The 121,900-nt window shown below is 45.1% G+C and overlaps 1 protein-coding gene across 12 annotated transcripts; it reads left to right on the plus strand.

Annotated features, from left to right (window-relative positions):
- Positions 1-29,153: 29,153 nt before the first annotated feature.
- On the plus strand, positions 29,154-116,316 carry LOC103549136 (interleukin-10 receptor subunit beta). Of its 12 annotated transcripts, XM_070597727.1 has the most exons (13): positions 62,309-62,573; positions 71,838-71,929; positions 72,945-72,986; positions 74,189-74,315; positions 75,335-75,507; positions 77,661-77,821; positions 81,252-81,420; positions 94,339-94,462; positions 98,759-98,916; positions 101,090-101,256; positions 104,987-105,134; positions 111,869-112,026; positions 115,579-116,316. In XM_070597727.1, the coding sequence occupies exons 2-13, from the start codon at positions 71,875-71,877 to the stop codon at positions 115,915-115,917; spliced, it is 1,821 nt and encodes a 606-aa protein (XP_070453828.1). In that variant the 5' UTR covers positions 62,309-62,573; positions 71,838-71,874; the 3' UTR covers positions 115,918-116,316. The 12 variants fall into 12 exon arrangements, with proteins under 12 accessions (XP_070453820.1, XP_070453817.1, XP_008515511.2 ...); XM_070597719.1 differs by lacking the exons at positions 62,309-62,573; positions 94,339-94,462; positions 98,759-98,916; ... (2 more) ...; positions 111,869-112,026; positions 115,579-116,316 and adding exons at positions 29,154-29,352; positions 29,532-29,728; positions 84,987-85,117; positions 89,753-92,050 and having other exon boundaries at positions 75,338-75,507; XM_070597716.1 differs by lacking the exons at positions 62,309-62,573; positions 94,339-94,462; positions 98,759-98,916; ... (2 more) ...; positions 111,869-112,026; positions 115,579-116,316 and adding exons at positions 29,261-29,352; positions 29,532-29,728; positions 84,987-85,117; positions 89,753-92,050.
- Positions 116,317-121,900: the final 5,584 nt, after the last annotated feature.

Below are 121,900 nucleotides of genomic sequence, written 5' to 3' on the forward strand. Positions count from 1 at the left end.
CACATTTAGAAACACCGAGAAAAGTCTCAGTGTTTTTAGGGACTTCAGAGTAAAACCAGTCATCATTTTGGAAGCCAGGCATTTTCACCTGGACCCTCTCTGTCCCTTGTGTGCATCTTAACCAACCATGGAGGGGTTCGATGATAATCTAGGAGACACATCCTGCAAATAAATTAACTGTAATAGATTAGAATAATTGAGCCCATATTTTTTATTTATTTTCATTTATTTAATCTGAGTTATTAAAATAAAAGAATAGGGTAAAATATTTTCCAACTAAAACATTTCATATTTCCGCCTGTTGAAGCTTCCCTCCCATGGGTTCAAGATTGAAATAAGACTCTCTCCGCATCATTCCTTGCAGCCCATAGGACACATTTGTAGTCACTCCAGCTCATCCAGACAGAATTGGAAGGAGCTGCTGTGAGTTTTACAGAAGTCATTGCTCTGTGACAAAGTTCACGGCTTCCCGTAGCACCTGCCTTCCAGTCCCACCAGAAGCCATCATTCCAGATTAAAGAAAACACTGTCAACGCGGCCGAAGCCCGGGGCTGTTCCAATCCCCTCTGAAAACATTGCCAAAACAGATTTCTGATTGGGTCACGGCAGGTCACAGTATCCACGGGTGGACAAAATGTAGTAAAATTTTTATGGGCCACTTGGGACATATCAGATCTGTACGGAACAAGCACTGTCCAAAAGAGCGCAGTTGGCTTCCAGTTCTTTCACCAACTCCCAGCATATGGAAACTTCCCCAAGACTTCTCCTGCCTCCTCCGCAGCCTGTTGCCCCCACCCCCGTCACTCTTCTGTCAGTCCAGACGGCGAAGCCTATTCTCCGTCAGCTTCATGCCTCAGATGGAACAAAGGAAATTTCAAAGTGGGTCTCTCTCCTTTGTTAAAACCCACAAGAGCTCTTCAACGAAGAGTGGGTGGGTGTTGGGGGCGGGGAGCAATGGGGCAGTGGCTTTTCCAGAAACTGTCATCTTTACCAAATGCCTGTCAGCCTCTATTAAGTATGAATTAATTTTGAGGAATGGTTCGTACAAGAAACCTGACCCTTTTGCTCCCCCCGTTTTATCGAAGGGGTGGGAGGTCAGCAAGGTATCCAGTGCCCCTGCTGGGCTCTCCCTTCGCAGGCAGATTTTGAGGGAACATGTGGGATCATGGAGGGCCCCGAGCATCCTGCAAAGAGATTGAGACCTCATCCCCTCAGTGCTGGGAGCCACTGAAGACCTCTGAGCAAGGAGCAAACTGCTCTCAGTTTTGTAAGAGTTTTGGAGTGTCATCAGCTCCCAGATATTGCAAAATGGGTCCTGAAAACTGCGAACAGCTTCCCCACACTCACAGGGCACCTGATGGAGGCGTCAGTGTGGAAACCAGAAATTCTTTTTTTTCTATTGTGGTAAAAAGCACATAACATTAAATTTACCACCTTAACAATTTTTAATCGTACACTTTAGTAGTGTGAAGTGTATTCACGTGGAAACCAGAAATTCTTAATCCTAGTTAGTCCCAGTTCTGTTATTACACTGGACCTCGGGTCTCTTCTCAGAACCTCAATTTTGTATCAATAAAATTAGGAAGAAGTATTTCTTAGGCACCCATCCATGCAGAAACAAGCAAAACTTTTTAAGTGCTGTCTGAAGAAATGCTACCTAGGACTTAGGCCTCAAAAATCACTTGACATATTTTTGGAAGAAGAAAGACTTTCCAGCTCCTTATTTGCAAATTGAAAGGCTCCAACTCCTTGAGAACAATCCAAGGAAAGGCGGCTTCCCCCATCACTGACAGAAGGATCAGCAGAGGAAATGCCTGTTTTTAAAACAATGTTTTGATTCAGTGTGTGGCATATTTTATATTTATATTTACATTATAATAAAATATATAATTATAAATATGTATTACATATAATATAATATATAATTATTAATAATCACACCCTGAATCAAATATATTATATATATTTTATACACACACACACACCCACACACACATATATATAATTTCCAAGATTGCTGCAAGAATATCTCCCATCCCACATGATCTTATAGTCTATGACTTTGAAGGTTCCTCCATTGAGAGGCAGGTGTCCATGCCCACTCTCTTTGAATCTAGACAGGCTTGTAACTCACTTGTAACCAATAGAATGTGACAGAAGTGACACTGCATGATTTTTTTTTTTTTGAGGAAGATTAGCCCTGAGCTAACATCTGCCACCAATCCTTCTCTTTTTTTTTTCTGAAGAAGATTGGCCCTGAGCTAACATCCGTGCCCATCTTCCTCTACTTTATATGTGGGACGCCTGCCACAGCATGGCTTGACAAGCAGCGTGTAGATTGGCACCTGGGATCCAAACCCTGGGCTGCTGAAGTGCAACGTGCAAACTTAACCACTGTGCCACCGGGCCGGCCCCCACGACACTGCATGACTTTCAAGTCTCAGTCAGAAGACGTGATGGAGCATCCACCCTGTTCCCTGGAACACTTACTTATGCAGCGCCCTGAGCCGCCATGCTGAGAAAGGGCCCATGAGGCAGCCATGTTGTAAGGAAGCCCAAACAATCCCATGTGAGTACACACAGAGACGGAGAAAGAGATGCGCAGCCAGCCCCGAGCTGCCCCAGATCCCTGAGGCTCCAGCTGCCACCACCATCTGACTACAGCCACAGGAGAGACTCCAACAAAACCACTCAGCTGAACCTCTCCTGAATTTGTGACCCACAGAAATCATGAGAGATAATAAAATGATTGTTGTTGTTTAAACCACTAGGTTTGGGGCTGATTTGCTGCACAGCAATGGTAACCAGAATAAATAGAACACAACAAATGATATGAGAATTGTTTCTTAACTGAGGCTCAGGGGATGGTGCCCGGCCCAGTCTTGCCTAAATAGCCGCCAGCACAATGGCACAGCCTCCACCCACCCCAGCACATGGGCCTTGTCCTTCCCAGTCACTTGAAGCGACTTCCTGGTTACTCAAGAATCAGCAACTTACAGCATCTTCCCCAGCCTACGTCCATCCCAAAGCTTAGAGTGATGGACCTCGGGCCTCGGGGTGTTTGACGATCACCCGCAATAGCTCTGGCCCCTCCCTGCCTCTACCCAGGTTCTGATTCAGCAGGTTTTGATGGGAGCCAGGTAATTCTGATTGCAGGTGGAGAAATTCATCCTAAGAAGATCAGAAAACAGAATGACATGTACCACTTCTGCTTGAATCCGAGCCTCAAATGTCTGCTCCTAGGAGCTGTGTTGAGGCTGGCAGCTCCCTTCCCAAGCACAGCAAAGACCTTTTTCTGGATTAATTCTGAAGCCACAAGCTTTAGGGCTCCCAAGAAAAGGTTTTCTCTAAAAACATTTTTTTTGGATGGAGACCACTGTCTGGTGCTAAGCTGGCAGAGGCATGGAAACTCAGAGCCGAGGGCATCCAACGGCTCTCCCAGGACATCTGGGATCTCTTTGGCTGAAAGCAGGGGAAACGGGGTCACCAACTGCTCTGTCAGCCTGCTCTGTACGGACCCCTCCCCTTCCTGACCCTCACACGTCCTGTCCAACCCCTCTGGTCATTGTGTGATGGGGGATTTCCATCCTCCCAGCTGAACGGTGCCAAGTGGTGCTTACCCCGTTCTCATTGTTGGACCACAGGCACTGCTCACGTCGGCTCTTCTCTGTGGTCTGTGTGCAGCCCAGAGCCGGAAGCTCACATTCCCAGCAGGCTTCACTTTTCAGGCTTTTCATGTTATCGCCAATTGAGGCTAACTCTGACACTGTATTTCTGACATGTCCAAGTGTTCAGTTGTTTAATGTAAATGTTTAAAATAGGTCTACTTTATGTCACCCTGTTTTGGCATGCCTTTTTTTTTTTTCCTAGTATGTCAGGAGTTTCAGAAAAGAAAAGTAGCCTGAGCCTCATGTTAAGCTAATTCTGATTCTGAGATGCTCAGTTCGTAAATGCTTCTCTATTCCCCTTATGCAGATTCCTCCCTTTTCTTCAGATATTTTGATCCTGACTCCACCATCAGATTTAAGCTTGCTGAGGATAAGGCCCTGGACTCCTTTTTTTTGTTTCCCCTCCAAACCATCTCGTTCACAGTGGCCCTGAAGCTGATGACGTATGACACACGCCATAGGGTGGTCGACTAGCTGTGTGGCCCCTCTGAGCTTCATTGTCCTCGCAGGTGAAATCAGGGTGATAACACGACCTACCTGACAGGGTTTCCAGGGCTGTTAAATATGATTCTACAGGCAGCACACTTAGACAATACCAGGCACACAGAAAGTGTTCAGTGAATCGTAGTTTTACACATCGAATTGTGTCCCCCCCCAAAAAGATACGTTGAAATCCTAACACTGGCCTCTGCCAATGCGGCCTTATTTGGAAATAGGGTCATTGCCAATGTCATCACATTAAGTTGAGGTCCTGCTGGAGTAGGGTGGGCCCTAAATCTAATGACGAGTGTCCTTAAAAGGAAAAGGAAATTTGGAGACACACAGAGGGAAGAAGCCCATGTTATGATGGGAGTAGAAACTAGAATGATGAAACAACAAGCCAAGGATCACTGGCAACCATCAGAAGCTGGAAGAGGCCAGAAAGAGGCTTCCTCAGAGCCTTCGGAGGGAGCACGGCCCTGCTGACCCCTTGATTTTGGAATTCCAGCCTCCTGGAATGTGAGATGAATTTCTGCTGTTTTAAGCTGCCTGGTCTGCACTCTGTTGTCATGGCAGCCCTAGGAAGCTGGTGCTGGGAAGTCAGGTGTGTGTTTTGAAGAGGAAGAGAGCCAGCTAGACAAGGGCCGGCTACACAAGGGCCCAGGAGATGAGGGCAGTGTTGACGCCAAGCAATGCACGGGGCAGGTCTAATCTCCTGCTGCTTAGCAGCTAAGGTCCCCCCACCAGCTTTCTACCCAGCGCTTACTGCCCAGAGTCTGACACCCACGGGACCAAGAACTACGAGAAATGCAGGCAACATAAGGTTTCTATCTATGGCGATTTAACTCAGAATTTAGTCCAAGATTTTTCTTGGGCACCTGAGGCCGGATTCCCTGGTGATGCATGTAGAAAGCACCTCGGAACTGTCCACTCAAGACATGGACAGAGAGAATACTTACCCATCAGCTCCCACCTCCATTGGTCAAGGTTGGTTCGAAGGAATGTTACGTTCCTTGAACTGCCAAGTTTACACACAGGCCAGGATGGCCTGGACAGAAAGCAAGAGGTATCCATTGTACTGCTGGCAGGCCACACCCTAGAGCTGGTCATGATAGCAACGCCCAGAACCCAAAGGTGAGGCAGAACCCAAGGAGTCCAAAGGGGGAGGTCAGAAGAAGTTGGTCGGATAGAAGAAGTGAAAGGAAGACACAAATCGAGAAGAAAGACCTGGTTTCCGGATTGACTAATCTTGTGGATGGTGATGTTCTGTCCGCTTGTGTGTGGAGCACAAGGAAAAGACGAGGTCTGGAAAGATACGGGGTTTCATGAGAGAAATTCTAAGTTGAAAGGACTGTGAGAGCCTCGGGTGATGTGGGGCAAGGTTGGTGGAGAGGTCAAGCTGGAAGAGGAGCTCCTGAGGAGGACTGAGAACCCCAGGGAGAGTGGAGGAAGCCAGGAGCCTCGTGACCAAAGGCAGGGCCCTCAGAAACCTGGATGCTAAGGGGGCAGAGGAGCTGACAAAGGAGGGCAACAACAGAAGCGAAATGGGGGCAGAACCGTGTCAAGAAGCCAAGTGACTTAAAGGCAAGGTGTAGCACCCTGGAAGGCTTCCTCTGCAAGACCAACAGATCATCTTTGCTTCCCTCGCCCTTAAAAAAACAATACCCCTGCTCCTTGTCCTGAGCTCCCAGTCTCTGTTCTTGGCACCACCTTTCCCTGTCACCTAGTCCTGCCACCCCTTCCGCTACGATGTCACTCATGCTTGCTCCCTCTTCACCGCGCTCATTGACACCATCTAGGTTCAGAACCTTGTCGCTTCGGGTCTGGACTATCCCCTAAAAATGTTTCCTGCTCTGGCCTCCCCTACTCCTTCCATCAGGTCGATTTTCCTCAAGAAACATTCTGAGCAGGCTGCTCCCTGCTCTTTCTCTTGCTGAGGAGCATTCCCACTTTCTGTCATCACAAACAGTGTTGCTATAAATATGGATGTATTTGCCTCCTGGTGCCCTTGGGTAAGACTTCCTCTTGGGCCTACACTTAGGAGTGGAGTTTCTGGGTCAAAGGGTATGTTCAGTACCTTTCTAATTCTCAACTTTTTCCTACTGTCCACCCACGAACCCTCCATTCCGGACAAGGACAATCACTGCATCTCTAGCACGCCTTGGAGCCTTTGCCTGTGTTGTTTCCACGGCATGGAGCACCTTTCCCCTTCATGCCCAATAGTCCAAACCTTGCCACCCTCTGAACCCAGCTCAGACACCACCCCCTCTTACAGGAAGGCCTCCATGATTCCTCCCCACCAGGATTAATCTCTCCTTCTCCTGGACTCTCAAGGCACGTGATTTGTCTCCCTCATCCTATTCTACCTTGCTATTGTTCACATCTCTCTGCATGGTATTTCTGCTCTCCTGGGAGCAAAAGCAGTTTCTAGATCACGAGTGCCCCCTGTACCCACTAGGATGTAGCGTATACTACCCACCCCAAAACCCACATTCTTCTCACGCTTTCTCATCTCCAAACTAGGAAAGTGTCTAATGTTTGATAGTGTGTCGTGGTTAAATTGGCAGCTTTTCTCTTAGTGCTTCTTAAAATAACAGCTTGCCTTACAGCCAATGATAGCTTAGATTGCATGAAACACAGTAGGAGGTGTTCAACCAATATTGCTAAATTGGATGAGTTTAAGTCATTTTAAGTAGGAGAGAGAATCTAGACTCAGTATCTGGATTCAAACACATTTTGTAGCCACTTAGGGCTTCCCCACATCCCTCCAAGCCTCACCTGTCCATTTGGGTGAGAAGAGGGGCACCTGGAAAGACTCACACGTTCGGCACCCATCTGGGAGGCGGCTCTCTTAACGATGACGTCTTCCTCACCTGCAGGACCCCTGTTGCCTCAAGCAGCAATCTCAATAATGGACCTTTCGTTGGCGCTTCCTCCCTCTCTGTTTCACAACCAGCTCTCCCTCACCCCCGCTTGCTGGAGTCCCCCCAAATAGACCACCCACACCTCAGCCCTTGTCCCAGCCTCTGCATTGGGGGACCCCAACTGAGATGCCAGGATTGCCTTAAACCATCCTCGTGGGGGCTGTGTCTGCTCCTGACAAAGGAGGAGAGTGGCCCCAGGATCTGTGGGCAGCGCAGGGAGAGTCCAGCAATCACCAGTGGGAGCTGACCCCCCTTTGTCCCACCTCACCCATCTCACCTGTCCCCACCTGTCCTGCAGGCTGGTTAGAGAGCAGGATTCACCTAGACTTGTGACAGCTTATCTGTGGCCCCATGACAAGGCTCTTAGGGAGGGAACATCTCCAGGGACAGTAGGGTGGGAGGCTGGGAATTCTGCCTGGTCTGGGAGTCAGGGGGGTGACAGGAGCAGCACAACGTGCCGGGAGCAGATGGGGCTTCCTGGGCACCAGCGCTAATTAACCAGCTCAGGGCCCGGGCCCAAGCATATTGCCCACGGCCCTGGGGACAGAGCACACACGGCTGCACGCAGGCGGGAGCCCCCAAGCCCAGAGTCCAGCCCAGAGACCCAAGTCTGGGAAGAAGCAGAAGGAAGGCGGGAGAGGGGAGGTCCCGGGAACAGGTCATCTCTCCGTTCCCCAGGCCAGAGGCCGCTGCCCTCCCCAGGCCAGGGAGCAGCGGCTTCCAACACAGATCTAGTCTTCTTCTTCAGCTGGTGCCAAGGACCCAAGGAGAGGAACAGAGGGAGAGGAGGGCAGGGAAAAGACTGAGGGGCCCCTGCCTAAGGGGGCTGCCACCACTGCCTACCTGCGCCAGGGAAAAGTGGAACTCTCAGAGATTGAGAGAGACACTGCCTGTGTGTGTGTATGTGTGTGCACGCACGCGTAACAGGCATTTGACAGCTTTTCAGTCACTTCATTTCCAAACCCAGGCAGCTGCTGGTACCTCCCACCACTCTGGGGCGTCCCCTGGGGACGTGGTCACACTGAGCGCCTTGTGGCGTCCGCCCTGCCTCCTCCCAGCCCTCCCATGTGCTCCCTCTCCCCCTCTTCCCTCACATCCAAGTGGAGAATTCGTTTTAAGTGTTTCCACTAGGAAACGAGAGGCACTGTGTGTGCTGTTAGGGGAGGATGCTGAAGGGAAACAGTTCAAGCCTTGTCATTGGAGTTGCATGCGTCCAGAAAGACATCTTTGGTCTGTTTGTGAAACTATAGACACCAAAAATGGGCTGCATCTTATATGTGTCCCCAATTAATTAATAATCAACACTTGAAATCTGACCAGGATCAAGGTGAATTTTTAAGTTGTGAGCAAGAGAAAGACACAGCCCAGACACAAAGCAACCCGTACACAGCTCTGCCGGGAGCCGATCGAGCTATATTTGTATCCAGCCTGATTTGCCATTCTCTCCCAGCTCAGATGTTCTGTCTCTGAGTCCTCAGTGCATGGCACTTTACTGTCTCAAAGTAGGAATTAGTATATATTTGTTGAATAAATAAATCCTCTTTTCAAAATACAGTCCCACGGGGCCAGCCCCGTGGCCGAGTGGTTAAGTTCAAGCGCTCTGCTTCGGCAGCCCAGGGTTTCACCGGTTCGGATCCTGGGCACAGACATGGCACCACTTGTCAGGCCATGCTGAGGTGGTGTCCCACACAGCACAACCAGAAGGACCTACAACTAGAATATACAACTATGTACTGGGGGGCTTTGGGAGGAAAAAAAGAAGAAGAAAAAAGATTGGCAACAGATGTTAGCTCAGGTGCAAATAATAAAAAAAATACAGTCCCAGGTTATACAGAGTACTAATGTATCCACTCTTATTGAATGGGACAAGCATGTTCCCAAGTAGCAAGTCAATAGTGACAAAATAATACAGAAATTAGCACCAGTCTACAAGGCAAAATAAATTGCTTTTGTCCTATATTATGTTTAAAAAAAAAGTCCTTCCCTTTTATATACTAAAGTATTTCTGGATACAATAATCTAGTGTCTAGATTTGCTCCAAACCACCTCAGCAGACTGGGAGTAGAGATAAGGTAAGACGGCCGTGTGTGGATAATGGCTGGAGCTGTCCGATGGGTACATAGGAGTTCATAAAACTATTCTCTAATTTAAAAAAATGTGTGAAATTTCCCACTATAAAATGTTTTTATTACCCCTGTCCTAGGAAAAATTTAACTGAAACAAAGTAGAAATTTCAGAAAAGTTAAGTGTACAACTCACTAGGTTGGTATCATACTCTTTTAAGACACGTGCTCAGCCACAGCTCCCGTCAGTCCAGTCAAAGAAGCATAATGTCCACAGCAGCTGTGTACAAGGACATCCTTAGCTGCTGCCTTAATGATCTGCAAATATAAACTCTAGCCATCAAAAATGAGTACTGGTCAGTTACCTTACTACTTCCTCAATGGTAACTGATCAAAAAGAAAAAGTAGTAAACAATCCTAAAAACAATGCTTCAGTTTGTGGGAAATAATTATACCCTCTTGGAAAACCCTTTTCAGAGACAAGTATAAAGGGAGAAATTAACAACCGATTTCTAGCAAAGTTCCATTACTTCCACAAGTCTTGGACAAAACCTGAAGCAGGGAGAGTAAACACAAATGCTCTCACCTTTGATGATGCTGTTTTACTGTTAGGGAGCATCTTCCATGTTGGAGTCTGCAGGATGTTTTCAGTTTTGACCATTTGTTAAGGTTTTTATCCTATATCCTTTCTGCGCAATTTGGAAATTCGGTTGTTAAAAATAATTTTAAAGTACCTGGAAGTTTAAACCTTGGTAGTGATTTCAAAAGACAATTAAGTGCCCAAATATTTATTACCTAAATAATAGTCTAAGAAGTGCCATTCATCTGAACAGCAAAATAAGTCGGCATGCTTGGACTTATTCTGGGCTCCCAAATGCTCTCTGACAGATTCAGGTTGCCCTGTTACAGGGGTCTGCAGCAGATTTCCGAAAGGGAGCACATTGCAATGTCACATAACCCATCTTTAGCCTAATATTTGAGCAAGCATCGCCATTCCACAAATGCTGGAATCGTATTTCCAAATGCATCCCAAAATGACCTTGGAAATTCAGCACAGTCAAATAATATTTTTGGAGTTGGCAGGGGATGGAATTAAGAGAAAAATAGTTACCAGGGGTTGGGGGGGTGTGGGAGAATAAGAGAGATGTTGTTTAAGAGAACAAACTTGCAACTAGCGGATAAATGAGTCCTGGTGATCTAATACACAGTACAGAGGGGAGGAGGTTTGCTGGACCCTGAGTTGGGGAGCTGGGCTGCAAGCATCTGGCCTGGCTGCTGACTGGCTTGAAAACGAATGGTCCAACTGGTCCCCCAGGCAAGCGGTTCTGAGTTTAATCTGGGGTCCAGTCCCTCCGGCCAGCTGCCTCAACCTCTGCAAGCCCTCGTTCCTCTTGTCTCACAGGCTAGGGCAGATTCTGAGGGGGCTGGGCTTGTCTGAGGGCAGCGCCTGGCTGACCAGTCCACTGAGAGTGTGGGAAACCTTCTCTGATAAGGGGACTGGCCCGGAGTTGCAGTCACTGCTTTTCTGCGACTTCCTGTGTTTTCCACTTTATTCTGGAACTGTTCCTGGTCGTCATTGCATCCCTGGGGCCTAGCGCTTTATGGGCCTCTTAGAAAGTCTGGTGGAGGGATGGATGAGCGAATGGATCCTGGTAAATGGTTCCTGCCTATATCAAAGATGGGAGAGAAGAAAGGAAATGAAGTGTTTTGTTCGGGGGCTCTTGAGACTGGCCTGTGTCAGGAACGGCTGTTCTTGTCCACTTGGGGACACCTGCGTGTGCTCTCTGGCTCATCCAGGCAAGAACCCACTTGGCATTCCCAATATGCAACATTCCTTCTTCCCTCCAGGTGAAATGTGCAACTCAGCGTAAAATTTCCATTTACCTGTGGGAAGACCATCTCCTCCAATTTCCCACCCACAAGAAGGTAGACTCAAGAACTCAAGACAGATAGAGGGTAGATGGAGATGGAGTGAACTTTTGGAAGAAAGAACATTTTGAGTGCAATAGGAGTTTCCTTAAAGTCTATTTCTACCATGAAATCTAACGGGGAGGAGCAGAACCTGCTTCTCCCGTGGAGAGAGGCCCAGAGGATGAGAGGCCATTTGGGGCAGTTCCAGATTCTCCCGAGGTAAATGAGATTCACTTCAGTTTCTCTGTAAATTTATCTTTCCATCAACTGCTGTTAAAATGTACTTACTCATCGCTGTTAAGACTAAGATTTTAATTTACTTTACATTTTCCAAAGCACTTTCTTATACGTTATCCTATCTTAGGAGGTAGCGACTACCTGGTCATCTCCACTTTGCCAATGAGAAGATGTGCCCAAGGTCAGACAGGAGTACAAGGACAACCAGCTGAGTCACCAAAAGTCAACCCGCTGTGTGATCCGTTCGCTGAGTGAGCAACTCACTGAATGACCATTCACTGAATGTTCACTGAAAGTTCACTAAACGTACTGATGCCTTACGGACGTCTTCATTTCCCTGTAGATTTACTGTATCTTCACTCCGGTCGTTTTACTGCGTTTGGCTCGCTCTGAATTCGTTGGCCCAGTGCAGTCGAATGTTGGTTCTCCTGGTGTGTCGCATCTCTGGAGTCAAGCACTTGCCCAGTGCATTCTTTTTTTTCCTTCTCCTTCTTTTTCTCCCCAAAGCCACCCAGGTACATAATTGTATATTTTTAGTTGTGGGTCCTTCTGGTTGTGCTATGTGGGAAGCCACCTCAGCATGGCCTGACGAGCAGTGCCATGTCTGTGCCCAGGATCCAAACCAGTGAAATCCTGGGCCCCCCAAGCAGAGGGCACGAACTTACCCACTTGGCCAGGGGGCCGGCCCCCTGCCCATTGCATTGTGTTTGTGTGTGACTGCTCGAGCTGTCCTGCTGTGAATTTCACCGTCCTCTCTCTCTCTGCACTTACGTCCTGCCCCTGCTGCTGCTTCCGCCTTTGGCAGCAAAACCAAAATCTGCTCAGACTCAGATTTAGGAATCTATCTTACAGTTTCAGCAAATGAGTCATTCTGTGAATTAATTTTCTGCACATTGAACTTGAGCCTCAGTAAGCAGCAGAACCAGGAGAACTTGAACTCAAAATGCTGTGCTGTGGTTCAACGCGAAGTCAGCTTCACTGAGCCTTACATGATGTAAGCTGGTCACTGGGCGTTTGTTTGGGTGCTCATTCACGTTTCTGTTTTGTTTTTTTTAAAAGATTGGCACCTGAGCTAATATCTGTTGCCAATCTCCTTTTTTTTCTTCTTCTCCCCAAAGCCCCCAGTACATAGTTGTATATTCTAGTTGTAGGTCCTTCTGGTTGTGCCATGTGGGACACTGCTCAGCATGGCCTGACAAGCGGTGTCATGTCCGTGCCCAGGATCTGAACCAGCAAAACCCTGGGCCACTGAAGCAGAGCATGTGAACTCAACCACTAGGCCACAGGGCCGGCCCCATCCTTCACGCTTCTTGATCAGGGTCTGCACAGCCTCTGCGTGAGTGCTGGCACCTCCGATCCAGCCTCAGGCATCAGCCGGTGCAGCCTCCGCTGTGCCTTCCTGTATTTTCTCTACATCTCCCAGCACCATTCCACATGCAATTAAGTGCCTAATAAAGGCTCTCTGCTGCTGCTGATGATAATGACAATGCGATGGCTGTGATGATGATCGCAACTGGGAGCAATTGAATGAAATTATGCAGAGGGATGTGAAGATACCCATCAAAATCTCCTGATGCTGAAATTTACAGAATTGTTGACTCCTCCCTAGGGTGGGTTGGAAAAACTCCTCCCTGAAGACAGCCCATCTCTCTATATCCACATCAGGGCATTTATAGCCTGTATCACTAAGCATAGGAAAGGGTTTCCGGAGAGTGTGCTTCCAGACCCAGGGGCACATGTAAGGGATGACTAGGTGCCCTTTTCTAAATCTGCTTCTAATAGTAGTTCGTCAGGAATCTGTAGAAAGGGGAGCATTGTGGTTGTAGTGCATTTAACGGGCATTCATTCTTCCTGCTCCTGCACTGAGCGGTGGAATCTATTTTGCCTCCCCTTGACTCTGAGCTGGTCTAATAAGTTGCTTTGACCAACAGAATGCGGCTTCTATAACATTGACGTTACCTCGTGCCAGTTCCAGATCCAGACTTGAAAATGTCTTGCCGTTTCCTCTTTTGCTCTTATTGCTCAGCTGCGTGCCATGAGGCAGACTCCTGGACCGTGAGGGGTCATGTAGAGAGAGGACCTGGGGGACGAGTGGCCATCTTGGACATTTCAGCCCCAGTCGAGCTCCCAATTGAGTGTAGCCACGTATGTGATCCCAGCTGACATCACTTGGAGCAGAACAGCCTGCTGACCTCCTGAACCGCACAATGCTGAGAACTAATACGCTGTAATTGTTTTAAGCCACTAAACTCTGGAGCGATATGTTTTGCAGAAATACACAACATGTTATTACTCTGTTGGAGCCAACAGGAAACACAGAGAATCCACCACAGACTGCAGAACTCAGACCTCTAGAGGAACTCCATTCACAAGCCCTTCCAGCCAGGACTGGTCCATCTTAGGTGTAGATGCAGAGAAGAGCAGGCTGGTCAGAGGAGCCCTGGTTCCTGTTGAATTAGATGTCCCTGCCCAAGCCTTCCCAAGGGCTCAGACACCCGCATACTTACAGGGGCTAGACAAGTCATGTGGACAAGTGGAGTGGGTGGAGTGTTTGCAAATCAATCACCTAGAAATTAATATTCTTCACTTCCAAAAAGACTGATGTATCCTTCCATTTTCTTGAAACAGGCAGCCTTTCCTGGGTGTTTCATTCTTACTTTTGCTGGAGGTATTGGTGAAAGAGAAATGGTCTCTACCGTAAGACACACGACAGCGCAAGGGCAACCGCAAATGACAAGTGACACTTGGCTTCGGGCTCAGGGAGGTGATAGGGTCACGGTGGTGTCGTGGATGCTTGGTGTGTGGCCCTGTCCCTCTACAGGACTGACATACTGCTGGGAGTGTGGATGCTGGGGCCTCCCAGTAGGTCGCTCTCTGGGGATGGCCCTCAGCTGAAATGATCATCTTGCCCAAGGTCATGCCCCTTCCTTGCAGTAGCCCACACAGAAATGGTCTATGTGGGATATAAAGGTCTAGCTCCCTCCCTTGAGGCAGGACAACCCTGAAAGACCATCCTACCTACCTCCTGGAAATTTCCACATTAGAATCTCAGGTGGGTCACATGGCACGACACCAGGACATCGCCTTCTGAGTGGTGAATACCCCAGTTTCTCAGCCTCTCACTCTCCCGTCCACCTGCTTTGTCCTCCATTGTCTGAACAGAAAGTCGCTAGCCATGTTGATTCTGATCAGTGAAACTCTAGAGCCTCAGCTTTAAATTTTAACTTATTTTTGAAACTCTTGGTCTGGGATCAATGCTCACATCTCAGCAAATCAGAATTCTCCTCTACGGTGCCCTGCACGTGGTAACTTACAGATGCTCCCAATAGCTGAACGAGCTAGAAACTGAAAGACAATGAGTGGTGGTCTGTCCACGCCCATCATCAGGCCTTCTTCATTTCTCATGTGCCTCCAATCAAGGAGCGATTTCATCTGCATCTGCTTCTTTCAAGCCACCAATCCAAAAAGGCACAGGAATGTGGACACAAACTAAGGGTCCATCGATGGACGAATGGATAAAGAAAACGTGGTATATACATAATGGAGTATTATTCAGCTGTAAAAAAGAAGGAAATCTTTTTTGCAACAACATGGATGGACCTTGAGGGCATTATGCTAAGTGAAATAAGTCAGATGGAGAAAGACAAATACTATACAATCTCACTTATATGTGGAATTTAAAAAACAAAAAAAAACAATGTTCATAGATACAGAGAACAGATTGGTGGTTGCCAGAGGTCGGGGCGGGGGGCGGGGGGGGGGGTGTGGAGGATGGACTAAATGAGTGAAGGGAGTCCAAAGGTATAAACTTCCAGTTCCAAGATAAATGTCATGGGGATGTAATGTACAGCGTGGGGACTGGAGTTAACAATCCTGTACTGTATATTGGAAAGTCGCTCAGATTTACTGATCTTAAAAGTTCTCATCACAAGAAATAAAAGGTTCTCTAACTATGTGTGGTGATGGATGTTGAGTAGACTTACTGTGGTGATCATTTCTCAATATATACAAGTATCAAATCGTTATGCTGTACACCTGAAACTAATATAATATTTATGTCGGTTATATCTCGGAAAAAAAAAAAAGGCAACAGGAAACTTGCCTGTTGCTCCCTTTCTGTACGAGGAAACGCTGTTGCTTTTGTGTTTCTGCAACAGGAAGGCAGCCAACTGGTTTTGCCCATTTACAGTTAAAGTTGTCATGTCTGAGCAGCTTGATGGCACCACATCTGCGACTCTGGCCAGTTAGAATTTGTCACCGCACTGCTGGCACTCATTTGGCCCCTCGTCCTGACCATAGGTGACTGGACTAACCATTGAGAAGAAGTATGACCCCTTACAGGTGGCAGAAAAACAAACGCTGCCATACCGGTTATCCTTTTTATCCAAGTGTGCTAGGATGTGCTGGAATGTGGTAGGCTCTCAAATAAATTTTTGTGGAATGAATGAATGGCATCAATTCAGGCAATTTCTCAATGATATTCCAATATAATTATTTAAATGCTCAGAATTTAAATGTCGGCTCCTGACTTTACCAAATAATTCTACTTTTTCCCCCAAATACTTCTGATGTCCAACTTTGAGAATGTTCTTAACTTAAGCAACCAGGCTACTGAAGATCTTACATGACCTGCCCCCAACTCACCTCTTCAGCTTCATGACTCGTATGCTCCCTTCTACTCACAGCGCTCCCACTGCATACAACTCCCTTCTCTCCTGCAAAGGAGCAGGACTCTTCTTGCCCCAGGGCCTTTGCACACCCTGCTTTCTCTGCTGCAGCATTCTTTCACTATCACCACTAGCCCAGATTTGATGTCATTTCCCTAGGACACCTTCCTCAACATCCCCCCCCCCAATTCCTCTGGGTTAGGTGCACTCCTGTGTTCCTAAGGTTTCCCTATTTTAGCACTCCTCACACTGCCTTGTAACAGCCTTACTACCTCTTGTAGGGAAGCTCTTGCCAGCCTGTCCAGGTAAGGCAGGGAAGTATATTTACTATGTGTCTTCAAGGCCTGACAAATGGGAGGTGCTCGCACTTACACATGTGAGTTTTGATTGGTTGGTTGAATAAATGAATTAACTGGACACGAGAGCTCTATTCTTGTGCCCTCCAGGAGGTAGACAATGCAGGATTCGAAGAACAGACTTTGAAATCAAACAGACTTGGGTGTGCACCCTGACCTTACCAATACCAGCTATGTGAATAAGATGATAGAAACCACTCCAGATAGCTTAAACCTAAAAGGAATTTATTTCAAAATATTAGTTAGCTCATAGAAGCTCTGTGAAACATAGGAAACCAGAGATGCCAGCTGTGCTGGTTTTAAAAATCTGTCTGACTAAGGAAAACAGTATGGAGATTCTTCAGAAAATTAAGAATAGAACTACCATATGATCCAGCAATTCCACTGCTGGGTATTTATCCAAAGAACTTGAAAACACAAAAGCATAAAGATACCTGCACCCCTATGTCCATTGCAGCATTATTCACAACAGCCAAGACTTGGAAGCAACCTAGGTGCCCATCAAGGGGCGAATGGATAAAGAAGATGTGGTATTTATACACGATGGACTACTACTCAGCCATAAGAAATGAGGAAATCCAGTCATTTGTGACAACACGGATGGACCTTGAGAGTATTATGCTAAGTGAAATAAGTCAGAGGGAGAAAGTCAAATATCGTATGATCTCACTCATAAGTAGAAGATAAAACCAACAACAAACAATCACATAGAGACAGAGATTGGATTGGTGATTACCGGAGAAGGGGGAGGGGAGGGTGAAGGGGGTGACGTGGCACATGCGTAGTGATGGATAGTAATTAGTCTTTGGGTGGCGAACATGATGTAACCCACACAGAAATCAAAATATAATAGTGTACACCTGAAATTTATATAATGTTATAAACCAACGTTACTGCAATAAAAAAAACTTTTTAATAAATAAATAACAAATAAAAATCTGTCTGAAATTTCTGGACACGCACCCCATCAAAGGTAGACTCTAATTCCCCTCCCCTTGAGTGTGGGCTGGGCTTGGCCACATGACCTCTGAAGCTAGGTGACAGCTTCTGCCTGGTTCTCTCTCTCTCTTTGTCTCTCTCCCGATGTCCACCCTTGGAACCCTGCCGCCATGTTGTGAGGAAGCCAAGCGGCTACACGGGAAGGTGCATGTAGGTGTTCTGGCCACAGCCCCAGCTAAGGGTCCACCAGAGAGCCAGCATCAGCTGCCAGCTATGCAGGTGAGCAAGCCTGAGGTGGTCTCAGCCACCTGCCTTCCAATCCCTCTGATGGATGCTGAAGGGAACAGAAAGATTGTCCTGGCCGAGCCCTGCCCAGCAGATGCAGAAGCAAAATAAATATGGCCACTGTTTTAAGCCTCTAGGTTTGGGGTGGGTGCTTATACAGTAACTGATGACCAGAACAGCAGCTCTGTGGCCAAAAGCATCACCCAAGGTGCACCTCGGGAGTGCAAAGCCGAGGCCCTATGCCTCTCCTGCTGGGCGGAGACTCCCAGATTCACACCAGGGGTGCTGGACACCACATTCAGTGCTAGAACTCCTCCCCTGGCTGCAGGGACATCTGACTGGTGGGGCCAGGGCCACAAACAAACCCCAGTGGGAAGGGAGGCTGGGGAGGTGAATGTCTGGGGGCTTCCTGGAGGAGGAGCAGACTCAAGAGATGGAGACCTCTCCAAACAAGGAATGGATGCTTTCAGGAGCCCAAGGGCCTGGGCGTTCCTGTGGACACCTCCTCCAGAGGCTCAGCCAAGGACTTAACCTGCCAGTGATCCAACACGGCCCAACCAGAGGACAGCCGGTCAGGTTGGGGGCAGGCTTCCCAGGAGCCCACGAGCTTCCCAGCAGGGAGAGGCCCTCCAGCCTTGTGCCTCCATCTGAGCCGTGGCTGGGCCTTCCTGTGCTGCCCCCAGCCTGCCCTAAGCAGCCCCGCTCACCCCTGACCAGGCCCTCCCCCTGCTGGGGTTCCCTGGAGTCAGCTCGGGAGAGCGGGGCATCCCATGAGTTTTCATCTTGTCATCAGAGCCAAATGGCCTGGGGAGCTCCCCCGCTGCAGGAAACCAGAAAGACCAGAGCTGAGAAACACAGAAGCCGGGCGTCCTGATCCAAGATCACACGGGCTTGGTCTCCGGCAGGGAGGACAGGAGGGAAAAGAAAGGACAGGTGCATGAGCGGTTTCAGAGGAAGAAGTCCATAGATGTGTGACCCCCGAGGGTCATCGTCAGGGCCCACGCCATCCGAGTCCCGCTCTCGGCACCGTGTGGCCGTGACAAGAGGCAAGGAAAGGTGACCAGGCTCAGGAGCCCAGGGGCTGGCCAAGAGTGTGAACCTGGAAGCCAGGCAACACAACGCTGCTATTGACTAGCTGTGTAACCTCAGAAAAGCTTCCTAACCATTCTGGGTCTCAATTTCCCTTCTCTAGAGTGAGATTACTAGTGGCGCTTAGTTCACAGAGTTGTTGTGAGCATTAGACAAATCAACAGAGAGAAATGATGACAGCAGCACTTGCTCAATGAGTGGTCGTTATCATTTTCTGACTTAGCTCCTTCATCTCTCTCTGTCTCGTGCTGTTTTCCCTTCGCAGCTGTTACCACTGTATGACCTTATTATGTCTAGCTTTGGGTTTGCTTGTTTACTGTCTGTCCTCTGTGGACTGTAAGCTCCATGTGGGCAGGGAATTTGTTCTGTTGTCCCTGAATCTTCAGCGCCTGGAAGAGTGCCTTGCACATGCAAAGCGCTCAGTAAACGCTTGCTGAGCAAACGAATGAAGAGGCTGATACAATCGCAGAGAGCTACAGTAGGGCCTCCAGTTACGTTAATGTGAAACAGAAGGCAGTGAGGCTCTAGGAGAGGTACACAAAGCTACAAGTCTTCAAGGACAGAGAAATCCATCAATTGAGAGTTCTAGGAAAGGCTTTGGAGAAGCCATGGGGGATGGGCCCCAAAGAGGAAAGAGGGCCTCAAGGGATGGAGATGTGGTGGAAGGAGCGGCTGGAGGGAGAATCAGGAAGAGCAAAAGCAAGGTAGGGAAGGCCAGCGGATGCTCAGAACGCGGTGAGTGGTGTCCTTGGGGTGGTCCAGAGGGAGTGGATGGGGCTGAGGTTATACAGGCTGCTTGGGAGAGCGCATGGAGATTTGTTACAAATTTCCTTGTGTGCGCCTCAAAGGGAGAAATGTTCTCTGGGTCCCCGGTGGCTTCAGCACAGGCGCCTGCTGCTCAGCTCCATCTGGGCCTGACCCTTCCCGTGAGCACAGACTGATCCATGGCGCCGCTCTCACGGCTGAGAGGGTCCCAGGAACTTTCAGTCTTCTCCTTTTTTTTAAGAACAGAAAGCACGGAAGTTGGGTTTTCCATTCTGAATTCTAAAAAAAGAGAATACCCCCCGCCTTTAGAGCAATGAGGCTCCCCCAACGTTATTCAACACCGAGACGGACAAGCACGCTTCCAAGAAGGCCCGAGAGCGTTGCACGCCCCAAGAGGGAGTCCAGGTCTGACTTGGCTCATCAAAGGAAACTGCCTTCTCAAAGGGAAACATGGGGGACACAGCGGGAGCCGCTAGCATGGGCATTTTCTCCTATGTCGGGAGGGAAAAGAACCAAATGGGTCGCTTCTGCCCATGTCACCGCAAACAGACCCCACGTTGTGTATTTAGAAGCAGCAGCAGTGTAAGCTGCCTGGCCCAGGAGCTGACGTTCTGTGGTTGGTAGGGTAGAAAAGACGCCCTTTTCATCGGTGCATTTAATACCAAACAAGCAGTGAAAGTTAAAATAATTACCTGCGAACGGCTGTGTATGTTTCTGTCATCTAATTAGGTAATCTGCCCAGGTGTTTAGCACCAGGGCCTCGATGCTTTAATTGGAAAAAGTCAAGGACAGAAACTAATTAGCAGCATTAATCCAAACCAGAAGTCTAATAATATTAACCACAAATCACCATTGCAATCAGGAACCTTTCTTCTAAAACATTTTCAAAGTGGGGCAGGAAGGGGAAGGAAACAAAAGATTTTTGAGCTTTCGAATACGGACTTCTAACCGCCAGTCCCTGGGAACTTTGATCCACTCTCGGAGAGAAACTGAAAGAAAGAAATGTGATTACAAACAGGCAGCACAGAATTATAAATGAACCAACACCTCATTCCTACCCCTTTTTTTTAGACAAGAAAGAATTAAATACCGTCTTAAACTCGATAGCACTCAGTTCTGTTCGTACATTGAGCCTCACCCCCCCTCCTGCAGACCCCTCCAACTTATAGATGATAACGCACGTGTACCTGGAACTTTCAAAGGGCAGATCGATTTTCATGACCTTAAAACTCTCCTAAAATTTCCCTTTCGTTCATTCCAGTTTTTATTTCAAAGCAAGAGAAAAATAACCAAATTCCACGAAAAAAAAATCCCCAATTCCAAAGTGGCTAATGGGCTTTGGGGTTTATAGAAAGAACCACCAGGTTGTTTTTATTATGGGCCTTTTCTGCTTGCATCCTTGGCTCTTTTCCAGAATTTTCCATTTCTTGTCACATTTTTTTAGGAGACCTGGAGGTTTGAAAACACAGGTAGAAACTGAGCACGCGGTTTTGGTTTGGGGGTTTTTTTGTATCGACTAACATAAAATGATATTAGCATAATTTTAGATTCCTGACACTCTGACATTTTAAGTGATTAGATAAAAAGCAAAACAGGATAAAAAGCCCAATTTGGGTTTGAGCTGAGGACAAAAGAAGCTCCACTCCAAGGATTAGGAAACTCAACTACACTCCAGTCTGAATTGGTTGTAACGGGGTGCGTTTTTGTGTCCCACGCCTCTCCTCTGATGGCTGGGTCTTGTTCATCTTGCGGTCCAGATCCCTCACGGCCAGGGCCAGCTAGCTTAAACTTGGGCCCCACCAGGAAAAGGATGTTGAACGGTCATGTGGAGGCCCACTTCTCCTCCAATTTTCTGAACCTCATTCCCCACCTTCACTACCACCTCTGAGCCCCCAAAACTGCCCCAAATAAACAAAAATTTTTTTAAAAAATAACATTTCAAAGGATAAAATCTAGGGATTTACGTAATTCACTATCTGCCTTTTAGAAATTAAAAAAAAAAAGTTTTCACTGCCTTTCGCTCACTGTGCTTCGGGAAAACATCCCTGTGTCCCAAGGACTGGCCCTCTGAGGTGGTGGCTTAGAGACGAGGGTGTAAATAAAACCTGTGTATAGGGTAATGCTCCTGGCAGCTGCTCTGGGAGGTTCTCCCGGCTTGTTTATTTATTATTTTTTTTCATTCTCTCTTTGTTTGACACACGCTAGGTTTTTCTGAGCCAGCTATCAAACACAGCTCACGTTGAGGGGTTAAAATAATGGGGTCATTATGGGGCTGTTCCCGAGGAACAGGCATAGGACCCACAGCAGCCTTGCTGCAGCTGTCAGGCAGCCCAATTGCCATCCACAAGGGAATTTGTTTATTTCTATATCACAATCTCCCACCTTGATAAAAAAGAAAAAGAAAAACACACACCCATTTCATTTGGACTGTGTACTAAGAATAATTGCCACCAATATTGATTGGCCCTTCGGGACCCCGCTGAATTTAAAAATTGCAGACGGTGAAATCCCAGCTGACGTAGCCTCGAGGAGATTGCTGCTTATTTGAGACATGTTCCTATGTTTAAACTTATCTACAAAAACTGTGAAATTAATATCCTCATGTTGAGGACAATATGGTGACACACCCGGCTGAAACGCACAGCTATTTTCGTTCTTGTTGTGTTAATGCCGGCGTCTGTCTGCGTGCGCACCATTGCCAGTCTTTCTGATGCTAAGGAATAAGTACATTTGTTTCCTGGAGTCATTTTTTCTATTTCTTTTGAGGGATTGGGCGAATGCGTGAGGTTTTTCACTCTCCTTTGCTGCACGTTTCGCTGTAGCCGGTTTTTAACCTAGCAGGCTCTCCCGGCGGCCTCTGGCTTGGTTGTAAGTTTATTCCAGTTGCCTTCTCAGTTACCCCTTCCTCGTGCATGCTTCTAACAGAGGAGGCTTGCAGCTAGAAATTTCCCAACAAGTGCTTTTGTCTGTTAAAAGCAAAGAGGAAAATGTGCTCGAGTCTTAACCACTAAATCCACAGGCTCAGGTTTCGAGGTGCAAATACATCAAGGATGGAAATTTCCAATGAAATTAATCACAGCTTAAGAGGAAAATTCTTTTCATTCTTATTTCGTTCTTAAGTCGTACAGAAACGTGCTTTTAATTGATGCAAAAAACAAATACGACTCTGACGATGGGAATTTCATGGTGTCATGGACTGTTACTACAACGTAAATAAAAGCAGCAGAAACCACGGCACTCTGCTTTCTGTCTGTCTACAGTTCTTTGTTTCATATGTTATTATCAGAGTCGTTGCAAAACCCCACCTTCCTTCCTCTCCAGTCCACTCTCCTCCCTTCCTCATATTATACGCAAATTAAATGACTGTTTTCAACGGACCTGGGCAATACCATTTTTAAAAAATAAATACATATAGAAAAAAGGATTGAAAGGATGTACACTAAAACTCACAGAGGACCTCTCTGCGTGGTACAATTATCTGTGGTTTTTATTTTTCTTCTTCTGTGGTTTATTTTCTGCTTATCTCTATGTCCTAAATCCCCTCGAATGTCTGTGTATCACTATTCTAGTAAGAAAACAAATATATTTAAAGATACACCACTGCTATAAACAGCGTGACTTCTACAGTTTATGTGCAAATTATATATAATTTCACTTCTAAGTTACTTAATGTGACAACTATATTTACAAACAAAAAAATTGCCATTAATCTTCCTACTTAAATTTTATGTTTAAAAAGTTGACTTTTATGTTAAATTTTTTCAAGTTCATTCTGATATATCCCAGTGAGTAATTAAAACATAGCTCTTCTTTCTTCTTTTTATTGCCTATGTGGCGGGTTGGTTAGTTGGTTTCATTTGATGTTTGGCAGTGGTTTTCCTGTTCTTCACTTTTATTGAGGATTTTCATCCTGAAGTGTCTAACAAAGGGTCCCAGTTTTGCAAATCCAAGCCATAATTAATAAGAAGGAAAGCCTGTAGAATGTGAAAAATACAAATGCAAAACACACACACACACACACACACACACACTACAATTTAGGTCGCTATCCCAAATTTTGAAAGTAGTTTCAAAATCGCAAACCAGCTAGTTCAACAAAGATGCTCTAACGCACTGAAGAAGAGCAGAAAAAAGTCTAAATTCATTGACACCTCCAACAGAGACGCAAACTAATTTAAGCAGCAACTTAAGTTCTTTTCATACAGGCCCTCTCACTTTTTACTGAAGGCAGAACATAAGAAACAAAGAGAAAGCGTATTCCTAATTACTTGGGGAAAATTGTACTCTCCAGGGGTTCTTTAGAATCAATGTATTTAAAACTGTCTGAAGCTGAGTCCACAGTGTTGATGTTACTTGCACAGAATATTTCTGCAGAAGTCATCCTTTTGTTGGGCCCACTACAGCCCCACCCCAGGAATCTGTCCCTTTTGCAGCTCAGGACCTACAGACTTGCTGCAACAGGCCGGCTGCATGCCTGCTGCCACATGGGGCGGTCCCAAGTCAGGAGGCAAAGAGGAAGCTGTATTCCTAACCTCCGGCTGGAGGGCCTTGTTATTATGAAATGCAACTAAAGTTTGTTTTGTTGGTTGCCATTGGTTATTTTAACTTGTCATGGCAGGTGTTCCAGAGAGATGTCAAAGTGGCCCCTCAGTTTATCTCAGCTGAGTCAGGTGGTCTGTTTACAGCCATCGTCCCTCTAATTAGAAAATATAAACCCTTCGAGTTCTAGAAAATTCCTTTCAAGATTGAGCTGTGCAAAAAGGTAATTAACGAAAAGTGACACAACACTGCTGTGATTTCAGCAGCCACCTCCTTGCCAATTGGTATAGTTTTAAAATAAATAAATGAAGGCGAGGAGGAGGATTTCCCTTATTTAAATCTGGAAGGATCACGGCTTGACCGAGCACAGACACACAAACGTTGTGTCACAGACTCTTCTGGGAAGGGGGGGGGGGGGGGTGCTGCACACCCCACATCAAAAAGAGCACTCGGAAACCTGAAAATGGTGTGGAGGTTGTCTGTAAATAAACCACGAGTTTCTCGCAAACACACTAGACAGACAAAGGAACAAGTAGCGGTTTTTTTCCAATGGGTGACGTGTGTACATTCACAATGCAATGTATTCCTAGAGGTATTCTAGAATGTGGTTTTTCTTTCTAGAAAAGACTTTTTAGGAGTAGTAGTTTGTTCAGGAAATTCTTATCTGACTTCAGAAGACAGGGCAAGGGGAACCACATCCAGGCGTCACATGTGGGGATAATGCAACAAGGTCACAGCCAGCCACTGCCTCCTAGTGCCCCTGGCTAGGGCCCCAGGGGCAGGGAGCAGGGTGACAGAGAGGAGAAATGGTGATTCTGGTGATAAAGCCATCTCCTCCGGCCATGGTCTGCCCCAGTGCCATTAGTCACACAGAGTTGCCACATAAAATACAGGACATCCAGTTAAACTTGAATATTGGCTAAACCATGAAATTTTTTTAGTATAAATATGTCCCAAATATTGCACACGACATATTTTTTAAAGTATGCTATAATTTAGTACATGGACTATACACTAGTATATGTGCTAAATTATATATATATTTATTATAATATTAAAAGTTAGAATATGGGCCAGCCCTGCAGCCTAGTGGCTAAGTTTGGTGCACTCTGCTTCAGCAGCCCAGGGTTTGGTTCCTGGGCACGGACCTATGCCACTTGTTGGAGGCAAGCTGTGGTGGCGCCCCACATACAAAATAGAGGAAGATTGGCACAGATGTTAGTTCAGGATGAATCTTTCTCAAGCAAAAGGAGGAAGATCGGCAACAGATGTTAGCTCAGAGTGAATCTTCCTCAGCAAAAAAAGAAGTTAGTATATTATACCAAAAACATTTATTATTGATCTGAAATTCAACTTCAACTTCGACTTCAAAACTACAGGGCATCCCATATTTTTATTTGCTAAATCTGGCAACCCTGGTACACACTGACCCACATAGTGACTTCAGAGGAGGGTGGCTGAGGATTGGCCCCAAGCCCCCCACCTGGCCCCTCCTTCACTTCCTTCCCATCTCTGGTCGGATGCCCCCTGGGGGGAGAGTCCTTCCCTGACCATCCCATCCACCCGCATCCTTTCGCTCACTCCGGTCCCCATTCCCCTGCCTTATTTCCCTGCCATAGCTTATCACTGCTACATGACATGCTATATATTTTAAATAAGTAAAGTGTATTTTCTGTCTCCCCCACAGCTCCATGAGGCCAAGGATTTTCATCTTTGTTCTGAGCCCCTAGAATAGTGCTCGTCACATCGTGGGTCTCAATAAACATTTGTGAGGGGGCTGTCCCCGTGGCGGAGTGGTTAAGCTCACGCACTCCGCTGCAGACGGCCCAGTGTTTCATTGGTTCGAATCCTGGGCGCGGACATGGCACTGCTCGTCAAACCACGCTGAGGCAGCATCCCACATGCCACAAGTAGAAGGACCCACAACGAAGAATATACAACTACGTACTGGGGGGCTTTGGGGAAAAAAAGTAAAAAATAAAATCTTTAAAAAAAAAAACATTTGGGGAATAGCACTAATGAAACTATGTGGGGCAGGAGAAAACATTGACATGAAAATAGAGACTGAACTGAGTCGAAGGTTTACAGTCATTTCAGCTCGCCTGACAGAGCTGTGTGTTCTAGTCTCTCACGGTCATGGGTGCACGGCTCACCTGGGGAACCCTGTCGAGTCAGATGTGGTCCCATGGGTCCGAGGTGGGACCCGAGAGTCAGCATTCCTAACCAGCTCGCGGGCAATGTGCTGTAGCCATTTAGAGAGCAGTCATTGAAGAGAGGTGAATAAATGGTAAAAGTAACGAGCAGATCACAGCCTGAAGATTCTGCGGTTCTGTTGTATCACAGGAAGGTGCAATGGGGGGAAATTTAAGTTAATTGATGAACAATATTTTTTCAGGAAGTAGAAACCCAGTCTTGCAGAATCCAGTAGACCCGTATTTCAGAAATCGTCTGTTCTTACTGGTCTCCCTTAGCTCTGAAGGAAAAAACATCTGCAAGAATAATAAAATCCAACTCTCCAAGACAAACAGGTGCTGCTGCCGCGGAGAGAATGGCTTCTGTGTCATCAGAATCTCAAGGGAAGTTTTAACCGGTGCCAAGAGCAGAAGCACAGGCCCTGCCCTTTTTAGAGACCTTGAATTCTGTAAGACAGGCACCCGGCACCCAAAAGGACCCTCACTGGCCTCCTCTTGACAACCCCACCCTGAGAACGTAGGACACGTCTCTCACTTTCCTCAGTTATCACTATCCCCAGAGAGTAAGCAAAAGCTTACTTTAAAAAAAAAAAAAGTGATTTTTCACAACAGAAACCTTCTAAAAGATTGAATTCTTATTCTGTACATGCCTGTGGGGATGTACCTGCCACACCCTCTCCATAATATGCTCCACTTTCAATAAGTTACAAGAGGGGTTAAAAATAGCTATTTTGGAATTATTTTCATTACCAGGCTGCTATCCATGAGCACCTTTTAAAAACCCACATGTTGGGGCCGGCCCAGTGGCACAGTGGTTAAGTTTGTGCACTCTGCTTCGGCGGTCCGGGGTTTGTGGATTTGGGTCTCGGGCACAGACCTACACACCACTCATCAAGCCAGGCTGTGGCAGCGTCTCATATACAAAATAGAGGAAGACTGGCACAGATGTTAGCTCAGGGACAATCTTCCTCAAGCAAAAAGAGAAAGATTGGCAACAGATGGTAGCTTAGGGTGAATCTTCCTCACCAAAAGAAAAACAAAAAAATAACAAAAGCCCACATGTTGTCTCAAGTATGATCATTTAAATAGAAATCGTGCTTACTTACCTACATTTCAAAACAAAAAAGTCAGTATAGAATAAAATTCCACTCCTACCAATTATTTTGCTTCTTTCAGATGTATAGAAAAAGAAAATAAATCATCTGTTAAACCACAGATGTATAAAAAGGCTTTTATAATAAAAACCAAAACAGCTTGAATCTGGCCTGCGATTAGGAGTAACAGATGTTTGAAATTCAATGACAATTTGATTCTTTGGCAACATCTCCAGTTTAGGTATCAATGATTCATTCAACTTTGTTTTAATCATTATTCATTGCCTGATACCTTTCAGGACCAGGAAATCCTCAGCATAGTGAAAATTGCAAAAGTTTATGATCCAAGAGACCCGAGTCTAGACTTGCCCCTGTGTTGTGACTTCCAGCAAGAGTTTTATATCACTGAGTCTCAGTTTGCTTGCCTGGAAAAGCGAGGGAGTTGCAGATTCTCTCCAACTCTGTCTATATCTGAAATGATGGTCTATCATTTCACATCCGTTTTAAAACAGGGTACCAGCATCCCCACGCCTTCCTTCCTTGAGAAACAGCGCCACCTTCAGGTCACGATGAGCATAACAGAGCTGCCCGAGGAGTTGCTTCTCCAGCAGACACGAGATATTTGCCAGATCCACAGAAACCCTTCCCCCTGGTGTCCTTTGGGACGTGGTCACACATTTGTGAGCCTGCCAGCTGGGTTAAAATCAATGTGTATGGACATGGAGCCAAGCTGAGATAACTGGCCCACAGGGGACAGATGCATGACCTTGGTCTAATTATGACAGCCCCCTGTGATCGGAGCTCACCCACGGAACAATTCCTGATAGAAGGAAGGGAAGCAAGGAAGGTACTGGATTAACGGGAGCCTGTGAGACAATGGTAACGAACTCACCTCTTCTTTAGGGAATTCCACTTACAACAGTTTCCACCCGTTCCTATTTCAACACGATAACTACTTGGAGTTATCACTCGTCTATTTTTATCAAGAAAAATTATGTAACAAATTCTTAAGTAAATACCATTCTTTCCACCCAGCAAATATTTATCAAGCAGCCGCTTAACGCCAGCACAGTGCTGAGGGGTCTCAGAAAATTATTTTAGTTGAATTTTCACAACAGCCTTTGCGAGGTAGGAATTAAGATTCCCCCTGTTTTGACACAAGGAATTTCAGAAGCAGAGAGACCCAGGAGTGACAGCTCTGGCCTTGGAGCTCGAATGTGCAGACACACACATTCACGCAGTCCTCCTGAGTAAGGGTGGGCCACAATCAACCATGAGACTGTACCAGCAACTTCCCCTTTCCAAAAGCTTATCTCTCAGCACAGAGTTGTTCTGCCAGTTGCAATCAGCAATTAAGGTAGCTCCAAAACTCGGCTTATTTCTTTGAAGTGCGATCTATCTGCAGAAGATAGCCCTATCTTTGCAGCCATCCTCAGCCGCGGCTTGGCTCTGTGTAAGGTGTGATATGGTGATTTGTTACTAAGTATTACTGTTTCTAAATGCTGAGTCTTCTGAGAAATAGAGTAGAGATTTGAGTGTCTCTTTGATAATATCCCCCCCCTCAAATTCCTTAGGTTTTCTTGATTGGGAAAGAGGTGGGGCGACTGCTAGCCCAGGAGGATGCATCACAACTGGAAAGACCACGGTTCCTGTGCATCACGGAGGAGAGAGACGAGGAGCCATTGCTTGGTGCTGCAGTGTTCTGGGCTGCGTACCTCGTGCTTTCCTGTACTCATGGATGTTTAGATGACTCTAGTTGGCAAGACTGGAGTTTCCAGTCTTTGTATCTCCCAACACACTTTACAGAATACTGGGCACAGAAGTACAAAGTCACTAAATATTTGTTGATGTGTTAGGGAACAAAGATATGACCTACATGCAGAAAACAGGAATTATACACACTGGGGTGATTGGACTTATTTGAGACGACAGCTCAGTCATTTTAGGACAGAATCGAGGAAGGAGCCAGCCTGAGACGGAGATGGGAGCTGTGTCTGTGAACTTTGGATTGTGGGTGGGGCAGGAAAAGACTCAGAAGGAACCACACACGAGTTGGGTTGACCCTTTGGGGAAGGAGAAGTTAAGACATGACATCGCAACCCCAAGGCAGACGCCAGGAAAAGAAAAAAGAATAACATATTGTGTAAGCCAGGAACTTCTCAATTTTAAGCATCTTCTTTGGCTCAGAGGAAATTATGTTATTTAGGGCTGAGTGATCACCAAGTTGCAGCTAATTAGAAGTTGAGAAAAAAATGCTCCATGGTTGTTATCCAGCTTTTTCAGATAATCAAAACTGACAGCGTCGGTTCTATGGTGTTTCAGAAGCTGAGTCTGAGGAGGAAGAAATAGAAGGGAGTCAGCCTGGCTTGGGGCTGATGGTCACACTACAGAGGAAACCACCAAAGATGAACTGGAACAGAAAAGCAGAACCGTCTGCCTGGCATGTGTCTCTGGAAGAGTGTTGTGCAGCGAGCCCCAAAAGCAGCAGCAGTGGCTGAGCTAATCCTGATTGGAACCTGGTAAGACCTTTCTCAAGCCCAATAATGATGATGGTAGATTAGCCATCCATTGTCGTTTGTCAATGTCATTCATGTTTCTAACTCTGCTAGCCTCCTCTTTTCCCTCTTTCCACCCCACCCTCAATTACCCATGCTATCTTTTTTTTTTTTAAAGATTTTATTTTTCCTTTTTCTCCCCAAAGCCCCCCGGTACATAGTTGTATATTCTTCGTTGTGGGTCCTTCTAGTTGTGGTATGTGGGACGCTGCCTCAGCGTGGTTTGATGAGCAGTGCCATGTCCGCGCCCAGGATTCGAACCAATGAAACACTGGGCCGCCTGCAGTGGAGCGCGCGAACTTAACCACTCAGCCACGGGGCCAGCCCCACCCATGCTATCTTTTTATAATTTCTAATCTACAGGTGGCTATGACAACAGAGAATTAGTATTAGTTATCATTGTGCTTAAAATAAGAGTTAATAAGCTAGGAGAGAGCACTGAGGGTTGCCTCTGCAGCATCCAGAGCGTGCTCCTCCATGCATTGTGTTCTGAGGCTGCTTTCTTTTGTTCTTGGTGGAGGCTGGAGGGCTGATGTAGCTTCAGAGAGATGGAATGTTAGACATGAAGAGTTTGAGTCAGCTTCGATGCATGCACAGAAGTGAGTGCTAAATGATGTTACAGTGAGGACTGCATTTGGGCAGAGTAAGAGATGTTCCCATAGGAAGGTCCCCATGTTTTTGAAAACAGATTCACTCAACTACACATTATATTGCACACCTACTATGTGCCATGCACTGGGCGTAGAGTGACAGCCACAACCAACCAAGGCCTTGGGCGACTCTAATGGAATGTAAGCAGTGAGGCATTTGGCTGGAGCCAGAGGAGGTGAGAATTTATGCAGAGGGATAAGTGACATCTCCCTGAGGGACAAGGTCGATGGATGGAGGGTGGTTTTACCTGGACAGAGAGTCTGGTACCTACCTGTAGGTAAAGAGGTGAAGATGAGGACAGTTCAAAATGAGGAGCAGCTGGTGACTGGCAAAGAGGCTTTACTCCTGGTGAGTTGGCGCACTTTCAGTTTCTCAAATGAGCCAGGCTTTGGGACCTGCCAGCCCACAAGGCTACTTTGTGCGAGTCTGGACAAGGCATACCCTCCAGGCTGGCACAGCCCAGGTGTGGTCTTGGCAAGCAGAGGTGGCCTCCGTGGGAACCGGGTCCCACCCACAGCCCCACAGCTGGATTTGAGTCCTCTCGGGTGTGCGTGCTGCCTGGAGCCTTGACTCGGGTTGTCCTGTCTTCCTGAAATGCTTCCCCACATGCCCCTCTCCCCTCCTCCTTCCGGTCTCCCCCAGAGGTGACCATCTCAGGTAAGCCCTCCCAGGTCCTCGCAGCTGGAAGTTGCTTGGTTTTCCATTCTCCTGTTGCCCTGGCACCCTATACTTCTCCCTAATTAGCCTCATCACAATTCCAGGCCCTTGTGAAATTGTCTTCCTCCCCATGAGCACTCAAGCTCCCAGAAAGGAGGGTCTGTGTCCCCCGCACTCACTGGCATATCCCCTGCAAGCGCCGGCACACAGGGTGCGCTCAGTCAATGCTTCCTGAAGGCGTGACTGGTCGAATGAATGGGAGGTCCACGTTCAGAGTCGGTGGAAGCTACTTTGTCCTTCTAAGGGGAATGGTTTGACCACACTCTCCCCTTCATGCAGCCTGGACATGGCAGGACAGTCCCTCTGTCAAAGGCCAGGTCCTCTTATAAGACTGGGTCGTGGAGGCTGAGTCTGGACAGGCTAGCCTCTTCTGTGCTTTCACCCCGACTTTTCTCATTTGTGTCTAGAAGAGGTGCGCTCTGTGCATGTTGCAGAAATGTGCTCTTGTCTTCCCCAGACTGTACAACAGACAGAGTCCTCACTTTGTCTAGACCATCTAGAGTAGCCGGGGGCCACCCAAGTTTGCAACACAGGCCGCCGTGGTGTCTAATCTCCATTCACTCATTTGGAAAAAATATTTATTGGGCACCTACTCTGTGTGCCAAGCACTGTTCTAGGGGCTGATTTTTCCATTTTCATGATAGCTTTGGGGGCACAAATTACCGTAGCAATCATGCAGGCTGAAAGTGCTGGAAAGCTTAGCACTCGAACTGCGAGCGATGCACCGGGCTGCGTCTCCAGACCTGCTGTCTTGTTCTAGGCTTAGCAACGCAGCTTGACCACCAGGAGGAGAGCGGGGTGAACAGCATGAGTCTGACTTGCGGTCGCTGTGCCAAACCACAGCACGACAGTGATTTCCTGCTTAGCAGAGAGGACTTGGGTGCGGACTGTTCCAGAGCACCAGACTAAGTTACAGATTTTCGATTTTATCAGGAAGTGTAGGAAACTATTTTTATATGATTACAAACTGATCTTCAGCCAGACGCCCAGCACAGCAACATCTCCACGCGGGTTGGTGCATCGTCACTCCCCCCACCCCCACTGCGCCCCACACTGTCCTGGCCACTCAGTCCCTCCCCCAGGACCCTCCCCGCCACCTCCTCCCCGTCCAGCCTCCACACTGGGCACAGCAGGGAGGAGCCACTCCCGTTGCTGAATATTTTAATATCAACTCTGATTCCAGGTGAAGGATTCCATGAAAAATTCTATAAAGATTCTACAGTCTTTATTTTATAAGAGATTTTATAAAGAAGCATCGAAGTGCTTTCTTCTTAATTCTGTGCCGTCCAAACGCAGAATTCCTTGTTTCCAGGGCATTTGGCATTTGGCCTTAAACTTAAAGAGCCACCAGAGGGAGCTGTTCCCTAGCATAAAAGTTGACGCAGATCCTAACAAGATGGCCACGGTTGGTCCGCTAGGGTTCCCGTAACAAAGTACCACAAACTGGGTGCCCTAAACAATAGGAATTTGATCTCTCCCGGTTCTGGAGGCCAGAAGCCTACAATCGGGGTGCCAGCAGTGTTGACTCTTTCTGCAGCCTCTCTCCTTGGCTTGCAGACGGCTGTCTTCTCTCCGTGTCTGTGTCCTGATCTCCTCTTATAAGGACACTAGTCCTACTGAATCAGAGCCCACCCTAATGACCTCATTCTACCTTGTTTACCTCCTTAAGGCCCTATTTCTAAATATAGTCACATTTTGAGCTACTAGGGGTTAGAACGTCAATATATGAATTTTTCAGGGACACAGTTCGGCCCATAACAGCCACCTGTTTTCAATTTTGTTAGCTTTGAAAAAAATGTATATTTTTAAATGTTTTTCCACTGTTTTCCAAAAATTAGATCACCTATGTTATTTTTACTCCCATGATAATAGGCTTCCACGCTAACTGGTGGCGTAGTGGTTAAGTTTGTGTGCTCTCCTTCAGCGGCCCAAGGTTCGTGGGTCCAGATCCTGGGCGCGGACATAGCACCACTCATCAAGCCATGCTGTGGCAGCATCCCACATAAAATAGAGGCAGACTGGCACAGATGTTAGCTCAGTGACAATCTTCCTCAAGCAACAAGAGGAAGATTGGCAACAGATGTTAGTTCAGGGCCAATCTTCCTCTCATACGCACACAAAAAAATAAACAGTCTTTGAAGTTCAAAGGTCTTTGTTCCCTTGCCATATCGGTACACATCAGTGGTGTGCTTAGATTGATAGAAAGCCCAGACCCAGGCACCTCTTGGTAACGTCAGGCGCGCTCACATATCTAAAGATACAGAAAGGAAATGATGAGGTCAGGACACAAGCAGGGCGGCTGGCAGCCGTCTGCGGAGGCCGAGTGGGGTTCCCAAAGTCCCCAGTGGGGAGTTGCAGATGCTGAAGCCGGGATAGTCAGAGCCTTCCCAGGCATCCTCAAGCCCAGTGCCATAGGCTCTCTCCTTCCTCCTGAATCCCCTCTCCCACCTCAGCTCCGTGCACCCAAGGCGGGGGTAGTTCTGCTCTGGCAGCCTGGGGTCGCACTAGGAAGCCTCCTCGGGCCTGGTGGGCCTCGTCGATCCTGCAGGTAGACAACAGCAATCTGACTTCAACCGAGCACCCTCCGCTCCCCAGGCGAACGGGGCGGAGTCCACGACGCCCCTGACTCAGGGCGTCGGAGCCAGGACAAGGGTGTTACAAGTTCCTGAGACGTCAGGCTAACGGCCCCTAGGCCCACCACGGAGCTCACCCTGCAGGCCCAAAATGTGGTCTGCCGGTCTAAAGAGCTGTCTCAAGAATGAGCAAATGCATCTCAATAGTAACCAGTTGTCTGACTCCATAATCCGTTAATTGCAAGAAAACGTCACTAGAAAATTGCTGCATATACTTCTTTATGCATTCGTGTATCAGAGATTTTATGCAAAACACACCATTAGCACCCCCGGTGCAGTAGATGCGACCAGGAAAGAACAAGTCTTTGCTTAAAGCAGGAGTCTTTGCTTGAAGTGCACTTGCCTTACGTGAGATTACTCGTCTCATGGGGCATGTCAGGACATTGGAGGTTTCGTTTACTGTTTGAAAGAGACTCAGAGCCATAGTCTGAGTCCAGAGGTGGGAGAGGCTTTCCATCCCCTCGGGCTGTGGGACCCGCCGTTCCACGAAATACCAGGTTGTTCTGAATCAACGCTGATTCACTCAGCCATTTGTTGCAGGTCCTGGAAGTCAGCTGGGCCCCTGTCACCATCCAAGTGTGATAGTCCCGGATCTGTCAATATCTCGACCCAGGATGTGAGCTCACTGGCCCCGGGTCCTTAGAATCTCCCTCTCTTTATGCCAGGACGATCTGAGGGTTTCTTTGAGCTCTGCCAGAGGACCCGCTCACACAAGCAAAGCATTGTGAGCACTCTGGATAATGATGTATTGGGCAGGGGGGGGGTGCAATGGTCAAAGGTTATGTCACATATTCCACAGCAAACAGCCTCACAATATGTGCTTTGATATTTTGGTTCTCCCTGTGCCCCAAGGGGGTGGGGGGAGTTGCTCCCCCTCTCTCTCCTCTTCTCCCACTCTGCACCCACCTCACTGGAGCCCCATCCTCCATCCTGGACCTCCTCCACCCCCAGGCTACCTCTAGCCCCCACAGTGCTCTGGTGGGCATTTGCAGGGAAATCCAGTGCCCCCCAGTCCCCATGCCACCTGTCATTCCCAACCCCATCTAGGAAGTCCCCTGAATTCTCTGCAACATGATCCACCCTTTTGAAAGCTCAGTTAAGGTGACATATAGCTTTTAACTTTCTATTCTCTTAACAATACATCTAACCGGTTCTCACTGAATGCCTTCTGCATTGTGTTCACAAAGGGGGCTCTGAAGCTAGACCCTAAGGTTAGAATCGTGGCTTCACCATTTACTGTGTGACTTTGAGTGAGTTACTTAACTTCTCTGGGCCTCTGTTTTCTCATCTGTAAAACCGGGGACATGATAGTGTTACTGAGCAAGGGCTTGCCACCCAACACACACAGAAGCCAACCCCATGGCACACTGGCTTTTGAGAAAAGAAAGGCTTTATTGCGAGGTCAACTAGCACAGAGACAGATCAACCTCTCAAATTTATCTTGCCCATCCAAGGTGTAGGGTATAATTTAAGGGATCAGAGAGGGCAGGCTGGTACGCAGATGGGCTCACAGGATGAGTTTCAATTAGCAGGTCAAATTTTCTCTTCCATACATGCTCCTGGCTGGCTCACTGCCCTAAAAAACAGCTTTAACATCCTGTTGTTGACATGGGGTCAGTCAATGGCGGTGACCAGGTAAACTATGGTAAACAGGGGTAAAGTTGTTATGCAAGCCATTGTCTTCGCCGTCAGTAAGAGCGTCTAGAGGTTTCTAGGATCTTTCTCTTCCTGGCAGAGACAGAGACACCGTTGCAAATGGAGATTTCTCTTCTAAATGTTTATTTCCCTTACCAAAGGGTAACTTCTCCTAGGTTTTCAGAGCTTTCCCGTGTCTGCTGTTTCTTAATAATTATCAGCTCTAAATAATCCTTGTGCCAGAGAGGCGTATGTTGGGGTGGTAAGTTCTGCTCCTGGTCCTGTGGTTACAGTAACAGCTCTGACCACTGAGGCTGGTGTGAGGGATGACAGTGGGTGGTGAGCAGGTACACCAGCATCCAGCGCTGGGTAAGAAGGCAGGAGGGGCTGCTGCATGGCAGGCACGGGACAAGGCGGGGAATCACACAGCGCGGGGACAAGTCAGACCTCCAGAGGGTGTCACAGTGCTATCAAGGTGGAAGTATAGGATGCCGTGGACTTGACAGGAAGGTCACCTGGCCCACACTCAGGGAAGGGAAGCACTTCCTGGAGGAAGAGACAGCTGAATCCAGGAAGATAAGGAGGAGCCAGAAAAGAGGTGGAAGAGTCTTCCGGGGGGTCAGGGAACAGCATTTGCATGCAAACCCCCACAGAGGCAAAGGACGCTTTGAGGGCAGGACGCTAATTGAGCATAGGAGGAGCAGGGAGTGGGGTGAGGAGAGGCCCTAATAAGACTGGAGCAGGAAGCAGGCACAGGAACAGGTGGCCTGTGGGCCCAGTGGAAGAGTCTGCATTTTATTCCGAGGACGGTGGGAGCCCGGGAGGGCTTATGCAGGGGAACAGAGGGACCAAATTTACCTATCAGCGAAATGATGGGGCTGCTCTGTGGAAAGCAAGTGAGAGAAAAATAATACGATAGAGCCTTACAAACACTGTAATAGGTACAGGGCTTTGCAAGGGGCTGGGGCCCTGAAGTCCAAGCTTCATTGGCCTTGGGCTAAAGCCATTTCTTTTTTTTTGCTGGGAAAGATTCGCCCTGAGCTAACCTCTGTTGCTAATCTTCCTGGGGTTTTTTTTCCTGCCCAAAGCCCCAGTGCATGGTTGTATGTCCTAGCTGTAAGTCCTTCTAGTCCTTCTGTGTGAGCTGCCCCCACAGCATGGCTACTGATAGACACGTGGTGTGGTTCTGTGCCGGGGAACTGACGTTGGGCTGCCGAAGTGGAGCACGCCAAACTTTAACCACTAGGCCATCAGGGCTGGCTCTAAAGCCGTTTCTGATTACAATCCAATACATCTATATCACATGCATGACCCACTCACACATACCACATACCACGCGTGCACCATTCACCACATGCACACCCCACATATAACATACCACACACCACAGACACCAGTCACCACACACATCATTCACCACACACACACACTTGAAACAGGTCGATACTTGTCCTTCCTGTGTACTATGTGCTCTGCTGTTTTCTATTCTACTTTTCTTATTCTATTCTAGTCCATGTCTTTCCCTTTCTTTTTTTCTTTTCTAATGATGTCTGAGACTCTCTAAATTTGGGACCCACGAATAGGTCCCAAACTTCAGTTTGGAAAACCCTGACTTGGAGGGAGGCAAAGGAGGCCCACAGGCCACTGTGGAGCGGGGCTCAGCCGTGCTGTCTACGGCTGACCTCTGAGCAGGGTCACAGAGGGACACAGCTGCCTGGGACACAGCTATGGCACGAGGCCACCTCACCTCTGTGGCTGCCCCGGCCAAGAATGCGGAGGAGAGCTGGAAGGAGAGGGCCTCTCACGGCATTGGCATGACTCCTGTGAACCCAAGAGGTGACCTCATCGGTTCTTGTTTTCAATCACCCCTTCGCTTACCGTGGCCTGTGGGTTTTCTCCTCCTTCCTCCAAACGAATGCTTCCAAGCTGCGGCCTGAGACCTACTCATGGGTCATGAAATCTCTGTCCTGAGTCTCAGACAGCATTAAAGGAAAGGAAGAAGTGGAATGGAATGGAATGGAATAGAATAAAACCAGCAGAGCACATGGTGCGTGGTGGGGATTAGTACTGACTTGTTGGGGTGTGTTTGTGTGTACTGTGTTACAACTTTTCTTCAAACTAGCTGTGAAATAGGAGAAACCATAAATATGGGGCAGAGAGAATCAATCATGTTGAGTGATTCAGACACGGAAGTACAGAATGAAGCAACTTAAGAAACTACAGACTGAAAAGTAAAGATCATATCCGATGCCCACAGCCGGGACCGAATCTGCCAGATGATGACTCAGGGAAAGCTGAATTGTCTGTCCTCTCTACCAATTCTTCCTGGTTAATATTAAATCCAGCTGATCATTCCTCCTCTTTCAAACAGGCTTGAGTAGGACCAAGCCTACAGTATTAGAGTGACTCACCCTCCTAAGAATCATTTCAGAAGCCCTCAGGCCAACATCGTTCTTTGCTTTTCCTCACAGAAGCCTGTGTCAGCAACGGGCCACTGCTCAAAACGTGTGGGAATTCTGCTTCTGGAATTTCCCGCAAAGCCACAGCTCAGTCCTTGGCCAGGGTATCAGAAGTTTCCTGAGTGATGACAGCATCACTGGAATATTCAGTGTTAGTTGGGTTTGTTTCTTAAAAACAAGAAAGAAGTTTTTCTCAACTAAAACTATGACGAGGAGTCTTAAGTGGATCATTTTTCTGATTTGTCTGAAAATTATGACAAAATTCTAAAGTTTAATTCTACTAAAGTGTATTTTTAATTAATTGGCTTTGTGAGAAAGAATTAAATTTTTTTCAATGCTACTGTCCTAGAAAATCCAGGACGTGCAGCCGCCATGGATGAATATATGTATATGCACACGCATAGGTGTGCTCACGGACGTCCCCCCCCCCCCCCCCGGCTGTCTTCCTCTCCCTTTTCTCCAACCACCTCACCCTGGCTGACACCCTCACCCACACTCCATGGACCCAGCATTCCGAAGATCCTCATTGATTTCCAGGCTCTAAAATGCAACAGACACATGTTGGGTCTCCACTTGACTTCTCATCAGCACTCAGTACAATTGACCTCCCACTTCTTCTAAAATTACTCTCTTCCCTCGGCTTCCACCTGACACGGCGCATTCCTGGTATTTCTCATGTCTCTCTGGCCACTTCTTCTCAGCTTTCTTTGCCAGCTCCTCTTCCTCTACAAAACCTCGGTGTTCAAATCTGTCCTAGGTTTTCCTCTTCTCATTCTGTATCCTCTCTGTAGGCTACAAGTTCTCAAGGGGAGGTGGCATTGGGAAATGCGTGAGGGCAATTCGGGGTTGTCACAACGATGGGGTGGAGGTTGCATTACCAGCATTTAGTGGGTGGGGGCCAGAGAAGCCAGAGGACAATGTCACCAAAAAGACAGTCCACCTCCAGGTTCAATACTCTCCCTGCACTGAGAAACACTGCAGCCACATCACTCCCACGGATTTGGGTACCATTTGCAGGCCAGTGACTCCCTAGCCACACCTCTCTCCCCAGCTCGGGCATCTCACTTAAACATCTAACAGGCAGGTCAAAGTCAACGTGTCTAAACTCAACTCCCCATCTCCCCTACAAATCTGCTTCTCCTCCAAGATATCATTCGTCAACGCTCAGCATCACCATTTGGGCTTCTGCACCCAATCCAGTCCCCAGGTCCTACGAAGTCCAGCCCCTCCTTCCTCCACATCCACTGCCAGCACCCAATCTCCACCACCATCATCTCTATCTGGATGCCTGCAGTAGCTGCTTCACAGATCTCTTTGCTTCCGACTGTCTGTCCTCATTGCAGTGACAGTCATTTTCTAAAATGACAACTCTGATCCTGCCACTCTCCTACTTACCCTCTCCAGTGGCTTCCCACCGCTCTCACAATCCAGCCCCAAATCCTATCGCTGCCCGTGAAGAAGGCCCTGTCTGCCCCTCTAGCATCTCTCACCCTTTGTTCAGTTTCTTGAGCCACGGGTGGCCTCCTGCCCCTCCTCAGTGGCACTGTATGTGCCAGCTACCATGATAGTTTTGTTTTTACCCAAAATAGCTATTTTGGTTACTTAAGAAACGATTTTGAGACTTATCAGCAAAAAATGGATTTATTGTTTCTGAGCTTTTAAATAAATAAACTACCCAATCACTCTATTTTTAAAAAGAACATTTTATTATGTTGATCAAACCTCTACTTTGTAATTAACTCTAATTACAAACAATTAAAAAAAAATCCCACCTTAGCAAGTGCCCTTCTGTCATACACACCCGCCTTTCTCTTTTACCCACCAACTCTCGTCCTCCCAGTGGCTAATGCTAGCATTTCTCCAGTATCTCAGGATCAGTTCAAATGCCACTTCTTCGAGGAAGCCTTCCCTATCCCACTAGGATGAGTCTCCCATACATTCTCAAGGCTCCTAGTCTGTCTCCTTTCTAGAAGTGGTCACAATTGCCATGAATTAACTGGCCGTGAAACTGCCTATTTAATGTCTTTCTTCACTGCTCTGAAAGCAACTGTGTGAAGTGAGGAATGGACCAGCCTTGCTCACTGAGGGCTCTGTGGCACCCAGCACAGTGGTTAGCAGAGTAGCACTCAGTAAACATCCTATAAAGTGGATTCCGTGGCCAGCCTGGTGGCTCAGCACACGTTCCACTTCAGTGGCCTAGGGTTCGCTGGTTGGGATCCTGGGTGTGGACATGGCACTGCGTGGCAAGCCATGCTGTGGTAGGCATCCCACATATAAAGAAGAGGAAGATGGGCATGGATGTTAGCTCAGGGCCAGTCTTCCTCAGCAAAAAGAGGAGGATTGGCAGCAGATGTTAGCTCAGGGCTACTCTTCCTCAGAAAAAAAAAGTGGATTCCAGTTCTAGTTTCAATTAAGATGCTGAATCAGCAAGAGTGCTGACTCTCACGAGAGAAACCCAGGAGGAACTATAGAAGGAGAACTGATAAAATTGTGAGAAAACTCTGGCAGATGGAGGGGGGCTGTTGTGAAGGGATGGGGGCGCTTTGACCAGAAGCAGGACTTGGTGAACTGGCTGTGGAAAGAAAAGGAACTGCGGGCTCTGCGCTTGCTCCTCCCCCATCAACACTAAGGGCAAACCGATGCTGACTCAGAGCTGTGGTCCAGATGTCCCCAGGAGAAAAATCCAGGCATCTCAGAAGTCCTGCGCTTGTGAGGAGCTGAGAAAAACAGGTGGGAAAAGACAAACCCCAGGCAGTTACTTTCCTTCTCTGACACCTCCCTTTCCATAGCACCAGGCCAAGGGAATCTCAATCCAAAGAACTCTCTTCCTGAATTGTTTATCCCCAGGGCAAAGGATGGAGAGGTGACCCGGGGAGTTTGTTCAACAGAGTGACTGAAGGTGGCAAGGGGGGTCTGGGACTTATCTGTACCCACCCATCTCCCTGGGCCAAATGTGGACCAAAGTCCAGTCTTCATCCATAAATAGTGCCTGACAGAGACGCCAATTCCCATCCCCCAGCCCCACCCAGCTCACAAGTCAAAACAGCAAATGACATTTGAGCAGCATAGCCATTTCCAAGACAAACAGACAAAAACAAATACTGGATTACAGATTCCATCAGAAGAAGAAATGTTGTTCAAGTCCAAGAAGTCAAAACCAGCTCAATAAAGTATTAAGAAATAAGAGAGAACGAAACAATAATAAGGAAACATTAAAAAAAAAAACCACACATAAGAAATAAAATATATCAGTAATTGAAGTAAAGAGCACATTGACGGGAATAAATAACAGCATGGATGCAACTTGAAAACAAAATGGTGAACTGGAAATCCAGATCGAGGAAATCCTTTAAAAGAAGGACCAAAAGAAGAATATTAAAGAAAAGCAAAGGAATATGAGTGATTTAGGTTTCAATGCCAACATCCAGATAATCAGACTCAGAAAAACAGAGGAATAAAATGAAAAGGAGGAAATAGGTGAAGAAATAAGGGACAGAGATTTCCTAGAATTAAAAAAAAAAAAATGAAATACTTTAGAATGAAACAGCCTATAGAACAAGAAAGAGAAAAAATAAGGGCGGGGAGGAATCACACCTGGATACTTTATAGTGAATTATGGGACTATCAAAGACAAAGAAAATTCTGAAAGCTTCTAGAGGAAAAGAGTAATTCATACAAAGAACCAAAATCAGATTGACAGCAGATTCCCCAACGGCAACAGTGGATGCAGGAGGACAATGGAGCACACTTTTCAATATTTGAAAAAATATTGAAGGAAATGACCTTAGAGCCTAGAAATATATATCCAGCCAAACTGCCACTCAAATATCAGGGCATGAAATAAATATTCTGTTATACAAGGCCTCAAGGCTTGAATAAGGAGAGAAACAAATCGAGGAGTTGCTGCAAGAAACATAGAAATAAAAGTGATCAAATACCTTAGAAAAGTTGGCTATCATCCTCTAAAAGATGCTCAGACCAAAGAACAAGAAAAAACATGTTTATAGTTACCCAGAATTAAAGTCTAGATCAGCACTATCCAAGAGAAATAGCATTCTAGCCACATAAGTCATTTTAAACAAAAGGTACATGAAAAAATTAAAAACAGGTGAAATTAATTTTAATAGTACTTTTATTTAACCCAATATATCCAAAACAATATCATGTCAACATATAATCAATAAAGAAGTGTTAATGAGATCTTTTACATTCTAACTCTTCAAAATCCAGTGTGTATTTCATGCTTAGAGGGCATCTCAGTTCAGACTAACTGCATTTCGCATGTGGCGTGTGGCCATTGTGCTGGACGGTGCTGCAATAGAAGATAATGTCAGTACGATGGTATTAGGAAGGAAGGACGCCAAGGACTATGAGAATGTGCTAAATATTTATCTAATTTGATGGGGGAAACAAATGTTAATTCGTAAAGACATTGCAAGAGTGGGACAAACTGAGTAAGAAATTAAGAGCTATTCTGGCGCTAGGGTGGTTCCTAGGGCACAAAATTTAAGGAGGTACTCACCTGTAGGTGCTGACCTTGAACTTGCACAGCCCAAAGAGTGAGTGACTTCTCAAATTTTGCACCCTGGGAACCACACTTGCTTCACACTAGTCTCAGCCCTGATTAAGACAACAGAAACAAGTCCAAGTATATTAATAATGACAACAAATGTAAATGAACTAAATGTACCAATTAAAAGACGCAGATTCGGGCTGACCCCATGGCAGAGTGGTTAAAGTTCTGCATGCTCTGCTTCAGCGGCCTAGGTTCGCAGGTTCGGATCCCGGGCTCAGACCTACACTACTCAGCAGCCTTGCTGTGGAGGCATCCCAGATACAAAACAGAGGAATATTGGCATGGATGTTAGCTCAGGGCTATTCTTCCTCACCAAAAAAAAAAAAAAAAAAGACTTAGATTGACAGATTGAGTGGGGAAAAAAATCCAGATATATGCTGTCTTATATATATGAGATACACATACTTAGGGCACACAAAGATTGAAAACAAAAGCATGGAAATAGACATATCAAAGAAATACCAAATGATACCTTGCATAGCAATATTAATATCATATGAAATCAATATCTAATTGATTGTCTAAATGAGCATATCTTTGAGAATAAAAGGTATTATTAAGAATTACACCAAAAAAAGAAAGGTAAACCAGGACTCTAATTTTAGGCAAATCAGGATGTGTGGTCGTCGTGCTATATAAAGTAAATCAGGAAGAATTATTAAGGATGAGGAGGGTCTCTAAAAATGATAAAAGGTTTAATTCCCCAAGACCATATGAAGTAAAAATTGATAGAAACATAGGGAGAAATTGATCAAATCTGCTTCCACAGTAGGAGATTTCAACATAGCATTCTCAGTGAATGACGGGCCAAGCAAACAAACTGTTGATGCAAATAATCAATAACTAATCTATAGATAAGAAAGATAGAGTGATATTTAATTGAGCTGAGGACTAGTCCAGAAGTGCTTACTTCTGCAGGGAAGAAAGCACTCTTGGGAAAATGTGGTTTACAGCATGGTTATATACCATTTCAGAACAAAGAACATACATCAACCATGACAGGAATACAATTTTTTTCCCAAGGTCACAAGGAGATGTTTTGACCCAGTTTAGCACATACACAGCAGGTCAACTTGATCTTGGTTCTCTGGGAAGAAAAGCTTATTTTCAAAGAAGAACTGGTATCGAGGTCAGAGAGATGGAGACATTACATTCCTGTCTTTAAAGAGTGAACACTTTGCTTTGGGAAAGTCTTCCAAGCAGATGGACGCGGCATGTTTGGTAGACCATAAGTCAGGCTGCTCTGGAAAAAACAAGTTTCAAGCCAAACCAGATTTAAACCAGAATGGCTTCCCCATATACCTCAATATGAGAAAACATTATTATTACTGTTTTTGTCAAAATAAACAAAAAAGTCATCAAGAAAATAAAAGATTTGAACATCACCTGAAAATATAGAGTTATGCATTCAAAACTTAAAGAATACATTTTTCGAGCACGCATGAAACATTTACAAAAATTGATCATATACGAGGCCATAAAGAAACCCTAAACAAATTTCAAAGAATGGATATCACACAAACCAGATCTTCTGACCACATGAGATTAAGATAGAAGCTAATATAAACAGAAATCCTTGCATATTGGGGAGGAAGGGGTATAAATTGATGTAAGAACATTGGGAGAAAGTTTGGCATGTCTTCCTAAAGTTAGGAACTCACATACCATATGATTCAACAATTTTACTCTTAGAGAAATACCTGAAGCTCTTTGCACCTGTAAAATAGGCAAAATATACAAGAATGTTTACAGCAAGACCACTCTCAATAATGTAAACCTGGAAACAATCCAAATGCTTATCAAGGAAAAGTAGAATAGATTATGGCTGTGTTTGTTTTCTGCTGTATAACAAATAACCACAAACTTCAAGGCATAAAACAACACCCATTTATTATCTCAAAGTTCTGTAGCTCAGAAGTCCAGATACATCTTGGCTGGGTCTCTGCTCGGGGTCTCACCAGGCTGGATCAAGGTGTCAGACAGGGCAGCCATCACCTCTGAGGCTGGGGTCCACCTCCAAGCTCACTGGCTGTTGGTAGAATTCAGTTCCTTGTGGTTGCGGGACTGCGGCCCCACTTTCCTGCTGGCTGTTAGCTGGAGCTGTTCTTAGCTTCTAGAGAAAACTCGTCACGTGGCTCCTCCACAGCACGACCGTCTTCTTCTGCAAGGCTAGCAGGGGAATTTGACGGCAGTTTTCAATCCCTGACTCTAGACCCAGATTTAAAGGGCTCATGCTGTTACCAAGCAAGAAGGCCCACTGCCTGATGTGAATAAAAAGCCAATACTGTGACAAGGCTTTTGAGAAAAGAAAAGGCTTTCTGGTGAGGTCGACTGGCACTGAGACAGGAGGCAAGGTTCTCAAATCTGTCTCCTGATCCAGGGTTTGGGGTAAAATTTAAGGTGTTAGGGAAAGCAGGCTGGTATGTGGAAGCTCTGGCAGGGCAGTTTTCAATCGGAAGGACTTTAAACATTTATGGTAAGGTGTAGAAAGGGGCTCTGACACCAGATCTTCCTGGACAACGGACGCCTCGCTTCCATCTTTCGAGTTCTGTTTGTGTCCTGGTCCTTTTGGTTCTGTAGGGGGGAATCTTTGGTTCCAGGTGCTATTTCAGGTCAAAATTTTCTCTTCTGCCCTTGCTCTGGCAATATGTCTTGCAGTTTTGGCTCACTGCCCCTGGAAAACAACTTTAACATTCTGTTGTTGATAAGATGGGGTCAGTTTAACTTGTCCTGTGTTACAATGTGATTGGGTCAAACTCCCTTTCTTAAGTTCCATTGATTCGGGATCTGAATTATATGTGCAAAATCCCGTCACAGCAGTACCTCAATTAGCATTTGATCGAATAGTGAGTGTATACACCAGGGCCTCGGTGGCCATCTGAGCTTGGTGGCCGTCTTAGTTTGGCGGCCATATTAGAATTCCACCTTCTACAATGGTCTATTCACACAATGACTAGTAGATAGAAATCAAATGTTATGAATTACAGCCACCTGCCACAATTGGGATGAACTCTAGCTATTTAATACTCTATGAAAAAATATAGTCCCAAATGATCCTAAATTAAAAACAACTAAAATTTTAAAAATATTTTTAAGGGACATATATAGATTCAACAAAACAATATAAAAAAGAAAGCAAGGAGATGATGAACCAGAGTCTGGAGGCCCCGATTTGGGGTAGGAAGAGGGGTGGGATGCTGGAGGGCTGGATGTAGGTTATTGTAAGGGACCTAGATTTGGCAGAGGGAGGGAGGTAAGTGGGTTCATAGATGTTATTATATTATTTACAATAACTAATTAATTTGAAGCAAGACGAATATGGACTAATGATGAGAGAATGTCCTGAACTAAAAATTCTCATTAATTGTCTTCTGTGCACCTGAGGTCTAAAAAATGGAGAAAAAATACTTGTTAAATGAAAGAACATATTACAGCATTAAAAAGTACATTCTCTCTAGGGCAGGGGAAGCCGTATGGGTTCCAGATAGCACCACAGAGGCAGTAACTTATTTCCTCAGGCAAACTCATCCCTCTGGAAAGCTTCCAACATGTAAATAGAAATTACCATTTGCTCTCGAAAAAGTCTAGACTGAAAATATCCAGGAAGATCAGACACTACCTTTACCCACTCAGCCCTCGGGGTTTTCTGTTTCCTCCACCTCCCCAGGCCGCTGGTTCCTTTGCATCAGCATTTAAACACCCTCAAGGTTCTCTTATTTTGGGGAGAAAAACGCAAGAATAAAGCAAGACCTCTCTCCCCTCCACCCTTCCTGCCCCCTCAGCTGCAACACTGTCTCCCTCCCACACTTTCCAAGCAAAACTTGTTGAAACAAGTCCTGTGCATTCTCGGTCTCAGTCCTCAGCCCCTGGCCACGTGGCTTTCGCCCTCCCCACTACAAAAGACCTACACTCTGCCAAGGCGCCAACGGCTGCTCAGCGCTGAACTCTCCTGACATTTTGGTCCCTTTTGACTCTGTCACCACTTCCTCTATAAGCCTTTTTCCTCGGCAGCTTTGACAACACTCTGGTTTTCCTGTCTCATCTGGCAGTTCATTTTCCTCTGCCGTTCCGTGAATGCTGAGGTTGCTTGTTGCTCTGTCCTCACATCCCTGGCCTCTGCTGTCTAGTCTCTTTGGAGTAGCTCGTCTGCACTCACAGCCTCAGTTGCACCTTGCACACTAGTGGTCTCCAAATCCTTTCTCGCAGCCGAAATTTTCTTCACTCCGGGCGCAGAAAACCAACTACCTTCTAGAAACTTCTTCAATGCCCTCACACCTCCTCCAACTCTCTGTGCCCTAAACTGAGCTCAACATTTCCTCCACCCCCTCACATCTGCTCCTTCCTTGATGCACACTATGTTAGTCAGGGTTCTCCAGAGAAACAGAACCAATGTGATGCACATAGAGAGAGAGAGATTTATTTTATTTTGTTTATTTATTTATTTATTTTTTGCAGGGAAAGATTCGCTCTGAGCTAACATCTGTTGGGAAACTTCCCTTTTTTTCCCTTCTCCCCAAAGTCCAGTGCATGGTTGTACATCCTAGTTGTAAGTCCTTCTAGTTCTTCTTTGCAAGCCGCCACCACGGCATGGCAAGCGACTGACGGGTGGTGTGCTTCCACCACCAGGAAACAAACCGGAAGTGCTGAGAGGGCTGAACTTTAACCACTAGGCCATCAGGCTGGCTCGAGAGAGAGATTTGTTTTAAGGAACTAGTTCACAAGGTTGTGGAGGCCAGCAGGCTGGAGATGCAGGGGAGGAGCTGACGTTGCAGCTTGAGTCTAAAGGCAGTCTGGAGGGAGAATCTCTTCCTCGAGGGACTTCAGTCTTTTCTCGTAAGGCCTTTAAACGACCAGATGAGGCCCCCCCCCCATAATGGAGGGTGAGCTGCTTTATTCAAAGTCTACTGATTTAAATAATAATCATATCTTAACAAAATACCTTCTCAGCAAAATCTAGACTTGGGTTTAACCAAAAACTGGGTACCACAGCCCAGCCAAGTTAACACATGAAATTAACCATCACACATGCCATCTTGGAAAATGGTAACACCATCCAACAGATGGGAGTTTGCCTGGACTCCTCAGGTAACCGTCACTTCACACAGCAATCTAGCATCGAATCCTCTTCTTTCATCTTTCTAAATATTTCTAATCCATCCCCACCACTGAAGTCCTGGTCCAGGGCTCCACGACATCTGAGCTACCGCAAGAACCCCCGCACCACACTCACATTTCCATCTCTTCTTCTTCAGATCTTCCCTAAACACAGCAAGGAGAGAACTTGCTCATCTGTGCATTGAGTCCCACTAATTTCCTGCTCTAGGCTCACCACAAATGTCACAGCTGCCATGCAGTCTGATCCAGGCCTGATCTATCAGTGCTGTTCTTGGCATGTGATTCTCCAGAATGGAGAAGACCTTGTGGTCAAGTTTTGAACAAAACAAAGCACGGCCTTCTCTCAATTTGCACAGCAGCTAAGTTTCTGGAAAATTTAACTATATTAAAACCATACTAAGTCTGCTGGCGCTGCTATAACACAATACCACAGAGTGCGTGGTTTAAACAACAGAAATTTGTTTCTCTCTGCTCTGGAGGCTGGGAAGTCCGAGATCAAGCTTTCTGTTGAGGGTCTCTTGTTACAAGGGCACTGATCTCATGATGAGGGCACCACAGCATTCGTCTTGGAGTCTCTTACAGCTTTCCCTCTTGGGGACACTGACTGAACTCTCTTTGGGTGACATTGGGAGACCTTTGAAGACTGCTATACTCAAAGACGTTACTGCTCCCCAACAACCCACCAGCACTTAGGATCAATTCTAAGCACCTTGATCAGTCTTTGCCAGCCTCATATGAGCTACCTGCCCTGTTGGGCTACTCCCCCAGAAAGCAGGGTCTTCTGGGAATCCATCAGCCCCCCCCCCCTCCAAGCACATGGTTCTCCCAGCCAGTGGCCATGGGACATTGGGAGACTCAAGGTACATGAGAAAACAGCTAAGTTTAGGGTTTTTTTTTTTTAATTAATCGACATTTCCATAATAACTCACTAGATGAGATTCCTTAATATATATGCGAAATTAATTCATTGCCACAGTACAAAGTTTCAAGAGATTTTTAGGAACTCCTTGGTCCATTAGCACGTTCTACGTGAGAAAGCTGTCTCAAATTCCCTCACTTCCTTTTTTCTTTCCCTTCAAACCCTGGTGGTGCCCATTTCTAAAGAAATCTTGGAGGATGGCCCCAGGGCCCTGATACCTCGCCCCTAAGAAGTCTAGTAAGGTGAAGGTATGGTTAGAATCAAGCCTTGGAGGGTGATACTGGCTTTAAAAGAGGGTGAAAGAGGAAGGAAATGAGTAATTCTGAGAATCAGATTTGGCGAAGTGGGTCACCTGCATACAACTTAGTCCCTGAGTTGAGATAGGGGGTGGTGGAGGCAGCTGCCTATTTCTATTACACGCGGCCAGAAGATGCCAAGGCTGCAACGCCCGGAACTGTTAGTAGAGACATCTTGCAGCTGAGCTGGAAGAGGCAGCCCCTCCCTGCTCCATTACCTCCCATCTGCCTGGGCTGCAGAAAGAGAGGCTAAGTGCGGTCAAATTATGGTTTGGGGTTTCTCCATCAGAGACTCGGGGAGGAACTGGCCCCCACCGTCCTCACACGTGCAAGTGTGAGGGAGAGCTCATGACTTCTCATGAGCTCAGCCATCTAGAGTTTCAGCCAGGACCTGCCAAGAGGAAGCTAGAGCTAAGCATTTGGCCTCAGAAATCAACTCAGACAATGAGATGTTCATGCCAGAGTTGACACCAGATTCAGTTCTCAAGACTCCTAATTTGGCATTCTCTCCACTGTCCACCCCCGATCCCCCAGAAGAGTAGAAAGGTGTAGGGGTACGGATTTTACAAAAGGAAGGATCAAACCCACACTGTATTCTCTCCACCCCAGAGAAATGCCTTCACTGGGTCGCTTGCCATCATGAAGTCTGTAATATGCGAGAGCATCCCACATCTATAATGTTCTTTCTGCACAAACCTCCTCCCTGACCCTCCCCGCAGATCTCATTCTCAGCAGAGGACTATGCCACATACTTCCTGCAAAAAGCAGAAAGCTATCAGATACTCTCTTACCTTCTGCCTCCAAATCTACCCACTCTTTCTACCTTCTTTTCTCTTATTACAAAGGACAAAGGTCCCTGCTCCTACCCGAGATCAGGCTCTCCAGTGTTCCTGGATCCCCTCTCCCATCTCAGCGACTTCACTCTTGCCTTTATCACCTCTCTTCCCTGTTATCAATTTATCACTCTCTACACGGTCATTCTCAGTAGACTATGAACATGCATGATAATCTCCCATCTTAAAAACATCCACCCAGTAAAACAACGAGGTACCACTACACATACATTAGAATGGCTAAAATCTGAAACACTGATGACACCAAATGCTGGTGAAGATATGGAGCAGTAAGAACGCTCCTTCCTTGCTGGTGGGAATACACAATGGTACAGCCACTTTGCAAGACAGTTGCGTGGTTTCTTACAAAATTAAACATACCCTTACAGTGCAATCTAACACTTGCACTCCTTAATATTAACCCAAAGGAGTTGAAAACATCTTCACACAAAAACCTTCACACAAATGTTTATAGCAGCTTTATTCATAATTGCCAAAACTTGGAAGCAACCAAGACGTCCTTCAGCAGATGAATGGATAAACTGTTGTACATCTATGCGGTGGAGTAGTATTCTGCACTAAAAAGAAAAGAGATATCAAGCCACAAACAGACACGGAGAAAACTTCATATATTCCATGAATATTGCTAAGTGAAAGAAGTCAAGCTGACAAGGCCACATACTGTATGACTCCAACTATATGTCATGCAGGGAAAAGCAAAACTATGGAGACAGTAAAAAGAACAGTGATTGCCTGGAGTTAGTAGGGACGAAAAGAAGGATGCATGGGTGGAGCACAGAGCATTTTTAGGGAAGTGAAATTATTCCGTATGATTAATGGTCCATATATCTCATTATACACTTCTCAAAACTCATAGAATGTTCAGCAGAATGAGCCCTAGTATGAACTATGGACTTTAGTTAATAATAACGTATCAAAATCAGCTCATGATTTGCAACAAATGTACCACACTACTGCAGGATGTTACTAGAGGAAACGGAAGGAGGGGTAATATGGGAACTCTATTCTTTCCACTCAATTGTTCTGTAAATCTAAAACTGCTCTAAAAAATAGTCTATTTATTTTAAGAAAAATAAGAATACCCACTCTTGGCCCCCATGGCCCACCCTGGCTCCCACCCCGTTTCTCTTCTCACTTTCACAGCAAAACTTCTCCAAACTTGCCTTCTCTCTTTTCTCACCTCCCATTTTTATTCCCAATCCTCTCTCTATATATTAGCTTCCTATTGCTGCTGTAAGAAATTATCACAATCTTAGTGGCTTAAAACAACACAAATATATTATCATACAGTTTTGGAGCTCAGGAGTCTTCAAATCAAGGTGACAGCAGGGCTGCGTTCCTTCTGGAGACGGTAGGGAAAGATCCATTTCCTTGCCTTTTCCAGCTTCTGAAGGCCACCAGCATTCACTCGCTCAGGACTCCTGTCTCCAACTTCAAGGACAGCAGCCTAGCATCGTCCAATGTCTGGCTTCTCCTTCTGTCCTCCTGTCTTCTTTCTCTGACTCTGATCTTCCTGCCTCCCTCTTATACGGACCTCGTGATCACCTTGGATCCACCAATTAATCCTGGATAATCCGCGCATCTCAAGATCCTTAATCACATCTACAAAGTCCTTTTTCCCGTCTCGGGTAACATGGTCACAGATTCTAGGGATCAGGATGTGGACATCTTTGGGGGTCATTATTCAGCCTGCCACCCTCTCTAACTGAGCTCCATTGGGACAGCTCTTGTCAGGATGTTACTGGTTGCCTTTGAGCTGCAAAGCCTAATGGTCACTCCTTCATCTTGCTTAACCCCTCAGCCACAGTCAACAGAACTGATCAATAAATTCTCCTCTCTCAGCTTCCATGACATCCAATCTCTTGGTTTTCTCCCATCCACTCTGATCATATGCGGCAGTTTCCTGGGCCCACTTCTTCCTGTACGTCTAAAGATTGGTGAGACCCAGGACCTGGTCCTCAACCCTCTTCTCTGTCTGTTCTTTAGGTGACCTAACACAACTGATGACTTAACATTTCAGCTCTATGCCAAGGATGTGCAAATTTATAATTCCAGCTCATACTTTCCACCGAGACCCAAAATTGTATGTCTCGCTACCTTCTTCGTATGTCATCAGTAAGTTTTTACTTTTAAACAATCACAAACTTACAGAAAAGTTGAACTACAGTACAAAGAACTTTTTTCTGAACCATTTTCTGGTGCCCCATCACCCCTAAATACTTTCATGTTTATTTCCTACGGGCAAGGACACTCTTTGACATAATTGCAATACAACCATCACAATCAGGAAATTAACTTTGATACATGAAGACCACCTGATCCTCTGACTCTCTTCAAAGTCACCAGTCATGTCCTCTCTAGTAAAAGGATCCAGTTCAGAGTGACAGATCACATTTATTTGCCATGTCTCTTTAGTCTCCTTCAGTTTCAAACAGTTCCTCAGACTTTGACCTTCATGACCTTGACCCTTATCACTTTTGCAGCCTACAGGCCGATTATTTCATAGAATGTCCCTCTATTTGGTTATGCACCTTTGGCAGGGGTGTCACAGATGTGGTACCACTGTCTTCTCATTGCTCCCTGTTGAGTGGTGTGCAGTTTTGCTTTGTCCCATCATTGATGATGTTCAATCGTACCATTTGATTAAGATGACCTCTGCCAGCATTTGTCACTGTCAAGTTACTCTTTTCCCCTTTGTAATCAGTAAGTATTTTTGTGGGGAGATACTTTGAAACTATGTAAATATCCTGCTATTTATCAAACTTTCGATTTATTCAGTATAAAAAAAGGAAACCACCAGTATGGACTCATAATTTTCTTTTTTATTCAATGGGTTATAATCCATGACTAGCACTATTTATTTTGATACTCTAATTGTCCCTGTTTGGGCCAATCCTTTTGACACGCCCCTATCATTCTCTGAGCACTTCCTTGCTTTCCTGAATAAGATATTCCAGATTTACCTTGTGCCTTCCCTGCCCTTATGCTGGAATCAACCATTTCTCCAAGGAACCCAGTTCCTTTTACTGGGGAATTATATTTAGAATCAAAGATCTGGGTACCAGATGTGCTCATCACTACTGGAATGTCACCAGGCCCCTCAGAGGGCAGAGCTGGGAGAGAAAATATACACACGCACGTGCATGCATTTATATCTCAGAAGGCAGCATTAGGGGGAATATATATATATATATACACACACATACACATATATGCATTTATATCTATACTGATTTCTATATCTATCTATCTTTCTATGGACCTATCTATCCATCTATAGAAGATTATGAGTTCACATCCATACTTCTAGTTCCAATCCAACACCACAGGGTTGGTTCTAGTCTCTCCTTTTCAATATTTGTAACCTCTCTAACCGTGAGAACCCTAGCTCCCATTAGCCTTAATAGATTTATATGTTAATTGATCCCCCTGTATGTAACTGATCTCCCATCTCCCCTACCACCCACTTCCCAGCACGGATGCCCTCCTCAGAGCACCGGGGTCCAAAGACCCCACTCCAGGCTGTTCCAATGAGAACTCCCTCCTCATGCCTCTCAGGCTTTAGTGGCTTACACTGCCCCCGCCCCCAGCGTGGGTGCAACCCTCACACTCTGACATGCTCTGAGGCCTCATACCAGGTTGCCCCCACGGATGTACCCTTCACCCTGTTAAGATTCGGACACCTGTGATGGGTTTCCATGGCTCCCCCATCCCTCATTGTCATGATCCCCTGCCTTGCTCTGCCCCACCTAGTGGCTTTAGGACTCTCTTTCTTCCTGATCCTCAATAGGCATCTCATACTTAGCACTCCAAAACAGGTTGGGTTTCCATCCTCCACCCCTGGGCCGTTTCTCCTTCTCGGTCTTTCCCATGTTGATTCACGATCCCACCAGCCACTCTGCTGCTCAAGCCCACAAGCACGGCCATCTAGGATTCCACGCCAGGCTCTTTCCTTCCTTGGCTGGTTCCTGCCCCAGGGGCTTTTGGATTTTAGCATTTGCTCTTCTTCCAGCCTGGTCCTCTAGAAACTCTCGGCCTCAGCCTTCCAATGGTTCAGGTCTCAGCCCAGGTGTCCTCAGCCAAAGGAGGCCCTTCTGGACCAGCCTGTCTGCCGTAGCTCTCCAGGCACTCTCCAGCTTACCACCTGTTGCTTTGTCTTCATGCCACTCTGAAATTATCTTGTTCACTTGGGGTTTGTGTCTATACCACCGTGCCCCACCCATGGGAGTGTAGGAACTCAGCCTGTGTCACATACTGAACTATCTCCAAAACCCACAACAGTGCTTGGCATGGGTGGGTCCTCAATAAATATTTCAGAGTGAACAAATGTGAATTTTTAAAAATATAGTGGACTTTATTTATGGAAAAATAGGGCATGTAGTACCCAGATTTCCCATACACCCCTTCTCCACCACATTTCCTCTATTGTCAACACCTTGCATAGTGTGATACATTTGTGACAATCCATGAGCCAATATTGATACATTATTATTAACTGAAGTCTTTAGTTTCCATTAGGGCTCATTCTTTATGTATACAGTTCTATGGACTTTGACAAATGCATAATGTCATATATCCACCATTACAGAATAGTTTCACCGCCCTAAAAATCCCCTCTTCCACTTACTCATTCCTACCCTCTTCACACCAAAACCCTGGAATCCACTGATCTTTTTACTGTGTCTGTAGTTTCACCTTTTCCAAAATGCCATGTAACTGGAATCGTACAGTAGGTAGCCTTTTCAGACTGACTCTTTCCATTTAGCAATATCCGTTTAAGGTTTCTCCAAGTCTTTGCGTCTTGACAGTTCATTGCTCTTTATTACTGAATAATATTTCGTTGTATGGATGTGGCACAGTTTGGGAATCCATTCACCTGTTGAAGGAAATCTCGGTTGCTTCCAGTTTGGGGCAATTAAGAATAAAGCTGCTATAGACATTTGTGTGCAGGTATCTGCGTGAACACAAGTTTTCAATTCACTGCAGTAAGTGCACGGCTGCTGGATCATATGATAACAGTATGTTTAACTTTGTAAGAAACTGCCAAACTCTCTTCCGAAATGGCTGTACCATGTCACATTTCCACCAAGAAGCAATGAGCATTCCTGTTGCCCCACATCCTCACCAGCAATTGATGTTGTCAGTGTTCTGGATTTTTGCCATTCTAATAGGTTTTTGGTGGTACCTCATTATTGTTTTAATTTGCGATTAATTCCTCTGTTTTGGAAGGTTATCAATTGTTGATTCAATTTCTTTTTTTTTTTTTTTTGTAAGATTAGCACCTGAGCTAACAACTGTTGCTAATCTTCTTTTTTTCTTTTTCTGGTTTATCTCCCCAAATCCCCCTCCGTACATTGTTGTATATCCTAGTCTCAGGTCCTTCTAGTTGTGGCATGTGGGATGCTGCCTCAACATGGCCTGACAAGCCGTGTCATGTCCACGCCCAGGATCGGAACCAGCGAACCATGTTTAAACTCTGGGCCGCCAAAGCAGAGCACACGAACTTAACCAGTCGGCCACGGGGCCGGCCCCTCAATTTCTTTAATAGATATGGGATGATTCTGATTATTTCTCTTTGTGTGAGTTTTGATAGATCGTGTCCTTCAAGAAATTGATCCATTTCATCGAAGTTATCAGATTTGTGGGCATAAAGTTGTTCATAATTTTCCTTTATTATCCCTTTAATGTCCATGGGATCAGTAGTAATGGCCCCTCTTTTATTCCTGATATTAGTAATCTGTGTCTTCTCTCTCTTTTTCTTGGTTAGCCTGACTAGAGGTTTATCAATTTTATTTCTCTTTTCAAGAAACCAGTTTTTGGTTTTATCGATTTTCTCTATTGATTTCTTGTTTTCGATTCCTTTGGTTTCCTTTCTAATTTTTATTAATTCTTTTCTTCAGCTTGCTTTAAATCTATATTGCTTTTCTTTCTTTAGTTTCCTAAGATGGAAGCTTAGATTATTGATTTTAGGTCTTTCTTCTTTTTGTTTTTGTTTGTTTGGTTGTTTTTTTTCTTGAGGAAGAATAGCCCTGAGCTAATATCTGTGCCCATCTTCCTCTACTTTATATGTGGGACACCTGCCACAGCATGGTTCGATAAGCAGTGTGTAGGTCCATACTTGGGATCCCAACCTATGATCCCTGGGCTGCCAAAGTGGAGCACGTGAACTTAACCACTGTATCACCAGGCCGGCCCCTCTTCTTTTTTAATATAAGCACTCAATGCTATAAATTTCCCTCTAAGCACTGTTTTCACTGCTTCCCACAAATTTTGATGTTATGTTTTTACTTTCATTTAGTTGAAATGTTTTTAAATTCCTCTTAAGACTTCTTCTTTGACTTATGTGTTATTTAGAAGTGTGTTGTTTAATCTCCAAATTTGGAGGATTTTCTAGCTATCTTTCTGTTATTGATTCTTAGTTTAATTCCCTTGTGATCTGATTGGATACTTCATGTGATTTCTATTATTTCAAATTTGTTAAGATGTGTGTTTTTTTGTTTTTGTTTTTGTTTTTGTTTTTTGAGGAAGATTAGCCCTGAGCTAACATTCATTCCCATCCTCCTCTACTTTATATGTGGGACACCTGCACAGCCTGGCTTGACAAGCGGTACATAGGTCTGCGCCCAGGATCCAAACTGGCGAACCTTGGGCCACTGAAATGGAGCTCATGAACTTAACCACTACACCGCTGGGCTGGCCCCATTCAGCTCTGTTTTATAGCCCAGAATGTGGTCTATTTTTGTGAATGTTCCATTTGAGCTTGGAAGCTTGCCATCGTGGGATGCAGTATTCTGTAAATGTCAATTAGATTAAGTTGACTGATGGTATTGGTCAGCTCAACTGTATCTTTATTGATTTTCTGCCTGCTGGATTTGTCAATTACTGGTAAAGGACTATTGAAGCCTCCAACTATAATCACAGATTTGTCTTTTTTTTCTTGCAGTTCTATCAATTTTTGCCTCACATATTTTGACACTTTGTTGTTAGGCACATACACATTAAGGATTGTTGTGTTTTCTTGGAGAATTGACCCCTTTATCATCACATAATGTCCTCTTTATCCCTGATAATCTTCTTTGTTCTGAAATTTGCTTGTCTGACATTAACATAGTTATTTCGGCTTTCTTTTGACTAATGTTAGCATATCCTATATTTCCCTATCCTTCTACATTTAATCAATCTGTGTCTTAGATTTAAAGTGGGTTTCTTGCAGACAACTTACAGTTGGGTCTTGTTTTTTATCCACTCTGTCAGTCTCTGTCTTTCAATTGACATATTTAGACCATTTACACTTAAAGTTATTATTGATATAGTCGGATTAATATCTACCATACTTGTAACTGTTTTCTATTCATTACACTTGTTCTTTGTTTCTTTTTTTATCTTCTACTCTTTTTTCTGCCTTCTCTGGTTGTTGTTTTTCTTTTTTTAGGAAGATTAGGCCCAAGCTAACATCCATCACCAATCCTCCTCTTTTTGCTGAGGAAGACTGGCTCTGAGCTAACATCTGTGCCCATCTTCCTCTACTTTACATGTGGGATGCCTGCCACAGCATGGCTTGATAAGCAGTGCATAGGTCCGTGCCTAAATCCGAACTGGTGAACCCCAGGCCCCGAAGCAGAGTGCACGAACTTAACCACTGCACCACTGGGCCAGCCCCCTGCCTTCTCTGGTTTTAACTAGCATTTTATATGATTGCTTTTTCTCTCCTCAGTAAGTACATCCATTCTATTTCTTTTTAACATACCTTTAATGATTGCCCTAGAGTATTCAATGTACATTTACAACTAATCTAAATCCACCTTCAAATAACACTATACCACTTCATGAATAGTACACGTACCTTATAACAGAGTATTCCCAGCTCTTCCGTCCCATCCCTTATAAAATTACTATTATACATTTCACTTAGCTATAAGCTATAATCACCCCATACATTTCTGCCATTATTATTTTGAAAAGTAATCTTTTAGATCGATTTAGAATAAGAACATAAAAGATTTTACTGCACCTTCGTTTACTCCTTCTCTAACACTCTTCCTTTCTTTATGTAAATCCAAGTTTTGGGCCTATATTATTTTTTTCTTTCTGAAGAACTTCTTTTTCAAAAAATTGTCCTTATTGAGATCATAATAGTTTATAACTGTGAAATTTCAGGTGTACATTATTATTTGTCAGTCACCATACATATGTGCCCGTTTACCCCTTCTGCCCACTTCCCAACCCTCTTCCCCTCTGGTAACCACTAATCTGTTCTCTTTGTCCATGTGTTTGTTTATCTTCCACATACGAGTGAAATCCTGCAGTGTTTGTCTTTCTCTGTCTGGTTTATTTCACTTAACATAATACCCTCAAGGTCCATCCATGTTGTTGCAAATGGGACAATTTTGTCTTTTTTATGGCTGAGTAGTATTCCATTGTGTATGTATATATATATATATATATATATATACCACATCTTCTTTATCCATTCATCAGTCAGTGGGCACTTGGGTTGCTTCCATGTCTTGGCTATTGTAAATAATGCTGCAATGAACATAGGGGTGCATGGGTCTCTTTGAATTGCTGATTTTAAGTTCTTTGGGTAGATACCCAGTAGTGGGATAGCTGGGTCATATGGTATTTCTATTTTTAACTTCTTGAGAAATCTCCATGCTGTTTTCCATAGTGGCTGCACCAGTTTGCATTCCCACCAGCAGTGTATGAGGTGCTTTTCTCCACATCCTCTCCAACATTTGTTGTTTTTTGTCTTGGTGATTGTAGCCATTCTAACCTGTGTAAGGTGATATCTTATTGTAGTTTTGATTTGCATTTCCTTAATAATTAGTGATGTTGAACATCTTTTCATGTGTCTGTTGGCCATCTGTACATTGAAGAACCTCTTTTAACATTTTTCCTTTCTGAAGAACTTCTTTTAACATTTCTTGTAAGGCATGTCTACTGGCAACAAATTCCTTCAGTTTTTGTTGACCTGAGAAAGTTTTTATTTCTCCTTCACTTTTGAAGAATAATTTTGCTGGATGCAGAACTCTAGGTTGCCGGGGGTTTTATATTTCACTCCACTCTCTTCCTGCTTGCACGGTTTCTAAAGAGAAGTTGGATGTAATTCTTATCCTTTTTTGTGTAGGTAAGGTGTTTCTTTCTTCTGGATTCTTTTAAACTTTTCTCTTTGTCTTTGGTATTCTGTAGTTTGAATATAGAATGCCTAGGTGTAGTTTTTGGTATTTATTCTGCTTAATATTTTCTGAGCTTCCTGGATCCATGGTTTGGTGCCCCTCATTAAAATTTTGGAAAATTCTCAGCCATTATTGCCAGAGATTTCTTCTGCTCCTTTCTTACCTCCTTCTGCTTCTGACATTCCTATTGTGTATATGTTCCACCTTTTGTAATTGTCCCACAGTTCTTGAATATCCTGTTCCTTTTTTTCTTTCATCCTTTTCTCTTTATTAGTATGGGGATTTTCTATTGACATATCTTCAAGCTCACCTATTCTTTCCTCAGCTGTGCCCAGTCTACTGATGAACTCATCAAAAGTATTCATTTCTGTTAAAGTATTTTTTACTTCTAGCATTTCCTTTTGATTCTTTCTTAGAATTTTCATCTCTCTACTTACATTGCTTATCTGTTCTTGCTAGTTATCCACTCTTCCATTAGAACCTGAGAAGTTATTTTTCCTCTTGATATCAACCAATTCTAACACCAATTGGGTATTCTAGAATTCAACTCAATTCTGACACTGCCTACCTTGAATTAGTGTCAACTTCACAGGTTTCAGGGCTCAATCCCACAAGGCTGCCCTCACTTCAGACACGAGTCACAAATACTGGGTCCCCAGGTTACTCACACTTCTCTCCAACTTGACCACAAAGTCGGGGGTTCCCATGACCCCCTCCTCAGGTTCAATAATTTGCTAGAATGGCTCGCAGAACTCAGGAAAGTGCTTTACTTACTATTAATGGTTTATTATAAAGGATACAACTCGGGAACAGCCCAATGGAAGAGATTCATAGGGCATGGGACAGACAGGAGGGGCACAGAAATTCTCTGTCCTCTCCAACGGGGTCACCCTCCCAGTGTCTCAATGCGTTCACCAAACCAGAAACTCTCCAAATCCTGCTGTTTAGTGGTGCGTATGGAGGTTTCATCATGTAGGCATGATTGACTATTAACTCAGTCTCCAGCCCTCCTCCCATCCCCAGAGGTTGGGGGGTGGGGACTGAAAGTTCGAGTCCTCATTGATTATAAGGTTTGTCTTTCTGGCAACCTGTCCTCATCCTGAAGCTATGTAGGGGTCTACCAAGTGTCACCTCATTAGAACAAAAGATGCTCTTATCACCCCTATTGCTCAGGAAACTACAAGGGATTTAGGAGCTCTGTGTCAAGAACTGAGGGCAAAGACCAAGTAACTGTCTATGAGACTACAGAACCCTCACCATATTAATCATGAGGATTTTACATCCCTAGTCTGATCGTTCCAAATTCTCTGCCACATCTTAGTCTTGTTCTCAAGCTTCCTTTGTCTCTTTAGATTGTGTTTTTTCCTGCCATTTAGGATACACTATACTTCTGTTGAAAGCTGGTCAAGATGTATCAGATAACAGGAGCTGAAGTAAATAATCCTTTAGTGTGAGGTGCTATGTTTATCCGACTAAGAGTTAGGCTGTGTTTAATGTTTGCTGTGCCTGTAGGTGTCAGAGGCTTTGATTCCATCTAGTGTCCTCTTTTTTGTCTCCGCTATTGTCTTTGGGTTTCCCTAGAAACTCTCTCTTAAACGGAGTGGTAATCTGCTGTTATTACACTAGAGTCACGTGGATGCGATGGGAAGGTATTGTGGAAGGGAGCATTCTATAAGCTGTGATTCAACCTCAGAGTTTGTTTTGAATGGACCTGAGATCCTCAGAGGAGTTTCTTAGCCCCCCTCCTTTTCATACTTCCCCTCACAACAGACAAGTAAACTAGAGGGGGCTGAGCCGTCTAATTGCCCTCCAGCTAGGTCAGATTATGCTCTGGCAGCATAATTCCCCTGGAAGGCAGGCTTTTGCCACAGAACACCCTGAGTGTATTTCAGAATGGTTACTTTTCCCCTTCGCCTGGCCAAACAGGAGAGAAGTTTTCTCTGGGGTTCACCAGGAGAACCTGGTGGGGGCACCTGGGAGGAAAGCTGAGGAAAAGGAGACAGCCTCACTAAGACTTGGCCTCTGGGAGTTTTAACTCTCACGCTAGTCCATGCTCAGTCTCCAGCAATGAGTCAAGCACAGGTTAAGTTTTCCTCGAGTTCCAGAAGCTTCCACTCCCTGTACACTGAATCCTTGCATTTGTTTGTCTCTCCAGTTTTCGGGGCTGCTGTTTTCCCTGTGACCTCCATTCACTGATGGCTCTAAGAAGAGTCATTGATTTTCAGTTAGTTCAGCTTTTCTCTTGTTGCGAGGAGGGGAGTGACAACTTCTAAACTGTTTACATCTTGGAGCAGGCTGCATTTGCTTTTTAAAATCTCTTTCCTGATTATATAAGTGAAAATATTTACTACAAAAATTGGGGAAGTAAAAAGAAGAAAATTAAAAATTACCTATAATGGCCCAACCTGCAATTAATCATAGTTAACATTTTGATATATTTCTATTTATAATATATACATTTATATAAAAGGGGGCCTGCAGCACATGGAGTTTGGCAGGGGCTTTCCCCCACTTTCAGAGACTATTTCTGCAGCTTCTCTAAACTGCTGCTGAAAATATTTTCAATGTTGAACGTCTTTTGTGAGGAGCAGGACCCTGTGATGAGTTCCCTTCAGATCTTGTGGGGCTGGTGAGAATTCCGCTGCTCTTGAAAACTGAGGGAACATGTGTCGCAGACTGACATCCTCTCATGACCACCTGTGTGCTTATGGTACAACCGGGGGTCAGCAAATGGCAGTTGACTCAATAGATGAAAATGTTCCTTTTTTCATCTACAAAAAGTATGAAAGCTCCTCCTCCTTCCTTTCCTCAGAAGCCAGAAAATTGAGTGAGATGGAATGCTCCATTAGGATAACCTAGGTGGTTAGCGTATTTCTTTTCTCTCCTTGAAAAGTATTTTAACATTTCCATTTTAGTAGCTTTAATGTTTAAAATATGCATACATTTTACTGAAAGCTACCTCATATTCTACTCTGGAAGTTGACAGGATATAAATAATAGGTAAACAAGATAACGACGGACTAACGTGTCTTTTCTTCACCTACTCCGAACATATTGATGAGTGGGGGACTGGGGGAAAGACCCACAGAGAAGGGGGTCAATATTTACAAAGGCTTGCTAGAGCCTGGAAGTATACCAGCCTTTACAACTCAATAGTAGCTATTTTTATCCCTGTTTTATTGACTGGAGAATTACGATGGGAGCGCTTTATATAGCAACCAGTAAGTGGGGGAACCAGGAGAGACTCCATTCACATATTCAACACACTTTTATTGAGTTAATAAAAGGTGCCAGGCATTGTTCTAAGAGCAAGCACTCTTCTAGCCCCTGAAGATACTGTTTGTAGATGAACAGGCCAAATCCCTTCTTTCTCCCCCTGCGCAGGTTACATGGGGCCGGGGTCGGGGTGCTAAGGGATCAACTCAATAAACACTAATTGCTGGATCTGGTGGCCCCGCCCCCGGCCCGCCCCCGGCCCGCCCCCCACCCGCGGGCCCGGAGGCTGGCGGAGCCCGGCGCTCGGCGCGCGCACTCGCGTTGGGCACTTGGTTCACCCGCGGGGAGGGGACCCGGCGGTCGAGCCCTCCCGAGCGGCGTCCGCGGGCCACCACCGGCCGCTCTGCCCGCCTTTGCCCCCCGTCGGCCGGAGGGGCCGCCAGCAGCGCGCATCCTGGCCGCGAGCGCCGAACCCGGGTGCGGAGGGGCGCCGGCAGAGCCCGGCTCCCGGGGGGCCCGAGGCTAGCACCCCTGGGGGCAGCGGTGAGGCGAAACTGCCAAGGTAACTCGGGGATGGCGGGGACGGGGGTTGGGGACCGCCAGTGCGGATGATCCCCGGCCACCGCCGCCAGCTGCGGCCGTTTCCCGGAATCCTCCTCCCCGACTCCGCCCCTCCCGCCTGTCCTCCGGCCCGCGTCCCCGGCTCGCGCGCCGCTGCCCCCTCCCGGGCGCGCCCCCCGCCCCGCGGCCGTGCGGGGCTTCAAGGGCCTCCGCCCGCCGACTCCGCGGCCGCGCTGCCCCGGGCCGCGCGCAGGCCTCCTCCACCCATCGACCCTCCTGGAAGCCCTCTTTCTTGGCTCTCAGCCCTGCGCCGCCCGGCACCGCCGTCCCCACCGAGGATGCCCGGGACGCCCGACCACTGGCCGCTGCAAGATGTTAGCTGTTGCGAATTTGAGGGTCACATCCTCAAGATCCTCTCCGCCTTGCAAAACTGGGTTACTCGCTCGGGCCCTCCGGTTCGGGGCTTTCCGCCCGCCCTCCAAGAGAACCCCCGGAATTAACCGTCCTTTGTTCCCGTGCGGGAGAGGGTCAGAGGGGCGGCCGGGGCTGGAGTGCCCCATGTCCTTCCAGAGCCATCGCTTGGATGCTGGAGGGTGGAGAGGGCAAGGGGACATCGTCGCGGCGGCAGAGGAGTGGACTCCGCTCCAGGGTCAGGAGGGCATGGGGAACTGGGTGCGAGTCGGCGCTTATGTTTCAACCCCAAGCCCATCCGCCAGTTAAACCTAGCTACGGTTCGATCCACCGGCTAGAGATGGCATTACTGAGAAACTCTAAGTATCCCGCCTCCTCTTCTTTCAATATTTGTTTTATTTCCTTGCTTTCGTTTTGGCAAGAAGTCTTAGAAACTAATATAACGTGCCTGAGGGTCAGATCTAAGCGGGACGAGGTGGGAGGTGCAGAGGCAGGCGCGGGAGGAAGGGGGAGGGGGACAGTCCGGCCCGTCCCACGGATGTCATTCTAACTTACCCTGAGGACTAAGATCCACAGGCTGTCCCACCCCTTGGCAAGATTTTTAAGTACCCAGCCCTCTCCGTCTGTTCAGGCTTAGGGAGGAAAGAGTGGGAGCGCAGGGCGTGCCAAAATATGCTGTAAAGAAAATGTCTGGTACTCTTTCCTAGCAATATGGGCATCGTTGATAAGGTTTGACCTCTTTGTCTCAGGAAATGGCTTGAACTTGTAAATTCTGTAATTTACAGGTTGCTTTTCGATTTTAGATTATCAATATATGCATGGCTCTTTTAACTGTATTTTCTCTAAAGTTTCTCACGTACCTACTTAGAAGTTAAAGACAAGCTGCCTGAGACTTGGTTCCTGTGATTTGACAAATGATCATTTGTCTTAAAAAAAAAAGTTAGGGCCAGCTCCCATGGCCTAGTGGTTAAAGTTCCGGGCTCTCCAATTTGGCAGCCCGGGTTCATTCCTGGCTTGGAACCACACCCCTCCTCTGTCAGTGGCCATGCTGTGGCAGCAGCTCACATTAAGGAGAAAAGAGGAAGACTGGCAACAGATATCAGCTCAAGGTGAATCTTCCTCAGGAAAAAGAATATATTTTTGGAATGACCATAGCCCCAGAGGTTCTATCTCAGAAGGGAAACTTTTATTAAAATATGTATTCCATTCCTCCTGCTTGCACACAGAGAGCCACATTGGCCTCATTTTCCTGTTACGTTTATAAACCTTCCGACTATCAAAGAGTCAATGGCATGTAGTATATTCTTTGACTATCAGTTATCATATTTTACCAAAACTAAAATGCCATCGAGTAGAAGACGCACTTTTATTTTCTGTAACCAAGTAAGAAAATACACTGTCCGCGGCACTATGTCATGCCACTGGACGAAGCATTCTGATTTCAGAGATGTTCAAATGGAAGAAGGAAATGTGCGTTTTGTAATTTGTGAATTCTAATCTGAGCTAGAGCAGAGCTTGCCAGGACTTCTCCCTTAGAATTTTTCATTCCTTGGAAGAATGAAACTGGTGGTCTGCAATTCAGGAAGCATAAAGGAAAAGTAGTTGGGAGAGCAGGTTGGCCGAAGGAAGAGTGATGAGAAGTGGAGAAAAGAGAAAACAAAGGAGAGAAGAAGGGAGATGTTGTGCTGGGAGGAGTTCAGACCCGCTGAAAATAAGCCAGCAGGAAAATGAGTATGTTTAGTTTCCCCACATGCCAAGGTTTTACAAATGGGTGCATGGGAGAGTTGTTCTTAAGCAGTGTTGTTGTTGTTTGAATTATGAGGTTTTAAAAATATATTTAAAATATCAGTGTGCCCAACCACCAGAATCTATACTGGTGAGTCAGCAAAAATCTTGAAAATCCTCCCTAATAAACAGGAAGTAAGGAAACCAAATCTTAGTTTACTTAGCTTTTCATTTTCTGACAAAGGAGGAGTAAGTGGGCTCTTCATGCTGGTTGGAGGCAAGTGAGATGGGCAAAGTCAGCTGGGCTGGGTGGGAGCAGAGAAAGCCAACGCCACCATCAGGAGAACCACCCAAAGGCCCGGTGGTTAACCAGCCCTCACCTCTCCACCAGAGGCAGTGGACTTGCCTATAGGATGCTTAACAAAATTTTCCCGAAGAGAGCAGGGCCCAGTATCCTGACATACTGTGCACTCCCTTGACTTAGCTCCCCCAGCCCAACACTGGTCCTCTGGGCTGGGAAACTGCCCAGTCTTTACAGAACAAACTGGAATCAGGTACAGTTGTGAAAAGGAGGTCAAGATTTCATTCCAGTGTATCACAGTAACCAGTGACAAAGCCATCCAAGTATGAGCAAGGTCAACAGAAATGGTGTGGGGGGAAAAAGAAAGAACAAAAGGAAAGGAAAGAACAACGTAGCTTGCAAGGAGCCTTACTAAAAAGAAAAGTTGCGCTTGGAGCAAAGGAAATTCCTTATGCTAGCCTAATATCCTACAACAACTTGATAAAAGTATGAATTCCATAAAATAAACTCAAAGATGAGAACAATTTTTAAATTGAGATGAAAAGGGAGATTGCAGACTTAAGGCAATAAATTGAAGACCGTAGAAACATAATTAGAGAAGAAATAAGAGGAAAGAGTAAAATAGATGCTACCGAAAATAAAAATGTTTTAATAGAGGAAAAGCTTGATTTAAGCCCAGTAAATGAAGATGAAAAGAGGCAAAGCTTAGGCCTACTAGAAAGAATCTGATGTAAGGGGCTGGCCAGGTGTCATAGTGGTTGGTTCACGCACTCTGCTTTAGCAGCCCAGGTTTCCCAGGTTCGGATCCTGGGTGCAGACCTACACACCGATCATCAAGCCATGCTGTGGCAGCAACCCACATGCAAAATACAGGCAGAATGGCAACAGATGTTTGCTCAGAGCCAATCTTCTTCACATACACAAAAAAAAATCTGGTGTGGAAGACAGACCAAGCACAATCAAGCATAGGATAATTGAGATCCCTGATATGGAGAAGCCAACAAATGGGATAGAAAATGCAAATAAAAATAGGATAAAAGAGATTTTATTGAAATGAGGAAAAAATGGACTGTAGGATAAAAGAACATGCCATTTTGCAGAAATTTTCTTATGGGAATGCTCGGCGCCAAGATATCTTAAATGGTTTAAATTCAAAGAAATAGAATTATTTAGGAATCCAAGAAGAAAAAGACAGAAAGGAGGGAAAACCAAATCAAGCTGGCCTCAGACTTCTCCAGTTCTAAGGGAAAGAAACTTTTCCCAAGAGGGTATTTCATCCAGCTAGGATGTCTTTCAAGTTGAGAGCCAGTAGGCAGGCCTTGTCGAATATGAAAGAACAGAGAGCATTCAGCACCCTTGAGCGCTCTTTGAAAAAAACCTACTGGATTAAGAAATCCAACAAATAGCAAATTAAGAGATAAACCAAAATAAAGTACTGAGGCATGGGGACCTCGCGATAAAAACGACTGTGGATGAGCACTTGCTTAAATGCAGAATTATTACAAAAATCTTTGGAAATTGTAGGTAGAATAAAATGGGATTGTTATATAAATCTAGACACAAAGAACCAAAACTTATAAGGAAGTAGGCGAGGAAGATGGCAGGAAATATGGGAATACTGAAGCTCTCGTCTTTGAAAGCATGGATCAATCAGTATGGTTTAAAATTAAAAAGTTCTGTGAGCATATAAGACTCCAACTTCCTAATGTTTTCCATAATCTTTTTTTCTTTTAAACCTTGGATATTTCAGAAAGTTTTTCTTATGGAGAAAAATTATTTAAATTTCAACAACTCCTTCAGCCTTTGCTTCAGTTTTTTTCCAAGTAAAATTAAATTTAGTCAGAAACACTTTGTGTATGTGTGTTTGTGTGTATGAGTGTTTATGTATAAAAAGATCTCAGATTGTGTTCACCTAATATTAATGATGGAAATATCTAGATGCTGAGATTTCTACTTTTCTACATTATTTTTAATTTTTTCATGAACATGTAAATTTTTACAGAAACAAGAAAGATACTTGAAAAATAGACTAGAAACAAATAGGCCAAGATATTAACAAAGGTTGATGCCGGGGCAATAGGAAATAAGGATAATTGTTACTTTCTTCTTTGTACCTTTTTGTATTTTTTTTAATTTCCAGGAAAAAATTATATAATTGTATTTGTGTAGTATTTCTGAATCGAGTTCATTCATTGCTCGTTGACTGCCACTGACGTGCCAGGCATCAGTCCGTGCCAGATAGAAGAAAAGACTCGATTATGCTCTCTACCGGGAGACTGGGAGGCAGCGAGTTCCATGAGGGTTGTCTGTCTGTCTGTCTGTCTATCTGTTTAGGAGGCGTTGGAATTCAGAGAAGAATCACTTCACCCGGGTAGTATCTGTTTGAGCTGGGCGTTGAAAATCAGTAACATTTGTTTGGGTGTCAGTGGCAAGGATTGCTCACAGGGAGAAATGGAAAGACCCAGTAGGGAGTGATGCGTTGCCCGGAGCCCCTTGTTTGTGTGGGACAGTGACTCCAGGGGAATCCAGAAAGGCTGACGACAGCCTTGCGTTCAACCTAAAGCTCTTGGTGCCTTGTTAGGCAACAGTGAGCTACAGGCTGGGCTGGCTACAGAACTTGCAGAGCCCAGAGCAAAATAAAAATGCAGGGCCCGCTTGTTTAAAAAGCAGGAAAAAGTACCATGGAAGGTACTAAAATATACTTGGTCTCTCCACTTGTCATTTTTTTAATTTGCTTTTTAATGTCATTCTAAGTAAAAAAAAAAATTTTAGCATGAATTTTACCATTCTCCTTTTATTGTGCAAAACCAGATCTAAATGCAAATGTGAGAAGCATTTGATCATATGGGGAGTCACTGAATTGCTCATTTCATAGCACATCTGGGGAGGGTGCCTCGAAATAGCCAGAAGAAGCAAACTTCAGCCAGACTCAGGAAGGTGGCAAGGAGGAAGGAAGGGTCCACCACCCACACAGCCAGCCCACGAAGCACTCCCTCCTGCACAGGGACGCTCTCAGGCCCCGGGCAGCTCTTCACAGGCTCCTGGGGCCCCTGTGCGCTGATGATTCTGGACATGCATGAATGCACTTGGGCCTGAAGCATGCTGGGGTCCCCCTCCTGTGAGCTGTCCACACCCCAGCCTAAGGTGGGCTCTGGAGAAGTCGAGCCCTGAGTCTCCACGTCCCGAGGACCTGCCATCCCACCCCACAGCCTACTGGCAGCATCCAAGGGTCTTTAAACCACTGCTCCTGGACCTGCTAGGTACTTGGATCAAGGGCGACCCAAGTGCTCACCCCGACTAGACCACTTACTGCCCCTGGGCGAGGCGGGGCACTGCCAGGCCAGGGCAGGGCCAGCTTCCACCCTGCCTGACCCCCATCCTCCCTGCACACATACCAGGAGGGCTTCAAGGCAACATGGGACTCTCCGATGGTGTGACCCAGCTGCCGCCCCACGTGGAGGGCATCAGCAGTCATGGGGTGTAGAAAGAGAGGTCAGGCAGGGCCTGGGACCCATCCTGCAGGGGAGGGGAGAGTAAGACCAAGTATGTGCTGAGGCTCCAAGCCTGGCGCATGTTCCATTGTCCATCAGACTTGACTGCAAAACACAAGCTCAAAGACAGAATTGTTAAGAATTTCAAGACGGCCACAGGAGAGCAGCAAACCAAGTGGGGGATCCTTCTGCGTGCAGGGCCCTGGGGAGCTGAAGCTGGCCCTGGCTAGAGCGATGAGAGTAACAAGAACTATGCTTTAGGAAAGCTGATCTTTCTGTAGTCAGGGAAAGTTTTAAGGGGCCTTGTTAACAATTGCAGGCAGAATACCAAAATGGGAAATTAGATTTCCCAAGCAAGCGAGAATGTATTTGCCAGATATCTGGTTGGAAGTGGAGTATGGGTCACCAGGAACAAAGAGGGGGAGGAGGCATTCCCTGGCCCAGAGGCGGAAAGCGGGATTTCTAATCGCGTAATTGTGTGTCTATGTTTCTCAGCCACTGGAGGGACCGAGTGTTCTGGAGATGCAGAACAAAGGCGAAGATGTGCCATCTTCAGAACAAAACAAAGGGACCGGAGGCCACAGGGCAGATGTTCAAGTATAAGGGAATCACCCCCAACGTGGCATCCTATAACCTAGGTGCACCCAGCACCCAGGGAATGTCCACAACCATGCAAGCCCTCTGCCCGGGGGTCATGGTGGGAGATGACATATCACAGAGATATCTCCGTAGATGTTCTAAATGGGTGCAGTATGATGGCATAGGTTGTGGGCAGAGGTGCCTAGATATCTCATGGGTGGTGGCGCCTTCAGCGCGGATGGCCACTTTGTCTTGGAATCTTGGATTTCTCTAGAATATCCTGATGCTATCTGTTATCGTGATAGTCAGGAGGACTTTTTAACTTGTTTTTTGTTTTGTTTTGTTGAGGAAGATTCACCCCAAGCTAACATCTGTTGCCAATCTTCCTCTTTGTTTTGCTTGAGGAAGATTCTCCCTGAGCTAGCATCTGTGCCAGTCTTCCTCTATTTTGTATACGGGTTGCACAGCACGGTGGCCAACGAGCAGTGTAGGTCTGTGCCCAGGAACCAAACCCGGGCCGCCAAAGAGGAGCATGATGAACTTAACCACTAGGCCACGGGACTGGCCCTTTAATTTATTTTTAGCTCGAAGTCAAGTCTGCTAGTTTGTGGTTGTTTTTCATTTTGACTTGAGGCTTGATGTTGCCCCAGTGTTTGGGGGGCAGAGAAACACCAAGAATCTGTAGGACTCAGCTGCTAGGATGGAGACAAAAGCTGAGGGAGAGAAAGAACAAGACTGACTGGGGGCTCCTTAAAGTTCTTGAAGAATTCCTTCCCTCATCTTAGAGTGAGGAAGGCTTTCTAACTATGACTCAAAATGCAGGTGCTAAGCAAGAAAATGCCTTTAAATCTGAAAAGAGAAAACTCAGAAACCCGTGTGGTTGAAAAAAAAAAACAGCACAAGCAAATCAAAGGGCAAGTGACAACGGGAGGAGAAAAACAAGGTGGGAGTCAGATCACAAAAGCCCCGTTTCCCTCATACTTAAAAAGTTCCTGCAAACCATTAAGAAAAACAAGCAATGACTCCGTAGAAAAATGGGGAAAAATACAAATGGGCAGTTAACAAAAAAGGACACACGCGATCTCATTCAGAAGAAGCAAAATACAGTTAACATTAGTCTGAAGACAGTTTTTCATTTATGAATTTGATTTGTAAAAGTTCCAGGAGCTTGATGATAACCTCTGTGAAGAGGCTGTGGGGAAGCCAAACTTCTCGCACACTGCAGGCGGTTGCATAATTCAGTAAAGTCTTGAGGGCGGGAGTGTGGTCGTTTCTGTGAAAATTACAGCTGCATGACCGCTTTGTGCCAGCTGTCTTCCGTCTGCCCCTCCAGACCCAGCCTCCACCTTCTCCACTCTTTACTTTGCCCTGGGATCCGTCTTATATGGGGACAGCCCCCAGCACCCTTGTCCTGTGACATCTGGTTGGGTTCAGCCAACAGGGAACCCCAAGTAAGAGAAGGGAGGGAAGATGGAGGGATATTCCCCCCCCACCCACCCAGCCCCCTGCCTGCACAGTCACCTTGGGCTGTCTGAGGCTGGCTTGCATCGTAGCTCCTCACACAGGATTCTCTCCTTCCGAATTCCAGTGTTGGCACCTTGCCCTGGCCCCTTCCAGCCCAGGATGGTGACAGCCCCCACAGCTGTTAGCTCCAGGAACTACACTCTTCGTTATGGTTTGCCTACATCCTGTTCGCACGTTCACAAATAGCCCCTTATTAAAATCTTCCTCAAAATACACTAACTTGAATGTGCTCTTTCCTCCTGGGACCCTAACTGATATGCCCTTTTGCCTAGGAATCCCACTTCTGGAAAGTTTTCCTATATTTACTTGCACAGATGCAGAGTGACTCATGTCCAAGATAATTCATTGCAGATAAGATCGGAAGTCACTCAAATGTCCATCGTAGGGACTGCTTATATAAACGATAGTATGCCCGTAGAGTAGACCATACAACTGTTTAAAAAAAACAAGGAAATTCTCTTTGATGCTTATGTAGAAAGATCTCCTAAAAATATTTATAAGTGGAAAAAGCAGGGCTTGGACAGCAAATATATATACTACCGCTTATGTAAAGAAGGGGGGAAATAAGAATATATGTTTGTTTTTGCTTAAGCATAAAGATATTCTGAAGTACCTACACACACAAAAAATAATAAGGGGCCGGCTCCATGGCCAAGTGGTTAAGTTCGCGCGCTCCGCTGCGGCGGCCCAGGGTTCGGATCCTGGGCACGGACATGGCACTGCTCGTCAGGCCGCGTTGAAACGGTGTCCCACATCCCACAACTAGAAGGACATGCAACTAAGATATACAACTGTGTACGGGGGGGGGGGGGGGCGCTTGGGGAGATAAGGCAGAAAAAAAAAAAAAAAGATTGGCAACAGTTGTTAGCCCAGGTGGCAATCTTTGAAAAAGAAGAAAAAAAATAATAACAATAATAAAAATATTTTCTGAAGGGAGCAAGACTCTTCACTATTTCCTTTTTTGTACGTTTAAAATGTTGGAACCAAATGACTGCGTTACCTGTTCAAAAGTGAAATTTAAAATTTCTCCCTGACTAGATAGGGAATTGGCCCCAGAAGCTGGAGTAGGCTCTGTGTAAATGGGGTAAATGGTCCAGCTCCCAGAAGGGCAGAGAAAGCCTGGTACCAAAAATTTCCTGCTGGTCTTTCGTTGTCTTGTTTTTGTCCATTTTTACCTTTGCAATTTAATTAGACACTTCAGAATTTTGATCACCTGATACTGATTTCCTTTCAGATGTAACAGTAAAGACAAGACTTATAAAGTAACAAAGATGCTTCTGAGCCAGAATGCCTTGGCGATTAGACCACTAAATTTGTATCCTGTGGGTAAGTGTTACTTTTCATCCTAGCTCTTGTAGGAGCAAGCCCTGTTGGGGAGTAGAGGTTGATTTCCCTCACTGGAGGACACAGTATCAGCCTGCCCAATGTCAAGAACCAAATGGAACATAGATAGAAAGCCTGTGTTCATGGTTTGGATTCAAATACGGATTTCTGCCCTACGGTTAAGTTTAGGAAAACAATCAAATAAACAAGAATGACTTAAGGCTCAGGGGAATATCCTGGTATGTACTTTGAAGACTAAATTTCTCTTAATACCCTCCTTCTAATCCACAGTGGAGTTTGTCACTCTACTCCTCTATTTGGAGAGAGGCCAAATCTCTTATCTCCTACGTCACCAGACTGAAAAGTCATCCTTGAACTTTGGTCTCCACACTTCATTTATTATCTGTTTTTTTTCTAGAGCCCTATTCATTTGTGCCTTTTCTCTACCTTCTTTTGTTTCTATTTCAGTATCACTGTGTCATCTGTCCCATGGTTGATCAGTAGGGGCTATGTGGGTGGACACTCCCTTGTGCCCATGCAGTGGAGCATTCAACATCCTTGGCCTCCGCCTACGAAAAATGCCAGTGACCCTTCCCCCCAAGTCATTGTGACATCCAGAGAACAAAGGAGAATCCCCAGTTCCCAACACCAACACCTTTCTTTGTCCACCACTAAAGTGTATTAATTAGCAACATGCTTATTCAGATTCTGAGAATTTTCCCAGACAGATAAATGCTGCTCAGGAAACTCCCTCAACCAGCCAACACTTGTTATTAGTGTCAGCTCCCAAACAGATTTCTTTTGGATCCACTCAGGATGAAATCCTTGGACCATGCGCTGTGGATACCAATGCCGACTCTCAAAGAATCATTTCCTTGAGCATTCGTTTTTAGCACAAGAAAGCCTCCATCCAATATTAATATGTGTGTGTCAAAGAATGTCACATTCAGAGCAATGATTATAAATTGAGCCTGGAGAAAGCCTGGTTGCTTGTCTAATGTGTTTTTCTTCTTCCTAGTGTACATCAGCCTCCTGTTTGGTATTTTACATGCTGTGTCCGGTAAGAGATTTTCTTGGCTTCGCTAGATTTTGTATAAGACTCAGCGTGTTGAGGCGACCATTCAGAAGTCTAAAATGTGGGAAATTTGATTTCTGATCCAAGATCTGTTGCCCATTTTGTTTGAATCCTTTTTCTCAAATACTTTCTCTATAAAAGGTGCCAAAATTAGAAAATTCTGCTTTTCACATTTGTCTGATAAAACTATTACAAGAAATTCACACTAGAGATCAATTTAAAACCCCTTAAAAGAATGCTCAATTTAAAACCCCTTAACAAAAGAATGGGGAGACACGGACTATGCCAAACAAAAAATGATCCAGAAATAATTTCCCTCTAATTTGCATTCTTCCATCTGTTATCTGGTACTAGGTAAAGGAAAATAGTTTTTTTTTTTTAACTAAACTTCTTGCCTGTATAGATTAATCTTTCCACAAAACTTCACTCCACATTCAATATGTGTCCAGCCTTGTGAACACTGGAAGATAAAGAATCGGCAACTGAGAAGCCATGGCCCCGATCCTAACCACACGAAACTGAGATGATCTTAAAAACTTTAACCATATAAGGCAGGACTTGACAAGTACAGTTTTACACTCATTTGCTGCTGCCACATCCCAGCTACATAACATTGCATAACTCAACTTTTCTCAATCTTGCCGTCTATAGAATGGGTCTATTAATAGGTGCCTACGCCAGCATTGTTGGGATTAAATGCCGGGAGAGGGCCAGTCTGAGCACAGATTATTCTCTCCCTCCCCTCTGTGATGGGGCAGTAAGTGCGCTGGGGAATTCAGAGAAGGGAAAACTGGTCCTGGGCTGAGCTGCTCACGGAACACTGCAGGAGAAGTTGGGAGTTGAGTTGAAAGAATAAGGTGACCCAGGATGATATGAGTTATTTTGATCCCAGGAGTCATTGTGAGTCAGTGATAATTGGGAGAGCCCAAATTCTGTTTCCACAATGCTGAGTTTCTGTTCCCTAAGCTTTCCTGTCCTGACAACGTGTTGCTCATTATTGCTTTGGTTCACATCTCAAGTCCAGTAGAACCATTTCCTTCCTGTATTTCTAAGACCCCAGGACACTTGGGAGGGTTTCTCTGCTGGAAGGGTGGGGTCTAGACCCCAAGGGATAGTTTGAACAGTGGCCAAGGTACAACCCTAGGTTCCAGGTTTCAATGTTTCTTTTTTTCTCCTGTTTCCTTTAGTTTCTCCAGATGAATCTTGCATTTCTTTTAATTTGACATTACGCAATTTCCGGTTAATTTTATCATGGGAATTAAAAAACCGTTCCATTGTACCGACTCACTATGCATTGTCCTACACCATCATGAGGTTGGTTTGACATTTCATTTTTCTCTTGCTAAATATATTCTCTTCCTGTTATGTGGGGAATGGGGAAGAGGTAATCCTTCTTGTGACAGCTTCTCTCTCTTTGTCTCTCTCTTTTTGACTCAGAGCTTTAAAGGTGCCAAAACAAAACACAAATCCATTTTTAGTTAAACGAACTACTTTAACAATCTGAAGCTCTTTTTGACAAAGCTTGTATTTATAACCAAAGCCAATTTCTACAGGTCAGAGCCTCAGAAGTGAAATAATTATTGCATGTAATTTTCACAGTTATTTCTCTAATTCTGTAAATCTGATTTAAAAGTGCTGTGTTTTCTGAGGAGAGGAGTCCAAAGGTCTGGTGACCATATTGATGGTTTGTGTTCACTTTACTCAGGGAGGCATGTGGCACATCAGAAAGCTACCTGGCCCAGATTAGGAGAGGCCCAGGTCCAAAGTCTGGCTGGGTCATGAACCAGCTGGAACCCTTGGGCGTAGAGCTCAGCCTCTCTGAGCTAACCCTTCTACTTAAGGGTTGCTGCAAGATTAATGACATAATGGATGGAGGCTTCTCTGGCTCTCGTCTTCCCACATCTGGCAGTCATCCTCATAAGTCATTATTTTGATCCAGTGGTCCCTGGAAGTGTCCTTTTGTTCTAGCACATAGTTAGCAAGCACCTTCTGCATGCCAGGGATCCAACCCTAAGCCAGAGTCCCTGCCCTCCTGGAGCAGACATCCTGAAAGTAGGTGGAGAAATCAATAAACAAAGAAAGATATGATCTAGCAGCTGGTGGTAAAGGGTATGAAGAAATTAAAGCCGGGTAAGAAGGATCAGGAGAGACAGGGTGGTGGGTGGGGCAGAGTGAAGTGTTCTGTTTTAATCCAGGTGCTTCAGACAGACAACTTGATACAGTGATGTTTGAGCAGAGCTGTAAAGGAATGAGGAAGTGGGGCACGCAGTTAAATGGATTCTTATCACCTAAATGCTGAAGTTCCCCTTTTATCCTTTCTTTTCCTTTCAAAGTAGACCAGCAGGTGAGATGATTGTTGAGGACTGTATAAATATCACGAGATCATTCTGTGACCTCACAGATGAGTGGGACAGCATGACTGAGACGTACGTCACCACGGTAGTCGGAATCAGAGGGAACACAACGCTGGTCAGTTGCTGGGACAGAGTCTTCCCGGCATTGGACAGTGAGTTGATCTCTGTTGTGTCATCTTCACTGTCATCATCAAGATCATCATCATTTGCTTTGCCATGAAATAGGAAGCTCTGCAAAGGAGCTTTAGATTCGGAGCTAGGCTCACCTCCGGGCCCTGCCGCTTCCCAGCTCTGTAACTGTGGAGTAGTTACTTTGTTTCTCTGAGCTTCGGTTTTCTTATCCAAAAAGTTGGAATGATAATCTGTGCTTTGAAGACGGTTACTCAATGTCTGTATAAAGCAGACATGTAGGCAGTAGTGGCTGCTGCTTTTGGGGTTGTTTCACAGCCTGACAGGAAGTGAGAGGCCTGCATCTCAGCTATCACAACTGTCTGGGCCAATGTTTTCCTTAATACTGCAGCCCCTCCCTCAGGTCATAACCCAGTAGCTCTCATACGTGCGAACACCCAGCTGCACAGGCACCTGGGTCCCAGACTCAGAGGAGACTGGAGCCTAAGAGTGGGCCTGCTCTTTCTTTCTTACCTGATAACTGGAGTCAGCTCCCTAGGGCACTTGTGTTAACAGCTCCAGGGCACTTGTCAGTGGCCCACAGCCAGACTCCATCACTTCTTCAGTATCCTAATTTGCAACCTGTTTCCAAGAGAAAGATTAAATGTTAAAGGCTGTGTGGATATGCACTCACGTGTACACGCTTAGCAAAGTGATGACTCCTGAATCCCACTGTAGCCAACAACTTAGATACTTCTGAGAGTCACTGGAATTGGTTCATGTGTATGTGTGTGTATAGATAGACAAATCTGTGTGCGTCCACATAGAAAAGAAAGAAAAGCACAGCTTATAGATCATGGTATTTCAGACCATGAAAGAAGGTATATTAAAATAATAATGAGATATCATTTTTCAAGACTCAAAATGGTAAATATTAAAAATATGTAAATGCACAGGTTTAGAGGAAATGCAGGGAGAGTACTTTGGCATGGCCTTTCTGAATGTTTTTAAAACCTTGACACATGTCTGCTCTAATCCAGAATTCCTCTTTAATAATTTGTCCTAAAGATAGGGACAATTATGGATAAAGGCAAAGATTTAGCTCCAAGAATACTCATTGATACATGGATACCATTCAGAAAAATGAGAGATAATCTAAATGTTCAAAACAGTGAACAGGTTAAATCGTGGTATAGCCACTTTGTGGAATAGAATTAGTCATGGAAAATTATGATGAAGATCAGGGGTCAGCCAACTTTCTGTAAAGGGTCAAAAAAGAAACACTTTAGACTTTGTGGGCCACATATCATCTCTGTCACATATCCTTCTTCATTTGTTTATAACTCCTTCAAAAATAAAAACCATTGTGAACTTGCATGCTGTGCAAAAATCCAACCCACAGGCCACAGTTTGTCAGCCCTTGATGTGGATAAATATGTACCAATATGTTTATGAAATAAGTTAAGTGAAAATATATACCATGCAAAATAGTGTGGGTGAGAATGAGTTAATTTTAGTTCAGATATATATGTGTGTGTGTACACACTAGTTCAGTTTATTTATGTATATATATATATATTTACATATATACAGCATAGACAAAAGATGATGGACTCATTCAATTCAAGGACAGTTGCCTGTCTGTATTTTCTGATGTTTCTACAATGGTTATGTATTATGATTGTACAGTCATGCACCACATAACAATGTTTCTGTCAATGACAGACTACATATATGATGGTGGTCTCATAAGATCAGTACCATAAAGCTAGGTATGTGGTAGACTCTACCATCTATGTTTTCCCAAGTCCATTCTGTGATGCTCACATGACAAAGTCACCTAATGACGCATTTCTTAGAACTTATCCCCATTGTTAAGCGACACATGGCTATAATATGAAAAGAAGTCATTTTTACTTTTGTGTTTAGAATATAGCCTGAAAACTGGGAAAGTACTGACTTCCATCTCAAAATCTGTTCTCCATTTATTTTGGTAATATTAAGCAAACCACTTTATCTTATTGTTTCTCAGTTTTTTGCCAGTGAAAAAATATAACTTATGCCTTAACTAGGACCATAGGCAGAATAAAAAGAAGATAGCTGTGAAGATGTAAGATTGTATCATGACAATGGGAACATTACTGTTGTGCAGTCATCGACTGACCGGGGTTTGTTTCTGAATTTGTTTTCTAAACAGCATCTTTGGAACCACCAGAATTTGAGATTGTTGGTTTTACCAACCACATTAATGTGATAGTGGAATTTCCACCTGTCATCCCCAAGATGCTAGTTATGAAAAACTTACAGACTCAGTTATCACTTATCATCGAAGAAAAGTCAGGCAGCATTGTAAAGTTGGTAAGTAGTCAAAACAGTTCTGAATTGGCAGTGAATACATTTGACTCTCTTCTTTAAAAAAATAACAAGATATTTGTAATGATTCGAACAAGTAAAACTAAAGGGTCTGGGTCAATGTGGTCTGATTTTAAGAAAGAATTCTCCATAGTTCATTCCTTGTGGGACTTTGTTAGCTTAGCCCAGCAGTGCAGTCTTCTTTCAAGGAATAAGCCACATGCACAACCTGAAGGGACACAGAAGAGAGAGAGGCATGTGGTGTAGAGAGGAGAACAGGCAGTTTTCAACATGCCAGGGTGAGATCTTTTTCAAAAGGGATGGTTTAGCTGCACATAAAAAGCATCTGTCTTTACCACTCCAGCCCTCCTACACTGTAAGGGAAGTGGCCCTTTCCAGCAATTCTGTCCCCTCCCGATTTCCGTGAGGGACCTAACTAAATGTCTGTGACCTCAGGGTGATCCAGGTAAAAGACATACCTGGATCTTTAATGATTTGTTCTCTCAATCCCTCAGAATTCTGGAATGAATGAAAATGGACAAACCGTGCTCACTGGTGGGCCCTGCTGTAACAGCAGCTTACATTCATATAGCCCTTTGCAATTATAAAACCCTTGGAAGTGATACCAGCCTGCAGGATATAGGGGCAGGGCATGGTAGGCAGAGGGCACAGGGAGTCGGAGGTCCTGAGGCTGGAGTGGGCCCAGTGGGTTTGAGAAATAGCAAGGAACTGGAATGGAGTGGCCGAGATAGGAGAATATGAGGAGGTGAGGTCAAGGAGGTAATGGGACTGGATCTTACAGGGCTTTGTGGGTCTAAGTCTTTGGAGTGTGATGGAAGCCACTGGAAGACCGAAGGCTTTAACAGGGCATCCTAGCTGATGTGTTAAGAATGGACCATAGGCGTCAAAGGCAGAAGTTGGGAGACCAGTTAAGAGGCTATAGGGATGGTAATTACTTAATAGGAAGTAGCACATTATATAATTATTATAAGTTTTCCTTTATTATCCACCTGGATTATAATCAACACCCTAATCTATTGATTAGGAAAAGGGAGCAAAAATAACAGAGGAAAAAATAAGCTTGTGTAGCTCAGACTATATCAAGTTTTATTAAATATCAATTTATTAATAATAAATATTTTATTAAATATTCCGGTCACACCTAATTTATAATCAACCCGTGAACTACTAGCTCTGTTTCAGATTATTATTTCTAAAATAAGAGCCCTGTGCTTTAGGATATTGACAAAACTGTAAGAGGAAAACTATAGTTAATAAGCATCTTCTTCACTAAAGAAAATGAGTCTGTAAGTTAGAGTAAAGATAATTAAAAAGAGGCTATTGGTGTAATTCAAGTGACAGATGGTGGTGTCATGGACCACCTGGCAATAGGGAGAAGTGGTTAAATATTTGCATATATTTTACAAATGGAGTCAACAGTATTTTTGGATGGATCAGATGTGTAGGGTGGTGAAGAAAGAGAGAAGTTAGGACTCCAACACTTTCCGCACGAGCACCCGGATAGATGGAGGTGCCATGAATTAAAATGGGAAAGATTGTGGACAGAGCAGGTGGATGCTTGGATATCAGTAGCTCGGTTTTGGACATGTCAGGCATCCAGGAGGAGATGCTGAGCAGATGAGTAACCGAGACTGGAGTCAGGGGAGAGCTCCCAGCCAGAGATGTCCTGGGGAGCCATTGGCTTCTTGGTGTGTATTGAATACCTTGAGACTAGATGAGATCACCCAGGAGTGGACATGCAAAGAGAAGAGAAGATATCCAAGGATGGAGTCCCCGAAGATTCCAAAATGTGGAGATCTAGCAAATGAGGAGGAAATCACAAAAGAGACTGGGAAGGAGCACCCAGCATGGTAGGAGGAGAACTGGGTGAGAGTGATGTCCTGGTAGCTGAGAGAAGAAAGTTCCAGAAGGACAGAGTGATCTAACTGAGTCAAATGCTATAAATGGGACAAGTGAGAAGAGGACTATGAATTGAGTAGTGGGTTTAACCAAATGAAAGTCATGGTTTTGGTGGAGTGATGGGTAAAGACCTGGTGAGAGTGGATTCAGGAAAGAGAAGGAAGAGAGAAATTGGAGACAGAGGGGAGAGTTAATTCTTCTAAGGAGTTTTTCTTTAAAGGGAAGGAGAGTTACGCTGTGGTGCCTGGCAGGGAAAGTGGGGTCAAGGGAGGGACTTTTTAAGGTGGGAGAATTTACAGCATGTTCATATACAGACGGAGTGTTCCAGGGGACATTCCTGGAGCAAGGGTCTAGAGGAGATGAGGGGAGATGGCATCTCGGGAGCACGGGAAGGGGTTGGCCTAGGCTGGGAGCAGGGGCTGTGCATCCGAGTCACGTCACAGGGGTGAGGCAGCGAGCTCAGGCGCAGGTGCAGGGCGGAGGGAGCTTCCGTTTGCTCGGTGAAACAGGAAGCAAGCGTTGCAGACTTAATCAGGACCTCACAGTGGCAATGCCAGGTGTGGAACTCAGATGTTCTCACTCTCAGCCACCTCCATGCTGTTCCATTGTGAGGCGAGAGCTCCTCCTCCGTAACACTCTTTGTGCTCTGGCCCCTTTCTCCTCTTCATTGCCAATTTGCCACACATGAGCATTTAGTTTGTTGGGTTTAAAAAAAAAAATTCTTCCTTCTTCCAGATGGAAACTTGCAGAAAAACATTTTTACAGAAGGCTGTATTTGAACTGCTGTAAATCCTAATTTATAAAACTGCTTGTAAGAATGTATTTTGAAAACTATAAAACATTATACAAAAATTGTTTTTCATGAAAGAACCTTCATATCATCTGTTTAATTCCAAAATGAAACAGAAAGAAATTTCCCCTACCTGGGAAAGGAGAGGCAAAGTGTTTTAAGGGAGAAGACAGGGATCTAGACATCAGCCTTAATTCTGCTACAGACAGGCTGTGTGGCCTTGGGGCAGTTACTTACCCACTCTGAGCTGCAGTTTCCTCATCTGGAGAATGGGGATAGTGCCTATTTTGAAGACTGTTTTGATAATCAAATGAGTTAATATGTGTGAAAGTTCTTTTTGAAGTGTAAAGTGGACACATCATTAATGAAATAAGATAATCTCATTTTTTTTTTAATTTTCTTACTTTTGCAAGCTTATCTTACTGCAAGACAGAATAATCATGCAAAGATAATATCATGGAGACTTTTATTCCTCATTGAGACTGTTTCCCCTCATTTGTAAAATGAAGTTGCTAGACTAGGTTTTGTGGCTTAAGAACGTGTGGGTGTGCATGTACATGGAATTTTGTGATGAATTGCTTGCCCCAAGTGACTTATAAATACTTTTTTTTGCCAAGCCTATGATATTTCTATCCCTGTTTAAGATTTGAAGACAAACCCCCAAAGAATTGCCTCTATGTGCAATTCTCGCTCAAAGTCTTACTGATTTTTTGCTTATTTTTACAGCATAGACCCAAAATAGATGGAAACACCACTGGAAATTTCACTTATGTCATCGACAAGTTAATTCCAAACACAGAGTACTGTGTATCTGTTTATTTGGAGCCTAAAGAGGCGGAAAAAATACGTAGATCTCCTTTAAAATGTACCCTCCTTCAACCTGGACAAGAGTCAGGTATGACAGTTTTTGAAAACTCGTGTTTTGCTTTTACTCTTTAAAACCTATTTAAAGAAAAAAATCTGAAAGTCGTGGGGCACTAAAGGTATTTCGTCCACTAAGGGAAGATCACAGAGGTGTTTTCTTTCTTTTTCTTTTTCCTTTTCCTTGAGGAAGATTGTCGCTAAGCTAATATCTATGCCAATCTTCCTCTATTTTATGTGGGATGCCGCCACAGCATGGCTGATGAGTGGTGTGTAGATTTGCACCCGGGATCTGAACCCACGCACCCCGGGCTGCCGTGAACTTAACCACTATGCCACCAAGCTGGCCCCCTAGAGAGGTGTTTTCTGCTGGTGGTCTCTACTATGTGGTGGAGTCACTTTTGTGTTGCCATATCATAGGGACAATCAGATGTCTACCTTTATAAGGTCAGAAATCCTTCTGAAATGGAAACGCTTTGATTTCAGGGGGTCAGGGTTAAATTGAGTTCTGGGTACCCTGAGTTTGGCCATTATTGGAGCTGAGTGCTAGAGGGGGCCGGGTTGCTGGAAGCATCTGCATGCCGGAGAATCGGTGAAAGGATGGAGGCAACCAGGTTGGGTGTGGTTCATCGAGGTGGCCTGGCTCTCGGGAAGCTTGGCTGTAGCTCATAGCTGAGAGGGCGCCTGATCCGTGTGGACGAGATAGTCACTGATGAAGGCTGAAAACCCTTCTGTGGCAAAGGCAGCAGAATAGTAAACAGTGTGACCCCCGAACCTTCCTCCACAGGGAGAAATTTGCGGTGACAGCAATCAGGCCTAGGATCAGTCACCGCTGATTATTTTCTCAGGAAGAAAACTATTTTCTCGATTCTGACACCATGTACCCGAGGGAGCGTGAGATCCCACAGGTTAAGGCCTCAGTCCCACAACACTGCCCTCCTCACCACCATTTGAGATGCCAATCACAGGTCCAAGTGGTCACCTGGGCTTCTGCCCAACCAGCTATACATCAGATTCCCACAATCCCCTCCTTGGGTTTGATAATTTGCTGGAATGGCTCACAGAACTCGGAAAAACAGTTTCCTTACTAGATTCCTGGTTTATAAAAGGACACAACTCAGGAACAGCTAGAAGGAAGAGATGCCTAGGGCAAGATATGGGGGAAAGAGCACAGAGCTTCTGTGCCCTCTCTGGGCACACCACCCTCCCAGCATCTCCATGTGTTCACCAAGCTGGAGGCTCTCTGAACCCCATCATTTAGGATTTTTACAGAGCTTCATTACATAGCCGTGACTGCCTCAATCCTTGGCCGTTGGCAATTAAGCAGCCTCCAGTCCCTCCACCCTCCCTAGAGGTTGAGGGGTGGGGCTGAAAGTTCCAACCCTCTAAGGAGTTGGTTGGTTCCCCTGGCAACCAGCCCCCAGCCTTTGGGGCTTTCCAAATGTCGCCTCCTTAGCATAAACTCAAGTGTGGTTCAAAGGGGCTTGCTATAAATGACAAGACTCCTTTCGCCTTCTTTGCTCTTATGACAGGAAATTCTAAAGGTTTTTGTTACTCTATGCCAGGAACTGGGGACAAAGACCAATTATGTATTTCCTATTATAAATCACATTATCACACCAATAAAAACTCAAATTAGTAATATGACAGGACAGATGATGATTTGCTGAAACTCAGCCCCCACTTAGAAGGTGAACCGTAAGGCTGACCGAAGACACAGTTTCCTTTGGAGGTTGATGTGCTCTGTGCTGATGCGGTTTCTCCCCTGACTTTTCTCTGTTTCACCTAAGAAATGGTCATGCAACAGCATGCTCTCAGGTCATTTCCTCTTTACTTGGTGTGAACACATCATTTGGCATATTAAGTCAGCCTCCATTCTTTTATCATTCCCCAAGACAGTAACAGTACAGGTATCCCTCACTACCCAAATATCTCATGTTCCGATTCTTGCTGTCTGAAACTCAGGAACCAAGTAGGTCCAGATGTCGTGGCCTCTCTCACTGTCCAGTCTTGCCATCTGAACTACCCTCAATTAGCCAGACCCAGGAACCAGACAGGTTTGGATGGGCTCGATTCTTGAAGGACACCCTGGGACCGGTGTTAACTTCCTCAGACTCAGCTGTGAACGCTGCTCTCTTAGGGCGCTAGTGACGTGGGGGGATTTTAGTGCCGAGATCTGGAGAAATGCCTTCCCTTTGGCAAGCCCTAGATCAACTGGCTGGCTCTTTTAGTAAGGCCTTGAGGGCAAGCTGTGCTCATCCATTTGACAGCTATTTACTGGGGGCCTACTATGCGCTGGATTCTCTTCTGGATACTGGGGATGCAGCAGTGAACAAAACAGATAAAAATTGCTGACCTTGTGGGGCTTACCTTGCAGTAGAGAGACAGAAAAACAAGATTTAAAAAATTACATAGGATGTTAAGTGATGGTAAGCGCTGTGGAGAAAAATTAAGCAGGAAGGGAGTGAGGCTAATGCCAAATAGAGGGTGGTAGGTCTCTGTTTTAAATAGGGTGGTGTCTTGGTTTACAGTCCCTAGAACCGAGCCTAAAAGGAAAATCTGGTTCAAGTGATTTACTGGGGGTGGGAGACAGGGTGAGGACACAGGGGTCAGAATCCTATTACATCATTGCTGCTCCAAAGAAATCACTTGGGTTCACAGAATCCTTTTCAGGAGTGTAAACTCTATACGTGTAAGAATTTTGTCTCATGAGTGTGTGCCTTTGTGGCTAGATGTGACTCTAGAACCGTCATTGATAAGACGCTCCTTCACTCTTGATAGAAAGCAGCGAGGGTTCCTGAACCCTCCGCTCTCCCACAGCGCAAGGGTCTCCCCTGGGTTTCTTTCTGTTCATTCCTTAACTTTCCGAAAGACTTTTAAAACGCAATCCACCTTTATTTCTTTTTTTCTCTCCTGTATCTGTTTTGCCTGAGGCTGTGGTTACAGGATTAATGTTAATAAAGGTCTTTCTGGAAATTTAAGAGAAGCTTAGTTTCGTAATTACTGAGATCTTCTCAGTCCAGTCGGACTTATGAAAAAAACCTGTTTTCAGTCAGAAGGTTGGAATTTTCCAAAAGGAATTTTGACAAGAACCTAAAGGGGGACCCATTATAGCACAAAGTGAGTTCTGCAGAACCCTGATTTGGGGACCCCGTGTGACCCAAGTCCAGCCTCATAAAGACCCCATTGTTTTCTTCAGGCAAACCCCTTTTCCACTTCCACCTTCCTGCACTGCCTTCTAATGTGTGGCTATTGAGCACCTGAGATGTGGCTAATGTGACTGAGAAACTGATGGGGTTTTTTTCAATTTTGATAATTCACATTTAAATGGTCACATGTGGCCAATGGCTACCGTATTGGTCAGTACAATCACAGGACAATTATAAACTGGAAGCAATTTTACTTTTAAAAACTAAATTTTGTCATTTTTTAAAAAATGTATACTTGTATTACTTTCCATTCTTTTGTATTTAACAAGTTTTTCCAACTTTTGCTCTTTTCCTGTCTTCTTTCACCACCAAACCAATGTGCATTTATTCCCACCTGTGATTGTTTATTGGATTTGTTTTGAAATAAAGTCATCTAACTTTTCATCAACAGAGTCATCAGAATCTGCCAAAATAGGAGGAATAATTACTGTGTTTTTAATAGCAGCTGTCTTCACAAGCACCATAATAACACTGAGACGGATTGGTTATATATGCTTAAGAAATAATTACCCCAAAGTTTTGGTATGTAGTTTTTCTTTCAGTTCTATCTTTATTTTTTATTTTAACTTAAGAATTTTTCTTATGTACTTAAATATTTTCACAGAAGAAAATCCCATTTTCTAAAAACACTAAGGTGTTTTATTGCTCTGGGTTCTTTCCATCCCTATAAACGTGTATTTTGCATTTTATGTTTTCTTTTCACGGTTTGTCTCTGTATTATTTTTATGATCATGTAGTATTCCATTGTTATTAGTGTATCATTTTTCCCTTAATCATTTCCCAGCTGTAAGGCATTTGAATTAATTTCTTTTTCCTTTCCTTCTCTCTTTGGCGATTAGGAATAGTGCAATGAACATTTTTGTACAGATTGTCTTCTTATTTTGGATTACTTCAGTGGAACATATACACAAAGTGGATTTATCTGATAAAAGGAGAAAGAACTGGGCTGGCCTAGTGGTGTAGTGGTTAAGTTCACGCGCTCTGCTTCTGCAGCCCAGGGTCCATGGGTTCAGATCCCAGGTGTGGACCTACACACCACTCATCAAGCCATGCTGTGGCAGCATCCCACATATGAAACAGAGGAAGATTGGCACAGATGTTAGCTCAGCAACAATCTTCCCCAAGCAAAAAAAGGATGATTGGCAACAGATGTTAGCTCAGGGCCAATCTTCCTCACCAAAAAAAAAAAGAAGAAAAGAAAGAACTAGTTTATAATGCCAGCAGTGACATATAGGTGCACATATTTCTCCAAAACCTCTGCTGGTGTTGATGAATCATTTATACTACTTTTTTTTTTTTTTTTTGAGGAAGATTAGCCCTGAGCTAACATCTACTGCCAATCCTCCCTTTTTTGCTGAGGAAGACTAGCCCTGAGCTAACATCCATGCCCATCTTCCTCCACTTTATATGTGGGATGCCTACCACAGCATGGCTTGCCAAGAGGTGCCAGGTCCACAGCTGGGATCCAAACCAGCAAACCCCAGGCCGCCAAAGCGAAACGTGCGCACTTAACTGCTGCACCACTGGGCCAGCCCCCTATACTACTTTTTTTCAATTATCTTGTGTATCATGGTCCCACCTAGTTGTTCTCGTCTGTATTAATTATTAGTGAAACTGGCCACTTTGCTTGTCTGTGTTTCCTCCGTGCTCCCCGAGGCCCACACTTTCCACTGAGAGTTTTTAACGAGTCAGCCACATCTGGGTATTGATCTTACATATTTCCAAAACCTCATGTCTTTTGACTCACTCCTTTTGCCCATCGTTAGTCATTATATCCCATTGCTTTCTTTGTATATCAGTTTTGTAATATTTCACACAGAAATATCTTATTTTTCTGTGTTTAAGCTCATTCGCCTATTCTTATAATGTGTTAACATGTTCAAATACCCCTCCACAGTTGATAAAACTGTAGTCTTCTTTTTCTTGTTGTTTTTATGTGTTCGGATTGGGCTGGGGATGGCATTTTTTATTGGGTGTATGTGTGTGTACTTTGGGAGATTTTAATTACAGTTAGTATTTGAACCTGGCTGGCATTTGGGTCTGCTTTTGAGATGTGATGGCTCTGTGCTGGTGTCATCTACACTATGATCCCTATCTTACAAGAATGGGTGTTTTTTTACCTATCAGTGCACTATATCTTTTAGAGCCTTTTATCTTAGTCTTTGGTTGAGGCTTTGCTCTCAGCCTTCGTTCCAACTCTTCCTGTCTGCCATACATTACTTGGGCTTCAGGTCTTACGTAAATCCTACTCCAACTCATTTTTCTCATGCAGCCTTGAGGTGTAAAGGCCCTTATCCTCTCCTAGATAAATCTTCTGCCTGAATCACCTAAACTCGTAATTAACCCTCCTCCCGGGTCTCCCTGGGGTTCCTCCCGTCCTTAAGATGCATTCAAATTATATGCCAATTATTCACATGTGTGTTATTCTGTGAACACCAAGTAATGACTGGAGTTTTTGTTATTTTATGTCTGTCTGGTATTTCTCCATTAAAAATTGTTGCTCCGTGTTTCAGCAAAAACTCTAGGAATGGTAAAACAGAAGACTCTAAGCCTAGTGTGTTTATATGTTTAATCAAAAATAGATGTTAAAAATTTTAAATGGCATCTTTTCTCTTTTTCTCTTCTGCTTCTTTTTTTTCTTTTTTGCATTTAACAAGTATTTTCTGAGTATTTGCTATGTGTCCACCTGTTTTAGGTGGCGGGGCTATAGAATTGAAGAAAACAAACCAAAATCTCTGCCCTCGTGGAGCTTAAAGCCTGGGGAGCAGGGGGACAGACAGCGATAACTGATAGATGACACAACTGGCTAAGTCAAAAGTTCACATGATCCTAAAGATAAATTCTTAGGATTAATAAGTTTCGTGAAGTTACTACATACAAAATAATCAGTTCAAAAATGCTTGCATTTTTATACACTAGCAACAACTAGAGAATAAACATGAAGCTGCTTTTCAACATCTGAGAAATTAGGTCCACAAGTCATAGTGTAAAGCTTTGTGAACTTCCACAAACTCAACATGCCCACGTAACTCATGCACAGATCAAGAAAGAGAGTATAACCAGCCTCCCCAGAAGCTTCTCTCCTGCCACCTTCTAGTCACTATCCCTCACCAAGGGTAACCACTATCCTGATTACTAACAACATAGATTAGTTTTACCTGGTTTTGAACTTGGAATCATACAGTTAAGTGGAATCATACGGTTAAAAAAAAAATGAATACCATTACAATAGTGATAAAAACTATTTTTTAAACTTTTAAGGAAGATATCTAACAGAAGATGTTACAAGCCCTTTGTGGAGAAAATTATCAAACCTTATTGAAAGGTATTAACAAAGATCTAGTCAAATGGGGAGCCCAGAAACTGCCCCACACATATGGAAACATGAAAAATGACCAGTACAAATGAGAGTGGGAAAAGGATTGGCTGGTCAATAAATGTTATCTATGTTGGGGAAGATGAAATTGGATCCCTACCTCACACCATACACAAACATCAGTTCCAAGTAGATTAAAGACTGTAATGTGAAAGGCAAAACTGTTAAAGTTTTGGAAGGCAATATAGGTGATTCTATATGACTTTGGGGTAAGGAAGTTTCTCTCAGACACAAAAAGCAAAAAACCGTAAAGGAAGAAAATTGATACATTTCCTTATATTAAAATTAAGTATTTCTTTTTGTCAAATGTCATCGTAAAGAGAGTAAAATGATAAACCACAGACTAGGGGAAAATATAGGTAACATAAATAATTGACAAATAACTAGCATCCACATTATATAAAGAGCTCCTATGAATCAATAAGAAAAAAGATGAACAACTCAATAGAAAAATTAACCCCAAGGCTGGGGCTGGGTGGAGCAGGGGAAGAGCAGTTTTGTCTAATTGGGCAGTCGAGTCAGGCAGGCATGGGAGAACAGAGAGGAGGAGAGTGCTGATGATGATTCCAGGCCTGTGAAAGGCATCTCGTGACCACCCTCCTCACCAATGGCCCCATTGTCGTCAACCTGGATACACTGAAATGCAGCCTGCTTCCTGTTCTCTTTACCTCACCCCACCCCACTGTGTCCTGCAGACGTTTTCTTCCAAGGGCTGCAATAGAGAAGCTCCAATCTCCCTGCTCTTCTCATCCCTGATCCTTAAGGGGTCATCATCATCTTTAAGGTCCTCCAGTCCAGAGGGCTTTGACCCCAGTAGAATCAGCTCCCTAGAGTCTCTCCTCACCCACAGTTCCTTGACACTCCTTAAGAATGTCTTAGCAATCCAGAATTGAAGTCTATCCCCATTTGAGATCCAGCCCCCACCACTTACTAGACAGGAACGTTGGGCAACCTTAACCTCTCTGCCTCATTTTCTCATCAGTAAAGTGGGGATAAGACTAGTAAGTGTACTTCATAGAGCGGTTGTGAGTGTCGAGACAAATAATCAATAACCATTCTGTAGATGAGAGGGAGAAGGTGAGTTTTGCTTGAGCCAGGGTAAGGATTACAACCCAGGAAGGCAGTCCCCACAAAGGGAGAAAGCATTCGGGAGAAGCATGATTTCCAGTACAGTTTTATACCTTTTGGGAACAAAGAACAGACATTAAACACACCCAGATACATAATCATCCAAGTTTCAAAGAGATATTCAGCTGCAAATTAGCAGAGCCATGTGACCCTGTCCCAGAAAGGAAATTTAGGAATACTGATGAAGGCTTACGGATACTGGCATCTTAGGAGGGGAAGGTTGCATTCTTATCTTAAAAGAGTGCATTCCTTTATTTTGATAGAGTGTTTAATGCATTCTTTACTTTAACGGTTAAAGCAGATGTATCATGTATGTCTACAGGCCGTAAGTCAGGCTTCTTTAGTTCAAGCTGAATCACTTTTAAACCAGCATAGCTACCCCGTAGACCTCAATATGTGGAAATATCTTGTCCTGAGGATAAAACGAATTACAACATGTAACGTAGTAAGAGCAGTGCCCAGCAAATAGTAAACACTGTAGTATAGCTGTTAGCTATTATTATTGTTGTTCTTGTTGTTGTTGATGTTGTATTGATGGTCGTCATCGTCACCATCCTCATCGCTGTGCAGTTAATCTCAGTAAGTTTTATTACGTCAAAAAATAAAGAACAAACCCTCAGAATTGATCATCTCTCTCTCTCTCTTTTTTTAAGAATTTTCGTAACCAGTCAGCCTGGGTATTTCCCGAGCTACCGCCATTGGAAGCCGTGGCTTTGGTGGAGATCATTCACATCAATAGAAAGAAGAAAGTGTGGGATTATACATATGATGATGAAAGTGACAGCGATAATGAAGCTGTTCCCCGGGCGAGCGCAGGCGGTTACACCATGCATGGACTGACAGGCCTGTGTCCGGCCTCCACGTCCTCGGCCTCCTCTGAGGACTGCTTCGACCCAGACCCTGAGGAACCTTCCCTGCCCCAGCCTGGGGCTGAGTCTGAGCCCCTGATGGCACCAGGGCCTGGCCCCTGGCAGTCGGAATGCACAGATGGGGCCTATGAGAGGACAAGGAACCTGCTTCAGGACCCCTTCCCTGAGGAGGACAGCTGCTCCACTGAGGGGACTGAGGACAGAATTATCTTCAATGTGGATTTAAACTCTGTGTGTGTGAGCACCCTCGACGACGACGACCCAGAAGTCCCTCCAGTGTTATCATGTATTCCAGAAGAGACAGTGGACCTAGAGGATGCCGAGGAAATGGAAACGAGCCTTCTGGTGGCCGGTGGAGAAGGCATGCAGCTGCCCTTCCCCAGCCCCCCTGTGGAGTGCCTCTGGCCTGAAGATGCTCCATCTGAAAAGAGCGACACTGACGAGTCGGATGTTGACATAGGGGATGGTTATATAATGAGATGAAGCCAAAAATATTTAACTTGAACTGACAAATACCTCCAGGGTTCTCTCTCCTTGTACCCCCAGATGCTCCTTTGTGGTTTGCAAGTGTTCTCTGAGAGACGGAGCGGGAGACTGCAGAGTTGGCTGGGTTCTTCCTGGTGACGCCATCTATGCAAATTCCCCCTATGGAGGCAGGGGAAGTGGGAAACAGCATCGCCCGGTGCATTGTTTACAGTACAGTGTATTACAAAGTGATACACTTTGATGGGAAAATGCCCATTCCCTTTACTCTCATGCACTTATATAATGTTGCTGCAGCATGTTTCCCAGTGGAGGGAGCAAGGTTCCCTGTGGTTTTCAGAGGTGGTCCAGGGCCCTGTAAGATTTCTGGGAAATAGTTAAGTTGGGCCTGAGTGGGAGTGGGGAGAGAAAAGGAAGACACTCAGCAGGGTTCATAGCTGGAGCAGTCAGCAGTGTGGAGCCCAGCAGGCTCAAGGAAGGAGCCGGAAAGAAAAGAGGCAAGAAAAGAGGAGGGAGGAAGGGCCGAGGAAGGGAAAGAAGGGGGATTCACAAGGCAACAGAAGCACATGCACTGAGCTGGAAGTAGGGCAGGTCCAGCCGAGTCTTCGGCACCTCCCCGATGTCCTACTCTGTCGCCCATACTCTGAGAATTTAACTCTCAGCCCTCGTGTGAATGAGGATGACAGATTGGCACACATAAATGACTCTAGTGTCAGGCGGGTGACTAAAAGAGGAAGCATTTGCATGAGGGAGAGGGTTGGAGCCTCAGAGCCGTATTTTAAGATTTAGAAAAAGCAAGTGACAGAACGAATGCAAATGTGCTTCTAGGTCTTCAGAAGCAATAAGGCGTAAAATTCCCAGAGATCCTGTTCAACAATTTAAGAAGTGCTATATGTGCTGACTCCAAATGTCCTGCACCTGACTACAGTTCCTGTGAATCTGGGGGTAGAAAGGGGAAGGAAAGTTCTAGAAGAGCATGTAGCAAACAACACAAGGACTGGGGTGAAGGGTCTGCTTGCCATTTCACCGTGTGACCCAGAGCACTTGGCTTCTCTGAGCCTCAATTTCTTCATTTATGAAATAAGGGGATTGGACGAGGTAATCTCCAAGATCCTATGATGCTAGGAGAAATATTAGAAAACACATAGGAATAAAGGATCTGGTGGAGGTACTGCAACCCTGCGGGGCTCCCAGACTCCCTCCCGTACCCCTCACCCCAAGAGCAGGGTTCTCAGATCTTTCTTCTGGGCCCCTTCAAAAGGGGGAAAACAAAAATTATATGAGTCCCAGTTCAAGGACTTTGAATAGATTTCTTTTATAATTGCTCTAAAAGAACTCAAAGGAGAGGGCTGAGACACGGGGAGCTGTTATTTGATAATAATCTAACAAAATTCCGTAGGAAAGGGACCTTATCATACACGAAGTCCATTTCTCAGCCCTCTGAATGCATCGATCATATTTTGAAGGATTTCCAGAGTGATCTTCTGGGATAACCTTTTTATGGCTGCTTTTATCTATGGGCGTGTGTGTGTATTTTTAAATTTTGTATAATGGTTGGAGGTTGGGAAAGGATACTACAAATACACTTTTTAATACAAATTCGGTAATGTCTCCAGAGTTGTTTCTCATCACAGAGCGTATATATGCAGATTTGCGGTTCTGCCGGCATCTCCGGGTTTGCACAGGGCCCACCCTAACTCTGTGCAGTGGTCTACAGGGAGCAAGGGCACGTTCCGTCCGCCGCCTGTGCTCTTTCACGTAGAGTGTTCTAGGTCAATGTCAGCCGGAGGTTACATCACCCTGTTCTTACCCTGCTCTGGTTTTCCCCCCTCACCACAGAGCCAACAAAAAAAAAAGAGGAAATTCAACCTTTCTCAGCAGGGTTGTGAGAGAAACGATTTATTACCAAATAAATGACTTGGTTTTGTGTTATTTATCCCTTGCGGGGGAGGGGGAGGGGGGAGGGGGGACGGGGGCGTAAAGAAGACCCTCTGCAGCTTGATTTGCTGATAGAGTGCCTGAAAATCATTTTACATGTGGGGAGAGAGAATTATAGGGGCCGTGCTGCCTCACTGGAGAAAACCTGGGAATACTGAATGGCGTAAAGGAAACCCACCAGCACCCAGAGTTCCACCACCCAGACATGGCCTCCGGGTTGGCACTGCGGTGTATGGATTTAATTTGTACGCTCCTTTCAAAGCATGCATTTAATGTTGGCGGGCGTCCCCCAAATCGGGACACTGTGCGCACAGTTTTGTAACCTGTTTTACTAGCGGTGTTTTCCACTCCCGCGGAGGGAGGGGCAAGGTCCCCTTCCTCCTCTGCGTCGCCCTCTGCCAAGCCGGTGACACCGACCTCTCGAGCAGGGCACGCGGGGGCGCAAGAGGACCCCGGCGGGGGGCCGGACACTGGTGAGCGCCCGGGGGCGGGGCCGCAGGGGGCGGGGCCCCGGATCGCCCTGCCACACGCAGGTTCCCGGAACTGGTTGCGGGAGGGCCGGGCTGGCGCTCTCCGGCTCGGGCACCGGGGCTTGGGCCCGGCGGCCCCCGGAGTGCCTTCCTGGGCTCCCGGCGCGGGCATGGCACGGAGCCTCTGGAGCTGGCTGGGCGGCTGCCTCCTGGTGTCAGGTGAGGGGTCTGCGGGGAGGGGGCTCCGGGCGATCTCCGGGGCGCGGGCTCGTCCGCGCGCCTCCCCAGGCCCGACTGCCGGCCCAGGGACCCCGACCCACCTTGGCGCCGCGTCCGGACCCGGGGTGCGCTTGGGAACCGGGAGGCCCGGCGAGGTGCGCTTGGCTACGACGCGCGGCCGCGATGGCCCCAAGGGGGACCCCCGAGTGGACCCCATAGGCTCACTGATCGGGTCTCCAGGATCTCCCATTCAGCCCTCAGCACCCCAGGATCTGAATTCTGCTCCTCAACTCCGCAGCTGTGTGGATTCTGAGCTCTAAATCCTGTGAAACCTTTTCTGGACTCCTCTAAATTGCCTGCCCAGGTTCAAACAACACAATGGACCCGTCCTTCCTTGCTGATGAACTCATCCCTGGCCTTCCAGGGTACCACACTCGCCGGGTTTCCTCCTACCTCTCACGCTGTTTCTACTTGGGGTCCTCAGGCTCTCCCAGATATCTATATAGATCCTGCCGGAGCCCGCTTTTCTTCTTCCCCTACCGTTTCCCTGTGGGGGAGAGCAGGAGAACCCTGGCACTAAATATCAGCTATAGACCAGTGGCTCTCAACTGTAAAACTCTGTTGGCACTAGTTGGGTGATGGGCCGGTGGTGGTTTATTATACTCTCCCTACCGTTGTGTATGTTTGACATTTTCTATTTAAAAGTTTAAAAATGATTTGTATCTCTAGCTCAGATCTGCCCTCTGGGCTCCAGGCTCATTCTTCCAGCTGTCTCTGACATTCCTAATTGAATATTCTCCCCCATCTCAGATCCCATGCAAATTCTTAAATGGAACTCTTGATTTCCCTGCCCCCAGCCCCAATCAGGGCATCAGATGCTTAAGCCAGGAATGGATATTAACTTCTGCTTCTCCACACCCAGCTATTGGGAAATCTAGAGCTTATACCTCTGGAAATAGAGCTAAAATCCACTTACCCAGCCCCTCACAGCTTTCTACCACCACCCAAATCCACATCTCCCTCATCCATCCCCACTTCCCTCTTGCTCTCTGCCCCACCACCCCTCCCAGCAATTTCTTCCCGTGGCTCTTCAAATAAAACCCAGCCTCCTCAGCACAGTTACCATGTGTCTGCCTCTCACCCACATGCCCATTTAAAGACCTGGAGCGTTAGGGGAGACCTGAGTGTAGTGTATGGTCATTTGTTTGGGCATCCCCTTTGAGGAAAAAAGTTACAAATGTTTTCCCTTTATTTTCACAGCATTAGGAATGGTGCCACCTCCTGAAAATGTCAGAATGAATTCAGTTAATTTCAGGAACATTCTACAGTGGGAGTCACCTGCTTTTCCCAAAGGAGATCTGACTTTCACAGCTCAGTTCCAAAGGTGGGTGTAGGCAAGGAAGAACAATTCCTCTACCCTCCGGGTCCTTCTGGCTGGTCTAAGAAATAAATTGACATCAGACAGAGTAACAGGAGAAAATCAAACAAAGTTTAATAATATGTATACATTGGAGAAACCTAAGAAAACTCAGTAACTCACCAAAAAGGCTGAGGCTGCCACCTTAAATACCATCTTCTGATAAAGACAAAGGAGGGTGTTGCGGGTAGGAGTTTGGGACTTCGAAGGGGAGGAAGGCAATTCACGTAGGGGTGAAAAAGTAAATGTTTGATAAATAAATGTTTGCTGGGCCATCTCCAGACCATGTGACCTGAGAGAGAGAACTTTGATAAGAATGGGCTTATGGGCCTCCCAGTTTATTATACCCAGAGTTATCTATGGTGATGGCCTGTCCTGGGGACAGGCCTTCTCTCTTGAATTCATTTAAGCAGTTAGGGGGAAGGTCAAAGTTTCCTTCAGAATCTTTTGTCCTCAAAAATAATTAAGCCAAAGAGACGCATTTTGGGCTGGCCAATTCTGATCTCCTGTATGGGTCTGAGGCGCTTAGCAGGAAGGTAGCAGAGGATCATGGCCCTGCGCTGGGCCACAGGAGAGAGGCTGACTGCTGTCACTCACGTGACCACAACAGCTCATGGGGAGCCTCCGTCCTGGGTTTTTTCTTTCTGTCCAGGAAATTCTTGTGAAAGCTCTGTTCTCTGGAAACAGACAAGTAAAATCCTTTTTATTTTTTCTTGGTGTGATGAGTCATGGTTCAGTGATCACAGGGCCACTGGTACATGCCGTTCGTCATGTGGGCGTGGATGTTATCAGCTGCAGTGGTAGCCTACTGCAATGTGATCATATCATGTTTGTCACAATAGATGTTTTTTAAGAGAAAAATGCCACTGATAACATCTCCAGTTATTCGAGTAATATTGCTAGAAATCAACAGTGTTTAGTTGGAAGCTATGCAAGAAAACTGAGGTATGCAAAGCAGTGAGGAAGACCCTTGCTGTCTTACCACCCACTCCCTCCAATAGATTGTGACTGCGTGCTCCAGGGCTGTGGGGTGCAGATAATTTGCATAGTGCGTTCTCAGTGACTTCATGGCTACGTCCTGAAAATGAAAGTAAGGCTGCTACTGGCTGTTAAAAGCTCTGTTCTCTGAAAACAGCAGAGGCTCCTGAAGGGTGAGTGTCACCCAAGACGGCTGGCTCAGTGGTGCTTCATCCCCCTGCCCTGCCTCTCAGTTTTTCCCTATGCCAGCCCTCCTTTGGCAGCCTGCCGTCATACAGCACAGGCTGGACTTCAGGAGACCCACCTTTGTGCCGGGTGCCAACAGCTGCAGGAGGCCAAAGGCTGATGAGCCAACACAACTGCTTCCAATGTGACTCAGAAACATACAAAGATGGACAACTCCTTCAGTGGGGCGGGACCAAATGTGAGTCCAAGATCCCATTAATCCCATACTCTTTCTCATCCAGCTTTCATTTTACAAACATATCCAAGGCCTGCTAAGTGGGAGAAAAAGTAGAAGGATGAATAAGATGGTCCTTGTTTACATTTTTTTTAACTTTTTAGTTCAAAGTAATTCCAAGCTAACAAAACATTTCAAAATTTCAAGTATAGTACAAAGAACTTCCAAACAGCCCACATCCAGATTCACCAGTTTTTCAAGTTTGCCGTATTTTCTCTCTCCCTCTCTCGCATACATAATGCCTTTGCCCCTTAATATTTCCTTGTGTATTTCATAAGAGCAAGGATAATCTTTTGCATTCCCTCAGTACAGTTATCAAGATTCGCAGCTTTAACATTGATAAAATACTTTCATCTAACCTATGGTCCACAGTCCAGTTTTGTCAGTTTTCCCAAGGACTTAAGCAGAGTCATTCTGCGACTTATTTTTTTCCTGCGGTAGATTTTCCAGCACTGATTGGTTTTATCATGTCATCTCTGTGTTTTCTCCACTCAATCTTGATAGCTCTAGAGATTTCACTGTGAAAAATTAACTTCCCTCTCTGTCTGCCTCGCTCCCCATCATTTATTTCTCGGTTGTTTTGTGTTTTGCTTCTTGTCCTTTGGAGTAGGGGTGTTCGTCTTTTAGATGAGAGTTCCAGTGACTCCCCCATAACTGAGAGTCAATGGCTGGGTTCCAGTCTCCTCAGCATGGAAGTGCACACCAAACATACCTGTGCTGAGTGTGTCCTTGGGGAAGAAATTTGGTGCTGATTGCTTTTCTATGGCGCTGTAAAAGGTTTGTTTAGAATTTAGGCTGAGCGGTTGCATAGCACAAACTCTGTTATATGTGTGCATTGGGTAGGGGTGGCCAGAGGAGGGGCACTTGAGAGGATGTGTTAGTGACTTTAACATGGAACTGTCTGAAACAATTAGGTAAACATGGGGAATGGGTCATATTACCTATTTACTGGGAAGAAAAATATTTTAAAATATCATAAAAACAACCTAGTGAAAGAGAAGTTGTTGCAAAACAACTTTTGAAATACTCTATGTTCCAGCCAAGTGATGCGTTGGTTTAAATAAAGGAAATGACCCTATGTGAGACAGCCCCCTTAATGAAACGACCCCTGGATTTTCCAAATGATGGGATGTGAGGCAGCCATGAAGAGATGATTGATGGAGAAATGTTTGTGGTATATTAAGTGAAAAAGAGGCAGATTGTAAAATAGTGTGAACCTAATTATCTCTACCTAATAGGAGCACAACGGGGTGTGGTATGGTGCCTGAGACCATGGGCTCTAAAGTCAAACTTGAGTTCCATTGGGCAAGTTTCTTAGTCCCTCCATGTCTGTGCCTCAACTGTAAAATAGGAGTGATTTCAGTTCTGCCCACCTGGGGTTGTGAAAATTCAATGACATCATACTGATAAGACACTTAGCGCCCTGCCTGATGCCTTTAAGTGTCTTAAGTGCTTGACCAGTGTTGGCTGTTATTATTTTTATCAGCATCACCATCATTGTCATCTCTAAGAGCAGCTAAATTGGCTTTGGCACCAAGAGCAGAAGGAATACTGAGGAACCAGTCAGACAAAATCTTAACTTTTTGCAAGACAGGAGCTTGGGTTTCCTTAAGTCTGGTGGAACTTATTACACCTCCTTAGGCTGTTGTAAGTTTAAGTTACAGCACCTGATAGGTAATTCCAACCATCCTTTTGCTTCTTCCATTTTATGTTTCTGCCACCCTCCCTTCAATGTTTGGTGTCAGGGCTAGAGATCTGAGATCAACAAATTGTTTTATACTTTTTCCAGAATAATTAAACAGTTGTCACCTACAGGATATTATTTGAAATCATTGTAAGGTACTTATTTTGGCTAATCTGTGTATATCGTTATTTCACAAACTGTGCCCCACTGCTTTCAGAAATACACAGTCAAGAAAGGAATCTTTCTTGGTCAAATGTGTAGAATACTCAACTCCTTTTTGGAGGGGCACCTGTTCATTAGGATGTGAAAGTCTCTGAGAAGTTCTTTCATAAAGACAGACACCAATTTATGTTTCATCCAGTTTTTACCCAAAATTGTTTGACCACGGGATGGATTATTTTTGAAACTGATACTGAACCTCTTAATCTCAAATTCCTGTGCCCAGTGTACAATAAGCCAGTCACTGAGACACCAGTGCTTGGAGATGGAAAAAAGTGTATTCCAACTGGCCTAAACGAGAAGGCAGGAGGACAGGTTCTCTCAAATCTGCCTTAACAAAAGAAGAAATCATGGAGTTTTATAGAGCTAAAGGGCTTGGGAGGAGGAACTTCAGAGAAACAAAGGGGAAATCAGCATTTCTTTCATTCCAGATAAGCCCTTGGGCAATCAAACTTAGCCCTTGGGCAATCAGACTTCTGGGCATCACCAGCAGCTGGGAGCTGGTTATCTGCTGATCCTAACTTCCTTGGAGGCATTCTTTTTCATCTGCAAAATAAGCTCATAAATCCTTGCGACCCTGAGTCACCCCTCGGATTAAACAAGATTAACTTCCTTTCATCTGTGTCTGTGTTGGGAATAAAGTCAAAGGGTAATCATGTTCTTATTAAATATATACAGTAACCCTCAGGTACCGGCTTCAAACATCTTATGATATCTCAAGGCTCATTGAGGTTTTACGGAGCACAGTTTGGAAAATGCTCATATAATTGATGCCTACTATTCATCAAAACTGATTATTAAGTATTTGCTTTATTTTTCTCTCATTATCCTCCATTATCCTTTGCTAGCAGGGGGACTAAAGCCCCTGTCAGCCTCAGAGAGACTGGAGTTAGAACTCTCATGATTCTTTCTGATTTTGTAGTTATAGGAAATTTGAAGATATATGCACAAGTACCACCTTGATGGAATGTGATTTCTCAAGTATTTCCAAATATGGTTACCATACCTTGCGAGTCAGGGCTGAATTTGAGGACGAGCGTTCAGACTGGGTAAACATCACCTTCTGTCCTGTGGATGACAGTAAGCCGCTTTGTTTCCCATTTCATTGTAATGTCATCATCTTGCATGGTTGATTTCCCATTGGTTGGCCCATCGACAAGAAATCTTTGAGTGCTCACAAAGGGGGTGGCCCTGCACAAGAAGCTTAGGGAAGATAATAAAGAGGGCTGTGGCTTTTAAGAACTTCATGGGAGAGACAAGAAAGGATAAGTATAAAGTCAATAAAATAAGTAAATATACGTGTAATAACTTTAACGCCTTGAGGATGAGAATGAGTTGGGGCCAGTGCTGTTAATGAGAAGAACTGAAAAGATTAATGTTGCAAATTTTCTGGGAGCAAGTCAGTTTGGAATTCTGACTTAAAGAAATGTGACATGATAGGCAGAAGAATAAAGGTTATTCTAGACAGATGTGGAGACAGGAAGACCAGACGCAGATAGCCAGCTTGTCTGGAATGAAGGATAGAGACATGGATGCAGCTGAGGGCAGATGGATTGAGTCAGGCTGACTGGTAAACATCAAAAAGAGTGTTCCCAAGTTAGATCTGGAGGGTCATGGGAACCCACCAGAGGTCATGAGATGAACTCAATTAGAATATCAGGAATGGAAAACTAATTAAACCACCATATAGCAATTGAGAGAATAAAAGGATAAGGGGTTATAAGAACTCAAGTGCAGCCTTCCAAGGAGTAGATGGAGAGAAGCGTTAGGAGGATTGTTAATGTAGGGAGGGGTCTGTATTCCATTCCCTGCTCTGGACCCCCATGGCTCCCACAAGTTCACCCTCCCTGGTAGGAAATGTGGCTAGGATGCCGTTCTGCCCTTTCCCGATTCTGTCCCAGGCTCAGGCAAAGAACTCTTATTTCTGAAGTCAGAAATTATCAGTTACATTATCTTTCCTAAAGGTATCTTTATATAAACTAAGGCAAAATGAACATTAAAAAATACGAACAGCTTAACAATAAACAAGTTTCCAAAACATAGTATAGGTTTCTGCTCTTATAATTGCTAACTGATTTACCAGGTCCTGACTGGTTCCAAATTTTAGGGCCCATCTGTGGAAGTTCCCTTTAGAAACTGACACACAATAGATAGGCAGCTTGCCCAAAGGTCACACAGGTAATGAGTGGCCGATCAATGAGTCAGACCCAGGCTCCTGCTTCTGCACTCTTAGCAATGACTACCCTACACTGGATATTTGCCTCTTGAAGTTTATGATAGGAATGTCCTTCAAGATGTCATGTGGAACCTATTTATGCTTGCTTTGGGAAAATATCTAATTAAGTTTTCTTATTTGATTTTCAGCTACTAGCAGGTTAGAAACAGGGTAGAATGCCAGAAGCAGGCCCATTAGCAGCCCCAAAAAAGTAACAACAGCCAGAGAAGAATACAGGCTATAACTCAAACAGCCTGCTTATCCAGAGCCATCTATTATTCATTCTACGATTATTTTTGAGCACCTATGTGCCAGGTACATTCTTAGTACTAAAGCTACAGCAGTGAATGAGACAAAGTCCATCCCCTCAGGGCATGCATTCTAATAGGAAGACAGATAATAAACAAATAGACACATATTATATGACAGATAGTGACTATGGCTCTCAAGAAAATAAAGCGAGGTGCTGGAGCAGGAAGTGTTGGGAGCTGCTCTTTATATAGGGTGTAAGAGACAATTTCTCTGAGGAGGTGATGTTTGAACCGAGACCCAAACAAAGTGAAAGGGCCAGCCACGTGACTATTTATAAAAGAGCGTTCAGAAGACAACAGCTTCAGACTTTGTTGGAAAAGATATATGGTTAGTTATATACGTTAAACACTAAAAATAATAGAAATACCATGTTTAACTTCCAACCCAGCAAAGGAAATAGAGAAAATTCAACCCAAATGAAAGAAAAAAAATGCAGTCTTTACAGGAAAAACAAAATCATGTAGTTGGAATAATTCCAAATATATCAGAAATCACATTAAATATAAATGGACTAAACCTGATTAATAAAGGCAAAGGTTATCAGATTTTCTTTAAGAAATAAAACCCAGCTACCCTCCTTAGCCACGTCGATCGACATCATAGCGATGGTATATCAAAGAGCAGAGCACTTCTGTACCAAGTGATCTACACAGTTATGAAAAATAAATGTTGACGTTTCTAAAAATGTGATTTTTGATTGTCATTTTGCTTTGTTCTCTTACTTAGCCGTTATTGGACCTCCTGGAATGCAAGTAGAAGCACTTGCTAATTCTTTACATCTGCGTTTCTTAGCCCCCAAAATTGAGAATGAACCTGAAACATGGACCATGAAGAACATTTATAACTCATGGGCTTATAATGTGCAATATTGGAAAAACGGCTCTGATGAAAAGGTAAGCTCGGCAAATTGTATGCATTTGAGATGTAAGCTCCCTGTTCTTTGCTCAGTGTTGGTCTGAGTCCCTGGCAATGGAGAGAGGAGGCCAGGAGGTCATCCAGTCAGGGTCTTGCAAGGCGGCAGCACCTTTCCGTCCAGAGGGTCCAAGGCCTGGTCCTCTGAGCACCGGAAGTTCCCGATCTGAAGGATGACCAGTATCTCCGGCACGCACTTCCCAGACGCCAACAGAAATGTGTAGAGACTTCCAAGCTTGCTAGTGCAGTGACAGCAGGCTTTTTTCTCCCTGAAGGAAGTTCCAGGAGAAGGCAGAGCTGACTCAGCAGTTGGCTGGGGGAACTTGGAGTCTGCATAATCAGATGGTCAGCTGAATGACTACCGTTTCATGTCACGAACCCTTGCTCCCCACGTACACCACAGAATGGTCAAGTCCATGGTCAGGGCAGCCCCACCTATGGATGCTGGATGAACAGGATCACATTTTACTTTCTGACCCCACTTTTCCCCATTGCTCTCCTCCTCTTCGCAGGATAGTTCCCTTAAAAACATGGGCTGGGATTGGAAAGGCCTGGTTGGAATGTGGCCCTTGTCACTGACTCTGGTCATGCTCTTAACCTCAGCTTCCTTATGTCTGCAAAATGAGCAGAATAACTCACTTCATTAATAAAGTGGAGATAATAACCTGCTTCATAGGATTGCTGTGGAATTTAATGACATGAAAAAAATAAATTTGTCCCATTGCCTGAACAACGTATATGGTCGATATGTGAGGTTCCCTTCCCCTTATGTAGACATCTTAAGGCCATTTTCATTCATCCTTGGTCAAGCTTTATTCTTATACTTAGTGCTTTTGAGCTGAATGCCATCTCTGGTCCTAAACTGACTTACATGTATGTTATGTAAATTAAGTTACATATATGTTATCTTTTCTACGTTAAATGTTGATTTTATCACCTAATTCTCAAGAGTTTGGGAGGAAAGGGTCCCCTATATGTATTGCCTTAGGAGTGATGTAATTAAATTTATATGTGCATACTGTGTAGCCCAAAAAATCTCAAGTTAATTTTTCCCACCCAAAAAATGCTCCATTAAAAATGATGAGGGCTATCTGCCTTCTTCACAGAATAGATTATTTTGCTTATAGTCAAGACCCCAGGAAATGTGCACCTAGAAAACAATACAGAAAAATGAGTTTCATTGTCACTTATCACATGCAGGTGTCTCTGCTAAGCTCTGGGATGCAAAGATAAGACAGGATTGGCCCTCTGAAGGACATAGCAGCGTGCTTGAAATAAGGATGGGATTCTGTAGTTACCATGCCTGAGTGCCTGTTGCACTGGGCATGAAGCATAAAACCCACTTTATATTTAGCTTCTTGTCTAGAATGCGCCCACAGCACAGATATGTGGTTACCCATTTGTTCACGCTGTTGTATGCAAGCCTTTGATGTGACATGCGGAGAGTGTTGGAAAGGCTGCCAGCGCCCCAGTTCCTCCCGCACTGGTGCCGACAGTGTCACCGTTTCCAGTTTCTGTGTGTTGTAAACTGAATGTGTATGTCTTCTCCGCAAATTCGTGTGTTGAAACCTAATCCCCAGTGTGATGGTATTAGGAGGTGGGGCCTTTGGGAGGTCATTAGGTTGTCAAAGTGGGGCCCTCATAAATGGGTTAGTGCCCTTGTAAAAGGGACCCCAAAGAGCTCTCTCAGCCCCTCCACCATGTGAGGACGCAAAAGACAGCAGCTCTGAACCAGGAAGCGGTCCTCACCAGGCTCCAAATCTGCCAGTGCCTTGAACTTGGACTTCTCAGCCTCCAGGACTGTGAGGCGTAAATGTTGTTTGTAAGCCACTCAGTCTGTGGTGTTCTGTTACAGCAGCCTGGAGGAATAAGACGATAAGCTTCCCTTTGAGAATGCACATGTTTCTGAGAGGCGCCGTGTTAGGTCCCTAAATGAAGAGCATAGAAGACTTTTGGAAATTCTATTTCTTCCTGATGGGGGGAAGTGAGAAGATAAACCCAGAAGTTGCCCAGAAGTGAAAGGCTAGAAAAAGCAATCCAAGGGACGTAAGCAGGTCCCCTCACATCTGTGCCGCCTTCTTCCCTGCCTGCCACTTATGGGCCAGCCTCTGAGTTCAGTCTTTGAAAAAATAGCGTTGTAAGGTTTTCGAGGTATTGGATTTCTAAAAATGAAAGCCAGGACTTTTTGTGTTTATTTCTTTCTTTCGAGGAAGATTGGCCCTGAGCTAACGTCTGTTGCCAATCTTCCTCTTTTTTTTTCTCCCCAAAGCCCCAGTACATAGTTGTGTATTCTAGTTCTAGGTCATTCTAGTTCTTCTATGTGGGATGCCACCTCAGCATGGCTTGATGAGTGGTGTGTAGGTCTGTGCCCAGGATCCGAACCAGCAAACCCTGGGTCACCAAAGGGGAGCATGCAAACTTAACCATTACACCACCAGGTCGGCCCCTGTTATTATTGTTAATCATTAGAAGCTATACTGTACTTTTTATGTATTCAATTGGTATAATCCAATTCTTGCCCTCAATGAGCTTGGCTTCTCATTGAGACAAGATGTCAACAAACCCAACCCCAAATGAAAAATAGCTAATTACTAAAGTAGAAAAGAGTCTGTGTCCACTTTATATTGAAGTTCCTATTCATGTAACAAATTTTACATAGGACCCTTCCATAAGGAAATTATAACCACGGTGGAAATACAGGTAATATATACTCTTTTAATTTCCTTTATTTTGCCTGAAACTATTTTGGTTTCTCAAATTCAGGAATATGTCATCCATTATGATACGTTCGAATTAAACTAGGCTGAGTCAGAGCTGCCTGCACCAGAGACAGGCTGTAGCATGTGCCCTCGAGGTGAGGTGGGGCGTCTTGGGGAGCACAGCCCAGGTGCACCAGCAGAGAAGTGATTCCGAGGAGAACCCAGCAGCCAGAGTCAGAAACATGATTTGACTTAGAAAGAAAACCATCTTGAGTCTTCCTGGTGTATTAGTTTGTTAGGGCTGCCGTAACAAAGCACCGCAAACTGGGCAGCTCAAACAACAGAAATGTATTATCTCAAGGTTCTGGAGGCTGGAAGTCTGAGATCAGGGTGTCAGCAGGGTGATTCCTTCTGAGGACTGTGAAGAAGGACCTGTTCCATGCCGCTCCCTGAGGTTCTGGTGGTTTCCTGGTAATCTTTGGTCCCTTAGGTAGTAGAAGCGTCACCCCGATCTCTGCCTTCATCCTCAGATGGCGTTCTCCCTGTGTGTGTCAGTGTCCAGATTTCCTCTTCTTATAAGGACACCAGTCATGTTGGATTAGGGTCTGCCCTAATGACCTCATTTTAACTTGATTGTCTCTATAAAGACCCTATATCCAACTATGTCACTTTCTAAGGTACTAGGAGTTAGGACTTCAGCATATGAATTTCGGGCAGACACAGTTCAACCCATACAACTGGTTTATCTTTTAAAAAAGGGAGGTGGGATGGTTTGCATGTCATTTAAACTAGAGAATTCAGGGTATGAGAGGGTTTATCAGGATCACGGTCAGTCCTTGCCCCATCCCTGAGAATGGTATCAGGGTCCCCCGAAATGAACTGGGAGGAGCACCTGCTTCCTTCATCTTCCTATTTTGAGCCTGAAGTAAATATTATAACTATTAAATTGGGGCGGGGGGAGATGGTGTCCCTTCACTCTGAGCCTTGTTCTTATTTTTGTCTTTGTTACTAGTATCCGATCACTTGTCAATATGACTTTGAAGTTCTCAGAAATCTTGAGCCGTGGACAACTTACTGTATTCAAGTTCGAGGGTTTCTTCCTGAGCGGAACAAAACCGGGGAATGGAGTGAGCCTGTCTGTGAGCAAACAACTATTGATGGTGAGTCTTGAGATGCACCCCCGGTGATTCTGCCCCCTCTGGGCTTTTTTTTTTTTTTTTTAAAGATTTTATTATTTCCTTTTTCTCCCCAACACCCCCCGGTACATAGTTGTATATTCTTCGTTGTGGATTCTTCTAGTTGTGGTATGTGGGACGCTGCCTCAGCGTGGTTTGATGAGCAGTGCCATGTCCGCGCCCAGGATTCGAACCAACGAAACACTGGGCCGCCTGCAGCGGAGCGCGCAAACTCAACCACTCGGCCACGGGGCCAGCCCCCCACCCCGGGCTTTTTAAACAGCTGTATGGACTCCCAATGGGTGTTCGAGTTGGAAGCCTCCTTAGACATCGTATCCAGCTCAAACTCCAACCTGGTTCAGCCCTGGTTGAAGGACTTCATGCTGGGAAGGAGACCACCACCTTCTGAGCCAGTTTCTTCGCTCTTAATCCCAAGGGATTGATGGACACAGCTTCTGTCCACGGTGCTGAAGTCTCCCTCGGTGCGCCCACCTCCACTGCGCTCATTCTGTCCTCTCAGGCTCCCCAAAGCAAGTCTCGTCAGTCCTCCTAAGACCACCCAGCAAGGTCGAGCCCTGTCACACCCCTCAGAAGCCTTTCCTTCCCAGGCTGCACGCCTCCAATTCCTTCATACACATGATGGGGAGAGTTTGGAAACTCTATCACTATCCTCAGCAAGCACTGCTTGTCTCAGGGTCCCTCGTAAAATACGGTGCCAGGACCTGAACAGAGTCCCTCACATGTGACGTGGAGCTCAGTGTCTAGCAGAGTGCCTCCACACTTGGTGTTTCTTAAAAAAAGACGAAGTGAAAGAAAAAGAGAAGGAGGAAAAGAGAGAGAGGGAAGGGTACCAGTTGCCCTAGACACTGAGATGATTTACATACAGACGCATTGCAGTTGCATACAAGGTGATAAAAACTTGTGGCCTAGATGTCTGCATGCAAATGACAGGACTTTTTATTATTTTTATTTTTTGTTTAATTTTTTTTATTTAATTTTTTTGTTGAGGTAACATCGGTTTATATCACTATTTACGTTTCAGGTGTATATCATTATATTCCAACTTCTATATAGACTATATCATGTTCACTACCAAAAGTCTAGTTGCCATCTGTCACCATACACATGTGCCCCTTTACCCCTGCCCACTTCCCCTCTGGTAACCACCAATCTATTCTCTGTGTCTGTGTGTTGCTTGTTGTTGTTGTTCTTATCTTCTACATCTGAGTGAAATGATGTGGTACTTGCCTTTCTCCATCTGACTCACTTTGCTTATCGTAAAACCCTCAAGGTCCATCCATGTTATCACAAATGGCAAGATTTCATCTTTTTTGTGGCTGAGTAGTATTCCGTTGTGTATATATATATATATATATATATACATACCACGTCTGCTTTATCCAATCATCTGTTGATGGGCACTTAGGTTGTTTCCAAGTCTTGGCTGTTGTGAATAATGCTGCAGTGCACATAGGGGTACATCTATCTTTTCAAATTAGTGTTTTTGTCTTCTTTAATAGCCATTCTGACAGGCTCACGTGAGGTGATATCTCATTGTGGTTTTGATTTGCATTCCCCTGGTAATCAGTGATGTTGAACATCTTTTCATGCGCCTCGTGGCCACAGGCCTTTTTATTGTTTAAAGATATTGTCGCGAGGGGCTGGCCCCGTGGCCGAGTGGTTAAGTTCGTGCGCTCCGCTGCAGGCGGCCCGGTGTTTCGTTGGTTCGAATCCTGGGCGCGGACATGGCACCGCTCATCAGACCACGCTGAGGCAGCGTCCCACATGCCACAACTAGAAGGATCCACAACGAAGAATATACAACTATGTACTGGGGGGCTTTGGGGAGAAAGAGGAAAAAATAAAATCTTTAAAAAAAAAAAAAAAAAAAAAGATGTTGTCACGAGGCTCAGCCAGCTCAGACCACAGAAGGATGAATCTGTGCGGGCCCACTCCTGGCCATTTTCAGGCCCTCCTGGGAGCAAGGCACTGATCCGGGGTTACAAAAATACAAAGGAGATTAAGAAAGAATTCCCTCCAGAAAGAGCACAGAGCTTTTCTTCTTCTGCGTCACTGTGCATTTCTGAGAAAATTGCGATGCCGTCTTGATTCTTCATTGCAGCTGATCACGTTCTTCTTGAATGTTGGTTTTTGTCATTGAACGTATTTCTCACCCAGTTTTGCTTGGTCTCGTCTACTGACTTGCAAGGAAGAGCTTCAGGATCCTCACCAGTTGCCATTTAAACTGTTGCTGTGTTCTAGGACACACCTTCCTCCAGACTGCCTAGCTTCTTGCTTTTTGGTCACCAATCCATGTGAACATAGTGGATATAGGCTACTTGGTTTTATGGTCCACAAAGTCATTGTGAAAGACTTTGGCAAATATCAGCTGAAATCAATACCCAGTGCCAAGTGCAGCGTTGCCCCAACTGTGTTCCCTGAGTGTTTATGGAAATGTCTCAAGGGAGGAGCCCTGTAGTCAGGTGTGCTTGGAAATGGTGGCGCACCGTATTTGCCTCTCAAAAAGTGGCCCTGTATATTAGCATTTTTAGCCTATTTGATCTTTCAACACCTCTTTTGAGAATTAGCATTCCAAGAAATACAGCTCGGGAAAAACCAGCCCATAATATGCCATAATTTACCAACAAGTAACCGTATCCAAAAAAGGAAAGGCAGCCACTTTGAGCTAGTTTCTGCTTGGTGCCCTAATGTTATTATTTTTAGTTATCATCCTTACCTTTTTTTATAGGTCTATAATTAGCCACTTAATTATCCATTCTGGAATATTTGTATTTTTTCTGGAGATCAGCATCAGTAAACATCAAGCTTCCTGGCCTGTAGTTTCCTGAGTCTTGTTTTATTTTATTTTTTTTCCCTTCTTTTGTAAATGCACAAATTATTTGCCAGAATTCAGCCTTCTTTCACCTCTGTCAGGTGTGTGGTCTTTCCAGGGCCATCCAGAGCTGTTCTGCAATTGTATTAGCTTCCTTCAGACTGCAGAGCCCCATTGAGGATGAGAGTCTTTCCATCTCTAGGGAATTCTCTGTCGCTCTCCTCCCTTTTTCTGCTGCCTCAGCTCAGGGCCTTGCCTCCACAGGCCCCAGGTCAGTGGCTGAGTGGGCCTGCCTGTGTTAGTCCTTCCGTGCTCTGAGCTGGCTGAGCCTGTCAACAGTGCCTTTAAATAACAAGAAAGCCTACTTCTTCTGTGCCTCCAGTTATTTTCTGGGCCATAGGTTGTTTTCACAGACTCTCTTGATGTTTTTCCTCATTTTGGTCCTCTTTTGAGTCATTTGTATTTGAATCAGAATTCCATACCTTGGGAACCCCCCCATTCTGCTTGCATCACTAGAATCTCCGATCTTGAAGTCATCCCTCTTTCCTCTAAGCATCTTCCTTCTGCCTTCCCAGGGCCTTGAGTACATGTCCTGATCACCTGGTGCCCCTGCCCTCGCCACTGTGAACTGCAACAGAACGTGTGAGGTGGGGCAAGTCCTGAACTGCCCCATGCCTCAGCCACCTCTTCTGCAAAATGGGGGAATAAAATGGTGCCACCGCCCATGGGGGTTGGGAGGACTCAGAACAGAGACCAACAGAATGAGCCCTTAAAACATGTTACATATTTTTACTGTTATTATTAATGACATTATTAAAATCACATTGTTAAATATTCCCAACCATTTATGTCATGAAACACGGCATGAGGTGTACAATTTGACCAAAAAGAAAAATATTTCGAATATTGGCTGTAAATGATCATCCATTAACTGACAAAATCCACACATTTTATAAAAGGAAAGGAAAAGTCTAACCCATTGAAAACCTGCTTCTGTCAAACATCATTTTAGGTTTGTTTAAACATAGTTATCTCATTTAAGCCTCACAACACGTTTTCAATGAGAGCATTGTAAGGATCTCCTTCCCTTTTACAGACTGGAAAATGAAGGTTCAGAGAGGTGAAGTAACTTGCCAAACGTTGCTCAGCTAGTAAATGACAGGGATGAAATGGAACACAGGCCCATCTAAGCCCAGGTTGTCTTTCCTGTAATTTACTACCTACAGATGTATTCCATAGGTAAACAAAGGCTTGATTTCCCTGAGGATAAAACAGAGAAAGATTGTCTGCCAGACAACGTGGTCAGATGGAACTGAAACAAGTTAGAGAGTTTTACCCAGAGGGTGTTGGTTGATAGATTCTCCCACAATTCACAGCCTGTGTAAAGCAGTGTCCTCTCTCCTTCCTCGGGGTGAGTCACAAAAGTGTCCTTTGAATTTTGTCACCATCAACCAAGTGTGCCTGTGGAATGTCCTTGTCTAAGATGCTAAGACGTCCTGGCTGGAGACACAAGGACACCCAGATGTTGCCTTCCAGGGGGTCATCACAATGTCATCCACAGTGCCAGGGTGGGGCCCAGCAATCAGTGTTTAATCAGCATTCAATGAGAGATTCTGATCGTGGCACTGAGAGAGCTCCTGAAATACTCAGTGGAACCACAGATGGATGAGTGGGATCCCGGAACGTCCTTCCGAGCTGGGAAGTCAGATCCCCATCTGACCTCCTGTTATTAGCTGGGATACAGCCTGGGGGCCACTCCCCACAGCTCACTTGCCACATGACCCTGATTCACCAAGAAAACACGTCTGAGTCTAACATGACTCAAGTGTGGGTTAGGCAACACCTCCCGTTGATTCTAGTGTCCACACAAACAACCAAGAGCCATTCTGTACATAAGAGAGAGAAGGTGAGTTTTGCTTGAGCCGGGGTGAGGATTATAACCCTGGAAGGCCGTCTCCACAAAGGGAGAAAGTGTTCTGGAGAAGCGTGGTTCCCAGTACAGTCTCAGACCTTTTGAGAACAAAGAAGAGACATTAAACATGCCCAGGATACATAATCATCAAGGTTTCTAAGAGATATGCAGTTGCAAATTAGCAGATCAATGTGACCCTGATGTCCAGGAAAGGGAACTTATCTTCAAGAGTACTGATGCAGGCTTACGGATCCTGGCCTCCTAGAAGGGGAAGGATGCCCTCTTATCTTAGAAGAGTACATTCTTTTACTTTGAGATAATGTTTAATGCACTCTTTACATTAATGGGTAAAGCAGGTGTACCACCTTATGTGCGATAGGCCATATGTCAGGCTTCTTTACGTCAAGCCGAATCAGTTTTAAACCAGCATAGCTACCCCCATATACCTCAATATGTGAAAATAAATGAAACGAAAATTCATAGGGGAACTGGGATGAGGAGTTGCTCTGAACTCAGCAAGGGGACAAGCTGGAAAGATTTTGAAGTCACTGCTAGCGTGAATTGCAAAACGAGAGGACCAAGGGGGAAAGGGTAGGCTCACCTAGCCTCTTGCCCCTTAGAAATGCCATATCCATTCATCAGCTATTTAGGGAGCATCTGAGCCCCACCCTGTGGTGAGCACTGCGAGGGCCCAGCAGGTGACGGCCGTTGATGTCACTCCAGGACCATTTGCTGTTCCAGGGTTCTCTGATCTGCTCTCTCTAAGTAGGAATTGACATTTCTCCCCCAGATAGTCCCCTTCAAACAACTTGCTCTTACAGGACAGGGTTTGTTCTCTTGGCCTCTTGCAGCACCAAACACTTTGGGTTTTGATCAGGAGGGTGGGGCTGGTTGCCAGGGGTTGGTCACAGGGAGGTTAGGTGGCCAGAGCAGCTGGGGAAGAGGCCTGGTGCCGAACCAGGGAGTTAGGACTGCCAATGACCAGGGCAATGTTCTGGATGTCAAAGATAAGGACAGACATTAGTTAGAGCACTCAAAACAGATTTTATTCAGTGATGACTGCAGGAGGGGCAAGAGCTGACTGGGCATTTTAAAGGAAGAATGAGGGGGGGAAGGGAGCGGAGTCAGGGAAGTGAAAAATTGCAAAAGCGAAGGAGAGGGCTAGTCAGTGTCAGTGCAGTTTGGCCATCTGTGTCCAATGCTAACTGATGTTTGTCAAGTTAGGCTTCTGCCCTCCCACAGAGGCTGGGAGACAGGCCACCCCTTCCTGATGATTCTGTTTTAAAGGAATGGCTTTCAGGTCCTTGAGAAAGAGGTTGCTGGCTTGTAGGAGAAGCATATACGTCCCAAAGGGACAGAGGAAGGATTTACGATCATAAAATTGTTATAGTAAGTGCTCTAAGAAAGGAAGGTCAGATATTAGCAGAACAAATGCTAATTCTTTTGGCAGCCTTGGGTTTTTCCAGGCTGGTGCTGGGCGGTCCCAGCAGTGCGGCCTCAGGCTGGCGTTTGGGCCAGTGTCTAGTGCAGGGGTTTGGATGGGGTCGTCCGTGCCAAGGGCTCTTGCAGTTCTCAGTAGAAGGCGCTGCCGTGCTTGTGTTCAAGTCGGGCTCTGGGACCCAGGGGCATCCTGTTTTCTGCTTTAAGACAAAAGACGTTTATCCAGAACGGGAACACTCATTGCTACCTTGCAAGTAGATAAAGTATATTGGAGTTCTTGCTTATTACTCTTTTTGAGAATATTAGCAGTCATGCCAGTAAGCAAACCAGAAGAAGACAGGAGAGGGATGAAACTGGTTGGAAGTCTCTGGATCCTCGAGCAGCCGCTACAGATCCTCCCGCCTTCCCGAGATGAACATGTGGGCCCTGTTCTCAGGGATTGCCACGGGATTGTGATGGTGAAAATAGCGTTAAAGGTCACTGTGACCAGGTCTGTACATGACAAGAGCATAACACAGCCCGTTGTCCTTGCAGAAACACCCTCCTCGTGGATCATCGCTGTCATCCTCGCTGCCTCGGTTTGTGCGGCCTTCCTGCTGCTCCTGGGCTGCATCGCCTTGGTGTGGTGCATTTACGTGAAGACCAAGTACGCCTTCTCCCCGGGGAACGTGCTCCCTCAGCACCTGAAAGAGGTAGGCGGTAGGCTGGAGCCAGAGGTAGATGAGAAAACCCTGACTGGAAGGGCTTTCCTGGACGTCGGGAGTGCCCAAGTCAGCACAGCATCCTTTCCTGGAGAATGGCACACGTCTTGCCTCCTGGTCCATCCCCCGATGCCCATTTCAGGGAAGTCTGTGGTCACAGAACAGCTCTGAAGAAGGAGGCAGAGGTTTGTTCTGGAAGGTCTTCCTGCAACCTGGATGTTCCTTCTCTGACCTTCCCTGCCTAACACCCATGGGGTCAGGGAGCAAAGGTGAGGTTCCAGGACAGGAAGAGAAAAAGCAGAGCTCAGAGTGGAGAAGGTGAGAAAGAGAAAACCCTGGCAGAGAAAATGGGAGGAGAGCCAGGCACGTTTTCAGTTTGGGTGTATCTGAGAGTGACTGAATGATGGGATGTGTATCCCAGACTTTAGGAAAGCTCTTTTCAAAAGGTTTAGAAAGAAGAAAGGGTCTACCTGGACAGAGACTGTATGATGGAAGAGGCCCTAAAGAAATGAAATTCTGGATATACACTAACGCTTAAAGTTGAAAATATGCATGGGCTGGCCCCATGGCCTAGTGGTTAAGTTCGGCACATTCCACTTCATGAGCCTGGGTTTGGTTCCCAGGCATGGACCTACACCGTTTGTCACTGGCCATGCTGTGGCTGCGACGCACATACAAAATAGAGGAAGATGGGTGTAGATGTTAGCTCAGGGCGAATCTTCCTCAAGCAGAAAGAAGAAGATTGGCAACAGATGTTAGCTCAGGGCAAATCTTCCTCAGCCAAAAGAAAAAGAAAATATGCCAAGCCCAGCCTAAAAAGAACCTATCTTTGGTCTCATTCCCCAGGAAACACACTCTGAGATGGAGATTTGCTTTCAGAAGGCTCAATGGGGAGTACCCTTGGGAATAATACCTCTCAGGGAGTGAGGGCAGCAGGATGGAGGAGAGAGAGGGTTGAGCTGTGGTACAGTCACCACAAAGGCTCAGCCAGTCCAAGTCTGGAGCCAGGGGAGCATTGGAGAAACCATATTTGCAGCAGGAAGAACAAGGAGGGGGGGGCCCTTTGCACCGGGTGGGTGTTTTGTAAATGAAGAGCCAAGAGGAAGCAAAATTATTCACCTGCTAGTTTTGCTTCTGGCTTCGCCATCAAATAGAGGGGTCAGACAGGAAAAGACAGAGGGGACGAACATGCTGCCAAGCAAACCAAAGCTGGAGACAAGCGTCATCCCATCCAGAGGGGCTATTTGGAGTGAGCGCCCGCCTCCAAGGCTGGAAGACTTTGCAGACTTGACTCTGGAGCCTACCCCTGGAATATCTGAAAACTACAAGGAGTGGGGGTGCTGGAGAAGGCCTGGAGGAGTGAGGACGAGGGAAACGCCAGGGAACTACGCAGCAAATCAGGGTCCTCGGATCACCAGATTCTCCAGTTTGACTCATAATGTAGAGAATTTGTTAACCATGGCCCAGAGAATAATTCTGAGTTTAGGGACATTTGCTGGGGATGCAGACTTAGTTGAAAAAGCAATAGGGAGATTTATCCAATACAGACAGACTGAGCCAGCTCGCCAGTTTCTGTGCGTGCCTCCAGCCAGGAGACCAGCCTGCTGTTTGCTTTCTTGAGATTTAGCACATCTTCCTTTGTTCTTCTCTCCTTTTCCCGTTTTCCAGGAAAAGCAAGGGTAGCTTCCAATCTGTTCTTAGCAATCCACTGGATCTGAGGATTTGGGGAGGTTCTCACCCCTTCCAGCTTTCTCTCTTGCCCAACAGAGATCTGGACATAATTCTTCTTACCCCTCCCCCTCCCTTCCATCTGCTGGTCAAGGCTGAGGCAGGTGGGGGTCAGTAACTGGGTTGGGGGGGAGGGAGTCCTGCAAGTTCACACTGGTAGGCAGTGCACCCAAGGGCTTGGTTAAGTCACATCAAAGGGCTTGAGTGTGGAGATTACATTAAGAGAGGAGCACACTGATCGATTACAGGTGCAACTAGGAGTAAATAGTTGGAGGGGAGAAGTTAAAAATGCAAACCTTTAAAGAATGTTTCTCCATCTCAACCTGAAGATTAAGAGTATGGACCTATGAAGATGAAAAATGGGGACCATGAAATCAGATATTCCAGGAAAGATAGATGGGCATCTTCATTGTTCAAACAGTTGGTGAGACAAGAATGATTAGGCTATGGTTCCTGTGCATGGCTAGCCCCGTCTACTGGGACACACAAACTGTGAGGAGTCAGTGTCCGTCAAATGTGCTGGATAAAAACATAGCACAAGCTACATATGTTTTCCATTTGCTAGTAGCCACATTATTTTAAAAAGTAAAAAGGAACAGATGAAATTAATATTAACAACATATTTTATGTAACCTAATATATCCAAAATATCATTTCAACATGTAATCAATATTTTTAAAAATTGTTGAAACATTTACATTTTTTGTACAGTCTTCAGAATCCCGTATGTATTTCACACTTAGAGCCCACATTGATTTGGACAAACCACATTTCAAGGGGTCAGTAGCCACATGTGGCTCATGGCTACCCTACTGGACAGTACAGGGCTGAGGGCTGAAACTGAGGGACACACAGGATGCTGGGGAGCACCAACGAGGGCCCCCTGACCTAGCCTGAGGACACAGGAGAGGTTCTGCTTGTTCCAAGACACATTTATCCTGGGCCTGTGACATCCCAGCTTCCTAGAGGAAATGATGCCCAGGTTGTGTCAGCCCCACAGCATCGTGATCGTCCTAAAAATCTCCCTCTGTGTTTACAAGAGGAACTGTCAGAGGGCAACCTGTGATCATTTAGCAAATGAGGTGCAGATTTGTTGTCAAATTTTTTTTAATTGTGTTAAAATATTCATAACATAACATTTACCATCTTAACCATCTTTAAGTATACAGCTCAGCGGTATTAAGTACATTCCCATTGTTGTGCAGCTATCACCACCATCCATGCACAGAGCTCTTCTCGTCTTCTAAGACAGAAACTCTGTACCCACTAAACAATAACTCCCCATTCTCCTCCCTCCAGCCCCTGGCAACCACCGTTCTACTTTCTGTCTGTGAATTTGACTACTCTGGGTCCATGATACAAGTGGAATCATACAGTATTTGTCCTTTTGTGTCTGGCTTATTTCACTTAGCATAAGGTTCATCCGTGTTGTAGCACATATCAGGATTTCATGACTTTTTAAAGCTGAGTAATATTCCATTGTATGGACATACCACATTTTGTTTATCCATTCGTCTGTTGATTGACACATGGGCTGCCTCCACCTTTGGCTGTTGTGAACAATGCTGCTCTGAATGTGGGTGTACAATATCTCTTTGAGACCCTGCTTTCAGTTCTTTTGGGCGTTCACCCAGAAGTGGAATTGGTGGGTCATATGGTAATTCTATTTTTAATTTTTTGAGGAACTGTCAGAGTGTCATGGTCACATGTTTTAAAACAACATTTTCCAGAAAGGAGTTCTGTATAAAATCGTTGTAAGCCCAGAAAAAGAAATGGGAACATTTTTTATTAATTTTCTTTTTTTTTCTCCTACAGTTTTTGGGCCACCCACATCACAACAAGCTTCTGTTCTTCTCTTTCCCACTCTCTGATGAGGATGAAGTTTTTGACAAACTGAGTATCATTACACAAGTCTCTGGAAACGGCAAGCTGAATTCAGGGGATGGCTGCAGCCTCGGGACCCGCTGTGAGCAGGGCTCCTTCGAGCTCGTCTCTGGGGAGGAAACACACTCACCTGGGTACAGCGACCCCCTGTTTCTCACATCTGCCTCGGACGATGATCAGAGCAACAAACAAGGGCCGAGGCCACCTGGGCAAACCCCAACTCTAGAACTCTCAGACGCTGCGACAGCGTCCGAACAGGCAAAGAGCTAGATTTCAAAGGCTCGCTTCGCAAAAATACTCCATCTTGGCACCTTGCTCTTTTAGAAAGGCCTTAATGATTGAAAAAATTACTTGGCCCCTGAGAGTATAATTTTCAGCCCCTGAAGCTTGCTAATATAAAGAACAACTTTTAATTATGAGAAATAAAAACTGAGATGCTGTAAAATCCTGTCAGACCACCGATAGACTGATCGGAAAGACAGTGTCAGCTCAGAAGGGGTCAGCGGACACTGTACGGAGCGTGGGTGTTTGGATTCTCAGGGAAACTCCGACTGGATTTATTTTTCTACCTGTGTATGTCTTATATAGTGCTGGTGCTCTATAGTTTTGTTCTCTATTTAATCTGTATGTATTAACGATAACACGTTTGTATAGTTGTCACATATTGAATGAGGCTCTTGTGTGCCATTTGTGATATCCATTCATTCAACAGGTGTTCCTTGTCCCTGCCCGCCGTCACCCAGGAACCATGCCAGGTGTGAGGACCTAATAGCATCTGCGAGCTCTTGGTGTGTAGGAAGCTTCAAAGAATAGTAGGGCTCTGGGCTCTGAATTCCACCTCAGACACGTACTGGTCTATGACCTCTCAGTTTCCTCACCTGGACAAGGATTAGCGATATCCCGTGAAAAATGCCTACCCCAGGGCCAGCACAGAGTGGGCACCACATAAATGGCAGCTGTTCTTACCAGCAACATAATCTCATGGGTATGACTTTAGCTCCACAGACTTAGGTCAGCAAGAAATGTCCCTTCCTCTGTGCCAGATTGCCCAATAAAGCAGATTCATCAAAGGTCCCAAAAATAGAAAAAACACTTTTTGAGATAATTTGACATTTCAAAAATGAAGCATCATGGAGGGAAAAGTCAAGAGTTTATTGATCTTTCTTGTATTCATCTTCCAGTTCAGCATTTTTAAATTCTTTTTAATAACGTTGTAAGGGAGCACTCAGCACGTTTTCAGTTCTCAGTGCCCCCAGAGATCTTACTCTGGTCTGGGGCTAGTCTTAGGACAAAGGAGAGATTGATTCTCTTCCCCAGTTGAGCTCTTCCTCCCGGAATGTGGAGGGACAGGAGGCCTGTCAAGTTCTGCACCCCGCGGATGCGTCTGGCTCTGGAGAAGAGAGGAGATGCTCTCGTTCAGCCTTTCCCTGCCGTGGACACTGGGCATTCTTTTTGCCTACCTTGCATCTGAATCCCCTTCTTATGTCTGAGGAATCTCCTACCTTGTGAATGTAACCCCGTTTCCCTTTTTAGGGGCTCAAAATGCCGCCTGCTCATTTCCCAGCCCCCTTGCTGCTGGGCTGTGGGCACACAACCCAGGCCACCGCCCAGCCTTGAGTTAGAAGACAGGAGACAGCCGCAGAGGCAGCGGTTCTGGTAGAAGCGTCCGGTGGCCAGGGGGACTCAACACCAGCAGCAGGGATGTCCCCACCAGACCAGGTCGAATTTGGACCTTGTTCCTGCCTGTGTCCCCTCCGAGCCTCTTCCTCCAACCTTTGCAGAGATGCTGTGAGCTCCCCAGCCGCCTACTGAGAAACACCTTTTCTCGTACGTCAGCCACAGGCAGTTTCTAATGTTTGTAACTGAAACCCTGAGCAAGGCTCTGAGAGGAAAAGAGAGAGGATGTGGGTTTCCCAGTCCTGAAAATCCGCCTGATCAGGCGCAGGAGTGAGAGGAATGAGACATCTGTCTGGGGGGGTTCCTAGCAGAGGGAGTTGACAGCACACCTTCCCTCCAGAGTGGGGAGGTCCTGAAGGGCTTCTGGGGGAGACAGTTGGAGACTGAGGGGCTAACAGTCTCCTGTGCCAGGAATGAGAAACACAGTGCAGGGAAGACAAGGGGAGAGAAAGGCACAGGCCCTCCTGGGCCAGGAGCTGATCCCTGGGCTGCTGCCCCACCCTGCTGGGGAAGACCCTCGTATTCTGTGTTGTGCAGGTGGACCAAGAGGCATCTCAGTGACCAAGGACTCCAACCACTGAGAAACACTGTCCATTGTCTGCTCACCTCCCCCTTGCACATGCATCCCCATCTCCCACCACTGATGGATATTTGCTTAGTGCTGAAAACACATTCTCCCACGTGTTCGCCATCCTCCTAGTAACTGTTTATCTTTTGAGAGACTCTTTAATGATGAAATGTGCTCATGTCTCTGGCATGACAAACAGCAAGAGGACGTTTGAGCTGCAATATATCAGCGATCTTAGCGATAAGGAATTCCATTTCCCACAATGTGGCTGATTAGGCAACCTCCCTGCCCTTCAGATGAAATCCACAAAAATGCTGCATGTAATGTTTTAAAAACAATGTTTCCCAGCAAGGAAAGAAGGAATATTCAGAGGCCAAAACCCACAGGAGCTGGTCCAGTGCCACCTTTCACCTTGAGGGCATTTGACAAAGCCTGGAGATTTCAGCCCCTCACAAGGGCTCAGGGGACAGAAGACAAAGCTCAGGGCTCAGCCAAGATGGCATCTAAAGGAGACCTCCCGCATAAATCTGAAGTCCTAAAGAGCCACCCCCTCTGTATAAGGGCGCACTAGGAATAAATGAATCACATCACACCCTGTATTAGTTTCCTGCAGCTGCCAAAAGAAAGTACCACAAACTTGGGAACTTAGAATAACAGAAGCTTATTCTCCCACAGTTCTGGACTCCAGAAGTCCAAAATCAGTATCACTAGGCCAAATTCAAGGTGGTGAAAAAGACTTCATAGGTTCTAAGCGACATTCTGTTCCTCACCTCTTCCAAATGCCAACGTTCCTTGCCTTGCGGCAGCATCACTCCAATTTCCACCTCCATATTCACTTGTATTCACATCTAAGGCCCACCCAGATAATCCAGGATAATCTCCCCATCTCAAGATCCTTGATTTAATCACATCTGCAAAGACCCTTTTTCCAAATAAGGTCACATTCACAGGTGCCAGGGATTAAAATCTGGTATCTTTGGGGGTCAGGATTGAACCTATTACATACCGCCACCAGGGATCACAAGGGAACTTCTTTGGTTTTGGTTTTGTCTTCTGATTGAAAGGGCAAAGTATTTCTTTCCCAAGAAGTTATCATCTCAAACAGTTGGTTTGCAGCCCCAAATCACACTATCTGGGTCACCAAATAAAACCCGGGGTTAACTGTTAGAAATCACAAAACCCCAAAGGAAAGCATCATAAGCAAGAGCCAGCAGAAACCACAAGCAGCTGAGCCAGACCCACAAAGACTTCAGATCCTGACATAAACAGTCAGAGAATATACAGTGTGCTTAGTATAGTTAAATAAATGTAAGAAGGCATTGGTAATGTCAGGAAAACACAAGAGGCTGAGCAATTCAGCTTTGTTTTGGTAACACGTGAACCCCAAATCTCAGTGGCTTTTAATAACAAAGACTTGCTTCTCACTCATTTTATGTGTGGCTGGAGGTCAATTGTGGGTCTGCTGTAATCTCAGTGACTCCTTCATTCTAGGATCTAAGCTGAAGGATGTGCCAAATTGGAAAAGAGATACCAACCCCCATTGTAGTTCTTAGAGCTTCTGCTTGGACATGAGGCATGTCACTTCCGTCCACATTGCTTTGGCCAAAGACATGGCCAAGTCCAATATCAACAGAGTGGAGAAGTGTACTGCTCCCCAGGGAAAAGCTGCAAGTCACGTGGCAACAGGTGGGAATGTGTAATTCTCTTACAAGCAAGGAGAAAACGATTGGAAACAGTAATTACAATCTATTACAGACTAAGAAATAACCAAACAGATTTGGGGAGAGATGGCAAATACTCCTCTAAAAGTCAGAGGATGAGCTTAACAGCCAATTAGACGCAGCTGAAGAGAGAATAAGTAAAGTGGGCAGAAGGGGGAGTGTATTAGTCAGGGTTCAGAGAAACAGAACCAATAGGATATGTGTACATATATATATAGGAGAGAAATTTATCTTAAAGAATTGGTGCACACAGTTATGGAGGCTGGCGAGTCCGAAATATGCAGGGCAGACTGATAGGCTGGAGACCCAGGGAAGAGTTGATGTTTCAGTTAAGTTCAAAGGCTGTCTCAAGGCAGAATGAGCTCTTTCACTGGGGACCTCAGTCTTTCTTCTCTTAAGGCCTTCAAGTGATAAGATGACATCCACCCATATTAGGGAGGGTAATCTGCTTTACTCAAAGTCTACTGATTGAAATGTTAATGTCATCTAAAAAATATCTTCACAGCAACATTCAGACTGGTGTTTGATCAATATCTGGGTTCTTTGGCTTAGGCAAGTTGACACATAAAATTAACCATCACTGGGAGAGTAGATCTGAAGTGATTATCAAGGGCACAGTACAGAGAAACATAAGGATGTAAAATATGAGAGGTTAATATATAAGATATACGAAGGATAGACTGAGATGATCTATTCCATGTCTAATCACAGTCTCAGAAGGAGAGATGAGAAAGGATGAGGCAAAAGCAATATTTGAATATATGACAAAACAATGGTTGATAAAAGACATCTGTCTACAAATTCAGGAATCCAAATAAATCCCAAGCTGGACAAATAAGAAAAAATCACATCAGGATGAAATGGAAGGACATCAAAATCAGAGAAGGCAGATTCCCTCAAAGGAAGAACAATGACATTTATGGATGATTTCTCAGCAGTAGTAGAAGCCAAAAAATGATAGACTACTTTCAAGTGCATCAAAAATCTTTGTCAAAGTAGAATTGTATATCCTGCAAAAAATATTTTTCAGGAAAAGGGGTAAAATAAAGACTCAGACAAACAAAAGTTGAAAGCATTTAACATCAAAAGACCTTTATGAGATAAAGATCTAAAGAATATATTTCAGGCAGAAGGAAACCATTCCCAGATGGGAGTTATGACATGAAAGAAGAAACATAGGAAAGAAACTGGTAAACGTAGGAGTAAATCTAAACAAATACTGATGGCATAAAACAATAATAATATATGCTGGGTTTAAAAAACAACTAAAACATAGAAAGGGGAAAAATTGAAGATAAAGTATTTCAAAGTTCCTGTTGTGTTTCAGAGAAGAATAAAGACACTGATTAATTTGAGATATGGATAAGTTGGTTAAAATTTTTAGAATAACCTCATTACTAGAGAAGTGGTTCTCAATGGGAGATGGGGGGAATTTTGTCCCTTAGGGGGCATTTGGATACTGTCTGGAAACATTTTCAGTTGTCCCAACTGGAGGAGTGTTACCGGCGTCCAGTGAGTGGAAGAAATGATGCTGCACAGCATCTCACAATGCACAGGACAGCCCCCACACAGCCAAGATCATCTGGGCCAAAACGTCAATAGTGTAGAGGTTGAGAAACTCTGTACTAAAAGGAAAAAGTGAAATAAGAAAAATTACTCTGTCACAATATTACTCCAACAAGAAAGGAGAAGATACCTAAAAATTTAAAAAGGCAGAAAAATAGAAAACATAAGGTAATAAAACAGAAATAAACCCAAAAGAAAATGGGCTAAATGCTCCAGTGAAAGACAAGATTGTCAGACTGTGTTTTAAAAAAATAATAGTAAAGATTTAGTTGTTTTCAAAGGACCCACAGAAAGCATAAGGATACAGAAAAATTGGGAGTCAAAAGAGGGCAAAGGATACACTAGCCAAATTCTAACCAAGAAAGTTGATTTCATGAAATTAACATCATACAAATTAGACTTTAAGACACAAAGTGTTGCTAGAGCTACAGAGGACCGCTATATAATCACAAACAGTTTCAGTTCAGCAGAAAGATAAAAAGGTTCTAAACAGATATACACTTAACAACATAGCTTCAAAATAATCAGAATTGATGGAGCCAGAAGAAGGGCTCCACAAACTCACCGTCATGGTAATAGAGTAATAGCAGCTAAGAGTTCTGTAGCACGGACAGTGAGCCGGACACTGCTCAGCACGTTACCGAGTCGGTTGTCTGCTGAATCTAAGATGCCATCAACAGTAAGATGAACGATTAGTATTAGTATTTTTCCACTGGGGAAA

The sequence above is a fragment of the Equus przewalskii genome, chromosome 27 (genome assembly GCF_037783145.1).
Source record: "Equus przewalskii isolate Varuska chromosome 27, EquPr2, whole genome shotgun sequence".
NCBI lineage: Eukaryota > Metazoa > Chordata > Mammalia > Perissodactyla > Equidae > Equus > Equus przewalskii.

Coding starts and splice junctions, on each gene's coding strand:
- LOC103549136 (XM_070597727.1), top strand. CDS start 71,875: ATGCTTCTGAGCCAGAATGCCTTGGCGATTAGACCACTAAATTTGTAT. Junction 77,822..81,251: donor CAGGCAGCATTGTAAAGTTG/GTAAGTAGTCAA, acceptor TTATTTTTACAG/CATAGACCCAAAATAGATGG. Junction 98,917..101,089: donor CTTCTGTCCTGTGGATGACA/GTAAGCCGCTTT, acceptor TCTCTTACTTAG/CCGTTATTGGACCTCCTGGA.